Consider the following 121,896-nt stretch of genomic DNA (forward strand, 5'->3'; position numbering starts at 1 on the left):
CTTGGATGTCTATAGTTAATTTTCCTGTCCTCTTTTGTGTGGCATAATAGTACAAGTCCAAAATTCCTTACCCTAAAAGTTGGGGGCCAGAAGTGTTTAAAAATCACAATATTTCATGATTTAAAAGGTAACATATTCCAAACAGCATGGCTCAGTGGTTGAACCAGGAGGTCATGGTTCGATTCCCGGTCAGGGCACATGGCCGGGTTGTGGGCTCGATCCCCCGTGTGGGGCATGCAGATGACAGCCAATCCATGGTTCTCTCTCATCATTGATGTTTCTATCTCTCTCTTCCTCTCCTTCCTCTCTGAAATTAATAAAAAATACATACATTTTTAAAAGGCAATATAATGCATATGCCATATTGCATAATTCCTTAAACAAAGTCTAGAACCACACCCCCAAATCAACACAGAAATAATTTGGCAACAATAATGAATATTCACATTAAATGGGTAAAAGAAAAAGTGGACAAAATAGACTCTTGTCAGTTCAGGCCAGGTTTTGTAACCAAATGAGTTTATGCCAAACTCATCAAAAATACCTTTGGTGCCGAAACCGGTTTGGCTCAGTGGTAGAGCGTCATTCTGCAGACTGAAGGATCCCGGGTTCGATTCCGGTCAAGGGCATGTACCTTGGTTACAGGCACATCTCCGGAAAGGGGTGTGCAAGAGGCAGCTGGCCGATGTTTCTCTCTCATCGATGTTTCTAGCTCTCTATCTCTCTCCCTTACTCTCTGTAAAAAAATCAATAAAATATATTTTAAAAAATACCTTTGGTGTTTAGAGCTTTGTGGATTTCAGAATTATGGACTCCTGTCAGGACTTGAAGCTGGCTTGTTCCACTGCTTGGCCATGTTTCCCATGTGACAGTCTAGAATGGCAGCAGCAAGGCATGCCCACAAAGGCATAGCCATTCCGGCTGCTCAGGGAGGTGAAAGAAGGGCAAAAGCAGTGGTGGGGTTCCTTGAACAGGGAAGGGTGCAGGCCTGGAGGTCAGCCCTGGAACCAGGAGCATTTCATTAGAAGTGAGGGAGTGCCTGCGGAGGAGGAAGTGCTGGTGACCAAGACCAGAGAGGCCTTGGCCATGGAGCAAGATACGAACTACCACAAAGCACAGGTCAGAAGTCCCGTGTTTATTTCACATCCACCTACCCCCAGGAGCTCTGCGTGTCCAGGATCAGGCCACCACAGGAGCCCCTGGGGGGCCTCCTGAGACCCTGGGGGAGAGGAAAGAGGGTGGGAGACTCCGAGGCAGCCTGCTGTGGAGGGAGAATGAGCACACCCTTGTTGATTTAGTAGAAGGCGCAGGGCAGTGAGGCCCATCCTCCTTCCTGTTCCTGTCAAGTGTGGTTTGCTGTCAAGTGGTAGCAAGTTCAGCCACAATCGGGGAGGCGGAGGGGAGAGGCCTCCAAAGAGCGAGGGGCCCTGCAGTGGGCGCCCTGAATCTGGAAGGTGATTTGCTAGAGCCCTTTCGCTTGGGGAGCAGACTTGAATGGTGGGGACTGGGCTTCTGGGTGGTGCAAGGCATGCTGGGAAGTGTGGGTTTGAATTGGCAGTTGGGCAGTTTAGCCACAAGCCGAGGGCAGGGTGGAGTCGGTAGCGGGGGGGAAGCTGGTCAGATGGAAAAGAGGGTGGAGTGATCTTCTTTTTTCTCACATCAGGAAGCCAAAAGAAGATTGACCTCTCAGGCCTATCAGCAGCCTAGCAATGAGCTCAAAGGCTGCAGTTAGACCTTTCACCGCTTCTCCCAGGAGTCACCAAGATCAGTGGAACCAATGAGGCATTTCCGTGCACATCTTGAAAATTCCCTCCTGCGGGAGGTGGGGGAGGGGCGCCGGGCTGGGGCCGGGGGCGGCGGGGGCCGCGGGCCGCGGGCCGCGCGGGGGGGTCGGGGGGGCCGGGTCCCCCGTTCGTGCCGGCCCGCTGCCCCCAGGACGTTTTCCTTATGATCCGGCGCCACAAGACCACCATCTTCACGGACGCCAAGGAGTCGAGCACCGTGTTCGAGCTGAAGCGCATCGTCGAGGGCATTCTCAAGCGGCCGCCGGACGAGCAGCGGCTGTACAAGGATGACCAACTTCTGGATGACAGCAAGACCCTGGGCGAGTGTGGCTTCACCAGTCAAACAGCGAGGCCACAGGCTCCAGCCACCGTGGGGCTGGCCTTCCGGGCAGATCCCACATATGAGTGAAATTATAAGATGATGCATTTGAAGCTCTGCGCATTGAGCCCTTCTCCAGCCCTCCAGAGCTGCCTGACGTGATGAAGCCACAGGACTCAGGAAGCAGTGCCAATGAACAAGCCGTGCAGTGAAAGGGCCTGGGGCCCGCTCCTCCCCAGGGCTCCAACCTCCCCCCCTCCCCAAATAAAAGAGATTTGGGTGTCAAAAAAAAAAAAAAAGAAAAAAAAAAGAAAATTCCCTCCTGCGGGAATCTCCACTTCTCTGCCAGGTTCTTGCCACTTCCCCCTTGGGAATTTCACCGAATACTGTACTCACCTCCCGAAAGCCACCCCAATGAATCCCATCCTATTCAACTTATTACCTCTAGTTACGTAAAATGCCACCTAACTCTTTCAGAATCAGATTTCTGGCAACTGTAATTACCCAGAACACATCAGAAAGCTGTCTGTCTCAAAGCCCACGCACTTCATTCATGGGATAAGCTGAGTCACCTTCCACTTCTACCTAGAGTAATAGTATTTAGAGCTGTGAGAACAAGGGGTGATAGCAGGGAAAGTAAGAAAAAAAGAAATATGTAAATATACGAAGACAGGCTCTTGTAACTGTTTTTTTCAGTTCTGTCTGACAGCTCGTGTTGCCTTTTAATATACGGCAGAAAGCCCTGCATGGGTCTATAGCCCATGAGCACTCCACTGTAGCACAGCAAACCAGTCATTGACGCTCATAAGATTAGACTAACATATAAAGAACTAGCAGCCTGGTGCATGGATTTGTGCACCAGTGGGGTCCCTCGCCCTGGTGCATAATTGGGGCCTGAGAGGAACCACAGGAGGGTTCCAGGGTGTGTCCGGCCCATCTCGCTCAGTCCTGACCAGCTGGACCCCAGCAGCAAGCTAACCTACTGGTTGGAGCATCTGCCCCCCTTGTGGTCAGTGCTACTGGTCCAAAGGTTATATATATATATATATATATATTCCTATAACTCAATAGTAAAAAGACAAGTAACCCAACTAAAAAATGGACATAGGTGCTCAACATAATTTGTCATCAGGGAAATACAAATCAAAACCACAGTGAGATACCTCTTCATACCCACAGAACAGCTGCAATAAAAAAGACAGATAACAAATATTGATACACCATTGCAGGAATCCAAAATTGTGCAGAAACTTTGGAAAACCATTATGGCAGTACGGTTCAAAAGGTTAAACATGAAGGTATCATATGATGTGAGAAAAAAAGATCACTCCACCCTGTTTCCATCTTACCACATTCTATTCCTGGATAACCCAAATAAATGAAAACATATCCACACAAAAACTAGTACATGAAACAATGTAACAATGGAATGTTTTTCAGCCATTAAAAGAATAAAGTACTGACACATGTTACAACATGATGAAATCTTGAAAACATTATTCTAAGTGAAATAAGTCAGTGACAAAAGACCATATATTATATGATTATATTTATATGAAGAATCCGTCTCAAAAGACTATCCTACCTAACAAAGTGGGAATATGCTAATTGACCATCACTCCATCACAAAGATGGCTGAACCCACAGCTGAGGCCAAGTTCCCATAAGGAGCCTTAACAAGCAATCAGCAGGGACCTGAGGCTATGACAGGGGACCTCAAGGTGTGCTTCCCGTCCTGGTGCTGGGTTGAGAAACCTCAGGCTGCTCCCCCCGCCTCAGTGCCAGGCTGGGGGACCTCAGGCCGCACCCTCTGCCCACACCACACCCCTGCCCCCACACCCCTGCCCCAGCATTGATTGGCTGCCTCTTGCACGCCCCCCACTGGGGATTGAGCATGCAACCTGGGTACGTGCCAGGTCTGGGAATTGAACAGTGACCCGCTGGGTCATAGGTCAATGCACAACCACTGAGCCACACCGGCAAGGCAGGTTATAATTACTGTTAAAGCTATTCTGAAATCCCAATTCTATGTAATTAAGATAAATATTATACCAACTTTTTTTTTCCTCTTTTATATATATATATATATATATTTTATTGATTTTACACAGAGAGGAATTGAGAGGGACAGAGAGTTAGAAACGTCGATGAGAGAGAAACACCGACCAGCTGCCTCTTGCACATTCCCTACTGGGGATGTGCCCGAAACCAAGGTACATGCCCTTGCCCGGAATCGAACCCGTGACCTTTCAGTCCACAGGCCGATGCTCTATCCCAGCATTTTTCAACCGCTGTTCCGCGGCACACTAGTGTGCCGCGAGATGTTGCCTGATGTGCCGTAGGTGCTGACAAGACAAGAATTTTATAATTTTTCACTATTTTGTTTACTTAATATTTCATAATAAAGTAATTATAAAATACTTTCTTTGTGTTTATTTGATTCCTATTCAAGAGAATTACTTTATATATAGTCAATATAGGCACAGAGTTAAATTTTTTAACATTTTCTAATGGTGGTGTGCCTCGTGATTTTTTTCATGAAACAAGTGTGCCTTTGCCCAAAAAAGGTTGAAAAACACTGCCTTAGGTTCTTACATTATGCCTGCAGAAATCTCTCTTCCCTTCCCTTCCCTTCCCTTCTCTTCTCTTCCCTTTCCTCTTCCCCTCCCCTCCCCTCCCCTCCCCTGCCCTGCCCTCCCCTCCCTTCCCCTCCCCTCCTCTTGAAAAGAAAAATAGAATCAGAAAAGTTGGACTTGATAGAAATAATAGCAATAAAAAATGAAATCAGTGGGTATATCAGCTAAGGCATTTTCTGTTGCAAGGAAGAGAAAACTCAAGTAAATTGGCAAAAAAAGAAAAAAGGACTGGGAGGGGACTGAGCGGCTCTTGTAACAGTTAGATCCATAAATAGCTCTTTCAGGTGTAGTTTGATCAGGGCTTCAGATCAGTTTCCATGGAGCCCTGTCGGTCTCTGTGTGGTAGCTTAGCTTCCCTCATGGCAACTAAATGGTTGCAAAGCTCCCGGGCTTCCCATCTTCATCCCACATTGGTCGAATGAAGAGAAGGGAACTTCTTTCCCAGAACCACAAAAAGTCCTCGCCAAGTCTTTTCTAACCCATTGGCCTACTCCCTGCAATAACAACCCTTCCCTGCAGATGGGATTTTCTATGCGCCGAGGCCTGAGCCGTGGTCCCTGCATTAGCCAGGGTGGAGCTGGCTTTCCTGAGAGCCCTGGACTGCCTGGTGGAAGCATACTATATATATAATAGTGATAGGCAAACGTTGGCCTGGTCACCAGGAATAAGGAAATGGATATTGTTAGTGGGCGGGGGACAAGCACAAAGTCTCCTAATGAAAAATATTTCATCTGAAAAAAATGAAAACGAGTAAAAATGGAAATGTTTCAAGTGTTTGTCATAGAAAGACCATGGAGTTAAATGGACTTAGTGGTGTTTGTTCCAGAAAACACATTCCTGATGAAAATGAATCAATGTTGGTGTCATTCGTTTGAAATGTTTGTCTTTTTTTTTTTTTTTAATTTTATTGATTTTCCACAGAGAGGAAGGGAGAGGGATAGAGAACTAGAAACGTCGATGAGAGAGAAACATCCACCAGCTGCCTCCTGCACACTCCCCACTGGGGATGTGTCCGCAACCAATGCACATGCCCTTGACCGGAATCGAACCTGGGACCTTTCAGTCCTCAGACCGACACTGCTATCCACTGAGTGTTTCGGCTGAAATGGTTGTCTTGAAATCATCCTTGGGGACAAAATGGCAGGGATGGAGATGTTCTCCCACTGCCCTTTCGAGGTGCTCACCAGCCATCTTGTTAACAATCCATTCTGCTTCTGGGACTCACAGTAAATACAATGGCCTGTGGCGTGTGGCATTGAATTTCCTCACTGGTTTAAAACTTGTAACAAGTGCTTGCCTCCAGAGTTCTGTCCTTTAGACAATGCCTGAAGGGTGATTCACTTGCAAGTCTCCTCACGCTCTGGAACATAATTTGTTCTGGGCAGATTCCTGGAATTCACACAAAGACCCCGATGTTGCCTCTCCGTGATATTTCTCCCACCTTGGGGTAACGTTTCCTCTGGGCGTTTCCGTCCCAAGAACATTCCCTTTGACAGAAAAAAACAGAAGCAAAATACAAACTGCGGAGTTCTGCTTTCTCTTTGTCACCCACCAACATGACAACATTGACCACAAAGACTGTATCCCCTTTTTGCTTTGAGTATGACTTTGTGAAGGTCTTTGTGGGCCTCAGTTCAGTGGGGGCTTTCACTTTCTCAAAACTACATCAGGCATCCATTCCATCTTCTTAGGTCATGTGCCTCTCTGTCCATCTTACCTTAGTTTCTCTTACGATCAAATAAACAAACATTAATGTATCTGTATGATTTCTTAAGTCCTTCCCCTTTTTCACTGACGTAAGGTTTCATAGGTAAAGAGAATGTTCTTAGGAAGTTATTCAATTCTTGAGCATTTTTCTAAAGCCTAAAGCTATGGTATTAATACTCTTTCAACGGGTATAATCTAGAGAATCCATCTAATTGTGCCCTCCTGTTTCTCTCACTATCACAAACTTCAAGAAGACACAGTTGCTTTCTCCCAAGGTTCCTACCACTTCCACTCTGCCAACCAATTCCTCCTTTTGGCCAAATTTAGGTTCAGAGTGGCAGTTCCCCTTATTACTTCCTCTACTCTCTGGAAGATGAAATTGTCAGCAAGCAATAAGAACAGCTAAGGCCTATTGAATCCTTGTTGTGTGAAAGGCCCCTTTCCTATGTGGAAACTGAGGCCCAGAGAAGCTAAATATCTTGCTCAAGGTTATCCATCTGGAAGGTCATGGAGCACGGACAGAGTCTGGCTCCAGAGCCAAGTTCTGTCTCTGGTTAGAAGAGCTTGTCGATCCCAGAGGGGAAGAAGGGTGGGAGGTGGACAAAGAGGGTACAGGCCGTCAATTATCGGTGACAGAAGGAGATGAGCTGCAGTGGTGAGCACACCGTAGAGTATGCAGATGTGGTATCATCAAATTGTAGACCTGAAATATAATAATGTTACTAACCAATGCTATCCCAAATAAATTTAATTTTTTAAAAAGAGAGATGTTGTTGCACAGTCTGGTTGGAGTTGTTCAGACTTCCAATAGGCCTGAGATGTTAATATCTTCCGTCAGCATCTCCAACCTCTGGGCCACTTTTGGGGCACAGAGCAGCTTGCGGTGTATTTCCTGCATCAGGTTGTGGGCGCTGTGGTCATCCTGCTGCAGCATCCTTTCTGGATCTCTCCTCTCCTTCCACCCTGAGCTTTTGATTCTCATGACCCACAACCCAACACCCTCTCCGCTCCCAAGAGGGTTTGTGTGGTTACCTCCCAGAACGTCTTCCCTGACAAGTCACAGAAAGAAACTTTTCGTTAACACTTTTGCTTCCTCCTGCCTGGGAACCATCTCGCACCCATGACAGGCATGGCTGGCATAATGGGGGCACACCTCTGCGGGACACTTGAGGTTAGTGATTGGTTACCGAGTAGAATGGTTACTTCTGTGGATCCTCCTCTAAACAGTTCTGCTCGCTCTCTTTCCCCCCGAAAGTTAGATAAGTTTTGGGATGCCATTTCTTTTTTTAAGTTATCTTGTTTTTATTTTTTATTTAAAAAAAATATATTTTAGCCAAAACTGATTTGGCTCAGTGGTAGAGCGTCGGTCTGCGGACTGAAAGGTCCCGGGTTCGATTCCGGTCAGGGGCATGTACCTTGGTTGCGGGCACATCCTCAGTAGGGGGTGTGCAAGAGGCAGCTGGTCGATGTTTCTCTCTCATCAACGTTTCTAGCTCTCTATCTCGCTCCCTTCCTCTCTGTAAAAAATCAATAAAATATATATTTTTTTAAAAATATATATATATTATTGTTTTTGTTTGTTTGTTTGTTTGTTTGTTTTACAGAGAGGAAGGGAGAGGGATAGAGAGTTAGAAACATCAATGAGAGAAGCATTGATCAGTGCCTCCTGCATACCTCCTAATGGGAATGTGCCCGCAACCAAGTGCATGCCCTTGATGGGAATCAAACCTGGGACCCTTTAGTATGCAGGTGTGATGCTCTATCTACTGAGTCAAACCGGTTAGGGCTCTTGTTTTTGTTTTTAAAAATATATTTTTATTGATTTCAGAGAGGAAGGGAGAAGGAGAGAGAGAGAGAAACTTCAATGATGAGAGAATCATTGATCAGCTGCCTCCTGCACGCCCCACACTGGGGATTGAGTCCACAACCCAGGCAAGTGCTCTGACTGAGAGTTGAACCCGGGACCCTGAAGTCCACAGGCCAACTCTCTGTCCACTGAGCCAAACTGACCAGGGCCTGCTTCCCTTTCCACAGTCATCGAGAGTACATCTGACTTTACCTCAGCAATGAAAGCCCAAGCACAAGGACAATAGGGGGGTGGGGACATGAGTTGGGGGTGGTGGGGGATTGGAATGGGGGATTGAGGACAAGTATGTGATACCTTAATCAATAAAAAAAAATTTTTTTTAAAGCCCAAACATTACAATAAAGACAACTAACACTTATTGGGCTTGCTGATAATCATCCAGTTTGCACCTAAAATAGAACAAAGCCTATATGTATCTGTTCCTTTCACAAACTTTCTATAATGTATATTTTTGTTTATTTATTTACTTTAGAGAGAGGAAAAGAGAGAGAGAGAAAGAGAGAGAGAGAGAGAATGATCTATGAATTTATTGGTTGATTCTTGTTTTTTTTGGTGGGGAAGGGGAATTGATTCTTATATGTGCCCTGACTGGGGATTGAATCCACAAGGTTGTTGAGCTACCCGACCAGGGCTACATATTATATTATCAAACAATCTGTATGATTGAAGGAATCCTAAGATTGAAAGAAGTATTTCATTGAAATTATTTTATTTATTTATTTATTTTTAATATATTTTATTGATTTTGTACAGAGAGGAAGGGAGAGAGATAGAGAGTTAGAAACATCGATGCGAGAGAGTCATTGATCAGCTGCCTCCTGCACACCCCCTACTGGGGATGTGCCCGCAACCAAGGTACATGCTCTTGACCGGAATTGAAACTGGGACCCTTCAGTCCCCAAGCCGACGGTCTATCCCAGTGTTTTTCAACCTTTTTTGGGCAAAGGCACACTTGTTTCATGAAAAAAACCACGAGGCACACCACCATTAGAAAATGTTAAAAAATTTAACTCTGTGCCTATATTGACTATATATAAAGTAATTCTCTTGAATAGGAATCAAATAAACACAAAGAAAGTATTTTATAATTACTTTATTATGAAATATTAAGTAAACAAAATAGTGAAAAATTATAAAATTCTTGTCTTGTCAGCACCTACGGCACACCGGTGCCGCGGAACAGCGGTTGAAAAACGCTGACCTAAGGTGTAAAGGGAGGGTGAAGTCAGAGGTTCTCAAAATACCATGTTTTATTCAGAAGGGATTTGGACATATTATTTGGATTAAGGGATAATCCAAGTAATTATTCAGAACTTTAGAACCCCCTAACCCTGAGACTATGACTCTATGAAGATTAAAATGCATGATGGAATATCTGCAGAGGGATTGGTTACTAGGTAGGCAATTCCACCAGTAGCTCTGGTCCAGGGCTTCTGCTGTGTCTTCACGTTAGAAGAGACGCCCCTCCAGCCGGACAGCCGATAGGTAACACAGAGGCTGGATTCCAGCCTCTACTCCTCCCCTCTGCTCCGGGCTCTCTTAGTGACCCAGACAACTCCATGGTGTGGTTCTCGGCGTGGCAGAGGCTTTGGCCCCTGGGCCACGTGACTAGGAGCACCTTTGGATGAAGGATGCAAAGTCATCAGTCTGGGTCACGAAGGCTTACCCACTGAGGACAAAGCAATGACGGGCTAAGTAGGCCGGCTCAAGGCTGTGTAGCTTCCAAAGATCAGGACAAGGACGAAGCGGCCCGAACATCAGTGTGATGGCCCAAAAGTGTGTCCAGTGATGCAAGATGAGGTCAGGGAAGGGAGCCAAGGAGAGAGTCTTTGTCAGCAGCCACCAAGGAAGGGATGTGGCCGCTGCTGTTCTTCCAGGAAGCGAGATCCTGCCACCCTCCCTTCATCCTGTCCCATCAGCCCCTTACACTGGTTCCTTACCAGTTTTTGCTCCATCCTCGGTGCCCTCTGCATCTAGACTAGAGTGGGATTCTCTGCCTCTCCAAGGAGTTCTCCGCCTTTCCCAGGGAAGAGCCCTGGTAAGCAGGATTCTTGCCAGAGATGTGAAGCAAGACAATGCGCTTCTCTGAGGGTAATTCAGGCGGCTGACATGGTCCACAAGAATCGTATCTTTCCTTATGGCACACACCCCTTTGGTGGTGAACACACAATACAATATGCAGATGATGTATCATAGAATTGTACATCTAAAACCTATGTAATTTCATTAACCAATGTCACCCCAATAAATGTAATAAAAAATAAAATTATTGTGCCAAATGCTACCGTTGCCACAACATATTGGAAAAATATAATAGAAAAACACACACCCAGTTAATAGTTAACATGATTAGTATGGAAAAGCCTTTGGCCTCCTCAGAGTCATGTCTTTAAATGAAGATTATAAAATGCATAGGATCATAAATAAAATAGACTATATTGAAAAAGAATTTAATCACAGGCCCTTTGGGTCCATGGACCCCAGGTCAACAAGTCCTGAAGGGGTCGTAGATAATAGTTTGGAATTTTTTTAAGAAAAGGTAAAAAGTACTATCAAAGGTATTTGTTTTCAGAAAGGTTAACTAGAGTGGAAAATAAAAAGCTAACTCTAAGTTTTATTTATGTTCACATTTTATTTTATTATTAAAAACAATAATTTCCTGGTCAGTTCTATTTCAGCCACCCCATTTCCCCCTATCATATCTCAATATTAACCTTAAAATTCAAGTTTCCCTTCATGGTTTATAATTTCTTGATTTCTGTATTCAAACTACTTTTGTAATTAAATATTACTTTCAAATTATTCCACCTCTTTTGGTAATGAATTTCACAATTGTACAATTCTCTGCGTGAAGTAATACTTCATTTTATTTATTTAAGGTATATCTTCAAGGTCAAGATGTGCTCCCAATACTACTATTTTATCATCTAATCTATAAGTTATTTACTTAGAATTTTATGCTCAGGCATCAGATTGTGATTTGTCCCCAAATGACTTCTCTCTCACGCCTACCCCTTTGATCACTTCTGTTCCCCTTCTGTAAAGTTCTCCTACTTTGTTGTTGTTTTTTGTGTGTGTGTTTTTGTTTTTGAGGCTCAGCAATCATAACCAAATGTATTTTCCCATGTGCATGTTATGTGTATCAAGTAGAATCCCAGAAGCAAAGACTTGGTACATGCAAATTAGGCAATTTGAGACGGGTTTAATAAAGGGACTAGTACAAAGATGTGGGCAGGGTATTGCAGAAACCCAGGATTGGCCATAAAGAGCTGATAATGCCTTCAGGTCTGAGGAGAGGCAATGGTGATCAGAGCACAGACGATGACACAGAGAGGGCCTTCGATACAGGGAAGCAGTCACCCTAAAGATACCTTGAAAGAAGGGAGCCAGAAGAATAAACACCCCAACTGCGCTCTCCTCTCTGCCTCTGATCTCCAGGGATCCCACCTGGAAGCTAACGGACAGGGGAACTGTTGATGGAGTCAATACAGACACGTCCGCTGCTCTGAGCAGAGAGCAGAGTGGACGAGGGTGGAGAGTGGATCCAGAAAGTCAAACGGAATAAATCCGGCATTCTACACAGGATGGAAGGAATCATGTTGACTATTAACTGGGTGTGTGTTTTTTTCTATTATATTTTTCCAATATGTTGTGGCAACAGCATCATTGGGCACAATAGCTTTATTTTTTATTACATTTATTGGGGTGACATTGGTTAATGGAATTACATAGGTTTCAGGTGTACAATGCTATGATGCATCATCTGCGTATTGTATTGTGTGTTCACCACCCCAAGCCAAGTCTCCTTCCACCACCACTGATTCCCCCTAAACCCTCTCTTACCTCTCCCCGCCCTCTTGGCACAATAGTGTTTGTTTGTTTGTTTTTTACATTTAACCTCATTTTATTCATGCTTGCCTTGGGATGGGGAATAGATCATTCAGTAAAAACATACAGTAAAAACAAAGTATGTTTTATCATGTACAACTTTTAAGCTACAATTATGATGTACCTTAATTATTTCCATGCACACAAGTCTAACATTACAGTTGTTGGTTGTTTTATTTTTTTAAATAACCACAATTAACACTTCTAGGAGCATTTTATAGTAAAGTAATTCCTAATTTTTCTTTGTAGATAGATCAAGCACCTCCAAAATACAAATTCCTATACACAGGGGGCACGTTACTTAAAATGAATACTTAAGTAAATTAAGTACAGGGACGGTCTGTAGGATAAGCTGACATATATTCAGCTAAGCAGGCAACAATAGTTCTTAAAGAGCATTTAATGCCTCTCATTTTTTGTCTTGCAACAGCATTTAAATTATAGTTTCTTATTTGAGTTACTGTAACCGAAAAGTGCAGGTTCAGCTGCCTGCTACAACAAAAGCCAAGCTCATGAAGCAGGCACTGGTCCAAAAGGAAGGAGCCGAGCAGCCTGGAAGAATGGTGGGCTTCCATCTCAACGACCATCTCCCCTTCCTGCTCAGCCTGTGGTTCTCACAGGGACAGCGAGAGGAGGGCTTTTTTCTAACCAATTATCCTGCTAGCTTTGGGCTGCACTCTATCCATTCATCTTTCTAGCTATTGGCGAGCTCAGCATAAAAACCTCCCCGTGCTCCACCTCTGCCAATGGGAGAGATTCCCCCGTGCTCCCACTGACTGTCTACGGTACCACTAACAGTGGTTTGCTTACACCAGCACCCAAAATTAAGTCGCCTTTCTCTTTTTCTTCTTTTTTTTAAATTTTTTTTTTATTGACTTTACACAGAGAGGGATAGAGAGTTAGAAACGTCGATGAGAGAGAAACATCGACCAGCTGCCCCTTGCACACCCCCGACTGGGAATGTGCCCGCAACCAAGGTACATGCCCTTGACCAGAATCTAACCTGGGACCTTTCAGTCCGCAGGCCGACGCTCTACCATTGAGCCAAACCGGTTTCGGCTAAGTCACCTTTCTTACCTCTAACAAAGCATCACACACGTTCTCTTCAGAATTATTCTGTTTGACTTTTCAGTCTCACTGTTTGTTCATTCTTTTCATACCCTCCTCCAGATCATTCACATCAATAATTTAAAGTACGATCTGGAATAACCAGGATTCTTTTAATTATTAGGGATAGAAACCCAACTCAAGTTGGCTTAAGCAAAAAGGGGCATTTATTGGCTCACATACCTAAAAGGTCTGATTTTAGGCAAACCTGGATCCAGGTGTTCGAACAGGGGCTTTCAAAAATCTGTTTCTCCAGCTCTCAGCCCTGCTCACCTCTGTCTGGCTCCACCATCCAGCAGATTCTTCCCAGATTGCACCTGGGAAGGCTTCTGGCAGCTCCAGGCCAGTATCCTACTAGGTTAGCAATCCCAGGGGAAAGAGGGCCTCTTTCAAAATAAGCCGGCAAAAGTCCATCTGTGTATGTCTGTCTGTGTATGTCTGTCTGTGTATGTCTGTCTGTGTGTGTCTGTCTGTGTATGTCTGTCTGTGTATGTCTGTCTGTGTGTGTCTGTGTATGTCTGTGTATGTCTGTCTGTGTGTGTCTGTCTGTGTATGTCTGTCTGTGTGTGTCTGTCTGTGTGTGTCTGTCTGTGTATGTCTGTCTGTGTATGTCTGTCTGTGTGTATCTGTGTATGTCTGTCTGTGTATGTCTGTCTGTGTCTGTCTGTCTGTGTATGTCTGTCTGTGTCTGTCTGTCTGTGTGTGTCTGTCTGTGTATGTCTGTTTGTGTGTGTCTGTCTGTGTATGTCTGTCTGTGTAAGTCTGTCTGTGTATGTCTGTCTGTGTATGTCTGTCTGTCTGTGTCTGTCTGTCTGTGTATGTCTGTCTGTGTATGTTGTGAATACGCACCTACTTGGTGCAACCTGGGCTCAAATGCCTCTCCCCTCACCGGTCACTGTGGCTGGAAGATGGAATGCGCGGATGTTTTTCAACTGAGTTACATGCTTATACAGTGGTGCCTCGCATAAAGAACGCCTCGCACAGCGAACGCTGCACACAACAAACTTCATTTCATGATTCATACAACGAACTTCGTTTCACACAACGAAGTCACCCAAGCTTCCACGACTGCTTCGCCCGAGCTTCCACGATCGCTGCCGATGTATTGCATCCTTCCGCGCAGGCACTGCAGGCAGTCGTTAGTCACTGCGCTTAACTTAAGCTCGTATCGTGGCAATCGTTCTTCATTACGAATTAAATCACGCACGTATCACGGCAGTCGTCCTTTTAAGTTAAACTCAATATTTTTTTTATATCATGGCTTCTAAAAAAAGCAGGAAGGTGATTTCTGTTGAAATGAAACAGGAAATAATTAGAAGGAGTGAATGTGGGGTAAAACAGTGTGACCTCGTCAAAGAGTTTGGCCTCAGCAAGACCACCATTTTCACCATTTTGACAAATAAGGATGCAATCAAATCAGCCAAAGTAGCCAAAGGAGTATCAAAACTATTTCATGAAAAACATAGGTCTTCAATCCATGAGGAAATGGAGAGGCTATTAGCGATTTGGATTAAGGACAGGCAGGTGAAAGGTGATGTAACAACCCAAGATATTATCTGTCACAAAGCCAAGAGAATTTATGACGATCTAAAGAAAAACGTCCCTGGAAGTAGCAGCAATCAAGATAATGAAGAAGAATTCAAAGCCAGCAGGGGGTGGTTTTTTAAATTTAAGAAAAGGTGTGGAATCCACAGCGTTACTATGCATGGTGAGGCTGGCAGTGCTGACAAGAAAGAAGCAGAAAAGTTCTCTATTAACTTTCAAAAATGTACTATTAAGGATGAAGGATACTGCCCACAACAAGTGTTCAATGCCGATGAAACGGGTCTTTTCTGGAAAAGAATGCCAAGCAGAACCTTCATTACAAAAGAGGAGAAGAAATTGCCAGGACACAAAGCCATGAAGGACAGACTTACCCTTAATGTTTTCGTCTAATGCCAGCGGAGACCTCAAGATCAAACCTCAATTGGTTTATCACTCTGAAAATCCAAGAATTTTCAAGAAAAATAACGTTATTAAGTCCAAACTGCCCGTCCATTGGAAGTCCAATCAAAAAGCCTGGGTGACCCAAACGAATGGATTCTGGAAACCTTTGCTCCTGCCGTGAAGAAATTCTTGCTGGAAAAAGAACTGCCTCTCAAAGCCCTTCTGATACTTGACAATGCCCCTTCTCACCCAAAAGACCTAGAGGAAATATTGCAGGAAAATTATCCTTTTATCAAGGTGCAGTATTTGCCACCAAACACCACATCCATTCTTCAGCCAATGGATCAGCAAGTTATTGCGAACTTTAAAAAACTCTACATTAGAGCCCTCTTTAATAAGGTGTTTGAAGAATGCGAGTTTGGTGGAGACAATATGACTGTCCGAAAGTTTTGGAAGGAGAAATTTGATGTCCTTATGGCAATACGACTTATACAGAAGGCCTGGGAAGAAGTGTCACAAAGGACCCTCATTTCTGCTTGGAAGATGCTTGTGCCTTCGTGGACCCAGGAAGAAGCAGTAGTTGATGACACAGAAGTGGTGAAGGACATCATCACAGTGGCCCAAAGGTTGGAATTAGAGGTAGAGGAAGAGGATGTAGAGGAACTTATTGAGGAACACGAAGAAGAGCTGACAACTGAAGAGCTCCAAGCACTTCTGGTCCAGCAACAGGACAATGCTCAAAGGGAAGCGTCATCTGATAACGAGGAGCAACAATCAAACAATCAACCAATCCCAACTGCTGACATCAAGAACATCCTGGTCAAATGGAAAGCAGTTCAGGAGTTTACCAATGCCCACTATCCGGATTCAGCTGAAGCAAACAGGATCAACGATCTTTACTCCGATACTCTTGTCCGTTATTTCCGGCAGATGTTGGAGAAAAGAGAAAAACAAACGACTTTGGACAGGTTTTTCATGAAACCATAGGCCAAAAAGCAGAAAATGGATGAAGATGTGCAAGATTCGGTAGACTCTACTTAGTCTGTCTTAAAATTAAAAAAATGTGTGTGTTTTTTTTTTTTAATTATGTTTTTAGATGTATCTAAATAAAAATAATAACAAAAAATTTATCTTTTTTTATGTCATCTTAGCATATTTTATGCTACAGAACGAATTATTTTTTTTAACATGTATTGTTATGGGAAAACGCGTTTCACATAACGAACTTTTCGCATAACAAACTTGCTCCTGGAACGAATTAAGTTCGTTGTGTGAGGCACCACTGTACTTAAAATTCCACCCAAACTACATGCATTAAATGCGAAAGAGGGAGGAGAAAATGAGAAGGGTTTTATCAGAAGAGGGATGGACACTTATTTGCTAAGTATCCTCCGTTAGAGAAGAGAAAGCCTTGTCATTCATTAGCTGGCTGTAAATTGCTCAAATTGTTTGGCCTTATTTGATTATTTTGTCTCAGTTTCCCTTATTCCACCTCGGTATGTGTGGGGGTTTTTTGTTTGTTTGTGTGGGGTTTTTTTCTTATTATATTTTGGAGTAAAGATACTCCAAAAAGCTGGAGTATCTCTCGCTTCTTCCTCTCCTGCCACAGATTGGCCCCAAGAGAGGGGCCCATGCCTCAGGAAGCCTCTCAGCATCTGGTACCTGCCTGGTCCTTGTTCGGGAACCCTGAGGTGGCTGAGCATCTTTGTGGGGTTGCCTGAGGGGGATTTTCTCCAGGGCACAAGCAGCCTGTGGGGAGAAGTCCGTGTAATGTGAAGGCTGGCTGTCCCCGAACGTTTGTTCAGACCCTACAGATCCCAGAATGAACACAGGCAATCACACCTTCCGGCCGACGAGGCCCAGGACAGTCAGCCTCCCATTACCACTGCGACTGCCAAGAGGAGTATCCTTTGTTCCTTTTAAATGAGCTTCTGCATGCACAGTTAGAAAACGCTGGCTGTAATGCTGGCAGCATGAATGGAACCCAAGCCCTTGTTGGTGCACAGGAACAAGGCTCCAAGCAACTGAGCCACTGGCTGAGGCCACGATTGAAGAATTTTGTAAAAGAAGTTTAAAGTAGGAAGGAACGTTAAAGATCTTTTTGTTCAAATCCTTTATCTTACAGCCAGGAGAACTAAGACCCTGGGTGTTAAGTGATTTACATATGAACAGAACACAGTAGCAGAGAGGAAACCTCCATCCATCCCAGCCCTTGTCTTTTTTTTTTTCTGATCCATTGTGACTTTAAAATACACATCACTTGACATTTATACATTTGTCTGGTGCTATAACACAACAAATTTCTTTCTGATCCCAAGAGGAAAAATCACAACGAAGGGGTCAAACTACCAGCACCGGGCCCAGGAGTTAGTCTTCGCGTCAGCAATGGCAGGACAACCAGACATGTCTCCCCATGAGAGGCAACATGGAGTCCAACATCATCGAGAACATATCCTTGCTAAAAATGGTTAACTTGAATGGAATCAAACCCTAAAATCTAACCATTTATAGAAAATAAAGGGATAAAAGGACCCTCTGGAAGAACATTACAAGAAAGCAGTCAGATAAATCCAGAAGATGGGACACTCCTTTCCAACCTGTCAGCTTTATACTAAAAGAGCTTTAAACACCAGATGCAGTGCATTGTCCTGGGTCCGATCCTGGTTTGGACAAAACAACAGAGAGACACTTTGGGGACAATTGGGGAGACGTTGAATATGGGTTAAGTATTAGATAATATTGGAAAATTATAATTAACTTTGTTCCATATTATATTTTTATTTGAGTCCTGTAGGAAAACATTCTTATGTTTTAAACATATATACTGATAGATCCTCCCTTCCCCCAACTGGTGGACGGAGCATGACGTAACCTGCACCAGTGGCCTGGACCTTCCTGAGCACCGAACCAGGCACCTTACATGGACTGTACATTGAACCAATCAGCACCTGCCAAATACCCTAAGCTCTTGATTCCTAAGTACCTAAGTGCCTGATCATGTGCCTTCTATGAAGCCACCAATCAGCGTGTGCCGAGTACCCTAAGCCCCATCCCTTCCCATTCCTCCCCTCTGAAAGATGAAACAGAGAGGGGGCCGGAGACCGGGATGCCAGGACACAGGCTTTATTGAAGAGAAGAGTACCACTGACTTCCGGAGAAAGAGAGGAAAGAGAAAAAGAGCGAGGGCAGGGGTTCAGGCACCTTTTAAGGGGAGGAAAGAGAGGGGACGGGGCTTAGGGCACTCAGCACACGCTGATTGGTGGTTTCATGTAAGGGCTAAGATTAGGGACCTAAAGACTTAGGAATTGAGGGCGTAGGGTATTTGGCAGGTGCTGATTGGTGGTTCAGGGTTCAGGAAAGTCCGGCAGCAGGTGGAGTTTACGTCAGTCTCCGTCCATCAGTTGGAGGAAGGGAGGACCTATCACCCTCAAAAGGCATGTCATCCCCTTGCGAGACAGCCCGGCAGGCCCTTCTCCTCTAGGAAAGCCTGCAGTCCCGGTTTTCGGCCCTCTGTCTCATCTTTCATAAACTGAAGTACCTGGGAGTGGAATGTCATTATGCCTTGAAATATACTTTTCAATATTTTAGCAAAAATTAATAAAGTGAACGGACTGGGGAGACGGACTCTCCCTAAAATACCCTGGCACACAGGAGGGGAAGAGGCCGTGTGTCAAGGTCGTAGTAAACATCGGGGTGAACCACATGCTCCTCCTTGGCAAGGAAAGGGCCCACGAACTGCCCTTTGTTCTCAGCACTTCCTTCCCACTGAGGCTCCAGGCCTGACTTCCTCTGGGCTTGTAAGTCTCTGGTAAACGCATGCCTTTATTTGGACCTCCTGGGGTGTGTGTGGAGGGAGGTGGGGGGGTTAGCTTGGAAACTATAGCATCTCAAGGGCTATGGAGGAGGGAGTCCGTGGTGGGCAGTAGATATGGCTGGATAAAAGGTAAAATGGAGCAAATTTCTTTTTTCTTTTAATATATTTTATGTATTTTTTACAGAGACAAAGAGAAAGGGTTAGTTAGAAACATTGATGAGAGAGAAACATCAATCAGCCGCCTCCTGCACACCCCCTACTGGGGATGTGCCCGCAACCAAGGTACATGCCCTTGACGGGAATCGAACCCGGGACCCTCCAGTCCGCAGACCGACGCTCTACCACTGAGCCAAACCGGTTTCGGCTGGAGCGAATTTCTTGAGGAAGCAGGGAAATTCCCACCTCAGGGATGGAGGCTGGGAGATGTGGGAGTGCTGGCCTCGATGGCTCCCACAGTCCCTCTCAGCCTCACCCGCCAGGACCCAGGGGAAGGGCAGGCGGGGCTGGAGGTGGAGAGAGCAAGACTGCGCTGGAGGAAAGCATCCCAGGTGCCAGGCCCGGACTGGGCTGGGCCTTGAGCTAACTCTCTGGTTTCCCCTCCTGGCCCTGCTCCTCAGCGCTGCTTCCTGTTTCTCTCGCTCCGGAGAAGCCAGTTTCCTTCGGGGGCAGATTTCATCCGATAAAGAAAGCGAGGGAGCCCCGCCAAGCCATCATGCGGGGCCTGGCCTTGGCCAGAAACAGCAGCTCAGCCTTTGCAGGTCCTACCCCATCCTGGTCCGTCCCCGAGAGACGGGGAGTTCGGAGAGAAGCTTGTTACTGCAAAGCTTGCTTTGAACTTGGCAAATACTGTATTCAAAGCCGGCAAAGGCCCTAACCGGTTTAGCTCAGTGGATAGAGCGTTGACCTGCAGATGGAAGGGTCCCAGGTTCGATTCCAGTCAAAGGCATGTACCTTGGTTGCAGGCACATCCCCAGTAGGGGGTGTGCAGGAGGCAGCCGATGGATGTTTCTCTCTCATCGATGTTTCTAACTCTCTATCCCCTCTCCCTTTCTCTCTGGGAAAAAAAAAAAAATCAATAAAATAAAATAAAAAGCTGGCCAAGGCGCTGGCCAGTGTCTGTCTGTCTGTCTCTCTCTCTCTCTCTCTCTCTCTCTCTCTCTCTCTCTCTCTCATCAATGAACATATCCTCGGGTGAGAATTTATAATAAAAAAAAAAAAAAGAAAGAAAGAAAACAGCTGGGGAAGTATAGTGACCAGGACCAGACCCCAGGGCTGCTTTGTGCAGTGTTTAGATGAGAAATGAAGGTGAATAGATGCTTTCCCTGCCCTCAGAGCAGTCCAAACCTTTGAAGGCAGCACTAAGGTGAAAATTAAATATAAAGAAGTGACTGTAAAAGACAGTTTTGAATTATTGGGAGAGGATATGAAATTTCCTCGGAAACACTAAACAGATAAGATGCCATATTCTTTCTTATCCATTGGGGTGGTTTATATGCAGCCTTAGGTGAGAGGCAAGGAAATGCTCTTCAGTGTTCTTCTCCAGGCCCAGAGTCTGGAGGTAGATCGATCTCTCTCTCTCTCTCTCTCTCTCTCTCTCTCTCTCTCTCCCTCCCTCGGCCCCAGGGAAAGAAAGAAACCCTTCCCTCACACATAGACTAGGAGCCAAGTCCCCCAAATAGTCCCCCTCAGTTATGTCCTGTGTTACCTCTCAACAGCCCCCGAACCCTCAAGAATCCAGTTCCTCTCCATTCCCAATCCTGTGCCCAGGAAACAGGAGCCAAAGTACTCTGGAAAAAGAAATCCTCACAAATAACGGTGTTTGAAGGCACCCTATTGCTTATAAAACTTTTTCATATCATTACCTTATTTGAATATCTTAATTTTGTGAGGTAGTTACGGAGGGCATTATTAATATCCATTTGAAGATGAAAAAACAACAACAACTGAGGCTCAAAACCAAGTGACCTGCTTAAAACCACACAGCAGTAAATTCAAGCGTATGGCCTGTGGCCTAGTCCCGCCAGCTGGGGGTGACAGACTCCTACATCTATACCACACTGCCGCTAGCGGGATCTGGCAGAGTGGAGAGAGTACATTCGGGCATTGTAACCGTGCATTTGGAGGGAAAGCCGTGAGGAGGTACCAGGGCCACCTTCTCCTGAGACCCTTGCAAAAGATTCCCATCCTGTGCTTTGGCCCCCACCCCACATGCTCTGTCCCAGGGTCACTTCACCTGGGGCATGCAGGAGTGGGTCACGTTAGTGGCCAGATGGCAGTGGGTGCCCATGTGCCCGACCTGTCTGGGCAGAGGGTCCGGTGAGTGAGTGAGAACATGAAGCCGTGTACGAGGTCTCCAGAGGCTTTGACCAGAGGTGATGAGAGTCTCTGAGAAACATGTGATGCCCCTGGGGTGGCGGGGGTCCAACCAGCTTTGCTCCTCCCTCATGCTTCATCCCCTATCTCCCCCCCCCTTCACCCCCACCCGGTGACTGGGCGTCAATGCAGTGACTATTTAGATTGGCCCATGATCACATTTTTTCACAGCGAAAAAATGGAAGAAATGGGAGAATGGGAAGAAGAAAATGGGAGGAAGTAGAACTTTCACCGATAAAAGCAGAGGATAAAGAATTAGGGAGCCGAAACCGGTTTGGCTCAGTGGATAGAGTGTCGGTCTGCAGACTGAAGGGTCCCAGGTTCTATTCCGGTCAAGGACATGTGCCTTGGTTGCGGGCACATCCCCAGTAGGGGTGTGCAGGAGGTAGCTGATCGGTGTTTCTCTCTCATCGATGTTTCTCTCTATCCCTTTCCCTTCCTCTCTGTAAAAAATCAATAAAATAGCTGAAACCGGTTTGGCTCAGTGGATAGAGCATCGGTCTGCGGACTGGAAGGTCTCTGGTTCAATTCTGGTCAAGGACATGTACATTGGTTGCAGGCACATCCCTGTAGGGGGTGTGCAGAAGGCAGCTGGTCGGTGTTTCTCCCTCATTGACGTTTCTATGCTCTCTATCCCTCTCCTTTCCTCTCTGTGGAAAATCAATAAAATATATATATTTTTTAAAATCAATAAAATATATATATTTTTAAAAAAAGAATTAGGGAAAAGCAAAAAAAACAACAACAAAAAACATAAAACCAGGTCCTCAGAAGCCACCCTCTTCCCTCCCGAAGAAAAGACGCTGTCAGCCTTACAGGAAACGCGGTGTGTGCGGCCCAGCTCACCAGAGGGTGTGGGTTTGGCTCTGAAGGGAACTGGGGGCTCGTTAACTTTTCCACTCCGCGGGCTTCCTCCCGCAGGCCCCGCCCGGGGCCCCCAGCACCGCCCTGTCACCTGCAGCGGTCCGCTGCTGCCCCCTGCTGCAGGAACACGGAGGGGTGGACAGCCTTGGAGGCCGGCCCGACTCTAAAAGGCAGGCAGTAAAACAAAGTCTTCTAAATACGGTGTGACACAAAAATGAATGTTGGCAGGAGATATTTGAAACATCTGGCTTATCATCAGCCTATAGGCCTGTTAACAGAGACCAAGGCAGAGAGGACCCAGCTGAGATAGAAGGTTTTAATGAGACCCCGACTACCTATCTCCTCCCTTTGACCAGCCTGAAATGTATTAGTCTTCCTAAAGCATGCTGGGTTTTGGAGGTAGATCTCTCTCTCTCTCTCTCTCCCTCTCTCTCTCTCTCTCTCTCTCTCTCTCTCTCTCTCTCTCTCTCTCTCTCTCTCTCTCTCTCTCTCTTTCTCTCTCTCTCCCCTCCAAGGGAAAGAAAGAAACCCCTTCCCTCACACATAGACTAGGAGCCAAGTCCCCCTCAGTTATGTCCTGTGTGACCTGGTTGGGGTGCATGTGGGAGGCAACCAATTCAAGGGTCTCTCTTCACATTGATGTTTCTCTCTCTCTTTTGTTCTCTCTCTCTTCCTTCCTCTCTTTCTCAAATCAATAAGCATATCCTCGGGTGAGGATTAAAAAAAAAAAAAAAAAATAGCCAAAACCGGTTTGGCTCAATGGATAGAGTGTCAGCTTGGGGACTGAAGGATCCCGGGTTCGACTCCAGTCAAGGGCATGTACCTTGGTTGCGGGCATATCCCCAGTGGGGGGTGTGCAGGAAGCAGCTGATCGATGACTCTCTCTCATCCATGTTTCTAACTATCTCTCTCCCTTTCTCTCTGTACAAAATCAATTATATATATATATATGACAGAGGAGTAAACACTATAAAAAGTGTTTTTTTAATATATTTTATAGAGGGCGAGAAACATCGATGAGAGTCATCGATCAGCTGCCTCTTGCACACCCCCCATAGGGGATGTGCCCGCAACCAAGGTACATGCCCTTGCCCAGAATCAAACCCAGGACCTTTCAGTCCGCAGGCTGACGCTCTATCCACTGAGCCAAACCGGTTTCGGCTATAAAAAAGTTTTTAAGTAAGAAAAACCAAAAGTAACAGCAGCCAAGTGACATGAAAAATAGATTTAGTTTCTAATCTAATCTCTTTTAAAGTCTCAGGAGAAAAAAATAGAATAGTGGAGAATAAATTTTTAAAAATTAATAGTTTACATGTATATTTGCATGAAAAAGAATTAAGTTGGACCCCTACCTCACACAACAAATAAAAAGTTACTCCAAATAACTATAGACCTAAATCTAAGAGCTAAAACTATAAATCCTTAGAAGAAAGCAAGAGTAAATCTTGTGACCTTGGACTAGGCAATGACTTCTTAAATATGACACTAAATGACAAAAGAAGAAATAAGTTAGATTTCATCAAATTAAGAAAAAAATTGGCACCTCATTCTAGGGTATATAAAAAATTCTGACAAAAAAAAAAAAGGATAAAAAGACAAATATTCCATTTAAAAAATGGACAAAGGCCGAAACCGGTTTGGCTCAGTGGTAGAGCGTCGGTCTGCGGACTGAAAGGTCCCGGGTTCGATTCCGGTCAAGGGCATGTACATTGGTTGCGGGCACATCCCCAGTAGGGGATGTGCAAGAGGCAGCTGGTTGATGTTTCTCTCTGATTGACGTTTCAAGCTCTCTATCTCTCTCCCTTTCTCTCTGTAAAAAAAAATAAAATAAAAAATGGACAAAGGATTTGAACAGACATTTTTCAAAAAGCTTATAGAAAGGCCAATAAGTACATAAAAAGATGTTCAACATCATTTAAAAATCATGAGATACCACTTTACACACACTAGGATGATTAAATTTAAAAACAAACAAGTGTTGGAAAAGATATGGAGAAAATGGAACCCTAATGCACTGCTGGAATAATGTAAAATGGTGCAGATGCTTGGAAAACAGTTGGGCCATTTCTCAAAAATGTAAACATAGAGTTACTATCTGACCCAGGAATTCTACTTGGAAATTTCACTCAAGGCAATTTAAAGCATATATCATGCATATGTTCAGATAAAAACATGGACATGAATGTTCACAACAGTATTGTAATAGCTAAAAACCAGAAACCCAAATGTCCATCAACTGATGAACGGATAAACAAATGTGGCATCTATATATAATGGAATGTTATACAGCCATGAAAAGGAATGAAGTTACACGCTTCATTGCCTTAGTTTCCTCATCTAAAAGAGGAATAGGGGACTCTCTCCCCTCCCCATGTGGGAGCCTGTGCTTGTTTCTCAATAAATTTCCACCTTTTGCCCTAAAAATAAATAAATAAATAAATAAATAAATAAATAAATAAATTATGCTTTTAGTATTATATATATAGTATTATATATATAGTATTATATATATATTTAATATTACATATATATTATATATATATATAATACTAAAAGCATAATATGCAAATTGACCGAATGGATGAATAGCAGAACAGCCATCCAGACGACCACACTAGGACACGCACTGGCAATAGGCCAGCCAAGGTGGGTGGGATGCGATTGGTCAGGGGACCCCGCCATCACCCCACAGAGGAGGCCGAGTCCACCAGCTGGCAGAGCAACCAATTAGAGGAGATTCTGCAATCACCCCAAAGAGGGAGGCCCTGGCCATCTCTGCAGGGTAATCAATCAGGGGGTTCTGTGATAGCCCCAAAGAGGAAGGCCCAGGTTACCTAGCCAGCTGCTCTGCGGCTAGTGGATGGGCCTCCCTCTGCAGGGCTCGATCGTGGGGATCCCAGACTGCGAGCGGGCACAGACCGGCTGAGGGACTCCCCCTCACCCTCAGTGCACACATTTTGTGCATCAGGCCTCCAGAAATAAAATAAGAGGAAGAGCCCGGCCGGTGTAGCTCAGTGGTTGAGTGGACCTATGAACCAGGAGGTCACAGTTTGACTCCCAGACAGGGCACGTGCCCAGGTTGCAGGCTGGATCCCCAGAAGGTAGCTGATCAATGATTCTCATCATTGATGTTTCTATTTCTCCCTCTCCCTTCCTCTCTGAACTCAATAAGAACATATTAAAAGAGCAATAATAGCCCTGGTCAGATGGTTGGGGCATCATCCCACACACCAAAAAGGGGTGAGTTCCACTTACAGGCAGGGCACATACCTAGGTTGTGGGTGCCATCTCTGGTTGGTATGTGTACAAGAGGCAACCAGTCAATATTTCTCTTTCGCATCAATGTGTTGTGTGTTTTTTTCTTTCTTTCTTTCTCTCTAAAATCAATAAAAGCATATCCTTAAATGAGGATTTTTTAAAAAGAGAGAGAGGAATTATAATAGTACGTATCTCGTAAGATTGTTCTAAGGCTGCTGGAAATGAGGTCACCATAGATAAATCAGTAGAATTCCTATATACCCACAATAACCAACAAAAGAATGTAGTGGGAAACCAATTCCATTCTCCCTTTTAAAAACGAACACCTTCGGTGCCAGTAAGGAAAGAGCGCTTCTTTCCTACTTGTCAGAAGCCCTTGCGTTTGAAAGGAGCTCAGCTGATGTGACTCCCAGTCTCTCCTCTCCTTTACTCATTCTGCTCCACGGAGGACAGAGTGATGTTAGTTACTAAATTTAGGAAGAATAATTTGGGCATGCTAGACTCAATTCTGTTTATCTTCTTCTTGGGGAGCAAACTGCCTACAGAGCCCTATATATAGCAATGTCTATTACATTGTTTGTATAAATCTTTTGAAAGCTTACTGATATTCATTGGCTTGATCTACCAAGCACTAGGATACTTGACTTAAAGTCAGGTCCTGTATCCTGATCTCTATCAGCGGCAAAGGTAATATTTTGGCCTCCCAAATACAACTCCTGTATTTCTCAATTTATTCCAATCCCAGGTGAGGAACTCTATCTAATTATTGTCCCCTTAAAGGTGATATTGAAAGCAATAAAGGGTAGTGAGATACACCATCATCACAGATAAGAATACACTTTATCACAAAGATACCAGTTCTTTCCAAATCTGTTCATTCCATATGTGTATTGATTTATATTTTCTATTTTTAATACAAATAACAACAGAATTTTCAGGTCGTGACAAGTTAGGTCTAAATTTCATATGAAAGAGCAAAGGGCCATGAATAACCAAAATAGGGGATGTGCAGGAGGCAGCCAATCAATTTTTTTAAAAAAGTCACAACGTTTAAGGGACTTGCTCTTTAAAAATTGAAGACTGATTAAAAGCAAGGACAACTAAGAGTTTATGGTTTAAGTCTATGAATAGAGAAATAGACCCAAGGAATAGGACAGAGAGCCCAGAAACTGATCCATGTACATATGCAAACTTGATTAGTGACAAAGAGGGCAAATCAATGGAGGAAAGCATAAACTTTTCCATAAGTAGTACTAGGATAACATGTTAATCATATTTTTCAAAATATTTTATTTAGCCGAAACCGGTTTGGCTCAGTAGATAGAGCGTCGGACTGCGTACTGAAAGGCCCCGGGTTCGGCCGAAACCGGTTTGACTCAATGGATAGAGCGTCGGCTTGGGGACTGAAGGGTCCCGGGTTCGATTCCGGTCAAGGGCATGTACCTTGGTTGTGGGCATATCCCCAGTAGGGGGTGTGCAAGAGGCAGCTGATCGATGACTCTCTCCCATCGACGTTTCTAACTCTCTATCCCTCTCCCTTCCTCTCTGTACAAAATCAATAAAATATATTAAAAAAAAAATAAATGAAAGGCCCCGGGTTCGATTCCAGTCAAGGGCACGTACCTTCGTTACGGGCACATCCCTAGTGGGGGATGTGCAAGAGGCAGCTGGTTGATGTTTCTCATCGACGTTTCTAGCTCTCTATCCCTCTCAATTCCTCTCTGTGTAAAATCAATAAATATATTTTTTAAATACTTATTTATTTATTTATTTATTTATTTATTTATTTATTTATTGTCTAAAGTCTTACATATGTTTCCTTTTTCCTTGATTGACCCTCTCCCCTCCCAGCCATTCCCACCCAGGGCAAGCCCCCACCGCCCCAATGTCTGTGTCCATTGGTTACGCTAATATGCGTGAATATAAGTCCTTTGGTTGCTCTCTACACGCCTCCCCCTCCTACCATTTGTCTCTGGATCTATTCTTGTGTTTTTATTGATTTCAGAGAGGAAGGGAGAAGGAGAGAGAGATAGAAACATCAATGATGAAAGATTCATTGATTGGCTGCCTCCTTCACACCCCACACTGGTGATTGAGCCTGCAACCCGGGCATGTGCCCTGACTGGGAATCAAACTGTGACCTCCTGGTTCATGCGCAAACACTGAGCCATACTGGCCCGGCAATCATATTTTTTTAATAATAAAATTTATATTTTATAACAAGAAATATATTCTAGGTAGATGAAAGACCTATGTTTAAAAAAAAATTTTTTTTTAAACACTCTTTCTTCCTTTGCGTTACAGATATAGACAAGAAGTTCCCAAATAGCTTTCCTTTCTTTCATGGCCTCTGATGCAAACTCATCACAATGCTGTCAACTAACGTAGCCCTGAGTTGGCAGGCCTCTGTTTAACAAGCCCCCAGGGTCAGAGGTGTCATGTAGAGAGATAAACAATTTGTCAAATGGATGGCCATTGTGAACTTTTTCAGGTAGCCTAGCAATGAGCCGCTCTTCAGGGAGGGCTGCAAAGTCTCTGGTCTATAAATTATCTCAATTAGTGGGCTTTCTCTAACACATTTTTCACGGTAGAAAGACTGAGGCCTTAATTTCAAAGCCAGTTTTTTGTTTTTGTTTTTTTAGTTGATCCTGATTCCTCAAGACTCCTCTATAAATGTGTGAGGCAACAGGAAATTTGAGGTCCCTCTCCTGTACACAATGCTGTTTTATGAAGCATGCATATGTAAATAAGTTAAAAACCAAGCACGGGAGTGAGAAGCATCAGATTCTGGAGAGAAAGAGAAAGGAAAGGAATCAAATTAGAGGTGAGGAAATATAGAGCAGCGTTTTTCAACCGCTGTTCCGCGGCACACTAGTGTTGCCTGGTGTGCCGTAGGTGCAGACAAGACAAGAATTTCATAATTTTTCACTATTTTGTTTACTTAATATTTCATAATAAAGTAATTATAAAATACTTTCTTTGTGTTTATTTGATTCCTATTCAAGAGAATTACTTTATATATAGTCAATATAGGCACAGAGTTAAATTTTTTTAACATTTTCTAATGGTGGTGTGCCTCGTGATTTTTTTCATGAAACAAGTGTGCCTTTGCCCAAAAAAGGTTGAAAAACACTGCTCTAGAGGTTTCAACTGTAGCTATAGTGTTTTGTTTCTGGGAGAAAATGATATGAAGGAAATATCGCAAAATGTTTAAAATTTGTTAAAGCTGAACAGTGGACACATGGGTGTTTGTTATTATTCTCTCACTTTTCTGCTTATTTAAAAAATGTCAAAATTACAAAGGTATAGCCACAGGACAGAGAAGGGGCTACCTGTGGGAATCAAGTCAGTGGAGTCACAGAAGCCCCTGGAGGCAGCACGATGGGTTATAAATTGGGTAGAAGAGAGAAGGCAATCTTATCACACTTTTTGACATTTGGGACATGAACTTCACCTGAGACTTTTTAAAAATAATAATAAACAAAATCTTTGAAAGCCTTGGTTAAAAATAATTTCATAAATTATATAAATAGTTAAAAATAAACAAAGTTAGCCCTAGCTGTTTTGGCTCAGTGGATAGAACATCAGACTGCAGACTGAAGGGTCCCAGGTTCAATTCCAGCCTAGGGTGCATGCCTGGTTGTGGGCTTTATCCCCCATAGGGGATGTGCAGGAGGCAGCCAATCAATGATTCCCTCTCATCGTTGATGCTTCTATCTCTCTTTCCCTCTCTTCTATCTCTCTTCTATCTCTCTTCCTCTGTGAAATCAATAAAAATCTATTTTAAAATAAATAAATAAAAATAAAATAAAGTTTTAATGAGCGGGTCATTTGACAAATTGGTACAATTGCTATTAATGAATTAGTGTTCAACAATTGGTTACCTAGAAAATTGAGAGATGTTTAAACACGACTTATCCTTTGAGGTTCTGCTCAAAAGACACCTTCTCCATGGAGTTGCTTGGATTGAACTCCTCCCTCACTCAAAATGCCCTCTTCTTCCTCTGAAGTCTCTCCACTTCCCTTACCATCTTCTACCATAAGGTGCTGGGACAGGTCTTGAGTTCCTTGCTGGGCCATGAGATCCTTGAGGACAAAGTTTTAGTCATCTCCACCTGCCTGGTGCTATGATGCTCAAGGTAGATCCTTCGGAAGAATCTGAACAGAGAAGAGGAGAAAAGGGGACCAGGGATCCTGAGGAAAGGATCAAACTATGGACGTCTGTTTATTCCAGCTGCCAAGTGAAGGATATTTATAACAGTCTGTGCTTTGAATTTAGGCCACAGACTTTTGCCATTTCAACATTTCCCCTCATAGACCATTCCTTTGAGATGATGTTCTGCCAATTTCTACCTTCAGGCTCTGCCTGCAGTGCCAGCCTATCAGTGTGGTGCTAGGGAGGTGCTCTCAGAGGAAGCAAAGCAAGAAAATATGATGAAAGCTTTTCTCTGCAGCAGCAGCAGACCCAGCTCTCACGCTGGGGCCGTACAGACGAGATCTTGGGAGGGACCAGGAGCCTACACAGTCAGGCTGCTGTCAGGATGCCACGTGGAAAAGGGTAGACAAAAGCCAAGGGTTGAAAAGGGTAAGGCTGCTGATAGTCAGGACCAGACACGAGGCTTTTACCTGGGTTTTAGAGTTGCCAGGTTTAACAAATAAAAATACAGGACACTCAATGAAATTTTAATTTCAGATAAACTATAATTGTTATTTATTTTAAGGGAAGGCATGGATGTGTCTTTTTAAAATATATATTTTTTATTGATTTCAGAGAGGCAGGGAGAGGAAGAGAGAGAGAAACATCCATGATGAGAGAGAAGCAATCAGTCCAAGGCTGATGGTCTATCCAGTGAGTCAAATCATCTAGGGCAAACTATAATTCTTTAGTAAAAGTATATCTCATGCAACATTGGGGCATATTTATACTAAAAAAAAAAAATCATTTATCTGCAATTCGCATATCATTGGATATCCTGTATTTTGTCTGGCAATCTAGACATAGGTCCAGATTGTATAGTTCAGGGGTCCTCAAACTTTTTAAAGTGGGGGCCAGATCACGGTCCCTCAGAGAGCTGGAGGGCCGGACTATATGAACTACTAATTCCTACTGTAACACCTTGGCTGCGCTCACTGCCCAAAAAACCTGGCGGGCAGGATCAGACTCCTCTGCAGGCCGCATGTGGCCCGCGGGCCGTAGTTTGAAGACCCCTGGTAGTTATTGCTGATCAGAAGTAATAATAGGCAGGCTAAGACGGAACAGTTCGCAGAGGTTGGAGGGAAGCAGAGAGGAGCTGGCCAGGCCCCATGTGGCTTGAGGACAGGGACAGGGGTTCCCATTGTCTCCCTCCTGCTGATGTATAAAACAGCTGTCAGTGTCCCCGCTGGCTCTCCAGGCAAGTCAGACACCTCACCACCACTCTTGTCTGCCTCTTCAAGAGCTCATACCTTGTTGTAGGATATCTATCGTTGAGATGTCTGCCTCCCTCTTGAGTGGAAAGTGGCCAAGCTTTTGAGTCAGAGATCTGAGCTCAAATCCAGACTCGGAAACTTAAAGCTGTGTGACTATTGCAAGTAACTTATCCTCTGTCTCAGCTTACCCTCCTGCAGAACATGTACCATCCAGAGTTGTAATAAACAAATGAGACAGTGAAGGTAATGCATGCAGTAGGTGCTTAGAAATACTAAACATAACATCTGTGAAGACCGAGTGCAAGGACCGAGTCCTGACACCACACTGTCATACTTAGATGACCACTGACACCACTCCGCCATACTTAGATGGAGAGAGAAGTGTGAGCGCTATATTGAACTTCCAACAAATCTATAGCACCTTGAAATAGTTCCTGGCCTCACCTCTTGTTCCAATTAACAAAACACAGTATTGAAGTTGCCTTCAGAGAGAAAGGGAAGAATTTGTAGAGAGAAAACTTACCAAGTGTATTGGTTTCCTGGGGCTGCTGCCATAGCCAAATATCATACACTGGACGGCTTAAGCAGCAACACTCGATCGTCTCACTGTGCTGGAGGCCAGAAGTCCGAGACCGAAGAGTTGGATCCTTCTGGTAGCCTGAGGGAGCTATCTGTCCCATGCCCCTTTCCTAGCATCTGGTGGTCTGCTGGCACTCTTTGGCATCCCTTGGCTTCTGCTGCCTCATTGGATCTCTGCCTTCACCTTCATGTGGCATTCATTCTCCTGTGTTCACATATGCACTTTCTATAGGGACACTAATCAATTGGATTAGAGGCCCAACCTACTCCAGAATGACTACACTAATTAATCTGCGATGACCCTATTTCTAAAAAACAGACATTATAACTGGTGTTTCTCAGTGGTTAGAGCATCGACCTGCACACCAAAGGGTCTTGAGTTCCATTCTCGGTCAAGGGCACGTACCTGGATTGCAGCAGGTTCGATCCCTGGGCCTGGTCCAGGCGCCTGTGGGAAGCAACCAATCGATGTGTCTCTCTCACATAGATGTTTCTCTCTTTCTCTCTTCCCCTCCCTCCCACCCTCTGTAAAAATCAATGGAAAAATATACTTGGGTAAGGATGGACCAACAAATAAAAAAAGGATACATTCTGAGGGACTGGGGGTTTGGACTTCAACATGTGAATTTGGGGGTGGAGATACGATTCAACCCATCACATCAGGTTCTCTTTCCTGCAGCAATTTTCAATGATTACGTTGTCTTTTTTTCTTTTTCTTTTTCCAAAGATATAAAAGGTTTGATTTTAAAGTGTGGCAAACCACAAATGCAGCTTCTCAGCTTTGGCTTTGCACTCAGATTTCATTGCCTTTCTGACTCAGGAAGGATATCAAACCCACTGCTAAGGACACCACTAAGGACACCAAGTCCTGAGAAGGACGCTTCCCTCTTTTAAAGGAGTGCAGAAATGTAGCTCACGAATAGGAGATGTGAAGTGTTACAGGTCTGACCTCCGACTTTGACTTGCTCTTGGTCTAGGACTAGAGGTTTAATTCTCCTGGTCATAAAACAGAGAACTTGCTTCCTCTCTCAGGCTCCTCAAAAGTCAGTTTTGAATGGTGATCTTCTAGTTCAGGGGAGAATTACCTGGGAACTTAAAGTAGATGTACTGAGACATAGTGATGCCTGAATCCATTCCCCTATCCCAGTGGTGGGCAAACTGCAGCTCACGAGCCACATGCGGCTCTTTGGCCCCTTGAGTTTTTAGCAAAGGCCAGCTTAGGAGTTCCCTAATTTAGTTAATAACAATGTACCTACCTATATAGTTTAAGTTTAAAAAATTTGGCTCTCAAAAGAAATTTCAATCATTGTACTGTTAATATTTGGCTCTGTTGACTAATGAGTTTGCCAACCACGACCCTATCCCATCGAATTTGTCTGGGCATCTTATCTTTTAAAATCCATCTTGATGCAGACTGAAGGGTTCCAGGTTCAATTCAGGTCGGAGAGGGGGAGGGGTGTCACATGCCTGGGTTTTGGGCCGGTCCCCAGTGCCGGGCGTGCAGGAGGCAGCCGATCAATGATTTTCTCTCATCGTTGATGTTTCTATCCCCCCCTCTCCCTTCCTCTCTGAAATCAATCAAAATCTACTTTTAAAAAACCTTATAAAATTATACACTCTACATCCTTTCTCTACATCCTTATGGTGATCTTAGTTTCGGTCCTCATCATTTTCTGCCTAGACCTCTCGACTCATCCTACATCTTTCTTTTACTGTCTTGTGCAGCTGGAGTAATCATTGAAAAATTGAGATATAATTGTATGCCAATTATATCTCAATTAAGCTGTTTTTAAAAATTAAAACTCAGATTAGTCTAATGGGCATCCCAAAATGAGAACCACTGAGCTGGGTCAGCCTCTTTTAAGTAGATAGGGAAACAGCCCTAGAAGGGAAGAAATCTGCTCAGGAATCATGTCAACTAGCAACACTGCTAGGATGTAGAGCCTGTGACTCCTGAACTACTACTCTTCTGATCTTACCTTAGAATCAAAATGCTAGGAAATTACTGAGCTCTCCCCAAAAATTTTAAGAGGCATTTGAAATATTTTAAGTGTTAGGATTGTTACTCAGAGGTGTAGGGTATGAGAACTAAGACAAAAAAACAAAACCCAAGTCACCAGGTAGAGGGGCAGTCATTGTCCTTTCCATGTACTCCAGGCACACCCTCCATCTGTCTGCCCCGGAGCAGTAGAGTCTAGTGGAGAAGGTAGAACAAGTGAGGAGAGAACACATCAGCAGCTGTCACTTGCTGTTTAGTGGCCTATTGGCTAAATCCTTCCTTAACCCCTGACTTAATTCCAACACTTTCGAGTATTTCTACCTCAGGTTCAACATGGACAAAACTGAACTCATGACCTCCTACTCCAATCCATTCCTGCTTCTCAGTTCCCTATATTAATAAAGCGTACCGTTATTCTCTCAAATGTACACACACACACACACACACACACACACACACACACACAAAATGCCTCATCTATATACAAATTGTGTCCATTTATCTTCTTGAATATCTCTTAAATACATCCTTTCTCTACATCCTTATGGTGATCTTAGTTTCGGTCCTCATCATTTCCTGCCTAGACCTCTCGACTCATCCTACATCTTTCTATTACTGTCATGTGCAGCTGGAGTAATCATTGAAAAATACCAGCGATCATGCCATGTCATCACTAAAATCCTTTGGCTTTGCCCTAGCTGGTATGGCTCAGTGGATAGAGCATCAGCCTTCGGACTGAAAGGTCCTGGGTTCTATTCTGGTCAAGGGCAGTCAAGGGCACATGCCAGGGTTTTGGGCTCAATCCGCAGTAGGGACATGCCAGAGGCAGCCAATCAGATTCTCTCTTATCATTGAGGTTTCTCTCTCTCTCTCTCTCTCTCTCTCTCTCTCTCTCTCTCTCTCTCTCTCTCTCTCTCTCTCTCTCTCTCTCTCTCTCTCTCTCCTTTCCTGTCTGAAATAAAAATAAAATAAAAAAATCTTTGGCTTCCCCATGAAAAATAGAATAAAGCCCAACCTCCTTCACATGACAATTACAATCTGGCCCCAGTCCTCCTGTTCCTTATCTTTCCCCATCACTCTTCCAGGATGCACCATTTCCAAATATACTGGATACACTTATGCCTCCCTGTCACTGTTCCTGCTGCTAAACCGTTTGCCTAGAATGGTGGCTCTAACCTAACTTCTCGTCTTCTAAGGCTCTAGTTTAAGTATCACTCCAGGTTAAGTTAAATACTCCCTCTCTCTATGCTCCATTAAAGCAACTATTCCACTGTTTCATGGTAGTCTATTTCCATATTTGCTCTCACTAGCTTGTGAACAACTTCAGAATAGACCATTTTGGTTTTTTTGTCATACCTAAGACTTGGCAAAATCCTGGTACATATAAGTGCTTTAAAATATTTAGTGAATTATGAATTACCTTCTCTGCTCTTTCATTCTTCTAACCTACAACCTACTAAGTGGGTGACTAGCAGCTGGGTGGGTAGGGAGATCCTCACAATTTCAGAAGCTTTGGCTCAGCTACGGCCACCTAAAGTCCAGAGTGGTGTAGGGAGTCACTATTCATCCCATGTGGCTCCACCCGTAGGTGCTTAAGGTCATTATTCCCATAGATTGTGCTTGGAAAAGTGGACGCCTTTGGCTGCTCCCCAAACCTAAATGCTGCCAGTGTCCCTTAACAATGTGCCTTTCAGCAGAAACCGGTTTGGCTCAGTGGATAGAGCATCGGCCTGCAGACTGAAAGGTCCCGGGTTCGATTCCGGTCAAGGGCATGCACCTTGGTTGTGGGCACATCCCCAGTGGGGGTTGTGCAAGAGGCAGCTGATCGATGATTCTCTCTCATCGATGTTTCTAACTCTCTATCCCTCTCTGTAAAAAATCAATAAAATATATTAAAAATCAATAAAATATATTAAAACAGAACAAAACAAACAAAAAGCAATGTGCCTTTCATCAAGTAGCCATCCATCCATGCTCTTCACTGCCCTGGGGAATTTGGTCATGAATTGTATTGCTCTTCTGCTTGGTGAAGCAGGGAGAGGACTCATTGTCTTCTCTCATTCCAAGCATTCTTTCCTTCAAAGATAAAGTGATCAATAAAGGGGACCAGATCAATAAATTGATTGAGGAATGTGACAAGTTAGTTACATTAAAATAAAAATATTGGGCCTATTCCCATTTCAATAGGCCTCTAATCTAACTTTGGAAATCAGCATTTTTAAAATGTATTTTTTTTATTGATTTTAGATAGATAGAAACATCAATGACAATTATTGATCAGCTGCCTCCTGCACTCCCATCACACTGGGGATTGCATCCTCAACCCAGGCATGTACCCTGACCAGGAATCAAACCATGACCTCTGATCCATAGGTTCACGTACAACCACTGAGCCACAGCCCTACCGGTTTTGCTCAGTGGATAGAACATCGACCTGTGGACTGAAGTGCAGAGTTCAATTCTGGTCAAGGGCATGTACTTGGACTGTGGGCTCAATTCCCAGTAGGCAGGATGCAGCCAATCAATGATTCTCTCTCCCATCATTGATGTTACTATCTCTCCCTTCCTCTCTGAAAAAAAAAAAAAAAAAAAAAAAAAAAAATGTATATAAAAAAAATTAAGCCGAAACCGGTTTGGCTCAGTTGATAGAGCGTCGGTCTGCGGACTGAAAGGTCCCAGGTTCGATTCCGGTCAAGGGCATGTACATTGGTTGCAGGCACATCTCCAGGGGGTGGTGTGCAGGAGGCAGCTAGTCAATGATTCTCTCTCATCGATGTTTCTAGCTATCTATCACTCTCCCTTCCTCTTTGTGAAAAATCAATAAAATATATTTTAAAAAATAAATAAAAATGAAAAATAAATTAAAAAACAAACCACTGAGTCACACCAGATGGATGGAAATCAGCAATAAATGCATCATATTTATAAAAATAATAATAATCATATTATTTCAGAAAGATTTTTCTCAAGGGAGATGGAATCTCAAATCATCATTACTGTCATCTGCCACTTTATTTGTAGGGGAAGAGAGGGACCAGAAATATAACTTACTAAGTATCATACCATAGGATAGGCAGGATTTCTCTTTTTTCTTGTTTTCTTGTTTAAAAAGAAACAGAAAGTAAGGACTATCAATAGGATGATCTAAGGAAAACTCCCTAAATGATTCTTATTTCTTGTGTCGCTCCAAAACATACAAGCTGAATAATAAAAATCTTAAGTCCTGAGGGACTGCTTCTATTAACAAACTATAAAGAGAATACATTGCTCTCAACAATATTTTAATGAATACATTAAATATAAAGCAAACGGTTCGGGGGAGGATCCAAAAAAGAAAATAGGACAACAGACTGGTAAAGCTATCCCTGAACAAAAAGACACAGAAGTCTTACACTTTTCTTGAAGAAAATTAAAACCCTTTGCATAAATTTTAGCATATTAATACATCAAGCAACTTTGAGCAACATGATCAACTGATTCTCTCATAAGATTTTGGATCACAGGAGCCATTTGTTCAGCCATGCCAGTCTCTTTTTACTCTTGGCAAACTACCACACTGTCAAACAACTGTTAGCTGGGGGTGGAGACAGTAGGTGAACAGGATCCTAGTGAATTACTATTCCCTATCTACGTTCCACTCTAAACATGGGAAAAGTAGATCCCCGTATTAGGCGCCATGGAATTTGTAGGTAAATCCCATTAGGCTTAAGGTTCTCGTTTTTCTTTCTGACTAATGTACAAAGAAGTTCTTTGTTTTAAATGTAAGCAATCACAGGTGGTTAAATTTTTTTTAACTTTTTATTATGAAACCAAAGCAAAATAACAGGATTTCAAAAATTAAAATACAGAATTTTAATTTTAAACAAATATTAAATCTACACCAAGAACTAAAAATCAGAGTTTACCAATATTTAAGAATAAAAGGAAATGGCTAAAATGTTCACAGTCATTATTTCTTCCTTATTAGCCTCAGAGTTGCATCATTTTCCTTTGTGCTTCACTTGGACAGGATACAGAATTTCTAATCTATCTTTGTTACTGTAGACTATAACTTCAGAGTAATTTTTGTCTTCCTACATAGTTCTTTATATGTTCCTTCAGCAAATATGCGAGCACCTGCCTATTGGACTGAGATGATGTGGACATGAAGAGTCCATCAGTGATCCTGTCCAAAGATGTTCAGGGGAGATAAGAAACCAACAAATAATCAATAAATATAAATAAATTTATACGAGGTATAAAGTAATACAGCTTAAGTATAGATAAAATATAAAAATAGGGGAATTTCAAGGAAGAAGAGATTACATTCTGCTATTGCAACCGAGGAATGCTTTGTGAGGATAGTATTTGGGTTGGGGATGGACTGGTCCTTCAAAGAAGGCTTCAAAGTGGTTCTGAATGTGGTGGCCTTGATTTCTGGGGTGTAATCTTCTCAATGCTAATTTAAAACTCCTTACGTGTCTATCTCTTCAAACTGCTCATTTTTTAAAATGATCAAAAATATTAACATTGTCGTCTATATAAACAGCATTGGGGTACTTAAATTAAAAGTTAATTATACCTACAATATGGTTTAGTGCTCTGTTATTTTCTAAACTCTTTCCCAGGTAAAACCATATGTGAATTGCAGAAGATGCCTAATTATTGAGCCATGACTTTTAAGTATTCAACTGGGCAAAACCTTCTTGCTTTAGGTGCTTTCTCAAGTCTAAACCTAAACTTACATGAATAAAATGAAGGAGATGAAATAAATGGCTTAACAGTCTAAAGTGAGATGATGAAAAAAAATGGCAACAGTGAAATGATATATACTAACCACAGATTTCTTTGTATGAAATGTTTTAATTATGAGCCATTCACCATTACAGACTTTAAGTCTTAATATTTCTTCTTTCCTATGTAAAAGCAGATAATGAAAACTGCCTATCTCAAGTATGACAGAATTCCATAGTATGAGTGAGAGTAACAGTAATGTCTGCTTACACATCTGCATGCTTCACTAAAGAGCTAGAGAATGCTCCTGGTTTCTCAAGTCAACAAAGCAAATTCAGTTACACATTTTTCCTGCCAAAGTTTCAGTTGAAATACAACTACTACTTTGTCTTTCAATAGCACCTCTTATCCATCATACAAGCCTTTTGACATTATTTTCTCTACCCTCAATATTCGTGTAAGGTAATGGAGAGAACAAGGATTTTGTTTGTTTTTGGCAGATGAGAAAACCTAACATTAATTTTGAACCCAAATTGACAACATATTTGAAAATCATCTAGAATTATTTTAATCCTTATGGCAATGTCATATCCCAGACCAAGATCAAAATCTTAGGGTATGAGACCAAATATCAACATTTTCAATACACATGATTCCAAAATACAGCTGAGGTTGAGACTACTGGTTTAGATACCTCATTCTACTTAACTGCTCAGCACCAATGAAAAAAGATTCCATTTCCTTGAACATTGTAATAGTTTTACTATTCTGTACAGCTACTATTGGTCTCTAGTAACAAATTCATTTACCAGGTTATAAATGAAGGCTCTTCATTCCCCCAATTCTTGTGCTATGAATCTCCATTTTATAAAATTTGCAAATGGGATATTAGTGAATTTAAATCTTTGAGATAAGAATAGCTTGTTATTAAATATTTAGGCAATTATTTAATTCTAGGTTTGATATGCAATAACCATGTGTTTCTGTTTTCCATTCAGCACCTTCAAAAGTTTGTTACAAAATAAATGTTTACTAAGTCAAAACAGAAGTTATAAACAAGACAAAGCTCTTAGAATTGGCTGTATCACAATCTGAAAAAGAAACAAGTATTTAAAAGATTTTTAAATTTTCTAACTAATTCAATTTTCATCCTGACCAGCTGTCTTCTTTAATTAAATTTTAAACACTTTACCAAATCGATTCATTCCATAGCAAGAAAAATCAATTTATGTAGCATCTATACTCTTTAATATATGTAAAATAATTTTGCTTTGTACTATTGAAAATGGTTTCCAGGTTTCTTCTTGACATGGGTATGGAAAAGAATCTGTAACAGATTTTATCTTTAAGCAACATATCAAACACACAACAAATATTTGTAAGCCTGTCACGTGATAAAAATAAATTTTTGTTCATGACTGAAATCCCCTACTTCATAGGATATTGATAACCTTTAACTCTCAAGCAGCAACCCAAGACCCCCAGACTGCTGCTTGCTGTCCCTAATTTTATTAGATTTAAGACAAAATATACATACAACCATAACCTAAAAAAGTACAAAGATTCCACTTGCCTTAGTCAATTCTTATCACAAAGATTTATCTGAAACCATACAATATATACTTTCATACAGAAAGATGCTTGTTTCTCTTCTAACAAAAGAAAATATCAAATCATATATGTTAGATTTGAAAGAGTATTAGTGAAATTGGTTATTAGTCAAAAATTCTGAATAGGAATTAAAGTTAAGTTCTTCTACAATGAAACCTTCAAAATATTGCCAACCTGAAGTTTTCAGCATAAGGTGTTTTATTTCAAGTCCCATGGGGGCAATTATCTACAATAAGATTAAGAACATTCTTAACCTAGGTTCAGGTTGGCACTGTTCCAGGTGGGTGAGTAAACATTTTCTTGATAACCCAATGAAGAGTTTGAGGCTTAGATTGTTGCATGTTGTAAACAATATGAAAATTTAAAAAAAATTATAATATCTACAGCAGTATAAAGTTACAAAATAAAAGGACCATTAATCAATTCTTTCCCTAAGATCTGTGACTAACGGCTTTCATATTTGAGGCCTACAAGAGCAAATACCAATATTCTGTGTTTTATGAGACACTTTCTCAGGCCAAAAAATGAAAAACAAAAAACAAAAAAAAACCAGATACTATAAGGTGGACATTATTATATGTATAATTTGAAAGAAATTTGCCTCCCCTCAATCTTTATCCAGTATATTAAAATATTTTTATAATAATTTTGATCATTAAAAAAAGGACTATAATAGTTATGAAAGCTGTAAACCAAATCTAACACAAAATGAGCCAATACAACACAACTCCTCTTAAAATCCTCTTCCTTGTAGTTACCTAATTGTCCCTTAATGTCATTTTAATTTTGTACCATGTAGTGGTTTTTAAGAAATTGAACTAGAACAAAGCAACCGTTCTGTCCTGTTTGTTTTTACACACATACTGTATATACAACTTTTAAAATAGCTGCACAATTTTACATCTCACTGTTAGAGAAGTGCAGTCCAAGCAGACCATGCTTCTCAATATATTAAAAATATTAAATAAAACCCAACCAGTTTCATACTTTTCTAATAGTCAAGCTGGCTGCGGGGGAAAGGGTCTGAAAACAAAACAAAACAGGCAGATGTAAAACAGTACCAGTCTTTCTTCATAAACACACTACTTTAAAATCTTGCTATTTCCTTCTTATCCCTTTTACAGCATCTCTAAGATCTCACCTTAAAAGTTGGAAATAACACATTGCTTGCTTAGAGACAAATTCTGTTGCAACATGCATATGTCAACTGCCCACTCAACCAACTGCAACCCTGAGGATTTTTCTGGCCCAGGAGAAAGAGGAAACGTTAAGATTATCTTTGCTGTAGAGTTGCTTCTACAGTTAACATTTTCATGTTTTTCAGGATGTTTCTTGGACATGCATGTATGACACTGTCACTTCATGATTTTACTTTCCACAAGCAGATATCTCCTCTACTCTGTCTTTCATCCCAAGAAAGCCACTGTCATCCATCCAAAGGTTTTCCAAGGTAAACCAAAGTCACTTCTGTGTTGCCATACACGGCAGAAACTGCTGGATACAAGCAGGCCTTTGGAAGTCCTCTAAAGGCAACCCCCAGGAACTCGTATCCACGTTCAAAAGCTAAAGTCTTATCTTCCATGTCCAAGATGACTCGAATTCTTTCTCCTATCTGCAAACAGATATCAAAAGATTAGAGAAAAAACACACCCACAAAGTGCATAGCTAATAGAAACATAATACAAATGAACAGGCTGAAAATATTAAGAACTAGAGGCCCAGTGCATGAAAATTCTTACAGTGGAGTGTGTGTGTGTGGGAGGGGGATCCCTCAGCCCGGCCTGCTACCTCTCACAGTCTGGGAGCCCTCAGGGTTGGGGGCTGACCCAGTGATCAGGGGAAGGCGACGCCCCATCACACCTCTGCTGCTGCCACTGCCGGCAGCACAAGCTCCGGCTGGCCCTGGTTACCTGAGCCTTGGGCGACCCTGGGTGGCTGGGCAGTTGCCATCCGAGGCTTGCCTGCACCTTGGGCTGGTCCTGGGCAGCTGGGGTACTGAGAGGACTGGGGGGCTCTGGAGATAGGCAGGAGCCACCTTGGCAAGGCTGAGGGGACTGGGTGCCACCATCTGTGTCTGTGAGCGCCGCCATCTCTGAGGGCGGGCAGTCAATTAGCATATTCCCTCTTTATTGGCTGTAGGCATCACCATCTTTGAGAGTGTGACAGTCAATTGGCATATTCCCTTATTGTTGGCTGTGGGTGCCGCCATATTTGAGGATGGACAGCCAATTAGCATATTCCTTCCTTAGTGGCTGTGGGTGCCATCATCTTTGCAATGGCATGAGGGTCAATTAGCATATTCCCTCTTTATTAGATAGGATATATTATCTAGAAAAACCAAAAGAGAAGATTTCTAGATAGGGAGAAACATATAGAAGAATATACATCAATTTTATCATAACTGCTTGACTTGTTTTTAGTTAAGACTTACATGGAATATACATTTAATACTGAAAATTCAAATGTCCCCTAGAACTGTCCTCTAATCTTATTTACTCTTTGTTTCCAGGCTTTTCTTAAGAAGGATATCACTAAAATCTATAACTTGGTATCATATTTTACTCAAAAAAGGCTATCTAAGTAATCTTTTCAAATTACTAAAGTATTCACACACAGATACACGGGTATTATTCATCCATAAAAAATATGCACCTTGCCCTAGCTGGTTTGACTCAGTGGATAGAGTGTCGGCCTGTGGACTGAAGGGTCCCAGGTTTGATTCTGGTCAAGGGCACATGCCTGGGTTGTGGGCTTGATCCCCAGTGTGGGGCGTGCAGGAGGCAGCCAATCAATGATACTCTCTCATCACTGATGTTTCTACCTTTCCCTCTCTGAAAAAAAGAGGGAGAGGTAGAAACACCCTCAGTGCACGTCATAGCTACCAGTCAAACGGTCGCTTAAGCTTTTATATATATAGATATGTACTTTTTATTGTAGTAAAATATATACAACAATATTATAATTTTAACCATTTGTAAGTGTATATAATTCAGTGGCATCAAATATATTCATAGTGTTGTATAACCATCCATTATCTATACCCAAAACTTTATCATCTCCAATATAAACTCTGTATTCAATAAAAATAACTCCCCATTTTGTTCTTCTCATCCCCCAGCCTCTGATAACCTCTGTTTTACTTTCTGACTATGAATATGAACATTCTAGGTGCCTGTTATAAGTGGAATCATACAATATTTGTCTTTCTGTGTCTGGTTTATTTCATTTAGCATAATGTTCAAGGTACATCCATGTAGGTGTTTTTTTTTTTTTAAATAAGTGACTACTGGGAAGCAAACTCAGGTCTGCATATATATATATATATATATATCAATAATAAATCTATATATATCAATTTAATACTTCCCAATTATGATAATACCTGCTGTTAATATAATACCGTATTTTTCGGACCATAAGACGCACCGGACCATAAGACGCACCAGTTTTTAGAGAAGGGAAATGAAGAAAAAAAGATTCTGAAACAAATAGTGTCCTAAAATATTTTATGTGCATTAAAACCCAACATCACAGTCATAAACACATGTAATCAACCCTGTAAAGTAAACAGCAGCATTTAGAACCATTTTAGAGCCGGGCAAGCACACAGAGACCACACAGAGCCGGGCAAGTAAAAAAACTTTTTTTTTACAGTATATGTGTAGGCTATATTTGGACCATAAGACACAGGGACTTTTTCCCCCCACTTCGGGGGGGGGGGGGAAAGTGCATCTTATGGTCCGAAAAATACGGTACTTCCCTTTGTTGTATTTCTTATCACAAATAACTACTAACATCTGCTTTTTTCCTCCCTTTGCCCATCAACCTATTTAATGGGCCCAAACACATCCTAATTATCATTACCATTACCACCAACAAAACATGAACAATAGTAATAAAAATATAGAAATGAAAAGTTAATATTTTGTTGGGTATTGGTTGTGTGCTTTATTTGCATATCAATCCTAGATGTTATCCCTATTTTACAGAAGATGAAAAAAAGGCAGTATCCCTCCTGGTGAAATTTACAACTTTGCTTCACCTTTGATTGAGCATATAGCATGCACACAGCAAAGGGAGCGGAAAGCAGAAGTCTTACTAGCTTCAGGTGTCAGAGGGCAAAACTTGCAGATGATAGAGTAACTGGAACTTTAGAGTGGGCGCTCGAGAAGCAACAGAACCACTAAGAGGATGAGCCCCACAATCTGAGAATAAACCCTGCCCAATTCTTGTGTGACCGCTCTTATTACACAGATACAGAGGAAACCTCTAAGGAACTAGGCTGAAAAAGTAGCAATGAGAAGTAAAAAAAATAAAATTGAACAAAGCCATTAGCTGCTGCACACTATGGGGGAGACAGTTTACAGTTTGAGTTAAGACAAGTTAACTGCCTGCTAGAACAAGAAAGCCTTGGTGGATATGAAAACAGGAAAGTGTAACTCCTATTTGGGGGGGAAGGGGAGGAGCAGTCAATAGAGAAAGAACCAAGATGGTGGCATAAGTAAAGGGCGGTACTCGCCACTTACACAACCACATCAAAATTACAACTAAAATAAACAACCACCATCATTCAAAACCACTTGGAAGCTGACTGAATGGAAGTCTTACAACTAGAGAAGTAAAGAAGAAAGAACACAGAGACTGATAGAGGGGCGGTGGGACAAAATGGGCTGGCCCCACACCCCCATGTGGCTTTTCCAAATGGGAGGGATATCTCAGCTGCAGAGGCCTTCTGTGAGGAGCAAGGATCCCAGCTCCGGCCCAGGGTTCCAGAGCTGGGAAGAGAAGTCCCTGTAATTTTGGGCTGTACAAACCAGCAGGAATTGTGCAGGAGTGATACAGAGGCTGCCCAAGTCCCCGCAGTTCCTCTTAAAGGGCAGGTGCACAAACTTACAGTCGGCTGAGTTCCAGCGCTAGGGCAACGTCTCAGGGAGATCTAGAAGCAGATAGAGTCCAACTGGATTGTCTGGCATCAGAGCAAGAAGTGTGTGGAGGGGACCTTTCTCCCAGACAGGGGTGCCTGCAGGGTAACTGTTTCTATACTGAGACCCCCCCATCCCCCAGCACAGAGCTGGCTGACAGCCGTATCGGAGTTTCTGACAGTGGTTAGCACCTAACTACTTCCCAGGAAGCTCAGAGTTGGCAGACAACACAGTGAGCTGCAATCAGCAGAAAAACAGAATCCAGAGGCAGCTCCCAGGAGGCACTAATCTCTGCTGATGAATGCCACTCACTTTCTTTTTGCCTTTTTCAAAAAATCTTTCTTTCTGCTTTATTTATTTGTTATTATTTTAGTCTCTATTTTCTCTTTCATATATTTAATTTTTCTCTTCCCTTTTATTTTTTTCCCTTTCCTCCTGCTTTCTCATCTTTTTTCCTTTTCTTATTTTTTAGTCTATCTGCTCTCTCCTCTATTTTTCTTTTCAAATATTTTTCTTCCTTTTCTCTTTTATACCATTATCCTTCCCCTATTCTTTATCCTGATTTTCTTTATTTTATCTCTGCCTTTTCATATTCATTTTTCTTTCCCTTTTTTCTCCTTATATTTTTTCTTTGTTTTCTTCTATTATTCTTGCTCTCTCTTCTCTTACCTAATTCTTTCTTCTTTTGTGGTTCCTTTTGTTGTTTTTGTAGGGGCCTTGTTTTTATTTTGTTTGTTGTGTTTTTTGCTGTTGTTAATCCTCACTCAAGGATATTTTTTTCCATTGAATTTTGAGAGAATAGACGGGAAGGTGAGAGACAGACAGAAATACCGATGTGAGAGAGACACAACTGGTTTCTCCCGTACGTGCCCTACTGGAGCCAGGAATCAAACCTATAACAGAGGTACATGCCCTTGACCAGAATTGAACCTGAGATCCTTTATTCTGCAGGCCAATGCTCTAATGACTGAGAAACTGGCTTGGGCTATTTTGTTGTGTTTTGTTCTGTTCTTTCAGCACCTCCACTAGAGCTCGCACAATGCGGTTGGGGGTGAACCTCACAGTCAGCCAGCCTGAGAGGAGATTCCATTCACGAACAGAACAACAGCATTCAAGACCCAATGACAACAGAATTCAAATAACTCACACAAGGGACATTCCTAGAGCATCCAGCTCAGGAAATCTAAGCTACTGAATCACTGGGTCCCACAAAACAATTACTACATAAGGCCAACCTATTGGGACCCATAACAGTTTGATCTAATACATGGGGAAAAATACAAAGGGTCAGCAAAAAAAAGGAGACAAAGAAACAACCCTGACATGAAAGAAAAGAAGGAATTGCCAGAAAAGGAACTAATGAAATGAAGGCAAACAATTTGTCAGGTAACAAGAATATACAATGAAGTCAAGGCAGTCTCTTCAATAATGGTGTTGGGAGTAATTGGACAGATACATACAAAAGAATGAAACTAGATCACCAACTTACACCATACACAAGAATAAACTTAGCCCTAACTGGTTAGGCTCAGTGGATAGAGCATTGTTGGCCTGTGGACTCAAAGGGTCCCAGGTTCAATTCTGGTCAAAGGCATGTACCTTGGTTGCGGGCACATACCAAGTGGGGTGTGTGCAGGAGGCAGCTGATCAATGTTTCTCTCTCATCGATGTTTCTAACTCTCTATCCCTCTCCCTTTCTCTCTGTAAAGAATTAATAAAATATGTATTTTTAAAAAGAATAAACTTAAAATGGATTAAAGATTTAAATATAACTCATGAAATCATAAAAATCTCAGAAGAAAGCATAGGCAGCAAAATATTAGACATCTCATGTAGCAGAATTTTTACTGATACATCACCCAGGGCAAGAGAAACAAAGGAAAAAATAAACAAATGGGACTACATCAAGATAAAAAACTTCTGTATAGCAAAAGAAACCATCATCAAATTGAAAAGGGAACCCACTGTATGGGAGAACATATTTGGCAATGATACATCTGATAAGGAGTTAATTTCCAAAGTATATAAAGTATTCATAGAACTGAACAAAAGATAAACAACCCAATTAAAAAATGGGTGTGGCCAGGGTGGCTCAATGGTTGAGTGTCAACTCATGAACCAGGAGGTCACAGTTTGATTCCCAATCAGGGCACATGCCTGAGTTGCATGCTTGGGACATGCAGGAGGCAGCCAATCAATGATTCTATTTCATAATTGATCTTTCTTTCTCTCCCCCACCCCCCCCCGCCCCACTTCCCCATCCCTCTTTCTTTCTCTCTGAAATCAATAAAATATATACATGTATTTTAAATGGGCAGAAGACCTGAATAGACACTTCTCCAGAGAAGACATACAAGTGGCCAAGAGACATATGAAAAAATGCTCAACATCACTAATTATCAGGGAAGCAAATTAAAATGACAATGAGGTACTACCTCAACAAACAAGTGCTGGCAAGGATGTGGAGAAAAAGGAGTCCTGGTACACCGCTGGTGAGAATGCAGAATGAGCCAATCACTATGGCAAACAGTGTGGAGTTTCCTAAAAAAAATTAATAATGGAACTGCCATCTGACCCAGTGATGCCATTTCTAGGAATATATCCTAAAAAGCCTGAAACACCAATCAGAAAGAATATATGCATCCCTATGTTCATAGCAGCATTATTTACAATTGCTAATATCTGCAAACAGCCCAAGTGCCCATCAGTAGATAAAGGGATTAAAAAGCTGTGGTACATTTACACCATGCAATACTATGCAGCTATAAAAAAAAAAAGTATCGTCCTCCTCTTCCCCCAAAGCGGCCCTAGGTGACTTCCGAAGATGGTCCGCTATTCGCTAGACCCAGAGAACCCCACAAAATCATGCAAATCGAGAGGGTCCAATCTCCGCGTTCACTTCAAGAACACGCGTGAAACTGCCCAGGCCATCAAGGGCATGCATGTTCGGAAAGCCACCAAGTATCTGAAGGACGTCACCTTAAAGAAGCAGTGCGTGCCGTTCCGTCGTTACAATGGTGGCGTTGGTAGGTGCGCCCAGGCAAAACAGTGGGGCTGGACACAAGGTCGGTGGCCCAAAAAGAGTGCTGAATTTTTGCTGCACATGCTGAAAAATGCCGAGAGCAATGCTGAACTTAAGGGTAGATGTAGACTCTCTGGTCATCGAGCACATTCAGGTGAACAAAGCGCCCAAGATGCGGCGTAGAACCTACAGGGCTCCTGGGCGTATTAACCCTACACGAGCTCTCCCTGCCACAGTGAGATGATCCTCACTGAGAAGGAGCAGATCGTTCCCGAGCCGGAAGAGGAGGTGGCGCAGAAGAAGATATCTCAGAAGAAACTGAAGAAACAAAAACTTATGGCCCGGGAGTAAATTCAGCACAAAATAAATTAAAGTAAAAAAATAAAATAAAATAAAAAAATTTTTTTAAAAAGTATCTCTTACCCTTTGAGACAGTATGGAGGGACCAGGAGAGTACTATGCTAAGCAAAATAAGCTGGTTAAAGAAAGACAAGTATCACATGATCTCACTTATATGTGGAATCTAATAAAATAAACTGAGGAACAAAAAAGATCCAGTGACATTGAAGCATGCAACAGACTGACCTATTTTGGAAAAGGTGGTGGTGGTGGTGGGGAGGGGGAGTGGGAAGAGATTAAGCAATGAACTTACCTGCATATATGCATTATCCATGGATAGACAATAGTGCAGGGAAGGCCTGGGGAGTGGAAGGAAGTGAAGTGGAGGGAGGGAGGTCAACGGGGGGAGAGGACATATATAATACTTTGAACAATAGAGATAAATTAAAAAAAAAAAAAAGTAAAGGGATGGGGGGAAAAGAGCACCTTGCACAAGAAAGTAAGCATTAATAAGTATAAGAAAGTTGGAGTGGCTACATTAACATCAGAGAAAATAGAAAAATAGACTTAAAGAAAACCAATACTGCCTGCCTGGTGTGGCTCAGTGGTTGCATGTCGACCTATGGACCAAGAGGTCCCTGGTTCGATTTCCAGTTAGGGCATGTGCCTGGGTTTTGGGCTCAATCCCCAGTAGGAGCCGTGCAGGAGGCAGCCAATCCATGTCTCTCTCTCATAGCCATTTCTATCTCTCTAAGCTTCTCCCTTTCTTTCTCTAAAAGTAAAAAAAAAAAAAGACAAGGGATATCACTAGAGTCAGAGAAGGTCATTTCATAATGATAATAGTTAATCAAACTGGGAGATATAACAATGATAAGTATGTATGTATGTGCACCTAAGAAGAGAGTTCCAAAATACAAGCAGCAAAAACTGACAGAAATGAAAAAAAAAAAAAATTAGCAAGTATAATGGAAATTTCAATACTACTCTTCAATAAATGATAGAACAGATAGAAGGAAAAATCAGTAAGGATATAGAAGATTGAACACAATCAACTTGACCAAAATGTGATTTGTGGAATAGTCCATACAACAACAGAATATATGTTCCCTTCAAGCACACATGCAAAACTTTCAAGACAGATTATATTCTGGGACTAAGCCAAGTCTCAATAAATTTTATTTTTAATTTTTATTTTTTTAAATATATTTTTTATTGATTTATACAGAGAGGAAGGGAGAGAGATAGAGTTAGAAACATCGATGAGAGAGTCACCCCCCACTGGGGATATGCCCGCAACCAAGGCACATGCCCTTGACCGGAATCGAACCTGGGACCCTTCAGTCCCCAAGCCGACGCTCTATCCATTGAGCCAAACCAGTCCCGGCTAGTCTCAATAAATTTTAAAAAATTGAAATCATACAGAGCATGTTCTCTGAAAAACAAAGACCAAAAGTTTTTCATTACAAAATCACCACAAGGCTGGTCACAGGATTTTATAGCCAAAGTCCAAATGCTCTTCTTAGAGCCTTAAAGCACAGTGAAGAATTCTATGAAAGAAAACCTCAGGAAACTGAATGTATTTTTTAGTTCTTCTACTTTAGAATCCCTGCCTTGACGTTATTACTGAGGTTAGAACTTTCAAGCCACATGTTTTCCTGAAATATGCAATCTATAATTCCTTAAAATTTATAATTTCTTATCAGATTACTATGTTTTAGACCTATGTGAATCATATAGCTTTTACAAATAGGAACTATAATTTTGACCCTAAACTAACATAAATATGAGGCTAAGATGAAAAGAATTTTAAAATGTAGAAGTTTGCCTGAGCTTGCCAGTCTTTATAGAAATTACTGACACATCCAGAGCTTTGAATCCACAGATTACTAAGTAGCAGAGGATATGTGTATGCATGCACACAGGTGATTTCATGGGGGTGAGATGTCTAGAAAAAGCAGATTTGGAGGTGCCTTAAAGGAAAAATGACAATTTAGAGTACAAGGTTGGCGAACTATGGCCCCTGAGCCAAATCTAGCCTACAGCCTATAAATAAGATTTTATTGAAACACAGCTATGCTCATTCATTTACGTATTATTTATGGCTGCTCTTGTGCTATAAAAACAGAATTGAATAGTTGTAATAGCTTAAAATATTTACTATCTGGCCCTGTACAGAAAAAGTTTGCCAATGCCTGATTTAGAGCAAAGATGAACTGCTCAAGGTTGAATATGTATTAAGAAACAAATATTGAGATACTAAAAACTTATCAGAATAGAAAAAAAAAAAGGCCAGTTACACTATTTAATAAAAAATTACCAAAAAGGACATACAAAGCCACTATATAAAATTTTGCAAATTTAAAACAAATTAAGGCATGATTTAACAAAGGCCCACATTAAAGAAAATACCTAGTTTCTCACCTGATATTTTGGTGCATTATTGCATTGTGGAAAACTGCCATTGACTTCTCCATTATGTAGTAGATTATTGTCCACCAGATTCCAGCCCCAGCTCTGGTCATCACTGCCCAGCAGTGCCACATAACCTTGGCACTGCATAGGGGCCCGTTTTGTGGCAATTCCAATCACTGCCACAGTGCCCAGAGGGCCCTCCCACCACACTTCCCATGCATGGCGGCCCTCACTGAAACCAATCTTGGTCCTTGCACCATCAGTGCTCTGAGCAATGGGGTTTCGATGTAAAGTAAAGCCATTCTTCTTGATGTAGACATTCCGGGAGCAGTCATTAGTGCTGAAGGCATGTTGGAAAGCACGTACCTGAAAAGATGAAAAAACAGACCAAAAAAGAGAAGTTTGATTTTTCTTAAATATTAAAAGGTACCTAGCCCTAGCCGATGTGGCTCAGTTGGTTGGAGTGTCATTCTGTACACAGAAAGGTTGTGGGTTCGAGTCCCACTTTGAGCACAGACCTAGGTTACAGATTCAATCCCTGGTCGAGGCATGTATGGGAGGCAACTGATTGATGTTCTGTCTCACATCTATGTTTTTCTTTTTATCTCTACCCCCTCTTCCCTTCTTCCCTCCCTTTTCTCTCTAAAAGTAATGCAGATCCTTGGGTGAGGAATAAATAAAAATTAAAAGTACCCAAACCTCAGGCTGTGTTTTTAAATAATAAAGTTACATATTTTTAAGTAATATAAATAAACATTTAAAAAAATTGCTAGTTTTAGGATGTGCCACTAACATAACATTTAAAACAACCGCCAACTGTTTCATTTCTGACCAAAATTCTAACTCGTGGTATTTCTCCAAATAGACTTCTTAAAATATCAAAATATATTATATATAAGAATTCATATATTTTAGAGATGATACTGAAATGATTATGCATAACATAATGATATCTGGGAACTGCTTTGAAATATCCAGGGTTGGAGTAGGAGTGGGTAGGGTAAACACAAAACTAGATTATCTATTAATTAATTATTGGTAAGGCTTGGTGATAGGTATAGGGGGGTTCATTAAATATTTTCTCTACTCTAGTTTATATTCAATTATTTTTATGTAAAAAAAAAAAAAAGAGATGTATAGTTTTTTATGTTGGCAATCCTGACAACTAAAAAGAATATTTTAAGTAAAAGAGAGAACTTAGTCATAGCAGCTCTAAAGTTTATGAAAAATTTTAATAACCACAAACAGTATTAGATCCCCAGCCTCCTGGCTAGATATTACTCATACACTGAGACAGCACCAGTCTCATTTTACCAAATTAAATAATCTCCCTAGATAGCATCTAAATTCAACCACTAGAACTTATAAAGAGATAGCTATTCAAGAACAGCTTCTACTGGTAGGAAAGGTTAGTTAACCTTCAGAAATTACCATTTTTTTTAAGCTTCCAAAATAAAGATAGCATAAAAACTGCTATTCTGTATAAATAATAACAATTTCTCATGTTTTAATAATTTAAAGCATTTGGCTTCCCTCACCTCCTTTTATTTTATTTATTTATTTTTATTTTCTTTATTGATTAAGCTATTACATATGTGTCCGCTTCTGGCTTAAAAAAAAAAAAAATTTTTCTACTTTGTTCAAACTACCCAAAAGCAGCCAAAGGCTGGGACCTATTGCTTTAGTTAACCTGAGAAATCAACTCCAGAATCACAGAATTTCAGCATTAGAAAGGGCCTTAAAAGTCACCTAATCCAACTCACATATAAGTCAATAGCTTACTTATTTTGGTAATCCTCACCTGAGGATACTTTCTTTTTTTTTTTCTTTTTTAAAAAATATATTTTATTGATATTTTACAGAGAGGAAAGGAGAGAGATAGAGAGCTAGAAACGTCGATGAGAGAGAAACATCGACCAGCTGCCTCCTGCACACCCCCTACCAGGGATGTGCCCGCAACCAATGTACATGCCCCTGACCGGAATCGAACCTGGGACCCTTCAGTCCGCAGACCAACGCTCTACCACTGAGCCAAACCGGTTTCGGCAAGGAGGATACTTTCTTTTCCATTGATTTTTAGAGACTGGAAGGGAGGGGGAGAGACAGAGAAACATCGATGTAATTGGTTGCCATCCCCACACTGGTTGGAGCCCAGGATTGAGCCCACAGCCAAGGAACCAAGGTCCATGTCCTTCACTGGGATAGATCCTTCAACTCTTCAGTCCCTGGCCAATGCTCTAACCACTGAGAAAAACTGGCCAGGGCCAGACCTGTCTTTCTAATAAAATAGCATCTTTATTACATCTCATCCCAGTTCAGTAATCTTTGATAGTTCCATATTGACGACCATATCAACTATAAATTCATCTGTCTGGCTTTCAAAGCCTTCTAGATCTGGCTCCTCCTATCTTCCTTTCTAATTTTGTGTTAATTTTGTCTATAATATCATACCTGCTTTCCTCCTCCCACATATCCTCTAAGATGAGCCCAATCTTACCATTTTCATGAAGCTATTCTTAACTGAGATCATCCAGTCTCCCTAACTTTTCTCTTGCTCTCTCCCCTTTCTCTCTCCTACCCACCATAGTCTGCATCATACAACACAACTCTGAACACACCCTAACCACTTGATTCTAATAAAAACTATTTTGCAAAAAGTTTAATCTAACCTAAACTGATCAAACCTCTAGGAAATACAGAGACAAGAAGAGCATGTTAAGCAGCACCATGGGAATAAAATACGCAAAATTCAGACCAAGGGAAACTACATGGTAAATCACCCGATTTCTTAAAGATGTTTCCATTGATATTAGACATAGAGGAAGGGAGATGCAGAGAAAGAAACATCAATCGGCTGCCTCCTGCATACACCCCACTGGGGATCAAGCCTGAAACCCCGGCATGTGCCCTGACCAGGAATCCAACCGGCGACCTCTTGGTTCAAGGGACAACACTCAACCAAGTGAGCCATACTGGCCAGGGCTTGGCAACATTGTTTGTATTTTTTTGTTCATTCTCACCCAAGGATATTTTTCCATTGATTTTTTTTTTTCTTTTCTTTTTTTTAGAGAGAGAGTGAAAGGAGGGAAGGATGAAGAGAGAGAGAGAGAGAGAGAGAGAGAGAGAGAGAGAGAGAGAGAGGGAGGGAGGGAGGGAGGGAGGGAGGGAGGGAGGGAGAAAAAAAAAAAAAAAAAAAACATGGAGAGAGATACATCAATTGGTTGCCTCCTGCATGAGGCCGCGAGGTCTGAACCTGCAACCCAGGTACATGACCTAAACCAGGAATCGAACACGAGACCCTTAGGTCCAAGGGCCGACACTCTGACCACTTAGCATACCAGCCAGGGCAGGACCTGATTTCTTCAACAAATAGGTTGCAGGGATGAGAGGTGGGGAGATGGAGGTGAATTTATAGCCTTAAGAGATATGTCAACTGTTTGCCATTGGAACATTATATAAATCTTGATTAAATAAACTGAAAATTAAAAAAAATATTTATATTTATGAGACAATAGGAAATCTGAACACTGCATTTTTTATATTAAGGAATTACTGTTAGTTTCTTTATACTTTAGAGATGTAATGATATTGTGCTATGTTAACTGTCCTTATCTTTTAGAGATGGATACCAAAAATTCAGAAATGGAAAAATACACAAATAAATAAAATAATATGTAATTCCTACCCCAGTCTCATGCACAACATGGACTGTACATTATGACTAACAGCTTTAAGACCTACTTCAGGATCTAAGTCTGAAACTTAAATTATAGTTAGATGCTAAGTATGACTGGAATAATTGATGCTATTAGGTGACATGGAAAATGTGAACTTTGAAAAAAGAAGACAAATCCCAAATAGACTGACAGCTCCCAATACTTTCCAATTTTACATATTTCAAGCCTGTTCCCATCCTTCTTTCAGTTACCAGGCTCCCTGGAAATCCTATCTGATTCTACCTTCTTCCTCATCTCACTCAGCCAGTCAGTAGCTGTCCACTTATGTGGATCTGTTCTCTGCAATAGCTCTCCCAACCATCCCCTTCTCTCCTCTATACTCTTCTTAATACATCTGTTCTATATACTTAAGTACCTCCGATCTAGGCACTAATCCCTGTCCTCTCCAACTCATCTTACAGCCAAGTTTTCCTAAAGCACAGCTCTTATTTTGTTACTCCTCCATGAAACATATGTGGTTTCCAAATATATAACAAAACCCAAACTATATAGACTCAAAGCTATATTTCAAGGACCTCCAAGATATAGCTCGTTTCAGCTTACCTTTACAATCATATTGCCCACTATTTTAATCCAATCAAATTAAACTTTTTTTTAAATTTAGTCTCTCCTCTAAGCTCCAAACTGTAACCGGTGCCTATCTGAAATCTCTTGGATATCTCAAATACAGTCAATTCTATTCTACCCAAACTGAACTCATTTTTAGTCCTGTAAATCTAGCCCAGGTGATCCCTATGTTATGTAAGCCAGATAACTAGGAGTCATCCTTAGCACCTCCCTCTTCCTCAGCCCTAATTCACATCTAAGTCCTGTAGATTTTACTTCCTAAATCTCTCCTTAATTTCTCTTCACCTGCTCCACTACCTATTTCCTAATTGATCTACCCATATTTCTAAGGTTCCCTCCAACCTGTGCTTCACACTGAAGTTAGAAATAACCTCTTAAAAAATGCAAACTGATATCCATCCCCACACGCCTAACCCCCTCTTGCTTATAGTTCAAAATGACTTCCCTATAGTTTAGCCCCAGTCTACCTCTCCCATCTTATCTCAAACCTGCCTCACTTTTGCTCTCCATACTCCAGCCACACTGATGTATTTTTGTACCTCATACTCAGCAGGTTCTCCCCTAGCAGGTTCTTCTCACTCCTTGGCTTACATATCCTTATCCTTCAAGTCTCAGCTTATCATTGTTTCTTGAAAGAAGGCCTTCCCTGACCTCCCTACCTAGGTCAAATTCTCCATTACTCAAACTCAGAGCGCCAGTGTCCTCTCAGCCCAACCATACCTGTTACTTGACATTTTTTATTTGCATATGAAGAAGGCAGGAATATGCACAATAAGCTAAGGGAAGAAGGGGGAATGCAACAAAACCGGAATCCTATGACAAATAGAACTAAAGAGACACACCATCAAGATGGAACTAGGAAGGAGTTGGCAAGGAAGTAGCCAATAATAGTGGGGCAAGGCAGTATTTTGATGGTTAAGCGATGCCGATTGATATCCTGACAGGTAGCAGAATGCCCAGGACCACACTCTCTTATAAGCCTGAAACATAACAGAAAGAATTAGAGAACCCGGGTGAAAATAAAGAAGAAAAAAAGATTATAAATCAGATTTTGGGAAAGGTTAGGTGAAATGTGAGCGTGAAAACCGAAATACGAAGGCAGGAAGATCTAATAAAGCCTATTTGGAGGGCACCGAGAAAGAAAAAAGAAAAAGAAAAAAAGATGCGAGTATTGAAGGAACAACAATAGGGTGGTCTGTTTTTAAAGGGAACAACTATGAAAAGTAGAACGAGTGATGGAAACGATACCATCTGGTCCTTTAAAAAGTATCACGGAAGTAGAGTGGGTTAAGGAGCAGAACTTCCATCCAAAGAGATGTTGATGGAGGGGAAGAGGAGAGGGAAGACACTGACGGGCGCACTGGGAAGGCGGGATGGTGAAGCGAGGCGCCTGCCTCCAGCAGCGATGGGCAGCCCGGAGAGCGGGGCCGGGGGCGGCGGCGTGGCCCCGCGCTCCCCCCTCACCTTGGCCTTGTAGCTGGGCAGGTTGCAGAGGATGTCCGTGCGCAGCGCCTCTTCGGCCAGGCTGCGGGCGCACAGGCTCCGCCACACCTCGCTGTTCTCGTCGCCGTGCAGGCAGCGGTACCAGTGCTTGCACACCAGGGCGCAGCTCCGCAGCTCGGACAGCTCCAGGTAGGAGAACACCAACTCCAGCACCCGGCTGGGGAGCCGGCCCCCGGTGCCCGCGGACCCCGAGCCCGAGCCGCCGGCCGCGCCGCCGCCGCCACTACAGCCAGCGCCGCCGGAGGCTGCCCCAGCCCCCGGGGCCGGCGCCGCCATCGCCTCACCAGCCGGCCCGAGGGCCGCCGCCGCCGCCGCCGCCTCCCCCCGTCTCTGCTGGGGAGGCCAAGCCTCGCCTAGAACCCGGAGCAGCGCTCACCGCCCCTTTCACAGCTCACCGCCGGCCCCTCCGCCACTCCCGCCCCTGCCCGGGGGCGTCCGCCGCCGCCCCGCCTCACTGAGGGCAGACGCGCCCGCCCGCCCGCCCGCACACAGGCGTCCCCGCCCCTCCCCCGCCGTTCAGCGCGGGCGTCGGAACCGCCCGGCTCGCGAGGCCTCCGGGAGGCGCGCCCGTGGCCCCGCCATGCGGGTTGAGGGCACGAAGCAAGGGCGCACGCCCAGCACGCTCGCGCTTCCGCTCGCCCCGGAAGTGACCGTTTGGCCGAGGCGCTCCGCGCCCTACGCGGCACGGGATTGGGCGCCGCTGGGTGAGGTCATCACGAGGCGCCGCGAGGGACGCCGGAGGCGCAGGTAGGTACAAGTTCGGCGCCGTGGGCTCGAGATTGGCCTGCCGCGCCTGGGTCTCGTGGTCCACATGGGCTTCCCCGGCCTCTCTTCCTGCTAGCCTTCTCGGTGTCAGCGAGGTCCCCGGGGCCGGCGCCACCCTAACGCAGGAAGCTTCCCTCGCCGGGCCAGCCCCTCCCTGGCTCCGTTGCCTTCGGCCGAATTGATCTTCGTTCTTTACCTTCGGCAGCCACGGTGGTCTCTTCCTGGTTGGGCTCTCTTCAGAAGGTGTGACCCAGCGTGCGTTCGGAAAGTAAGGTCGCTGCTCTTGAACTTCCCTCTCCCCAACGTTTGGATAACAACTAAGTGCTCCATTCTTGTGGTCCCAGGCTTCCCTACAGACTAAACGATTGATCAGCAGGAGAATTAAGGCAGAGTGTTCTTTATTTAATTAGACATTCCAACGGGAGAATGAGTTGGAGATGTCATTATTGAGGGCTTCTTGGAAGGGAAAGAACTTCAGCATTATTTGGTCTTACTGTTTTTCTTCGTTGAAAACTCTACAAAAGGTTTTCTGACAACTTTTAAATATTATTCAGTAAGAGAAAATAATAGCTATCGTGTGAGTCAGGCACTACTAGAGTCCTTTTATGGTTTTTTTTTTTTTATGTAATTCTCAACTCTACGAGGTGATAATTACGGTGACAGGGTTCATAGATTTCTTTAGTAGTCAGTGCCACTGTCTTGTCTTTAGGTAGTAAGAATTCTTTCCTCAAACTCATAATCCACTTTTTGTCTACCAGTAAAAATAAAAGGACTAGTTGCGTTCCCTTTTTTCCAGGTTTTTTTTTTCTCCAACACTCTTAGTAACCCAGATTCTTTTCATTCTTGCTAGTGCCAGTGGCACAGCTCCTTCCTTAGTCGTTTTGGCTGCTAACCAGCTTCTCCACATCAAGAGCAACTTTGGGCCGAAACCGGTTTGGCTCAGTGGTAGAGCGTCGGCCTGCGGACTGAAAGGTCCCGGGTTCAATTCCGGTCAGGGGCATGTACGTTGGTTGCGGGCACATCCCCGGTAGGGGGTGTGCAAGAGGCAGCTGGTCGGTGTTTCTCTCTCATCGACCTCTCTCCCTTCCTCTCTGTAAAAAATCAATAAAATATATATATTTTTTAAAAAGAGCAACTTTGGAAAACTCAAGCATATGAAGAAAAGCTGACCTATACTTAACTACAGTGATAATGACTATGTGGTAGCTTAACCTCAGTCTTTGGAGTTTTACTCATTTTTCAGCTCTCAACCATAGGACATCCGAGGAGGAAGACCAGCATTTGTCTGGGAAGATGCTTAACTTTTTCTTTTAAATCTTCAAGAAATATGTAGAATTGATACACTTGAGAAGGGGGCAAAGAACCAGGCCGAATAACAGTTTTAAAGGCACAGATAGCCGAGACCGATTTAGCTCAGTGGATAGAGCGTCGGCCTGCGGACTGAAAGGTCCCGGGTTCGATTCCGGTCAAGGGCATGTACCTTGGTTGTGGGCACATCCCCAGTAGAGGGTGTGCAAGAGGCAGCTGGTCGATGTTTCTCTCTCATCGACGTTTCTAACTCTATCCCTCTCAATTCCTCTCTGTGTAAAATCAATAAAATATATATTTAAAAAATAAAAATAAGAAAAGTATAAAGGCACAGATACTTGAATAACTGGGTGTGTGGCAGTATGACTGGAGCAGAGTGTTTGGAGATCACTCAGTTATTAAAGATGATGCCCTTTATTCTGTTTTTGTTTTTTTTTTTTACAGTGTAAGTGAAGTTGAGCCTTTCGAGGCTCTGATCAGGCGATTCTGATGCTAATCTACTCCAGTAATGAGGTGACGTGTGTGTGTGTGTGTGTGTGTGTGTGTGTGTACCCCCCAGGTGGCCCAAGTAGAATTTCAAAATAGGAAAATATTTTCTTTATCATGCCTCCTTTTCTTTATACATATCTTTCACCTGCTCATCACCCTCCTGACCATGTCCCGTTCTTCACGTTCAACCTCATTCTCTGGTTGTTCAGAACAGCCAACTTTTGCACTCCGCCCTTTCTAAAAATGCTCTCAACGTACCCCACCTTTCCCAACCCACTCATTAGGTGTTGGAAGGAATCTATTATCTAATTAAAGTAATTCACAATAGGATATGATTAATAGTTGTGCGTGACCCTTTAGGCATCTGGTATAAGAGGTTTGTTGACTTGAAACCTAAATGGGGGGATAGAGGCACTTAACCTATTTCTGGTGGGCTTTCCAGTCCTCATAAGAGAATAACAAGAAACGGTGGCTTGACAACTTATTTCTAAAAGATTGTTTTGATTCAATGCAGATTTAATTAAAATTTTTCCCACTACCTTTTACTATAGCAGTTTGATTGTTTAAAACTTTTTGATGGTGGTCTTTGGGTATGTTTCAAATAAAGTAATTTTGGGGACTCTCATTAAGTTATGGATTAATACTCTACGTTAGGGGTGTCGAACTCAATCAGAGAAGGGGCCAAAATCTAAAATCCAGCCTAAATCGCGGGCCGAATGGTTTACTGAACAGTCATAAACTGACAATGTCATAAACTGACAGCGGAGTGCAGTGATGACAGCGCGGTGCGGGCCACATTGCAAGGCCTGGCGGGCTGGATTTGGCCCGCGGGCCTTGTGTTTGACACATGTGCTCTACGTGATAAATGTTGATTGACAAAAATCAAAAGCCTCCAGTGGCCGAAACCGGTTTGGCTCAGTGGTATAGCGTCGGCCTGCGGTCTGAAAGTCCCAGGTTCGGTTTCGGTCAAGGCATGTACATTGGTTGCGGGCACATCCCCAGTAGGGGGTGTGCAAGAGGTAGCTGATCGATGACTCTCTGATCGATGACTCTCTCATCGATGTTTCTAACTCTCTATCCCTCTCTCTTCCTCTCTGTAAAAAATCAATAAAATATATTTAATAATAATAAAAAAAAAAGCCTCCAGTGTATGAATTACTGGGCCTTTCCCAACTTTTTTTTTTAACATTCCATGTATTAGGTCTCTGTCATTCTAACTAGCTAGGTAATCAGTAAATACTATCCATGTGATATAGAGATTATAAAAAACAAATTAAACTTTTTTTAATTTAAATTCTTTATTGTTTAAAGTATTACATAAGTCTCCTTTTTCCCCCATTGACCGCTGCCTGGCCACTTTCACCCCCCAGCACTTGCCCTCATCCCCCTGCTATCTGTGTCCATTGATTATGCTCAGGTGCATGCGTGCAAGTCCTTTGCTTGATCTCTTACCCCCTAGCCTTCCCAGCCTTCCCTCTTAGGTTGGACAGTCTGTTCAATGCTTCTATTTTTTCATCAGTTTATGTTGTTCATTATATCCCACAAATGAGATCATATGATATTTATCTTTTTCCTGCTGGCTTATTTTGATTAGCATAATGCTCTCCAGTTCCATCCATGCTGTTGCAAATGGTAAGAGCTCCTCCTTTTTTTATACCAGTGTAGTATTCCATTGTATAGATGTACCACAGCTTTTTTATCCACTCATCTGCTGATGGGCACTTAGGCCGTTTCCAAATCATAGCTATGGTAAATTGTGCTGCTTTGAACATAGGGGTGCATATATCCTTTCTGATTGGTATTTCTGTTTTCTTGAAATATATTCCTAGAAGTGGAATTACTGGGTCAAATGGAAGTTACATTTTTAATTTTTTGAGGAAATGCCATACTGTTTTCCAAGTGGTTGTACCAATCTACATTCCACCAGCTGTGCATAAGGATTCCTTTTTCTCCACAGCCTCGCCAGCACTTGTCGTTTGTTAATTTGTTGATAGCCATTCTGACAGGTGTGAGGTGGTACCTCATTGTTTTGTTTTGCATCTCGGAAAATTAGTGACTTTGAGCATGTTTTCATATGTCTTGGCTTTCTGTATGTACTATTTTGAAAAGTGTCTATTCAGGTCCTTTGCCCATTTTTTGATTGGGTTATTTATCTTTTGTGAAGTTGTTTGAGTTCCCTGTAAATTTTGGAGATTAAACCCCTATAGGAGATAACATTGGAAAATATGTTCTCCCATGCACTGGGCTTTCTTGTTGTTTGTTAATGGTTTCTTTTGCTGTGCAGAAGCTTTTTATTTTTATGTATTCCCATTTATTTATTTTCTCCTTGGTTTCCATTGTCCAAGGAGCTGTATTGGTAAAGATATTTGCTACAACATATGTCTGCTATTTTGCTGCCTATAAATTCACCTAAGATTTTTATGGTTTCCCATCTTACATTTTAAGTTCTTTATCCCTTTTGAGTTTATTTTTGTGTATGGTGTAAGTTGGTTGTCTAGTTTCATTGTTTTTGCATGTATCTGTCCCATTTTCCCAATACCATTTATTGAAGAGACTGTCTTGACTCCATTGTATACTCTTGCCTCCTTTGTCAAATATTACCGTAATTGAGCAAAGTATCTCAGTTCTTTTGTTGCAATGGTAAATGGGATTATTTTTTAGTTTCTCTTTTTGTGAGTTCATTATTGCTGTATAAAAAAAAGCCATAGGTTTCTGAGTGTTAATTTTGTATCCTGTGACATTGCCGAATTCATTTATTAAGTCTAATAATTTTTTAATGGCGTCTTTGGGGTTTTCTATGTACAATATCATGTCATCTGTGAATGATAGTTTTACTTCTTCTTTTCCAATTTGGGTGCCTCTTATTTCTCCTTGTCTGATTGCTATGACTAGCACTTCCAGTACTATGTTGAACAGGAGTGATGAAAGTGGGCATCCCTGTCTTGTTCCTGTTCTTAGGGAAATTGTTTTATTTTTTGCCCATTGAGTATGATATTGGCCGTAGGTTTGTCATATAAGGATTTTATTATGTTGAGGTATGATCACTCTATTCCCACTTTGCTGAGTTTTTATTAAGAAAGTGTGTTGGAACCAAAACCGGTTTGGCTCTGTAGATGGAGCGTCTGCCTGCACACTGAAGGGTCCCAGGTAAGGTCCCAGGTTTGATTCCGGTCAAGGACACGTACCTTGGTTACGGGCACATCCCCAGTGGGGGGGGGGGTGCAAGAGGCAGCTGATCGATGATTCTCTCTTCGATGTTTCTAACTCTCTACCCTCTCTCTTCCTCTCTGTAAATAATCATAAAAATATATTTTTAAAGAAGAAAGGGTGTTGGATTTTGTCAAATGCTATCGCTGCATCAATTGATATAATTATGTGATTTTTCTCTCTCAGTTTGTTTATGTGATATATAATGTTTATTGATTTACAGATATCGTACCAGCCTTGCATCCCTGAAATGATTCCCACTTGGTCATGGTGTATGATCTTTCTAATGTAATGCTGGATCTGATTTGCTACAGTTTTGTTGAGGAATTTAGCATCTATGTTCATCAGGGATATTGGCCTGTAATTCTTTCTTTGTACTACCCTGTTTCCCTGAAAATAAGACAGTGTCTTATATTAATATTTGCTCCCAAAGATGCGCTAGGTCTTATTTTCAGGGGATGTCTTATTTTTCTATGAAGAAGAATACGGTACACATTTATTGTTAAATGAAAATAAAGGAAATTTATTACCTGTATATGGTATGGTAGTACAGTAGTTGCAACACAAACCAGACAAACTGTGAATCCTACAGTATCAAAAATTTACTCATTTATTCAATGACAATCATGTCATCATCTTCTGGAACATCGTCATAACAATCCCAATTCCTGAATTTCCTGGTGAATTTCTTGTGACTCCATTTCTTTCAGAATCAGTGGACCAAATCTCTCATGTTTAGCCTGGGGGGGCCTTCTTTTCGGGGGGATGCTTATATTTCACTCAGAAGGAAACCTGTTAAGTAGGTCTTATTTTCGGAGGATGTCTTATTTTCGGGGAAACACAGTAGTAGTATCTTTATCTCGTTTTGGGATTAGGGTAATGCTGGCTTCATAGAAAGAGCTTGGATGTGTGTCTTCCTCTTGAATTTTTTGGAATAGTCTGAGAAGGATAGGTTTTAGTTCTTCAAATGTTTGGTAAACTCCCCTATGAAGCCATCCAGACCAGGGCTTTTGTTTGCTGGAAGTTTGTTTGTTTGTTTGCTTTTTTAAATATATTTTATTGATTTTCTACAGAGAGGAAGAGAGAGGGATAGAGAGTTAGAAACATAGATGAGAGAGAATCATCAATCAACTGCCTCCTTCACAACCCCGCAACCAAGGTACATGCCCTTGACCGGAATCGAACCTGGGACCTTTCAGTCTGCAGGCTGAAGCTCTGTCCACTGAGGAAGACTGGCGAGATTGCACCACTGGGTCCCACAAAACATCTATATAAGACAAACTCAAAAAATCTGGGTGGCATGCCAGTCTCCTGGTCTGGGTAATCTAGGGATGCCCCCTACTTGGGATATTTGGGTCCTCTTGGTAGTTGGGTCTTGAGTGTTATTGTCCCGTTTTTGGATGAAGTCTCCTTGCAGGATGTCTGGTTATGAGGCTCACTGTATACCACATTTACCAAATATCACAAAATACAACTCAACAAGTCATGACACAAAGGAACAAAACGCATATGGACTCACAACAAGGATAACCCCAATATAAGTGATCACCAAAGAAAAGAGAATTAGGAGAGAGAAAAGAGAGCAAAATCGATATAGAGAAAAGAAAAAGGTGAGAGAGAAAAGAAAGAGAAGAAAAAGGAAAAATATATATATGGGGGGGAAAACACCTCAAAGTAAATAGATAAACCAAAAAATGCAAACAACATACACCCAGAAAAAAAGGGGGCGGGAGGGCAGGATCTGTAGAAGCAGAGCTTACTAGGTATGCCGGTTAATAAAGCGGATTTTTTTTTTTTTTAAAGATGGAGTTACACATATGTTGATACATATGCGATTTGATAGGTATGCTATTTAGTTGTATTGACAGCAAGCTTCAAAATTTCATATGTCATTTGCTGAAGGTGTTAACATCATAGGTATTTTTATGCTTAAAAATGTCGACTTTCATGACAAAAAAAGAGCATTTGCGGGAACTTTAATTCATTGTTTTGAAGAAAAGTGCTGCTGAATACTTTGAGAACCTTATGGTGAACATGCTTCATCTCAAGATACTTGTGAACACTGGTTCAAAAGCTTTAAAAGTCATGATTTTGATGTGAAAGACAAAGAACATCTAATCAACCAAAAAAGTTTGAAGACCAGGAGAGGATCCAAGATGGCTGCTCGGGTATACACCTAGCCGCAGCAGCTCACAACAATTTCAAGGGAATACAACTAAAATGTAGAGTGGACATTGCCCAGAGCTACAGGTAGTCGACTGACTGAAAACTCTACAATAGGAAGGAGGGAGAAAACCAGAAGGAAAATCAGAGGAGCTGAAAAAAAGCCTAAGGTACGGAGACATGCGGTGCGCTCGCACGCCCGCGCGCGCGGAGAGGTCGCAGCCGGAGAGGAGGAGAGGGCTGGGTGCTGCCTGGCGTTCCCTAGCAGGAAGGAAATAGAACCCACAGCCTGGGCTGACCCCCCCGAACCGGCAGCGCTGAGCCCCAAGTTATGGGCCAGACCCTGGGGACCCAGGCTCCGGCAGGGGGAGACAATCCCGGGGGACGGCGAAAGGCGGGGCCCCCGGAGTCGCGCGCACATGGCGCGCATAGAACTGAATGTTGACTCTGATGCTGGATTACCCTAGCCGGAAGAAACAAAGCCTCCGGTGGCGGCTCTGAGCCTCAGTCCAGACCGCCCCGAACTCCAGGTCTGGGCCAGTCCCTGGGGACCCAGGCCCGGGCAGGGGGAGACGGAGCTGTGAGGTGGAGTCCTGGGAGCGCGGCGAAAGGCCGAGCCCCTGGAGTCGCGCACACTGTGCCCAGAGGACAGTCTGTTGACTCTGATCCTGGACTCCCCTAGTGGGAGGGAGAAAGAAAACTCCAGACTGGAGGAACGCGACGTGGAGCAGGAGCCCCTGCCGGACACCGGCCAGCTGGGCGTCAGCAAGGAGCCGGGCGACAGGGCCCCCGGGGGGGGGGTGCCCCTGAGCCTTCGACTGCTGAGCGCGGGCAACGGAGCCAAGGCCTTGGGCTGCTTCCTGGGCAGCGCCGACCCCGGCAACAGGCTGGAGCAGCAAGGGAGCCCGTGGAGAACAAAGGGGTGCCACAGGCCAACCTGCTGAGCTCCCAGGACAAGGAGGAAGAAACCAAAGAAGTTCTCAATGTGAAGAAATCAAGTGAGAGCAAATGATAGTAAAATTACTTAAGAAAGAATACAAAGAAGATCTTGAAAAATCAAAGACTAAGTCAGAACTCAACGCACCAGCCAACATTGCAACATAAATGCGTTTTTGTTTTTGTTTTTAAAAAGAAAAAAAGAGAAAAAAGGGACAGAATGTTGGAACAGCGGCGACCAGGCCTAGAGTGGCCAGGAACAAGGCAGTGGCAGCTGGGCCCGTAGCAGCAGTGGCCAGGCCCCAGAGCAGCAGCAGCCAGAACAAGAGCATCAACGGCCAGCACTGGAGCAGCCAGACCTGGGGCAGTGGCAGCCAGGCCTGAGGCAGAGGCGGCCAAGCCCAGGGTGGCCAGTCCAGGAACACCCAGACACGGAGTGGCCGGGCCCAGAACAGCAGTAGCCAAGCACGGAGCATCCAGGCTGGGAGCGGACAGGCTCGGAACAGCCGGGTCAGGTGCGGCCAGGCCCGGAGCAGCGGCTACGAGGCTGGGAGCGGCCAGGCCTGGAGCAGCCGGGTCTGGTGCGGCCAGGCCTGGAGCAGCGGCTGCCAGGCTGGGAGCGGCCAGGCCGGAGCAGCAGCTGCCAGGCTGGGAGCAGCCAGGCCCGGAGCAGCCGGGTCTGGTGTGGCCAGGCCCGGAGCAGCGGCTGCCAGGCTGGGAGCGGCCAGGCCCGGAGCAACAGCTGCCAGGCTGGGAGCGGCCAGGCCCGGAGCAGCCGGGTCTGGTGCGGCCAGGCCAGGAGCAGCGGCTGCCAGGCTGGGAGCGGCCAGGCCCGGAGCAGCAGCTGCCAGGCTGGGAGCGGCCAGGCCCGGAGCAGCCGGGTCTGGTGCGGCCAGGCCAGGAGCAGCGGCTGCCAGACTGGGAGCGGCCAGGCCCGGAGCAGCAGCTGCCAGGCTGGGAGCGGCCAGGCCCGGAGCAGCCGGGTCTGGTGCGGCCAGGCCCAGAGCAGCGGCTGCCAGGCTGGTAGCGGCCAGGCCCGGAGCAGCAGCTGCCAGGCTGGGAGCGGCCAGACCCGGAGCAGCCGGGTTGGGTGCGGCCAGGCCCGGAGCAGCGGCTGCCAGGCTGGGAGCGGCCAGGCCCGGAGCAGCAGCTGCCAGGCTGGGAGCGGCCAGGCCCGGAGCAGCCGGGTCTCGTGCAGCCAGGCCCGGAGCAGCGGCTGACAGGCTGGGAGCGGCTGGGACCGGAGCAACCGGGCCCAGAGCAGCCGGGTCGGGTGTGGCCAGGCCTGTAGCAGCAACAGCCAAGTCCAGAGCAACTAGGTCGGGAGCGGCAGTGACCAGACCCGGAGCAGCTGGTTGTGGAACGAACCAGAGCAACAGAGGCCAGGCCCGGAGCAGCCAGGCCCGAAACAGCTTGCTCCTCGCCTGTACCTGCCCTCGGCTGCCTCTCAGACATGGCTGGAAACTTTTGCAGGAACTTGAGGGTCTGCTGAATCAAGTGATGAAGGCTTAGATCTGGATGTGTTGAGTTAGTATAGCGCTGGGGTGTTGATCTGTGAGTGCCTTGGGTGGGGCCTGGATGAGGCTGGTTGACCTATTTGAAAATGTCTTTTGTGTGAAGTGTATCATTGGGCATGTGGAGGTATTATTGATATGAGAAAATGCTAAGTAACAGATTTACTATCTAAAAAGGGATTTACTATCGGGGAAAGGGAGGGAGGAAGAGACTGAACATAAACTGTGCACCTATGGATGAGGACAATGGGGATGGGGAGGGGGCAGAAGGTGGGGTGGGAACCTGGTGGAGGGGGGAAGAAATGAGGAACCTTTGTAATAATATGAACAATAAAGATTGATTTAAAAAAAAAATCAATAAAATATATTTTTAAAAAAATAGAAAAAAAAAAAAAGTTTGAAGACCAACAATTACAAGCATTATTGGATGGAGATGAGTGTCAAACTCAAAAACAACTTGCAGAAAGATTAAACATTGCTCAGCAAACAATTTCCAATCGTTTACAAGCAATGGGAAAGATTTTAAAGGAAGGAAAATTGGTGCCACATCAACTGAATGAAAGACAAATGAAAAACTGAAAAGTCATCAGTAAAATGTTGCTTCAACGGCACAAAAGAAAGTCTTTTTGGCATTGAATTGTGACTGGCGATGAAAAGTGCATTTATTTTGAGAATCTCAAATGCACAAAACCATGGATTGATCCAGGTCCACCATCAACATTGACTGCAAGGCCATTGTTTTGCTTCGGAAAGAAAAGAATGCTCATGTTTGGTGGGATCAGGAAGATGTGGTGTGTTATGAGATTCTAAAACCAGGTGACACATTAATACTTATCGCTACTGACAACAATCAATTTGAACCACATTTTGATCGTGAAATGACTAGAATGTTCCAGAAGACACGGAAAGTAATTTTGCTTCATGATGACACACCATCACACACTTCAAAACCAGTTAAAGACACGTTAAAAGATCTTGCCTGGGAAGTATTAACCCACTGCTGTATTCACCAGACCGTGCTCCTTCAGATTACCACTTGTTCTGATCAATGGCAAACACACTTTCTGAGCAGCACTTCAAAACCTACAAAGAAGTAGAAAATTGGGCCGAAACCGGTTTGGCTCAATGGATAGAGCATTGGCTTGGGAATTGAAAGGTCCTGGGTTCGATTCCGGTCAAGGGCATGTACCTTGGTTGTGGGCATATCCCCAGTAGGGGGTGTGCAAGAGGCAGCTGATCGATGACTCTCTCTCATTGATGTTTCTAACTCTCTATCTCTCTCCCTTCCTCTCTGTACAAAATCAATAAAATATATATTTAAAAAAAAAAAAAAAGAAGTAGAAAATTGGGTCTCTGAGTGGTTTGCCTCAAAAAAAAAGTTTTATTGGGACAATATCTACAAATTACCTAAAAGACGGGGAAATGTGTAGCTAGCAATGGACATTACTTTGAATAAAACACTTTTGAAGTTTCTCTTGAAATTAATTGTGTTTTCTTTTATTTCAAAATCCATTATTATTAACCGGTACACCTAGTATATACAGAAAGTAAGGTTAAGGAGTTGAATGAATAGCAGAAGGACCTCAGTTCAGTATAGAGGAGGAAGAAAGAATGAGTGAATAAGAAGAAAAGAAACTTTAAAAATTAAAAGATTAAACAAAACTAATTTTAAAAAATTTACCTTCACTTATTCCTCCATTTTGGGAAAAGAATAGAGAAAAGAGCAGGTAAGCTTGAGTTTAGTAAATGATACTAATTAATTAGGAGAAGAAAGCAAGAGAGGAGAGGAAAAACAAGCAACAAAAAAATTGGTGAAGAAAGAGAAAATAGCGTGCTTGGACTTGGAGCAAAGGAGAGGAAATGAGATACATGAGTAAGCCAACAGAGACCGCAGTAATAATAACATGTCAATAAAGCAGACAAAGAAGATTAACAAGGGGTAAAAAGAAAGGAAAGAGAAACTAAAGAGGGACAGAAGAAGAGGAAACAGGATGAAAGATGCAGAAGTTAAGAAGAAAAGGGTGGGGTGGGGGAAAGGTAAAATAAAATTAGAATGAAGGAAAAATATGAAAAAATAAATATTTTTAATAAAATATTTTTTAAAAAGTGAAGTGTCATTTGTTTCAGCTGAGTTTTAATGCCCCAGCGGGGGCTGGTTTAAGACCCCACTCTTCTGTCTGCCACTTCTGTTTCCTGTTAGGTAGTCAGCACCATGTTATGGTTCAATTCTCAGGGCAAATGCTGGGGTTGGAGCTTGATCCCAATAAGGGGTGTGCAGGAGGCAGCTAGTCAGTGATTCTTGTCATTGATGTTTCTATCCCTCTCTCCCTCTCCCTTCCTCTCTCTGAAATCAATAAAGACATTAAGTAATAAAATAAGGAATCCTAAAGCTGTAGAGGGCAGATTTCTAGACTTTAATATTAATACACCATAAAAAAATTAAAAGTTGAGCCGAAACCGGTTTAGCTCAGTGGATAGAGCGTAAGCCTGCGGACTGAAAGGTCCCGGGTTAGATTCCGTCAAGGGCATGTACCGTGGTTGCGGGCACATCCCCAGTACGGGGTGTGCAAGAGGCAGCTGATCGATGATTCTCTTTCATCATCAATGTTTCCATCTCTCTCTCCTCTCTCTCTCTCTCTCTCTCTCTCTCTCTCTCTCTCTCTCTTCCTCTCTGTAAAAAATCAATAAAATATATTTTAATTAAAAAAAAATTAAAAGTTGAGTTTTGGCGGCCTCAGCAGCACTGTCGGAGGCTGTGGGCGGGAAATGACAGAGTATTTGGCCTCCATCTTTGGCACTGAGAAGCACAAAGTCAACTGTTCATTTTATTTCAAAATTGGAGCATGCTTTCATGGAGACAGATGCTCTTGGTAGTACAATAAACCGACCTTTAGCCACACCATTGCCCTCTTGAACATTTACCATAATCCTCAAAACTCTGCGCTGCGCTGTTCTGTGAGCAATGTCGAGATGCAGGAACCCTATGACGGGTTTTTTGAGGTTTTCACAGAAATGGAGGAGATGAATATCTGTGTTAATCTTGGAGATCATCTTGTAGGAAACGTGAAGTTGAACGGAGAAGAAGATTCAGAGAAAGCTGTGATTGACTTGAATAGCCGCTGCTGGTTCAACAGGGCAGCCCATCCAAGCTGACCTTTCCCCTTGTGACCGACTTCTGGGAAGCCTGTTGCCAACGATATGAAACGGGAGAGTGTACACAAGGTGGCTTCTGCAACTTCATGCATCTGAAGCACATTTCCAGAGAGCTGTGATGGGAGCTGTATGGGTTCCGGATTGTGAGAGGGATGTCCGACTGCCGGCCTCATCACCCCTAACTGCCTCTACCTTGCCCCCCCCCCCCACCATGGCTTTATCCAGAAGGTCTCCCAGATCTCCCAGTCTAATTAGCATATTACCCTTTTCTTTGTATACATTGTTGACTGTTAACTATCTTGTACCCACCTAAGTAAAAGAAGTATGTGTCTATCATTTTACTCGTTATTCAATCCCAGACTTCCCCCTACCCTTTGGTTTATCCTGCCTCTCTAATCTATCACCAATGGATTTCATTTCGTCATCTCTTTTGATTGCAACCTATAAAAATAGATGAAAAACTGCCATTCTTCTTGAAATATTAATGTTTATTGCATGTAACATTGTTATATTTAAAATTGTTTTTCTTGAGAAAAAAAAAAGCCATTTTTCAGAGCATTATCCCAATCCATTGAGATTCAGCTTACTGGCAATTGTCAATTCAGTTTGGCTCAAATAAACTCACAAAAATTCTTTACAGGTTTTAATATTTTTACATTAATAAACTGACAACTATTGGATCCGGGCTGCCTGTCACTAGAGGCAATTAAGCAGAGACAAGGTTGAATCATATATGAGCATTTTTTCCAATAATGCCGGCAGTATGGGAGAGCAGCAAGTCATCCACAAAAATCTGCTCTGAAACCCCCCATAACCAAGCTGCTTATATTGGGTAGGACCAAGATGACTTGGGGAAGTAGGTAAAAGGAATAAGAATAGGTATGCACAATGAGTATTACAGGCATGGGGAAGTAGGCATTGTGTGCTGGGCAGGACTCCCATTGTTTGGGCCACCTGATTGTTAATCCTTCCAGGATAATAGGCAGTGAGTGAATGAGACTGGTCTGCATTCCTAGGTTGACTCCCAGATTCCTGGGTGTGCACAGCTCTCAGCTAGATTAGAATGTCCTTTCTTTAATTAGAACAAGGCAATCAGAACATATTTAATATTTCTTATAAATATAGCTAGTTCTCAATATTCTATTTTTGCCCCCAACAAGTACATTTAAAAGCAGTAATGAATTACTAGTATATTTTAGTCATTTTCTGTACTTTACCTGGTAAAGAATACTAACAAGCCCAGCTGGCGTGGTTCACTGGTTGAGCATTGACCTATGAACCAAGAGGTCATGGTTCAATTCCCAGTGAGGTCATATGCCTAGGTTTCGGGCTCAATCCCAGGTGTGGGGAATGCAGGAGGCATTTTCTGTCATCGATGTTTCTGTCTCTCTCCCCCTCTCCCTCTCTAAAATGAGTAAAAAAAAAAAAAAAATGGAGGGGGGATACTAACAAACTTTTTAATTAAGTTTTTAAAATAAATTTTGTAAAATTTCTTTTTAAAAATTATTTTTATTTTTAGAGAGAGGAAACATCAGATTGTTGTTCCACTTAGTTATCCATTCATTGGTTGGTTGATTTTCTTTTAAATATATTTTTCTTTATTTTAGAGAGGCAGGAAGAGAGAGCTGCTAGAAACATTAATGATAAAAGAGAATCACTGATTGGCTGGCTGCCTCGTGCACACCCCCCACTGGGGACCAAGACAGCAACCTGGCCTTGTGTCCTGACCAGGGATCGAACCATGACCTTCTGGTTGACACTCAACTATTGAGCCTCATAGGCCAGGCTATTGGTTGATTCTTATATGTGCCCTGACCAGGTATGGAACTCTGAACCTTGGCATACTGGGACAATGCTCTAACCCCATGGTCAGCAAACTGCAGCTCACGAGCCACCTGCGGCTCTTTGGCCTCTTGAGTGTGGCTCTTCCACAAAATACTATGGCCTGGGCGAGTCTGTTTTGAAGAAGTGACGTTAGAGTAAGTTTAAGTTTAAAAAATGTGGGTCTCAAAAGAAATTTCGATCGTTGTACTGTTGATATTTAGCTCTATTGACTAATGAGTTTGCCGACCACTGCTCTAACCATATGAACTACCCAGCCAAGACCTAGTCTTCATTATTTATTTAAAAGTTTAGTATCCCTTTATACTGGGTCCCTGTATAAATTTTAAGGGCCAGGAGATGTTGGACAAATTATTGAACATTTCTGAAACTCAGTTTTATTATCTATAAAATGGAATAATTCTAAGCAGAAAGGTTTTTTTTTGTTTGTTTTTTTGGTGTTTTTTTTTAATATATTTTATTGATTTTGTACAGAGAGGAAGGGAGAGAGATAGAGAGCCAGAAACATCGATGAGAGAGAGTCATCGATCAGCTGCCTCTTGCACACACCCTACTGGGGATATGCCCGCAACCAAGGTACATGCCCTTGACCGGAATCGAACCCGGGACCCTTCAGTCCCCAAGCCGACACTCTATCCATTGAGCCAAACCGGTCCCGGCAAAGCAGAAAGGTTTTAAGAATAAAAGTAAATAACCTTTTAATTTAGTCTCGGGTGCTAAGACCTAAGGGTCTGCATTTCTAACCAGTTTCCCAAATGATTGGTGTAGTACAGGTTCTCAAATTCTAACATGCATCAGAATAATCGGGGGGTGGGGGAGGGGGTGTTAGAACATATAGCTGGACCCCAACTCCAGTTTGTGATTCAGTGGGCCTAAGGCGAGGTCTGACAATTTTTATTTCTAACAAGTTCCTAGATGATATTGATGCTGCTAGTCTGAAGCCATACTTTGAGAACCATTGGTGTAACATATATGATGCCACTTTGACCAGCTTAATAAAATGAAAAAAGGGAGAATGGTAATATTTGATGAGCACTCATTATTTACCAGGCACTATTTTATGTGCTTTACATATCTTCTTTTAGTTCTCACTGATTCTATGAAATGGGTGTTACCATTATCATTATCCCCATTTTATAGAGAAGGAAAGTGAGTCACAGAGAAGAGGTTGTATAACTTGCCCAAAGTCACCCAGCTAGTAGGTAGTAGTACTAGTCATACCCAGAGACTCTAGTTCCAGAGCTCACTCTCTAAAACATTATTCTGATAAAAAATATTACCTGATGGTTGTGCAGCCCTCTCTTAAAAATAATTTTTCCTGATTTTTTTTTATTTTTTCTAATTTAAAATAAATATATTTAGTGTTTTTTTTGTTTTTGTTTTTGTTTTTAGTATATTTTATTGATTTTTTTTACAGAGAGGAAGAGAGAGGGATAGAGAGTTAGAAACATTGATGAGAGAGAATCATCAATCAGCTGCCTCCTGCACACCCTCTACGGGGGATGTGCCCACAATCAAGGTACATGCCTTTGACCGGGATCGAACCTGGGACCTTTCAGTCCGCAGGCAGACACTCTATCCACTAAGCCAAATCGGTTTCGTCTAGTGTTTATTCTTATGGGAGCCTCACCAAAGACTGGAGAACCAGGCTTACCTGGGTTCCTGATTGCCAAGGAAGCCCATTTCAGCATGTTCCAGCTTGATCTGCCCACAATTCTGTGTTCAGCTAGGCTTGGTCTTCAACTGTCTTTTTGTTGTTGAGTTGTTTAGATGTCTTAAAAAATATTTAAATGAAATACTATTTATTGCATTTGTCTCCTACTATTAAGTTCTTAAGTAAAATATGACATTATAGTTTTTTTCCTCCTTCACAGTCTCAGCCATTATGGCTGTCAAGTGGATTGGTGGACATTCTTCTCCTATTCTCTGCCTGAATGCAAGTTCAGAAGGACTAGTGGCTTCTGGAGCAGAGGGTGGAGATCTCGTGACTTGGGGTGAAGATGGGACTCCATTGGGACATACACACTTAGAAGGGGCCAACGACGTTACCTGTGTCTTATTCTCTCCCTCCTGCCCCACCAAGCTCTACGCCTCGCACGGAGAAACTATTAGCATACTGGATGTCAGATCCCTCAAGGGTTCCCTGGACCATTTTCATGTGAATGAAGAAGAAATAAATTGCCTTTCATTGAATGAAACTGAAAACCTGCTGGCTTCTGCTGATGATTCCGGAGCAATCAAAATCCTAGATTTGGAAAATAAGAAAGTTAGCAGATCGCTAAAGAGACATTCCAACATCTGTTCTTCTGTGGCTTTTCGGCCTCAAAGGCCTCAGAGCCTGGTGTCATGTGGACTGGATATGCAGGTGATGCTTTGCAAAGAATACTTGGGTAATTTTTAAATGGGATGTGTTAGCAGAATCAAATTGAATAGACTAAATATATCTTTGAATTTTTTATTTTCTACTAACATGAACCATAAGCTTTACTTCTAATGCATGTTTTATGCTAACTTGACAAAGCCTGTTAGATTTTATTCACAAAGTAATCACTAATTATTTAGTCTTTTCTCTGTGCTTTAATACACTCGTAATATCTGAGAATTCAAATATTTGATTCTAAACATTTGTTTTAAAAAGGAACATGCTGAAGGCAGAATTCATCTACTTTCTAAAAAAAAAAAAAAAAAAAAAAAAGTTGGAGGGACTTGATCTGTTGTTTTGTTTTGTTTTGTTTTGTTTTTGGCCAGGGTGGATCTGTTGTTTACTTTAAAATTCTGGGGTGCATTGCCCAGCTGGTGTGGCTCAGTGGTTGAGTATTGAGTTCAATTCCTGGTCAGAGAACATGCCTGAGTTCCAGGCTCTATCCCCTGTAGGGGGTGTACAAGAGGCCCCAATCAATGATTCTCTCATCATTGATGTTTCTCTCTCTCCCTCTCTTCCTCTCTGAAATCAATCAATTAATACATATTTTTTTAAAATTCCGGAGTATGTTAATTAAAATATTATATATTGGTGACCAGGATTGGAGCATTATATTCATGCTGAGTTTTGAAAGGAACGTCACAAATCAGCTCATATTCAGAGGAGAGTATATCTAGAAATCCCATTATGTCTGAAACTGCAGGTATTTAAATTTTGGTTTTCATGAGGGGGGAAAATGGAATATGCTGGTCTAAATAGAAGTCATATAAGGAAGCAGAATTTGGTTTAATTAAAGAAAACTTTCTCACTATGGCACCTATAGCTCAGTTGATTAGAGTACTGTCCTGTACACCGAAAGGTGTCAATTCCCAGTAGGCAACTACCTGATCGCATCTAATTGTGTGTGTGTGTGTGTGTGTGTGTGTGTGTGTGTCCCGCCAGCCTAATCACTCCTAACCGCCTCTGCCTGCTGGCCTGGTTGCCCCTAACTGCCCCCTCCGCCACCAGCCTGGTAGCCCCCAACCTGGTCGCCCCTCACTCCCCCCTTGCTGGCCTGGTTGCCCCCAACTGCCCTCATCCCCACTACCACCACCACTTGCCTGGTTGTCCCACGCAGCCTACTGTTCAGTCATTTGGTCATCTCTCACTAACCCACCTGCCAGCCTGGTCACCCCACAAAGCCTGCTGTTCGGTCATTACTGTGACAGGTGAAATACAGTAACATTTATTTTCTCCTAGTCGATTTGCATATTCCTCTATTATCAGTATGGATAACCTCCAGGCTCTTTTTTTTTTAACCCCATTTTTTTCTTCATTATCTCTAGCTCTCCTACTTAGATGATACAGCTTGAACAAGTGGTTGAGAAATTGTAAAATACCTTGGAATCTTTAGCAGTTAGAAAGAACAAAGAAAGATAAAGAGAACAATTTATAAAAAAAAAATACGCAAGAACAATTTGGGAATCTTCGGTACTTGGAAATGATCCTTGAGTTGGTAGAAACTGGGATGGTTATTAACACATGTAAATGATTTAATTAACACAAAATGTTTATGCTTCTAAAAACACTTAAGGTATAGTTCATGTTTGGATGTCTTAGGGGGACAATAAATATATTCCAGATATTATGGGGCCTGTGTGAGAAAGAACTTGGGGGTAACTGTCAGTACAGTTAAGCTAGCAGATTCTGGAATGTTTATTTTCCTTTGTTCAGGGTGGGGTGTTTGTTTTTGTTTGTTTTTGTTTTGTGTATTTGTGTGGTTTTATTTATTTATTTTTATTGATATCAGAGAGGAAGGGCGAGGGAGAGATAGAAACATCAATGATGAGAGAGAATCTGCTGACTCCTGAATTCCCCACACTGGGGATGGAGCCTGCCACCCAGACATGTGCCCTGACCAGGAATCGAATGGTGACCTCCTGGTTCAAGGTCCACGATCAACCACTGAGCCATGCTGGCCAGACTTCTTTTTTTTTTTTTTTTTTTTTTTTTTAGATTATTTCCACATCAAGTTCTAGTACTCACTCATTTTTATATTTTCTGATATTTTTTATTTTACTAAAAGTTACTGGCTTCACTCCAATAGCAATTACTCTCCACTTAGTATAATGTTATAAATCCAATCCAAAAGGATTTTCAATTCTTTTCCTACTAGAAGCAAAAAATACATGTTACTGTATTTCACTTATTTGGAAAGTAGACTTGATGGAAGTTAACCTTGAGTTAACTTGAGCAGGAGTAATCAATTCAGATCTATGGTTTTGACTATCTAAACAAAGTTTTGCTTGTCCTAGTATCCATTTTAAATTGTGAGTCACAATTCAGAGATAATACTAAACGGTAAAATAAAGCTGTATATTTGAAAGTATTAAAAATATTTTCCTTTTCAAATTGGTTGCAGTAGGAAGAAAACGAATCACTATAGAGTGAAATCAATTCACAAAGCTTATTGTTTCATTTTAATTAGCACTTCGTTTAAATAAATGTAGTAGGTCTGAGATTGTGGTAGGGAACAACAAAAAAATAAATATACCAAAATGTCAAATTAATCAACAGATAGGTTTGGAATTTCTGCTCTTTTCCAGGCATTATACTAAGCATTAGCAAAAATGTATTAAATCTCCAAAAACTGACAAGCTAGTAATGTTAGTTAATAGAATAGGAATTAGAAATGGAAAAGAGAAAAGCGGCTGGAATAGTTATGAAATTTCGTAATCTTTAATTTTATTTGCACAGATGAGGGTAGAATGACCTAAAGAAAACTGGCAACTGCTTAATAATTTGGATTACATTTTTTTTTCTTTTTCTTTTTTTTAATTATTATTATTTTTTAATAAATTTTTATTGTTCATATTATTACAAGTGTTCCTTCCCCCCCCCTTCCCACCCCACCCTCTGCCCTTTCCCCACTCCCCATTGTCCTCATCCATAGGTGCACAGTTTATGTTCAGTCTCTTCCCACATCCCCCTCTCCCCTTTTCCCCAAGAATCGTCAGTTCACTCCCCTTCCATACCTCTGATTCTATTATATTCAACAGTTAATATTGTTCATCAGATTTTTTTTTTTAATTTCCTTGGTTTTTAGATTCACTTGTTGATAGTTACGTATTTGTTGTTCATAATTTTTATCTTTATTTACTTTCTCTTCTGAAAGAACCTCCTTCAGCAATTCATATAATTCTGGTTTGGTGGTGATGAACTCCTTTAGCTTTTTTTTATTAGTGAAGCTCTTTATCTGACCTTCGAATCTGAGTGATAGCTTTGCTGGGTAGAGTATTTTTGGCTGTAGGTTCTTGTTATTCATCACCTTGAATATTTCTTGCCATTCCCGTCTGGCCTGCATGGTTTCTGTTGAGAAATCAGCTGACAATCGTATAGGTATTCCTTTATAGGTAACCACCTGCTTAGCTCTTGCTGCTTTTAATATTCTCTCTTTGTCCTTTGCTCTTGGAATCTTAATTATGATTTGTCTTGGTGTGGTCCTCTTTGGATTCCTCTTATTTGGAGTTCTGTGTGCTTCCTGGACTTGTAAGTCCAATTCTTTCCCCAGGTGGGGGAAGTTTTCTGACACTATTTCTTTCAGTATGTTTTCGATATCTTGCTCTCTCTCATCTTCTGGGACCCCCATGATTCTGATGTTGGATCGTTTGAAGTTGTCCCAGAGGTTTCTTACATTATCTTCAATTTTCTGGATTCTCTTGCCTTCTAGCTTCTGCAGAGGAGTGTCTTCTGGCTCTTTATGTTCCAAATCTTTGACTTGATTCTTGCGATCTTCTATTCTGTTTTTAGGACTCTGTAGAATATTTTTTATTTCAGACAATGTATTCTTTATTTCTTGTTGATCCCTTTTCATATCCTCATAGGTCTCATTTATTTTATCGGCCTTTTCTAGGAGACTCTTGAAAAACCTTATAAGTGTGGTTTTGAACTCTATATCCAGTCGCTTTTTGTCCTCCATTTCTTTCGTTTGTGATCTATTTGGTTTAGGCATTTTCGCAGGCAGCTTTCCTGATGGGGCAGGGTTTCAGGGTGGAGCCTACAGCCTCGGCTTCCGTCAGCCCCGCCCTATGCGACTCCTGAGACTCAGGGTCCTTCAGTACTTGTTGCAAGCGCCTCTGAGAGAAAGGTGCCCTCGATTTTCGCCTGCTAACAAACAGTGTAGGGTAGGCTCTCCCGCAATGGGCCCAAAACTGGGGTTCAGTTCAGTTGGAAGTGGAGTTGGAGGTGGCGTTCAGAGCAGTCTGGAGCCTGTCTCCTTCCCGCCAGGACAGTCCTACGGCACAGCCGGCTGTCCCTTCTCTGAGCGCACTGTGTGCGCCTCCGGGGCCTCCTTACGCCGCTTCCCCGGGTTCCGCCTTACAGCCCAGCTCCCTCTGGATGAGCCTGGGTCCCCGGGGTCTGGCCTAGAACGGAGGTTCAGAGCAGTTGGGGGCCCAGCACAGTCGGAGTTTTATCTCCTTTCCGCTAGGGAACGCCCGCCAGGCACTCGGCCTCCCTCCTCTCCGCGCGCTGCGTGTCTCCGTACCTTGGGCTTTTCCAGCTCCTCCGCGCTTCCTTCTGGTTTTCTCCTTGCTTCTCGTTGTAGAATTTCCAGTGAGTCGACTTTCCTGTAGTTCTGGGTAATGTCCATTTTATATTTTAGTTGTATTTTATTGAAATTGTTGCGTGCGGCTGCGGCTAGGTGCCTACCCGAGCAGCCATCTTGGATTCTCCCTCAATTTGGATTACATTTTAATAGTCTTGTTAATCGAAAGTTATTCAGGATCTTGTTTTCTAAATTCTATCTTACTGCCCATTGGCATTTTAGTTTTGGCACCATTCCAGTGCCATATTGTAGTGCCCTCTTAATTTGTTTCTTAATATTGCTGGAAATATATCATACTAATTAATCTCAGACTATTTTGATGATTTTATTAGAAGCCGATTTTATTAGTTTAGCAGGATGGCTAGAACTTTATTTGACTGTGTAACACTCTTTTGTTTAAAGGTGATGCTGTGGAACCTTCAGAAAGCCCGGCCACTCTGGATTACAAATTTACAGGAGGATGAAACAGAAGAAATGGAGAGCCCGCAGTCACCGGGTCAGCTTTTAAACCCTGCTCTAGCCCATTCTGTGTCTGTGGCATCATGCGGCAATATTTTTAGTTGTGGTGCAGAAGACGGAAAGATTCGAATCTTTAGGGTAATGGGAGTCAAATGTGAACAAGAATTGGGATTTAAGGGCCACACTTTGGGAGTATCCCAGGTCTGCTTTCTGCCAGAATCTTATTTGCTGCTTACTGGAGGGAATGATGGGAAGGTAATGATGTGGGATGTAAGCAGTGAAGTTGAGAAAAAACAGAAGAGCCCTACAAAACATACCCACAGAAAAAGCACTAAAAGAGCAACTTACACCAGCCAGGGTGGAAACACTAATACTTCAGTGACACATGAGGAACAGGGCAAAATTTTACCAAAGCTAAGTATTGAACATGGAGAAAAAGTGAACTGGCTCTTGAGTACAAAAATAAAGGGTTGCCAAAATATATTAGTAGCTGATCAAACTAGTACTATATCTGTGTATCCCTTAAATGAATTTTAAATCCAATAAAAACATCTGAATAACTGCAGCCACTGTTTTAGGTTTAAAAAAATCTTGTTTCTTTGTTTAAACTGTTTGTCATATGTAGAAAAATACCATTCCATTGTATAAATTTTAAGACATTTGAGCAAGCCAAAACCGGTTTGGCTCAGAGGATAGAGTGTCGGCCTGCGGACTGAAAGGTCCCGAGTTCGATTCCGGTCAAGGGCATGTACATTGGTTGCGGGCACATCCCCGGTAAAGGGTGTGCAAGAGGCAGCTGTTCGATGTTTCTCTCTCATCGATGTTTCTAGCTCTCTATCCTTCTCCCTCTCTGTAAAAAATCAATAAAATATATTTTTTTTAAAAATAAAAAACATTTGAGCAAAAGAAGATAATTGGGTAATATTTCATATAGTGAGTGACATTAAAATTTAGGGGAAGTGAACTAATATTAGCTCAGTACTGAACATATACCAGATTTTATGTATATTTCATTTTTTTTATTCCAAATCAATGATTTCCTCCATTTTATTGGCATAAGAATTGAGACTCAGGGTGTTAAGTAACTTGAAAACCCAGGAAATTTGCAGGTACAGTTACTTGCCTACAAAGTATCTCAGTTTTTCTTGTTAAGCCTCCTAACTTAGGGAAGCCCACATCCTGACTCAAATGTGGTCACTACACTAGTTAGAACATAGTCATTTCAGATTCTAGGATGCTGTGCGGAGCCTTACCAGGCTGGAAGAGGAAACCTGTTACTGCTTGTTCTGTGTAAAGCCCAGAAGGCTTTAGTAACAATTTGCCCTTTGCTGTTTCTAAGAAGAGGGTTTTAGAATCAAATCAGTTTAGTATATTATGCAGCAATCCTGGCCATGATGCAGGTAGGACCAAAAATAAACTGCAGTCACAAATAAGCTCAAGATATAGAAAAAAGAAGAGGTAGAAAAAAGAGGCCAAGATCGAGTATCAATAGTAAACTTCTTTTCATGGCCTGGATTGCTGTCTTCCTTTCATGTTCTTTTGGCTTCTGCTTATATATCCTACTCTTATATTCAAAGTTTTGAAGAGAGAATCTGATTAGTTACCATTATCCTTGTTTGAGGAGAACCCTTTGATAAGCTTCATTTCTGTCAGAACACTTGTTACAAGTGACAGAATTCAAAATTGAATTGGTTTAAGGGAATAAAAAGGAATTTATTGATTCACATAACTGAGAAGTCCAATGATAGCTGACATGTACTACTGGGGTAGCTAAGCTTATAGGATGTTAGTCTATAGTGCCTCGCCTGTGGAAAGTCTTTCTTAGAAGTGAAGAGGTAGAATCCTCACAGTAATTTTGAGCCTGGAACCAGTCATGCCTAAAACAAGTGTATTCCTGGAGGCAGCTGATCGATGGTTCTCTCTCATCAATGTTTCTAACTCTCTATCCCTCTCTCTTTCTCACTGTAAAAAGTCAATAAAATATATATATTTTTAAAAACATATGTCCGCATAAAAACCTGTACATGGATTTTATAGCAGCTTTATTTCTGATAGCCCCAAACTAGAATCAGCCCAGATTCCTTAAACAGGTTTATGGTTAAATTGTGATAATATCTACACAATGGAATACTGCTTAGAATAAAATATAAATTTTATATTAAATATAAATTTAATATAAAATTTATATGCAGCCACTTGGATATTCATATAGATTTTCAAATTTATTGCATGAATTTTTTATAATATCTTAGCTTTAGCCCTGGCCAGTGTGGCTCAGTTGGTTGAGCATCATTCTATGCACCCAAAGGTCACAAGTTTTATTACCAGTCAGGCACATACTCAGGTTATGAGTTAGATCCCTGGTCAGAGTGTGTGCAAGAAAGCAACCGGTTGCTGTTTCTCCCTTTCTCTCTCTAAAAAAAAATCAATAAAATGTGACTTTATTTTAAAATATATCCTTTTAGTTTTTTTTTTTTTTTTTTTTTTAATATATTGATTTTTTTACAGAGAGGAAGGGAGAGAGAGAGCTAGAAACGTCGATGAGAGAGAAACTTCTACCAGCTGCCTCCTGCACACCCCCCACCGGGGATGTGCCCGCAACCAAGGTACATGCCCTTGACTGGAATCGAACCCGGGAACTTTCAGTCCGCAGACCGACGCTCTACCACTGAGCCAAACCGGTTCCGGCACCTTTTAGTTTTTTAATACCTGTTTACATGTATAGTGATGTCCTTCAATCCTGTTATTGCTTATCCGGTTTCTCATTTTTAGTAGTCTTATCAGGAGCATGTCTTTTTTTTTTTTTTTTTCCCTTTTTTTTTTCGGGAGCTTTTCTAAGAACCAATGTTTGCCTTTGATAATTCTATTATTTAGCTATTTTCTGTTTCTCCTTCAGTCTATCATCTTTAGGTTTAATTCTTTTTCTAACATCTTAAGATAACACTTAACTCACTTATTTTTCAGCCTTTTTTGCATATATGCATTTATATTAAGTGTACATAATAGACAGATCTATAGAATCAGACCATAGGTAAATGGTTGCTAGCGCTGGTGACGGGGAAAAGCAATTAGGAAGGAATGGGAGTGATTGTGATGATGGTAAATATGCTAAAACCTCTTGAAATTTATATTTAAAATGAGTCATTTGTATGATATATGAAATATATCTCAATAAAGCTGTTAAAAATACATACTGCCTGATCTCATTTACAAAAAGTTCAAAAACAGACAAAACTAATTAATGTATAATGAGACATAATGGTTATCTTTGGGGAAGATAAGGAGAATAATGATTAAGAAGAGTCCCAGGTGCTATGCCAATTCTGGCAAGTTGGTAATATTCTGTTTCTTGATTTTGGTTAGGGTTACATGAGTGTATTCACTTTGTAATAAGTCATTAAAAGAAAACACATCAGCCGAAACTGGTTTAGCTCAGTGGATAGAGCGTCAGCCTGCGGACTGAAAGGTCCCGGGTTCGATTCCGGTCAAGGGCATGTACCGTGGTTGCAGGCACATCCCCAGTAGGGGGTGTGCAAGAGGCAGCTGATTGATGATTCTCTCTCATTGATGTATCTAACTCTCCCTCTCTGTTCCTCTCTGTAAAAAAATCAATAAAATATATTTTAAAAAAGAAAACACATTATTTCCTCTCCACACTCAAGATATGTGGGTTTTTCACATTGAGCAGTTCTCCAATTCTCAGAAGACACTACAATTGGGTATCCTACAATCTAACCCAATTTTCAAACTAACTGCCCAGAGGTATCTTGGACCCCACAGGTTAAGGGGTCAGTCCCTCAAGTCTGCTCCCACTTCAGATGCCAATCAAAAGTCCCAAGGTGTCACCTGTACTCTGACTGACCGGCTGTAAATCAAGGGTTCCCATGACCCTCCTCAAGTTTGGTAATTTGTTAGAATGGTTCACAGAACCCAAGGGAACAGTTTACTTACTATTACTGATTCATTACAAAAGATACATTGAAGAATAGAAATGAATAACCAGATGAAGAGAAGCATAGGGTGAGGTCTAGAAGTGTTCAAAGCAAAGGAGCTTCTGTCCCTGTGGATTTGGGGGTACCCCCCCTCAGCGTGTGGCTGTGTTCTTGTTCACCAAACTCAGCTTCTCCAAACTCCTTTGGTTTGGGTTTTTATGGCTACTTCATTACAGTAGGCATGGTTGATGAAGTCATTGGCCATTGGTGATTAAACTAGTCTGCCCTGACCCCTTTCCCAGACGTTCAGGGATGGGGCTGAAAATTCCAACTTAATCATGAGGTTGTTGTGGCAACCAGCCCCACATCCTTAGGGGCTTTCTAAAACTTGCCTCATTAATATAAACTTGGGTGTGTTTGAAATGGCTGGTTATGAATAACAAAGGACACTCACTTTGATCATTTCAGAGCTCTTTTTAACTGGAGGATTAAAACCAAATAAAATAAAAGATGCTCCTTTCACCTGTTTTTGGAGCTGGGGACAAAAGAAACAGATATAACAAAAGACGTTCCTTTTGTTCTTATCACTTAGAAAGTTACAAGTGTTTTAGAAGCCCTGTACCACAAACCATAACAAAGACCAAATATAAATTTATTATATCACATCACTGACATTAAATTTGTAAATACTTCAATTTTTTGGAAATCGTTTTTTAAATGTTCTTGTAAGCCAAAACCAGTTTGGCTCAGTGGATAGGGCACCAGTCTGCGGACTGAAAGGTCCCAGATTCGATTCCGGTCAAAGGCATGTACCTTGGTTGAGGGCACATCCCCATAGGGGGTGTACAGGAGGCAGCTGATCGATGTTTCTCATCAGTGTTCCTAACTATCCCTTTTCCTCTCTGTTAAATAAATAAATATTCCTATAAAATATTTTGCTAAGTGAAATAAGCCAATCTGAGAAAGACAGATATCACATGATCTTACTTATTTGTGGAATCTGATGAACAAAATGAATTGACCAACAAAAGACCTGAAGCATGGAGGCATGGAACAGACTGATATACCCTGATGTAGGGTTAGGGGGGCAAGAAAAGATAAACCAAAGACATATACTAACTAGAGGCCCAGCACACAAAATCGTGTGCTGGAATGGTCCCTAGGCCTAGCCTGCAATCAGGGCCATCTGAAGTTCCCATAAGAACCCCACTGTCTGTGAATATGCCTATACATATATAATAAACGTGAAAGTAACCCATTTTGGGGTCAATGCTAATCTTGCTGTATGTGTAAATCTTAATTTGATGTGCACCAGAAGCAGGGCCTAAGGAGAGAATTACACATATTTTGTGATGTGATTCTATTGACGGGGAACAGCACCAGAGTTCAGCTCAGAAAAGAACTCAGAGCCAAGGAACTCAAATACAACCAGAGTTTATTTAGAAAGACAAAGGTAGCCCTGGCCAACTAACTCAGTTGGTTAGAGCATTATCCTTATACAGCAAGGTTGCTAGTTCAATACCTGGTCAGGGCACATACAAGAATCAACTAATGTATGCATAAATAAGTGGAACAACAACTGGATGTTTCTTTTTTTTTCTCTCCCTGTCCTTCCCTCCCTCCCTTTCAGCTGTATGGACTCTGGGGGGAAAGTTACAGAGGGTTCAGTACTTTTAGAGGTTTCAGACATCCACTGGGAGTCTTGGAAAGTATCCCCCACAGATAAGGGGGGTGGACTACTATATATTATTTTCAGGATTACAACATAATGACCTGATTTTTTAAAAAAGTATATATTGAGAAATTATCAACACAATAAATCTAGTTAACATCTATCACCACACAGAACTACCAATTTTTTTTCTTGTGATGAAAACTTCCAAGAAAACTTTTAGCAACTTTCAAATATATAGTACAGTACTATTAATTATAGATTTCATGCTGTTCATTACATCCATCCCCAAGATTTTTTTAATATCTGGAAGTTTGTACTTTTTGGTACATTTCACCCACCTTCACCAAAATGGTAAATTTTATATTTATGTATATTTTATCACAATTTAAAAAAACAAAACAAAACAAAACACTTCAGAAGCCCCACAGTCGACCTCTTCTCACATTTCATATGCCAGAATAATGCCACCTGCCCATTCCCAAACCATTAGAAATAGCGACAATAATAAAATTAATATGATTGGTATAATCTAATTAAGATTCACTCCCCTGTGACTGGGGGAGGCCCAGGCTTTCCTGAAGCACATGGCTTCCCAGTACTTGAACAAAACTTGGATTCTGTTAATGAGATAAAAGTAGATGGGGTGGGAGGAGGGGAGGATGGCTATTTGGTAGGACATGAGACCCTAGCAAGGTTTTTCCCCCTGAGGCAAGGAGGGACTTGATTCCCAAAGTTTTCTAAGGATTTATGTGAAGCTTACTGACTAACCCCCAGGAGTCCATGGGGGGAATTAGAATGTTTCTCGTATCTGTCCCTTTGCCTTTCCACTCTTTGTAATCTCCCTCATCACCTCATACCCGACTGTGTAGCAGTGTTCTGAGGGGCATATCTGCCTCTGGTTTTATTCCCACTTAGATCTATCCTAAACACCACTGATTAACTTTGTAGAACCTACATCTCCCCTATATGTCCTGGCTGGGAAACTTCCTACCAGGCTATCTAGAACCCATTCATTCTTTTGTAACCCTTGTTTTTTGTCTCCTTACTAGTACGCTCCTCACGGCAAAGGTTTTGCCTTGTTCATCATTGTATTCTCAATACCTGGAATAGTGCTTATCATGTCTAGGTTTTATCCATTCCATTGGTATTTATGGTGTTCAGTAAATATTGAATAAATACTGAGCAAATGAATAAATTAGTCAATAAATAAATAAATTCATGACCCGGATTTATCAGTTTAAATTCTGTTTTTCTTTTTCTTACATGAATCCTATGTTTAAGACATACCCACACAATTTTCCCTAACCATTATTTACCTTGCCACCTCTATAATTTTCGTCACATGATTATTCCAGTTTGTAATATATTTCTCTTTACTTTCTGATAATTAAAGACTTACGTTTCCTTTAAGGCAAAGCCCAAATCCTACTTTCAATGTGAGCGTTTCTGAATTACACAAGGCTTCAGTGACCTGCTCTCATCTTCTATAATTTTTATGGTCTGTACCTATTTAGCACACATTTTCTACACATTTTCTTTTAAAAAATGTTTTTTTATTGATTTCAGAAAGAAAGGGAGAGGAAGAGAGAGATAGAAACATCAATGATAAGAAAGAATCATTGATCGGCTGCCTCCTGAATGCCCCACACTGGGGATCGAACCTGCAACCTGGGAATGTGTCCTAACTGGGAATCAGTGACCTGTGTGCATAGAACACTCAACCATCTGAGCCACACCAGCCAGGGCCACATTTTCTTTTTAAGTAAGGTCCTATCTCCCCAATTAGAGTTGGAATCCCTTAAATTCCAGAATCCTGTTTTATGCCTATTTTTATTTACAATACCTAACCTAATACTACCCTGTTTTCCTGAAAATAAGACAGTGTCTTATATTAATTTTTTTCTCCCAAAGTTGCGCTAGGTCTTATTTTCAGGGGATGTCTTATCTTTCCGTGCGCTAGGTCTTATTTTCAGGGAAACACGGTAGCAGCTTTCAATAAATGATCTGGGGCTTTCTTTAAACCTAACTTAGGTGATAACTGAATAATGTTAAAATTTGAGTTATGTTTCCAAACTTAGTTCTAGTATATGTCTATCTTTGTGTATTCACATATACATTTACAAAAAAATAATTAGAACTACAATTACATCTGGTTTTTGTGCTCTGTTGATGTACTACAGCTCATTTTTCAAAGGCAAACATTATAGTGCATTCCAGGACACCTCTGTCCACACGATCATTACTTTGAAACTATATTTGGATGTACAAGCTATTAAAAGCTTCTAGTACTGAGCGACCTTTCAGGAGAATTTAGGTCGAATGCTCGTGCTGGTGCTGCCTGTTGCTGAGTGGAAGACAGCAGGAAATCCTGGATTCAAACCTCTATTGGGCTTTTGTTTTGTTTTTGTTTCTTTTCACTTTGCCTTAAGAAGATGAACAATGAAACCGCAACCCTGATATCCTTGAAAGAGACGATGAAAAGGTTGCTAAGGGCTACAGGGAGGGACCAAGTATAGACCTTTACTGGGAAGATGGGTTAAATAAGTATAAGGATTAAAAATATGCAAAGAACTACAGACATGCCAATTAGACTTCTATGTCTGTTAAAGTGGCTTAAGTCTTCCAAGTTAAAAAATAAAAATAAAAATACTTACTTTAATAAAAAAGAAAAAATTTACTCCTGGGTGCAAGAATTCCATTAAATTAGTGCATGTGCTATATGGTAGGTATATAAACATAAATGAAATGTGGTTTCTGCTCTGAAGATACTCACAGCCTGCAGGGATAATGAAAGTATTCAAAAATACTTAAAATTTATTGTGATTGGCCATATAATGGTCATGTTCCTAAACGGCTAGGAAGAGAGGATCAATTAATTTTGCCTTTGATACTAGGAAGAGGAACTCTTCATAGAGAACATTTAAGCTAGATCTTAAAGTGTGAGTAGGAGTTTATAAGAAAAATATGGAAGGGAACTCTAGACTGGAGAAGCAGTATATGTAAACCATATAAGCTTGGAATCACATACCGTATTCAGTCAGCAGCTAGATGTCTCAAGGATTGGTGATTAGGCTGTGAGAGAATGACAGAAGATGGGAGTACTGGGTAGGACTTTATGTTTACTGCTGAGGAGATACAGCTTGGCTCTAGCAGTATCACTGAGCAAGTCAGGGTGGCATAAGAAGTTGATGATCAGAAGGATGTTTCAGGAGCATATTTCTAGAGGATGGATTGGGGGTTGCAGAAATTGATAGCATGGATCCAGCTAGGCTGCTGTAATCCTAGGTCTCTTTCCTTCCTCTCCCTCACTTCCCTTCTCTCTAAATAAATAAATAAATAAATAAACAAACAAACAAGAAAAAAACTCTGGACCCTTCCCTCCAAGAATGTACAATTTTGATCATGAAAAACTAACTCAAAATAAAGCAGTAGGTGGGGAGTGACAGGTGATAGAGGTAGTCCTTGTGAGAACAAAGTATACAGGGAGATCTTCAGGTAGACAGGATATTCAAGCCGGCAGTGGACTTTGAGCTTATCTTTAAATGAAGGATAGGATTTGAACAGTCAGAATAGGACAGAGAAAGCAGTTTTGTTAAATACTGGTTCCAGCAATAGCTAGACATTAGGTCTCAATTTTTTTTAAATGTATTTTTTCATTGATTTCAGAGAGGCAGAAGAGGGAGAGAGAGATAGAAATACCAATGATGAGAGAGAATCATCGATCAGCTGCTTCGTGCACGCCCCCACACTGTGCCCTGCAAATGCCCTGACTGGGAATCGAACTGTGATTGCCTGGTTCATAGGTTGGCATTCAACTACTGAGCCACACTGGCCAGGCAGGTCTCAATCTTTTTGTTTTTAATACCTTTATTTGTAAAATAGTAGAAATGACTATTTCACTTCCTATGGTGGTTGGGAGACTCAAAGTAATGCTTGTACAAAATAATATTTTTTTCTTTTAAAAAATATATTTTATTGATTTTAGAGAAGAATGGAGAGAGAGAGAGAGAGAGAGAGAGAGAGAGAGAGAGAGAGAGAAACATTGATTGCTGTCCCCTACTGCCCACCACCAGGTATATGAGCCCCCAACCAAAGCATGTGCCCTATCGGGAATTGAACCAGTGACCCCTTGGTGCATGGGAGAAGGTTCAACCAACCGAGCTACTTCAGCCAAGGGCTGTATAAAATACTTTTTAAAGTATAAAGTACAATAAAAAGATAAAACATGACAAATGAATTCAAGTAGACAATTCAAATGTTTGGCAATTTAAGGAATGCAAGAACTAAGATGATGGATAGAGAGAATGGCAAATAGCTACCCAACTTTGGTTGTGGTTGTAAATAATACATTCTCATCTTAGGCAACAATTTAATTTTGTCCCCTGACTTAAACCAACCCTTGATTCTTTTATCTTATAGAGTAGACCACAAACTCCAAGCTTTAGAAGCACAGTTTAAAGAACTGGACTTCACCAAGGATAATCTGACACAGAAATTTGAACATCATAGCAAAATGTTGGCCAGCCAGGCAGCCCAAGATGAGCTGTGGACAGCAGTTCTGGCACTCAAGTGAGTATCCAATGAGAAATCAGTGGAATTTTGTGGCATTGTGAGAATGGCATGGTCATTCTAAAACTGAATTTCTTAATGTGGTTCCAGCAATGGATTGTGAAGAAATCACATATGCTTAGGTTCATTTATTCCAAAAATATCAATTTGAGTACCTGTTTAGAAGCCAGGCACTGCAGTACTCATCAACAGTTTCTTGTTTGCCAAGATCTTATTAACACAGAGATGGATAATATAACTTCTCTGCCATTGAGAAGCCTATAGTATGGGTGGCTAGAGAACCAGGTATCCAGTTTAGCATAGGTCTTATTACTAAAGTATTTTCTATTATAAAATACAACAGCTGGTTCTCCTAGTGGATTTGTACTTCTTTGAGCTATCTTTTTTTTTTTTTAAATATATTTTATTGATTTTGTACAGAGAGGAAGGGAGAGAGATAGAGAGTTAGAAACATCGATGAGAGAGAGTCATCGATCAGCTGCCTCTTGCACACCCCCTACTGGGGATATGCCCGCAACCAAGGTATATGCCCTTGACCGGAATCGAACCCGGGACTCTTCAGTCCCCAAGCCGACGTCTTTGAGCTATCTTAATAGAATTTATTTATATTTGAAGATAAAGTATTCTACTGCTTTAGAAACTCTCCCTTTCTTTGTAGGTTCACTTCAATGGAATTAAATATTATATACAGCTATGTCGTGGAAGTACTCATCTGCTTGCACACGCGTGTGCTTGAGAAGCTGCCAGACCTGGTCAGGAGTCTTCCCACCTTAGCCTCCATCCTTAGGAGAAAAGTCAAGAACAAGCGCATTGGAGTCGTATGGGAGTCTGTCCTGGAGGAGTGTGGGCTGCAAGAAGGCGATACCACAGCACTTTGTACCTTCTTTATTGCACATGCTAACAAGGCAGAACACTACAGTGCCAAAGTGAGACAGATGTACATCAGGGACATCACGCTCATGATCACCAACATGGTAAAGAACCAGGCTCTGCAGAATGCCTTGCTGATGGCTGTCCAGCTCATTGAGAAGGGGAAAGCAGTGACAGCCCCTGAAGAGCAAAAGTCATCCCTAAAAGAGTTGATGCCAATTGTCAAAAACTAACCTGTTACCTTATGACCTAGCAATCCCACTTCCAGTAATTTATCTTGCAAATGGGAAAAAAAATATGTACATACAATTTTGCTATGGACTTATTTTTATAGCAAAAATTGGGAGAGTTTTAGAGAAATTATGATAATTTGCTATTATGGATATTTATATATAGTCAAATAAAAGAATGAAGAAGCTCTTTGGTTTTAGCTCAGTAGATAGAGTGTCTGCCTGTGGACATAAGGGTCCCAGGTTCGATTCCAGCCAAGTGCACATGCCTAGGTTGCAGGCTCAATCTCCAGTAGGGAGCATGTAGGAGGCAGTCAATCAGTGATTCTCATCCTTGATGTTTCTCCCTCTCTCTCCCTCTACCTTCCTCTCTGAAATTAATAAAAAATATATTTTTAAAATAAAAATAAAATATTTATTTCCAATATGTATTTTAAATGGAAAAAGGGACAAACACATATGCATTTATGCACATACATAAGCTAATATATCCATAAACTTCTTCTGGAGAGATACAAGATCCTGAGAACATTGGTTGTCTTAAGGAAGGAAACTAAGAAGCTAGTGGATCAAAGATAGGAAGAAATCTTGTTAATTCATATATACATTTTGAATTTTGAAACATGTAAATGTATTATCTATTAAAAGACAAAACAGTAAAAATACCTTACTTAAATTTTATGTTGATGTACATTTTCTCTCTAGTACAGTATTGCAGTTATTTATACCAGGAAGGGAACTCACACACATAGATCATATATCCATGATATTTATTGAACACCAAATGCCATGTGTGAGGTTCTACAACAAAAACATTTAAAAATGTGGGTCCTGCTCTAGCTGGTTTGCTCAGTGGAAAGAGTGTCTGCCTGCGGAGCACATACCTTGGAGCACATACCTTGGTTGCAAACTCCTACCCAGCCCGAGCCCTGGTCAGGGTTTGCAACCTATTGCTGTGTTTCTTTCATATCAATATTTCTGTCTTTCCCTCTCTCTCCCATTCTCTATAAAAATCAATGGAAAAAATATCCTTGAGTGAGGATTAACAACAACAAAAAATGTGGGTCCTGTCCTCCAGGTTAATGTTAAATGCTGATGCTTTTTTGGGAGATACAAATTCAGGACAGTGACACTCTGGAAGGATGCTAGGTAGAGAAAGATAAGAAGCTCCTTGAAAATGAGCCACAAGAGATACAGCAGGTTGCTTGGCAGATATATCTGCTCAATCTGGTCCTTCTCCAGACACACCATTTGAAGGAGCCATGCCTTGGAAAAAAGAAAATTTCTATGTTTTCAATTAGCCAAAGTTTGCTCCATGGGAGTGACACCTCATACTTCCAGGATGCATCATCTAAGCCCTCCCAGCAGCCACAGGCAAGTCAGAGCCTGCATTGTTCAGTGCAGTGTTTCACAGGAGTCCACAAGTGGCAGGACAAGACAGAGATTTCAAGAATGTCCCTCAAGCAGACCTAGGACAAGGCCAAGAAAATCTGACGTAGCATATAAAATGTATCCATTACAGAAGGTTTCTAAAAATAGAAATCAAAATGCAGTAATTTAAAAATGTATTGATTTTTATAGATAGGAAGGAAAAGAAAAACATTGATCTGTTATACTTATTTATGCATTCATTGGTTGATTCTTGTATATGCCTGAACAGGGTTGAACATATAACCTTGGCCTATCAAGTCAGTGTTCTAACCAACTGAGCTACTCAGTCAGGGCTCAAAATGAAATAATTAAATAAAAGTACGATAAAAATTACTGTAACTAGGAGATATATGGTTACAGGAAAGGGAACCCGGCACTGAGCGGGTCTGCCTGGGGCTGGCCGGTAGTGTGGTGGGTTTTTGACTTCATGTAGGAAAAATTTCACAACACAAGTTCAGGTGACTATGTTTATTAGAGCTGGAGACAGTAAGACAAGAAAGGGCTTAGTATAGAAGAAGCAACTAGCTTTCTGGGAAGTCAGAGAAAAGGGGCCTTGGGAACAGGTTCAGGGGATTAGCCTGGGATGAGCTGTTGCTGCCCATTGCTCCTCAGGTTACAAGTCTCCTGGAGTTCCTTAGAGTTTAGGAGATGCATGCCTATGGGGGGAAAGTAGGGAAGAAAATGGGAAATGGAATGATGGGGGCTGCTCTGGGTCCTGTGTCTTTTTTTAAAAGATGTATTTTTATATACTTCAGAGAGGAAGGGAGATGGAGAGAGAGAGAAACATCAATGATGACAGAAAATCATTACCAGCTGCCTCCTGCACACCCCCTACTGGGGATTGGGCCCGAAACCCAGGCATGTGCTCTTAAGTGGAGCTGAATCCAGGACCATTCAGTCCTCAGGCCAATGCTCTATCCAATGAGCCACACCAACTAGGGCCTTTGTCTTTTTTTCAGAGATGAAAGGAGAGGGAGAGAAACATCAATAATGAGAGAGAATCATTGATCAGCTGCCATGCTCCCCTCTCAGGATTAAGCCAGAAACTGGGGCATATCTTGACCTAACTGGAAATTGAACTGTGACCTCCTAATTTATAGCAATCAATTCACTAGGCTTGTTGGTGGCAGCAGGAAAGGCACCAGGTGTTAGCCCAGACCTGGTTTCATCAACCTCAGTGCTTGAGTTCTGGCTAGGAAAGAATTCAGAGCCAAGACTCAAACATTAAGAGAACATTTCTTGGAAAATCCCGGAGGGAGAAGTAATTCATACAATAGAAATGGTTTTAGGAACCAATTATAGAAGCAAAGGAGGGGCCTTTGAAGTGAGGAAGGTAAAGGTGACTTGCCTGAGGGCAGGGGGCGGGGAGGTGATAGGAAAACCGGCTGGCTGGATCCAGGAAGGGATTGCTGCCTGGCGTGCTCCTTAAGGGCTTTATCTTAGGAGGTTCCAGAGGAGGATTTCAATTGACTATTCATCAGCTTTGCAGGTGTGTCCTTTCAGGGGCTAGGTCTCCACTGATTGATTGGTCCGCGCCAGGGCAGTGGGTCATTATTCAATGCAGCTGGTTCTAAGGCCAGCCATGGTGTTGCTTCTCTGGTTTTGCTGCTTATCTTGGTTCTGGAACTAAAATCCAGCTGAGGCCTAAATGTTATTTCTAGGTACGAAGGGTCCGAGTGTCTACCCGTGGTTCTCAACCTTTCTAGTGCCGTGACCCTTTAATATAAACTGATGGTCTTAGGCGACCCTGCTAGCGGTTCTCAACCTGTGGGTTGCGACCACTACTGTAGATTTTAGGCGCTGCTGTAGAGCCTAAGACCACCGGAAAACACAGATATTTACATTACGATTCATGAACAGTAGCAAAATTAGTTATAAGTAGCAACAAAAATAATTTTATGGTTGGGGGTCACCACAACATGAGGAACTGTATTAAAGGGTCGCAGCATTAGAAAGGTTGAGAACCATTGGCCTAAACTGAATGACCAATAATATGAAAGGTCAAGGAGGTCTAAACTGCATCCTAGGGAATGAGGTCCCACCCTACAATTGTCCCTTCCCAGGCACCCAGGGCTTTCCACTCTGGTGAGACCTTCTGTACCTGCCCCGTCCTCCTTTCTCTGCTCTCGTCTAACTGCCTACCACAGGATCAGTTGTCAGTACAAGAACTTAATGCCAAGATGTTAAACTATTTTGCCTTTGGCCTCCTAATAATTTTGATTGTTCTAGATGATTTAATAATAAAATACTACATAATATACGATGCACACGACTGCCGAGCCTCAGGTTAGAAGCAGCCTTGAGCCGGGCAACCCTAAAATGAAAGGCAAATTTGAGAAGGGGCTGGGCTACGGAGGGAACAGTAAATGCTTCCATAAATTATACAAGTTTGCAGATTCTCTGATCACAGCCTTTCCCCGATATCAACCTCAGAGCTGCTTTTCTAAAAACTCTGGATAGCAACCTAAGAGGCTTAGTTACAAACTGATAGAAATAGAAAGGTAGTTTGAAGAGTACAGAAAGAAATTTTATTTATTTTTATTTTTTAATATATTTTATTGATTTTCCACAGAGAGAAAGGGAAAGGGATACAGAGCTAGAAACATCCATGAGAGAAACATGACCAGTTGCCTCTTGCACACCCCCTACCGGGGAAGTGCCTGCAACCAATGTACATGCCCTTGACCGGAATCGAACCTGGGACCTTTCAGTGCACAGACCGACGCTCGAGTCTAACCACTGAGCCAAACCAGTTTTGGCAAGAATTTTTAAAATTTGTTTGGAGGTTCCCCTTTTCTGAACACAGACAATAATCCCCCCTGTTTCCGCGGCCTCAGGGAGCTGAAAAATGTGGGGGAAACTCGGGCTCCGAGTTCCAAGCTGAAGTAGGAGGGGCCAGGAGCAGGGACTTTCCCCTCCCCTCCCCTCCCCGCCCTCCCCCGTCGAGAGAGATGGGCGCGCTCAAGCCCCGGAAGTCCCGCCTTGCGTAGCGTTCCTGGCCTCTGCTATTGGGCGGCTCCTGGGGGGCGTGGCCCTTTTCGGCGGGCAGTTGTGACGTCACTAGCCCCGGTCGGGTTGCCGCGGCAGCGCCGTGGGGATGTAGCAATTTGGCCGCCTCTGGAGAAGGGAGAGGCGGCCTCCGAGCGCTCCAGATGCTGGAAAGCTGGGGCGCGGGGGCTCGTGCGCTGACCCCACTGCGATGGTAAAGCGGAAGCCCTGCTCCAGCGGAGCCAGAAGCCCCCGCGGAAGCCGGGCCCTTTCCAGGACCGTGGCGCCGAGGCCGCTGCCGTGGCGGCGGCGGGAGCATCCTCGCCCGGTGAGAGGGAGGAGGGGAGCCTGTCCCACGCCCGCCCCAGGCCGGAGCGCGGGGCCCGCCGGCTGCGCTGCGGAGGCGGTTATAGTAAGGCCCCTGGAGCTGCCGAGGTGTCAGGGCGGCAGCGTCTCTTTATTTTCTTACCGGACGTTTGTCTAAACAGGGACGAACACACAGCCTCCAGGGTGGTCTTGTTTACCTGGCCCGCTGAGCGCCTTGTGCTTCCGTCGTTTGATGCTAACCACCTCTGAGTTCCGATACGCTGCTGGGCATAATATTTAAACACAAAGCTGTTCATTTGGTTTCCCCTTGGTTGGGCCGGAAATACGATTCTCCGTCTTTCGGGCGTTGATGTTGACTATGTCTTTTTTAGCATATTAAAATGGCTGTACCTAAAGATGCCATCCCTCCCTTGTCGGAATGCCAGTGCGGGATCTGCATGGAAATCTTCCTGGAGCCGGTCACGCTGCCCTGTAACCACACGCTCTGTAATGCATGCTTCCAGTCCACTGTGGAGAAGGCCAACCTGTGCTGCCCCTTCTGTCGCCGTCGGGTGTCTTCGTGGACCCGGTATCATACTCGTAGAAATTCTCTCATCAATAAGGAACTGTGGGAGATAATTCAGAAACACTACCCAAAGGAATGCAAACTTAGAGTCTCTGGGCAAGAATTAGAAGAAACCGGTGAGTAAAACCCAGCGTGTTGGCTAAAAAAAAAATCCTCTTAAAAGTGAATAATAATAAAAGAATCATTGCTAATCCATTTTTTAAAGGATTAAAAAAAAGAAAAAGCTCAGTTAGTATTTGTCTAAATTATTTAGCAGAAAGTCAGAGACAAGATTTCGTTCATTGTATTGAATATAATACTCTGGCTGCTGTTCAGTTAGTGTTTGTTGGGTTAAAAGTGTAGTGTTGTTGGGTTAAAAGTGAAAAGAAAAAAAGAATTTGAGTCTTTATTCTTATGGAAAGTTGTATAAAAACTCAAATGAGCCATAGAATATTTCTTTTACTTTCAATTACTTTCTCTAACTTACTTGCTTATACATTTTCATTTTAAGCGTGCAATGATCCTAAACTAGCCTTTTTTTTTTTTTTTTACCAGTTCCCTCTGGTTAAGCCGTTTTTTTGTTTTTTTTTTTGTTTTTTTTTAATAAGTTTTTATTTTTCATATTATTACAAATGTTCCTCCCCCCCCACCACCATTGCTCTCCTCCACCAGGTTCCCACCCCACCCTCTGCCCTTTCCCCTCTCCCCATTGTCCTCATCCATAGGTGCACAGTTTATGTTCAGTCTCTTCCCACATTCCCCTCTCCCCTTTTCCCCAAGAATCGTCAGTTCACTCCCCTTCCATACCTCTGATTCTATTATATTCAACAGTTAATATTGTTCCTCAGATTTTTTTAATTTCCTTGGTTTTTAGATTCACTTGTTGATAATTACGTATTTGTTGTTCATAATTTTTATCTTTGTTTACTTTCTCTTCTGAAAGAACCCCCTTCAGCAATTCATATAATTCTGGTTTGGTGGTGATGAACTCCTTTAGCTTTTTTTTATTAGTGAAGCTCTTTATCTGGCCTTCGATTCTGAGTGATAGCTTTGCTGGGTAGCTTATTTTTGGCTGTAGGTTCTTGCTATTCATCACCTTGAATATTTCTTGCCATTCCCTTCTGGCCTGCATGGTTTCTGTTGAGAAGTCAGCTGACAATCGTATAGGTGCTCCTTTATAAGTTACTACCTTCTTTGCTCTTGCTTCTTTTAATATTCTCTCTTTATCTTTTGCTCTTGGAATTTTAATAATGATGTGTCTCGGTGTGGTCTTCTTTGGATTCCTTTTGTTTGGAGTTCTGTGCGCTTCCTGGACTTGTAAGTCAAATTCTTTCACCAGGTGGGGGAAGTTTTCTGTCACTATTTCTTTCAGAATGTTTTCGATATCTTGCTCTCTCTCATCTTCTGGAACCCCCATAATTCTGATGTTGGTTCGCTTGAAGTTGTCCCAGAGGTTTCTTACATTATCTTCAATTTTCTGGATTCTCTTGCCTTCTAGCTTCTGTGGAGGAGTGTCTTCTGGCTCTTTATGTTCCAAATCTTTGACTTGATTCTTGCGATCTTCCCTTCTGTTTTTAGGACTCTGTAGAATATTTTTTATTTCAGACAATGTATTCTTTATTTCTTGTTGATCCCTTATCATTTCTTGTTGACTCCTTATTAATTCTAGTTGATCTCTTTTCATATCCTCATAGGCCTTATCCATCTTTTCTAGGAAATTCTTGAAAAACCTTATAAGCGTAGATTTGAACTCTATATCCAGACGCTTTTTGTCCTCCATTTCTTTCGTTTGTGATCTATTTTGTTGTCGCATTTCGCAGTTACAGATGGGACGGGGTTTCAGGGTGGAGCCTGCAGCTTTGGCTTCCGTCAGCCCCGCCCTATGCGGGTCCTTCAGTGCTCGCTGCCGGCGCCTCTGAGAGAAAGGTGCCCTCGATTTTCGCCTGCTGCCAAACAGTCTATGCTCTCCCACAATGAGCCCGGTATTGGGGTTCAGTTCAGTTGGAAGTGGAGTTGGAGGTGGCGTTCACAGCAGTCTGGAGCCCCAGTCTCCTTCCCGTCAGGGCAATCCCGCGCACAGCCGACCGTCCCTTCTCTGGGGGCAGTGTGCGCGCCTCCGGGACCTCCTTTCTCCGCTACCCCGGGGTTCCGACTTACAGCCCAGCTCCCTATGGCTGAGCCTGAGTCCCCGGGGTCTGGCCCAGAACTGGGGTTCAGAGCAGTCGGGGGCCCAGCACAGTCGGAGTTTTATCTCCTTCCCGCTAGGGAACGCCCGCCAGGCACTCGGCCTCCCTCCTCTCCGGCTCCGTCCTCTCCGCGCTCGCTGCGTGTCTCCGTACCTTAGGCTTTTACAGCTCCTCCGTGCTTCCTTCTGGTTTTCTCCTTGCTTCTTGTTGTAGGATTTCCAGTCAGTCGACTTTCCTGTAGTTCTGGGTAATGTCCATTTTATATTTTAGTTGTATTTTATTAAAATTGTTGTGTGCGGCTGCGGCTAGTTGCCTACCCGAGCAGCCATCTTGGATTCTTCTGGTTAAGCCGTTTTTATGCAAAGTCCTTCACAGTGTAGACTCAGCAGCTATTGAGAATGAACCAAACGTAACATTTTTTACTGTAGCATTTTGATAACTTATGTGGATCAATAAGCTATGAAAATGTTTTTTGTCTTAAATGTGCTGTCTGTGCTCTAGTGTTCTTGCTTTTTTTTGTGCTGGAATTGTTTTTTTTTTTTTTTTTTTTTAAATATATTTTATTGATTTTGTACAGAGAGGAAGGGAGAGAGAGATAGAGAGCTAGAAACATCAATGAGAGAGTCATCGATCAGCCGCCTCTTGCACACCCCCTACTGGGGATGTGCCCGCAACCAAGGTACATGCCCTTGACCGGAATCGAACCCGGGACCTTTCAGTCTCCAAGCCGACGCTCTATCCATTGAGCCAAACCGGCCTCGGCGTGTTTTTTATTGTAAATATGTATAACAAAATGTGCTACTTTAATCATATTTTAAAATACTTTTAAATTGATTTCAGAGAGGAAGGGAGAGGGATAGATAGAAGCATCAGTTATTCAGAGAGTCATTCATAGGCTGCCTCCAGCACACCTCCTACTGGGGATTGAACTTGCAAACAAGGTACATGCCCTTGACAGGAATTGAACCCTGGACCCTTTGACCCTTCAGTCCGTAGGTTGACACTCTATCCACTGAACCAAATCAGTTAGGGCGACATGTTCTCTTTAAATTTTTTTCTAATTGCAGTTTATATTTAATATATTATGTATTAGTTTCAGGTGTACAGCATAGTGTTTAGTAGACAATCATATATTTTACAAAGCGTTTCCTCAATATTTCCAGTATCCACCTGGCACCATATATAGTTATTATACTATTATTGACTGTATTTCCTATGCTGTATTTTACATCCTCATTACTATTTTGTAATTTACCAATATTATCAATCTACTTCTCAATTCCTTCACTTTTTTGAAATTTTTTTAAATTTTTTATAAATATATTTTACTGATTTTAGAGAGAGGAAGGGAGAGTATTAGAGAGGTAGAAACATCAATGAAAAAGAAATATTGACCGTCTGCCTCTTGCTTGCCCCTCCACGGGTGCTGGGGCCCACAATCCAGGTGTCTTCCCTCATAGGAAATCGAACTGTGACCTCCTGGTGCATAGGTCAGTGCTCAGCTACTGAGCCACACCGGCCAGGCTGTAACAAGCTTTTTTATCCACTTACCTACTGATGGACACTTGGGGTTGCTTTCATAGCTTAACTACTGGAAATAACATTACAGTGAACATAGGGATGCATATATTCTTTTGAATTAGTATTTTACCTTCAGAGATAAATTAGAAGTGGAATCACTGGAGCCGTTCCTTTTATTTTTAATTTTAATTTTAGAGAGAAACATGAATTCAAGAGCAAAACATCCATCAGCAGCTTCCTACACATTCCCTACTGGGGGGTCAAGTTTGCAACCCTGGGCATGTGCCCTGACTGGCAACCTTTCAGTGCACAGGATGATGCCCAACTGAGCCACACTAGCCAGGGCAAGGCCTTTACATTTTTTTTTTTATAAAGTCTTTTTTTAATATCTTTATTTATTTATTTAATATATTTTATTGATTTTTTACAGAGAGGAAAAGAAAAGGATAGAGAGCTAGAAACATCGATGAGAGAGAAACATCGATCAGCTGCCTCTTGCACCACCCCCTACTAGGGATGTGCCAACAACCAAGGTACATGCCCTTGACCGGAATCGAACCTGGGACCCTTCAGTCCACAGGCCGACACTCTATCCACTGAGCCAAACGGTTTTGGCAAGGCCCTTCCATTTTTTATGGAGCTCCGTATTGTTTTCCATAGTGGCTGCAACAATCTGCATCCCCACTACCACTGCATGAGGGTTTCTTCAAATCATCACCAACCCTCGTATTTGTGGATTTACTGATGATGGCCATTCTGAGGAGTATGAGGTGATATCTCATTGTGATTTTAATTTGCATTTCTCTGACGATTACTGACATTGAGCATCTTTTCATGTCTGTTCCACACATTTATCTTATTCCATGGTGTTCCTTGGCTTGCAGTTGCATAATTCCAATCTCTGCCTCCAAGTCTCATGGCCTATCCCAGTGTGTCTCTGTCTTTACATACTTATCTTCTTTCTGCCTCTGCTTTCTTATGAGGACACCTGTGGTATTGGATTAAGGGCTCACTCTACTCCAGTATGAAGTCAACTTAATTCCATCTACAACTATGTTTCCAAATGAGGTCACATTCTTAGGTGCAGGGTGTTAAGACCTCTGTATCCAACTCATAACAGCAATCATGCTGTGTGTATTCTTTTGTACAAGGTACTTTTACTCAGTGCAAAGTCCAGGATTCATCCTTACATTATGGGTATTGCTAGTTTATTAATTTTTTATTTTTAAATATTCTGTTTGACTGTATCATACTTGGTTGGCTGTTCTCCAGTTGATGGCACCTCAGCCATTTTCATAAAGTTGCTATGAAGATTCTTGTACAAGTTTTTTGTCATTGTTTTCATTTTTTCCTTGTGTAAGTACTTAGTGGAATGCTCTAAGTCAGTGTTTCCCAAACTTCTCTCATGATGAGAATCACCTGGTGGAGTTGTTAAAATACAGATTCCTGAATCCCAACTAAGAAGTGCTAAACTAGAATTTTTATTCCCAAAAGAATTGTGGAAAATTATTCTTCCATCCCTTTGTTCCAGGATACCTCACGGATACAAAAAACGTACAATTATTAACAGCTACAGCAATATCTACTTTATGGAGTTCCATTTTAAAAGGAATTTTTATTTCCAAAAATTCTAGTTTAGCACTTCTTAGTTGGGATTCAGGAATCTGTGTTTTAACAACTCCACCAGGTGATTCTCATCATGAGAGAAGTTTGGGAAACACTGCTCTAAGTGATAGAGTAGATGTATGTTTGGTTGTATAAGAAGCTGCCAGCTCATTTTCCAAAGTGGTTGTATTTTCTAACCCCAGCAACAATGTGCAGTTGACCCTTGAACAACGGGTTTGAACTGCATGGGCCCACTTTTTTGCAGCTTTTTTTAAAAAAATAATATTTGTGCTGTTTTAGTTTGAGTTTGGGAGTCATCTGATCCGGAGGGCCAATAGTATGCATAGCTCTATGCTATTTTATATAGAGATGAAAACATCCTTTGTTTTTTGTATCCGTGAGGTATCCTGGTACAAAGGGATGGAAGAATAATTTTCCACAAATTTTTAATTTTTTGTTGTTTACTGAGACCGTCTATCTCTTTGCTGTGTATGATTACTTTCTGTGTATTTCTTTAATGTAAGTCTAGAAAAAGATTTAAGTGTACATATTCATGTGGTATTTTGAATCTCTGGTTGTTCTTTTATTAGTTAGTTTTCCTTTTAAAATGGAACTCCATAAAGTAGATATTGCTGTAGCTGTTAATAATTGTACATTTTATTTTAATTCTTCACTTTTATATTAATAGTTTTAATGGAAGACAAAGCTAGCCATAAAATTTTGTGTTGCCTCTTAAATTATTTTCTTTCTTAATCTGGAACAGTTGATGACTATCAGCCAGTTCACCTGTTAAGTAAACCTGGAGAATTGAGAAGAGAATATGAAGAGGAGATAAGCAAGGTAGGAATTAAATAGTTATTCTGTTCTTGGAAAATTCTCTGTTGTGTTTTCATTTTCACATTTTATATGTAGTTTTATGTGCTTATATAAATAATATATATTGAAATGTAAATAATTTTAATGTACTTTATAAAGGTTCCATTTTTAATGTGTTCACAGTAGTTACAAATTTATGTGATAGTTATTCCTAAGCATTTTCATTTTCCTGAAGCTTTGAGCTTAAAGGATAGAAATATTGTGGTAGATGATGGGTGTTTTAGTCCATTAAGGATGCTAAGAAAAAAATACTATAGATTTAGCGGGCTTGAACAACAAACATTCTTATAGTTCTGGAGGCTGGGAAGTTCCAGTCAGGGGAAAGGGAGAGAGAAGAGGAGAGAGGAGAGAGAAGAGAAAGAGGTGAGGAGAGAAACCGGAGGAGATAGACAGAGCATCTCTCTTAATCTCATGATACCAGGATACTAATCCCATTATCCCATTCATGAGGACATGACCCTTTACTTCCCGAAGACCCACTTCCAGCCTGGCTGGTGTGGCTCAGTGATTGAACATCGAGTTCTATTGCCAATTGGGGCACATGCCCAAGGTTGCACACTTGTTCTTAAGTTGAAGGTGTGCAAGGGGTAGCCAATCAGTAATTCTGCCTTATCATTGAAGTTTCTGTTTTCCTCTCTGATATCAATAAAAAATATATATTTTTTTAAAAGACCCCAACTCCAAATACTATCACATCGGGGGATTAGAACTCAATATGTGAATTTTGGGTAGACAAAACAGTGAGTTTAGATGAGGAGCATATAAAATAGTGCTCATTGTGAATTATCTAAATAGAAAAAGAGGGAGTAGTGCTTTCAATGAAGCCTTTGAAATCCACTAGTACTACAGAAGAGCCTCTTATCTCCTTATCCTCCTGCTTAGTATAGAGCAGTGTTTCCCAAACTTTTTTTTTTTTTTTTTTAATATATTTTATTGATTTTTTACAGAGAGGAGGAGAGAGGGATCTAGAGTTAGAAACATCGATGAGAGAGAATCATCGATTAGCTGTCTCTTGCATACTCCTACTGGGGATGTGCCCACAACCACAGTACATGCCCTTGACCGGAATCGAACCTGGGACCTTTCAATCCCCAGGCTGACGCTCTATTCATTGAGCCAAACCGGTTTCGGCTGTTTCCCAAACTTTTGACATATGTGTACCCCTTCTATGATTTTTGTATCGTTGAGTACCCCTCGTATTCATGAGACCGTAGAATTAGGAGCAGCTAAGCCCGGTGCAGTGCATATCCCCACCAAACTCCGGTGCAACGTATACCCCCACCAAACTCTTCCCGTACCCCTGGGGGTACGCGGACCACACTTTGGGAAACACTGGTGTAGAGCACTGCTGTCCAATAGAAAGACAAGGTGAATCTACATACAATTAAAATTTTTCTGGTTGCCACATTTAAAGAATTTTTCCGAACAACAGATGAAATTAATTTTATATTTTATTTAACGCATTATATCTAAAATATTGTTACCAATATAAAAGTAGTAATTATATCAAATTATAATTATACATCAACTATGTGTATATTAAATGTGATTGGACATTAATTACATAGTTATACAGAAATTAATCATTAGAGTTTGCATTATTTTTAATTTTTGTACTTACAGTAAATATTGCTTTGGTCTAGTCATTTTTCAAGTGCTCAGTAATGTAGTTAGTGGCTACTATAATTATGATAGTTAATTGTCAGCATATTGTCTAAGCCGTATTCTTAAGTAAGGGTTTTTTGTTTGTATCATTCTCATGTGAGGATATGTTTTTATTGATTTTGAGAGAGAGAGAAGAGAAGAGAGAGAAAACCCACATCGATGTGAGAGAGAAACTTCAATTGGTTTTTTCCTTCCTATATGCTTCCTGACCAGGGATTGAACCCACAACCTAGGTATGTGGCCTGATCAGGAATCGGATCTCTTGGTGTACAGGACAATGCTCCAGCCAATCTAGCCATCTTGCCAGGGCTTAAGTAAAGGTTTTAAAGGAATGTTAGTCCTTACGATAAGGTAGTGAGAGCAGGCTCTATGTTGACAGCAAATAAAAGAAAATCCAGCCGAGACCGGTTTGGCTCAATGGATAGAGCGTCGGCTTGGGGACTGAAGGGTCCCGGGTTCGATTCTGATCAGGGGCATGTACCTTGGTTGCGGGCATATCCCCAGTAGGGGGTGTGCAAGAGGCAGCTGATCGATGACTCTCTCATCGATGTTTCTAACTCTCTATCTCTCTCCCATCCTCTCGGTACAAATCAATAAAATATATTTAAAAAAAGAAAGAAAGAAAGAAAGAAAATCCAGCCGAAGCTGGTTTGGCTCAGTGGATAGAATGTCATATCTGTGGACTGAAAGGTTCCAGGTTTGATTCGGTCAAGGGCATGTACATTGGTTGCGGGCACATCCCCAGTAGGGGGTGTGCAAGAGGCAGCTGGTCGATGTTTCTCTCTCATCGACATTTCTAGCTCTCTCCTTTCCTCTCTGTAAAAAATCAATAAAATATATTAATAAAAGAAAATCCAACTTAGCTACCTTAAACAATCATTAAATTGTAATTTGTAATTTAATTGTAGTTATTTAAATAAATTGTAATTATTTGGAAGTCCAGAGGTAGGGACTTAAGGGGTGCTTTTATCCAGAGCACTAGATCCAGATCTTTGCTAACTTCTGTCAGCTGGCATTATCTCAGGCTAATAGCAAGATGGCCACACCATTCTGAACCTCATTTTTTTTTTTTATGGGATTAGATCAAGGACATATTCTTGAGTATTATTTGTTTCTTTTTAGGAGAAGTATAGTTTAAATGACCATAAGCATGGCCTTAGAATCTAAATCAGAGTTTGAATCTCTATTTTCCCACTTACTGTTTTAAGTTACTTGTTTTTATATGTCTGTTTCTTCTTTTGTAAATCATATAATAACCAATGTGGGTGTTTCTTTGGCAACCATTCCACTCCTGCCCACTGTGTTTAGGGACTGTTCCAAATTTCAGGGATCGATCCAATCAGTCTTAGTTTTTAACATTATATTCCTTTTGGTTCAGGAACCTAGGTCTAAGGTCATCTGCACATGGCATTCTGTTAACTGAGGGAAAGTATTACCCGGAAACATAGTCCACAGCTGTGTGCCAGTGTAATAGAAGCTGGGATTAAGGACTGAGGTGAGGAGGGGTGAGAGTTGATTAAGGTTTTATTGGGCTGATCAAGAGACTTCTTGAACTATCCTTAGGAATTTGCCTCTCCAGATTTATACTTCATTTGAGATATCTTAATTCCTGTCTACTTGTTCACTTAAAAAATTGTTTACTGTTCTTATTAAGAAACTAGAAGTCTGATGCACAAAATTCGTGCGAGAGTAGGCCTTCCTTCCTCCAGCTGCCAGCACTGGCTTCCCTCTGGCATCCAGGACCTGGGCTTCCCTCGCAGCCTGGCTTCGTCCAAAAGGTCGTCCAGAAAGATGTCCAGTCTAATTACCATATTACACTTTTTAAAAATATATATATTTTTATTGATTTTGTACAGAGAGGAAGGGAGAGAGAGAGTTAGAAACATCGATGAGAGAGTCATCCATCAGCTGCCTCTTGCACATCCCCTACCGGGGATATGCCCGCAATCAAGGTACATGCCCTTGACCGGAATCGAACCCAGGACCTTTTAGTCCTCAAGCCGACGCTCTATCCATTGAGCCAAACCGGTTTCGGCCATATTACACTTTTATTATTATAGGTAGATATTGCAAGTACATTAAAAAGTTCAGAGAAGGGCCGAAACTGGTTTGGCTTAGTGGATAGAGCGTTGGCCTGTGGACTGGAGGGTCCCGGGTTCGATTCCAGTCAAGGGCATATACCTTGGTTGCGGGCACGTCCCTGGTGGGGGGTGTGCAGGAGGCAGCTGATCAAAGTTTCTCTCTCATCGATGTTTCTAGCTCTCTATCCCTCTCAATTCCTCTCTGTCAAAAATCAATAAAATATATTTTTTAAAAAGGAATTCTAAATAATACCTTTAAAGAAAATAAAATAAATAAAAAGTTCAGAGAAGGATTGTTCTCTATTAATTATTTTTAAGGTGGAGGCAGAGCGACGGGCCAGTGAGGAAGAAGAAAACAAAGCCAGTGAAGAGTACATACAGAGATTATTGGCAGAGGAGGAGGAAGAAGAAAAGAGACGGGCAGAAAAAAGGAAAAGAGAAATGGAAGAACAGCTAAAAAGTGATGAAGAACTGGCAAGAAAGCTAAGCATTAATATTGTAAGTTTTGGGAGATAATTTTGGAAGCATTCGTATGGCTTTGACTGTAATTTTCAAAGAAATGTTCACTATAACTACAAGCTATTGCTGACATTTGTTCTACTGAAAACTTCTTTCAGTTTTCATTTATTGTTACATAGTTGTTCTAATTCAAGTATACTTGAAAAAACTTATATTAATAGTAAATTGAAAGTATGCAGGAAAGCTCTTCAATGAAAAATGAGAGCTTCCTTTCCCCCCTCTACCTCTTCACTCCCATTCTGTTCCATTACCTCAGTCCCAAAGTTTGGTACTATTAACCATTTCTTACAACTATTTTTCTTATTTGCCTAAAAAGGATTTATCAGTTATACTATTTTTTTTCTTGCCTTTTTTCACTTGATATATCATAGAGATTTTTTTGTATGTGTATTACTGCATATACTCTAATTTTTTTAAAGAGTGGTATACTATTCCATTGTATTGATATAGATAATTTTTAGAAAGTGAAGCACATTAAATTCTTTTTTTTTTTAATATATATATTTTATTGATTTTGTACAGAGAGGAAGTGAGAGAGATAGAGAGCTAGAAACATCGATGAGAGAGAGTCATCGATCAGCTGCCTCCTGCACACCCCCTACTGGGGATATGCCCGCAACCAAGGTACATGCCCTTGACCGGAATCGAACCCGGGTCCCCTCAGTCCTCAAGCCGACGCTCTATCCATTGAGCCAAACCGATCTCAGCTAAATTCTTAATATATTAAAGCTGAATTTTATTATTTTGCTGTACTAAATTACTGCATAGGGGAAATTAATGAAAGGAAGGGTAAAAACGCATACTTTAAGACTAAAGAATACAATGGGACCCAGTGATTTGTAAGAACCTGGCAAATTACCCTGGGATTTTTAAAAAATATAAACTGTTCTATATCTACTGAATCAGAATCTCTGGGGATGGGACTTAGGGCATAGCATTCCCAGAGGCATCTAGGGAAGTCTGAGGTATATTCAGGTTTGAGAGCCTCTAAAAACAATTCCTCTGCTTTCAAACAACAAATATGTTAAAGTGCACTTACTAAAAAGAACTATATCCAGAGTTGGGAATTTTTTTTTTTCATTTTTGAGAGGCCTACCATTAATGATAATGTATTCAAGTGTTAGATTGTTTGCCCTTTTTAATATACTTCTTAAAATTTAAGTAAAATAGTTTTATAAAGGTACAAATAAGAAGTAAAGACATTGACCGATAGAATAATAGGATAAGAAAGAGAATACAAGGGTGAGCAAAATTGGTTTACATAATACAAATATTAATAATAGATACAGCTGCCAAAACCGGTTTGGCTCAGTGGATAGAGCATCTGTCTGCGGACTGAAAGGTCCCAGGTTTGATTCCGGTCAAGGGCATGTGCAAGAGGCAGTTGATCAATGATTCTTTCTCATCGATGTTTCTAACTCTGTATCCTTCTCTTTTCCTCTCTGTAAGAAATCAATAAAATATATTTAACAAAAAAAAATAAAATAAAAAAAAAAAATAGATACAGCCCATAGCTATTTTACATGCTCACAGCTGTACACATACTTTTGCAAAGAGCATAATCTTTACCTGTCTTAAATTTTAAGAGTCTGATATTCTAATCCTTCTTTTCACATGGGATTATAATTTTTTTTTTATATTTTAGAATAATTTTTGTTAATTGTGAAAATTGGGTGGTCCAAGGCCAAATGCCTGTCACCATCAGTTATATTCATTTTTTCAGTAGTGTGGTAAGAAACTTATGAAACTACAACAAGTAAATATTCATGGCATTTATTAGTATGACTGTAAGTCCCCAAGATAAATTACTTTTACATAGGTAAAACTAACTTTCATTCCAGGTATATCTATACCTCTTTGAATTTACCCCTCTAGATAAAGGTAGTTATATGAAATTATTTATTAGAAATATTAACAAATTATCCTATGTAATTGAAAAGTAATATGCATATTGACTCACTCCAACACAAGATGGCAGTTCCCATGTGGTCAGAGATTGTTGCCACAAGGTGGCTGGCAGGGGAGGGCAGTTGGGAGGGACCAGGCCTGCAAGGGAGGGCAGTTGGGGGGGGACCAGGCCTGCAGGAGAGGGCAGTTTCTGGGGGGACCAGGCCTGCAGGGGAGGGAAGTTGGGGGTGACCAGGCTGGCAAAGGAGGGCAGTTAGGGATTACTGTGCCAGTAGGGGCGGGCAGTTAGGGGCAATCCGGCTTGCAAGGGAGCAGTTAGGCAGTGATTAGGCTGACCAGGGAGTGTTTTAGGGGTGATCAGGCTGGCAGGCAGAATCGATTAGGGGTAGTCAGGCAGGCAGGGGTAGTCAGGTGAGCAGTTGGGAGCCAGCAGTCCTAGATTGTGAGAGGGATTCCAGTTGGAAAGGGCTGGGTTGAGGGTCACATTACCCCCCACACATACACATGAATTTTGTGCACCAGGCCCCTCTAGTCAGATAATAAGATTAGTATCATGCTTTTTGTGCTCTTTCATGTAGAGTAAAAATTCAGTTAATTTAGATCAACTTGGATGAACTTAATCTTTTTTGGTTTTGGACTTAATCTTGTTTATACTAATTTTTACATGTTATTCAAAGGGTGTGTAGAATTTAAATGTAAGATAATTCCTGAAAAATTTTGTTGTGAATTCTGAGTTAGTTGAATTAATAGCTTATTTTATTATAAATTTATTTTAATAATGTCTTTTATGCTTTTTCTATTGTTAAAGAACAACTTCTGTGAGAAAAAAATCTTTGCTTCTCCCAAGAATTCCAGGATATCTGATCCAGTCACAAGCAAGTTACAAAAGAAAAGTAAAAATAAACAAACAAATACAGGAGATATTCAGAAGTAAGTGAACATGGCTGTTTATCAGTTATTGACCACCTGTATGCCAGTGTTTTTTGTTCATATAGTTCACTAACTGTCAAAATTTGGTCTATGCACTCTGCATGAAAACCCTTCAGATGGTCTGAGATTGATATAAAATGAAAATAAGAGAGCTACTCACATAGCTTAGATTCCTGGCTAGCATGAAGAGAGAGATGAATTCTTTTTTAATCTTGATTGCTCAGAGTTCCATGATGTTCCCATTTTCTCAAAACTAACCTTTGGGCCCTGGCTGATTTAGCTTCGTGGTTCAGCACATCGGCTTAGACAGAAGGATCCGGGTTCAATTCCTAGTCAAGGGTTGAAGGCCCAAGCCCAGCCTTGGATGTGCGCAGGAGGCAGCCTATTGGTGTGTTTCTCTCTCTTTCTCTGTCTCTCTGTCTCTCTCTCTCCAAAAAAAGATTAAAAAACTAACCAGTTGGATTTTGTTTTCCCCTTGATTTAGGTCATGCTCATTGAAGGAGTTTATAATTTGGCATCTAGATTATTCACCCACTTTTTCCCAGTTTATACATTATATTTCTTCTCTCCTCTGAAAAGGTACGAGTCATGTAGACAACAGTGGAGCAATGGTTTAGCTTCCCCACAACACCCCTCCAGCATCAGGTAGAATTGATGACTATGATAAGCTTTCCCATCATAATTCATAGTTTAAAAAGTTTAAGAAACACAATCTAGACTTCAAAAACATAATGGCTTTTGGTTCAGCTGAGATAATATGTGCAGAATTCTTGCGGAATTCTTAGAAATTTTGGATTTGGGGTTTGGACAGTTAGATTTAGGGTGGGGGCAGAGTTAAATGGAGTGCCTGCTATTAAAAGAAAAAATAACTTGGCCAGTGTGGGTCAGTGCAGGCTGCAGCCGATCAATAATTCTCTGTCATCATTGATGTTTCTATCTCCCTTTCCCTTCCTCTCTGAAGTCAATAAGAAGAAATGTATTAAAAATAGAATAATTTAATTTTAAAAAGTTAAAATAAAGTTAAAAACAAATAAGGTCTAGTCTCAAATATATAAAGAATTCTTAATATAACTCAACAATAAGACAATAAATGGGCTTGAATAGATATTTCTTTAAAAATGCACAAATAGCTAGTAAGCACATAAAAAGATGCTCAATATCATTACTCTTTTTTTTTTTTTTAATATATTTTATTGATTTTGTACAGAGAGGAAGGGAGATAGAGAGTTAGAAACATCGATGAGAGAGAGTCATCGATCAGCTGCCTCTTGCACACCCCCTACTGGGGATATGCCCGCAACCAAGGTACATGCCCTTGACTGGAATCGAACCCGGGACCCTTCAGTCCCCAAGCCAACACTCTATCCATTGAGCCAAACCGGTTTCGGCTCAATATCATTACTCTTTATGGGAAATGTAAAAACTACAATGAGATACCATTTCATACCCACTAATGAAAGGAGGAATAGCAAATACTGGCAAAAATGTAGAAAAATTGGAATTCTGTGCATTGGTGATAAGAATATAAAGTGGTGCAGCCACTGTGGAAAATAGTTTGGCAGCACCTTAGAAAGTTTAATGGACTTACCATGAGAGTCAGCATGTAACTCCTAGAAATTTACACAAAAGAATTAGAAACAGGTTTTTAACAGGTACTTGTACACAAATGTTTGTGTCAACCCTTCAGCTAGCCAAAAGGTGTAAACAGCCCAAATGTTCATTGAGGGATGAATGCATAAACAAATGTTTATCCATAGAATGGAATATTCACCTGTAAAAAAGGAATGACAGCCTGGCCGACATAGCTCAGTGGTTGAGTGTTATCCGATGAACCAGGAGGTCATGGTTCAGCTCCTGGTCAGGGCACATGCCTGGATTTCAGGCTCAATCCCCAGTGTAGGGAATGTAGGAGGCAGCCAATTAATGATTTTCTCTCACCACTGATGTTTTTATCCCCTTCCCTTCCTCCCTAAAATCAGTTAAAAAAATACATATTTTTAAAAGGGGAATAACATACTGATACAGTCTATAATCAGATGAACTTCAGAAACATGCTAAGTGAAAGTAGCTAGAAATTAAACTTTCTAGCAATATTGAGTGTTATAGAGGATAAGAAGCACTTAACATGCTTCCGGGGAGTTTAAAAGATTGATAGTCTATAACTGGATTATAGACACTAAAGAAACCCCAGAAGACAAGTTCAGGAATGTGCCAGCAGTACTATTCATAACTAGTAAAGATCCAGAAGCACCATATTCCAACAGAACAGAGTATTAGCCAACAGTGAAAATGAATTTTAGCTAAGGAAAACATGCACGATTCAGGAAAACCAGTGAAAAAAACAAGTTGTGGGAGAATACATGTAGTATGATTCTATATACATAAGGTTCAAATTATGCAGTACTGAAGCAATAAGGTATTTAGGATACTGGTGTGTGGTAAAACTATTTTTTAAAACAAGAGATAAATAATTCATGCCCTAGCCAGTGTGACTCAGCGGATAGAGCTTCAGCCTGCGGACTGAAAGGTCTGGTTCAATCCCAGTCAAGGGCACATGCCCAATTTGCAGGCTCAATCCCCAGTAGGGGGCGTATGGTAGGCAGCCGATCAATGATTCTCTCCTATTGAAGTTTCTATCCCCATTTTCCTCTCCCTTCCTCTGAAATCAATTAAAATATATATTTTTAAAAGGGAGATAAATAACTCAGGATAATCATCTCTGAAGTGGGAGACAAAGAGGAGGCCCCATAGGGATTTTAAAATCAATGATTGTTAGTGTAAGGGTTCTTGTGATCTTGTAAATTTTTTAGTATATTTTATTGATTTCAAAGAGGAAGGGAGAGGGAGAGAGAGAAAGAAACATCAATGATGAGAGAGAATCATTCATCAACTGCCTCCTGCATGCAACCGGGGCATATGCCTTGACTGGGAATCAGTGACCTCCTGGTTTATATCAATAGGTCAACACTCAACCACCAAACCATGCTTGCTGGGCTCCACGTCTCTTTCCATATGAAGAGCTGAAAACATACTTTTGCCCACCCCCATATTGTGAATGTTATATATATTTTGTAACTATTCTCTCCAAAACTGTTCTCATGAGGTAGGCTCTCTTAAATTTTACGACCCAATGAAAAAAGAAAATTTCAGTCCTGGCCAGGTAATTCAGTTGGTTGGAGTGTCACCCCATACACCAGAAGATTGTGGGTTCGGTTTCTGATCAGGGTCAGGGCACATAACCTAGGTTTCGGGTTCTGTCCCTGTTCAGGGCACATATGGGAGGCAACCAATCGATGTTTCTTATGTCATTGTTTTCTCTCTTTTTCTCTCTCTCTCTCTCCTCCCTTCCCCCTTTCTCCCTCTCTCTTTCCCTCGCTCCCTCTCCCCCTCTTCATCTCCCTCTCCCTCCCTCTCCCACCCCTCCCTTCTTATCTAAAAAAGCAATAAAAACATATTCTTGGATGAGAATTTTTTTTTAAATAAAAATCTCAGATAATTAGGATTCCTTAAAAAAAAAAAGAGAGAGAGATGTGTACTATAGAAATAAACATTTTTTTAAAGTGGTTACAGCCCTTTGCCCATTTGGCTCCGTGGGCAGAGCGTTTGTCCTTACACTGAAGGGTTGCAGGTTCAATTCCCGGTCAAGAGCATGTACCTGGGTTGCATGTGGGAAGCAACCAATCAATCTTTCCCTCACGTTGTTTTTCTCTCTCCTCCACCCTCCCCTTCCCTTCCACTCTCTAAAAATCAATGGGAGGGAAACTATCCTCAGGTGAGGATTAATAACAAAAAAACAAAAAATTGGTTACATATGAGGAAGCAAATAGGAATGGAAAGGGATGTTGATCTATATTTCCTTCATTTCCGTTTAGTTTTATGGTTATTATAAGTAAAGAAGATCCAGGACAGTTCCTAAATCTTAATTGATCAAGTTGGAATAGTATCTGATCACATCTTGTTTTGTTCTTTGCTTATGGATTTCAAAACAACTATTATGCTGTAATAATTCTTACTTGGAACTAATATACTTGATGACTAATATCCAGCTTTGGCAGAAGGGATTCTTCAGCTTTGGGAAACAGTTAAAATGCAACTAAATCTGGACTCCTGTTTTTCTCTTATCAACTGAAAAGGTGATTCTTGTTCTCATAGGTGTGTAGAGTATTTAGGTTGATGTAACTAAATATGTGGGTTAGATACTAGTTTATTTATAAGGGATATTTATTATTTGTATATGAGATTTTTGTCTAGGTTCTATTTTATTCTATATACTACTCAGTGCTTTTTTACGCAGTGCAACTCTGGTTGTACATATTATTTGCAATCACACCTTTCTTTTTCATTGTTTTCTTTAATTATTAAAAATAAAAGCTAGCTTGCTCTTTGAAAATCACCCAAAGTTACCAATACTTAAAGACATCCAACATTTTGAGAGATTTCTGCCATGTTTAAGCATAGTTGTATATGTGTTTGGATTTTTACAATTTTTAAATAGACCTACCAGCTCATTACATGTCCTTTTATTCCCATTTATTTTATAGTATTTTTCATTATTTTATAAACTTTATATTTTTAGTGGTAAACAGCCTGTTAAAGATGCTTAGAAATTTTGAGATATAATCTTCTGCTGATATGTTGATATATCTATTTGTCCATAAGTAGAATGTGTATGTAACAAAAATATATACCAACATGGTAAAGAAACTAATCATGGACTTTTCCATGATAAAAAATATATAGATTTTCTGATATTAAAAGCAAAAAACAGAAACTGAACATATCCTTTCTTCAGATTGAAATATTATTTCCAGTACTTTTGGTAAGACTATACAGTCTTGGTTGTTTGATGCTATCTGCCTTCTTAAGTTTTTTGAGAGTTAAGAAATTTTTAGATTTCACTTCCTTTTCTGCTCTTTTTCCCTAAGATACCAATACTCAACTTTTTAAGTTATGCTCTGGAGTTAGACTAAAATATCTGAGGCAAGGGGACAGACTATGCTCTTTCTGTTAAATCATTCAGGCAACCAGACAACCTTCAGCATAAATAGCTATTGTAGTTTATTATGTTGGGTACATACCACTTCTCTTTCAAAGCATTCAAACTTTGGTAAATTTTTTTTTAAAGGTATTTGTCACCTAAATCTAAGTTTGGGTCAGCATCACAGTCTGAAGCTGTACAAGAAGGCAAAAGAAACTCCATGACTAAGGTATGTGGATGCTAAAGGTGTTCTTAGTTTGGCATGTTTACTAATGCTATAGATTGCAAATACTTGTAGGTTCCTAACTTTTTTTTTTTAAGTCACCATAATACATGGGACACTATTTCTTAGTCATTTTACGCTTACCTAGACTAGGAATCAATAAGCAAACTTTTTCTGTAAAGAGCCAGAAATATCTTAGGCTTTTGGCCCTTATATTCTCAGTCACAACAATTCAATTATGCTGTTGTCATGTAAACAAATGAGCTTGTCTTTGTTCTAATCAAACTATTTGCAAAAACAGTAGGAATTTGGTTCATGGGCTACAGTCTGTGGATCCTCGGGCTAGGCAATCAAACTCACAAAACTGAATAGATTATCCTTGGTACTTTACTTTAAAGATTACAAGATAGGAAACAAAGCATGCTAGTAGGGTACCATCAGGCATAAAATTCAGTAAGAGTCCTCATTGCAGAGCTCTTAAGTGATGGCATGGAAATGATACCACACAGATGACTGTGGTAACCATTCTGGCTTAGGAGCCTCATGACCCTTGCAAGTCATTGTAACAACCTAATGGGGTAACTTCCAGGAGTCCCCCTCAGAAACACACCCAAAGGAGTTATAACTCATTTACAGAAGCCCCACACTTTGACTTCCTGGTAGGTGTTGTAGATCACAGTTTTAGTTCAAATGCAGTTCAGCAGTCAGGGTCATTTTTACCAAAGCTATGTGGCCTCATAACACGGTGACATTCCACCTTTCTCAGGTTTCTAGGTAAGTAGAATTAGGAAAGGTGAACTGACACCCAGGGCTCTTTGCTACATAAAAGGTTTGTTAACCCTTTACTCACAGGTTCCTTTTCTTCTTAATTTTTTTCAATTCAGGTAGGTGGTTTATATGAACATTTACTGTGCCGGATAATGTGTGTGTGTTTTCTTTAAATCTTCATCACAACCTTCAACTCTGTAATATGGTTATTCTTGTGCCCATCTTACAGCTGTAAGAGATAAGGCACACAGAGATAAGAAACTTGCCCAAAGTCCCTTAAAGTAGAGGTAATGGAGGAGTCAAGTCCAGATAGTCTGGTTGGTACATTGAGGATTGAAGGAAGAGGCATTGTAGGGCTGGGCAGTTTTTTCTACCCTGTTGTTCATATTCACAACAAAACTAGGTAAGGAGCCTAGAATTTGTTCAATCCAATCCACATTGGTTTATAAGAAATGTTATCAGGAATGATAAATGCAAAAGCAAAGAAGGTAAAAGAGCCCTGGCTAGTGTGATCCTGCAGTTAGTATTGGCCTGTGCACCAAAAGGTCTCAGGATCAATTCTCCATCAAAGGCACACACCTGGGTGGCAGATTCGATCCCAGCCCAATCAGGGCTGTGTGCAGGAGACAACCAATAGATGTGTCTCTCTCCGATGTGTCTCTCTCGTATCAATGTTTCTCATTCTCTCTCTCCCCCTCCTTTTATCCCTCTCTCCTTTTCTTCTCCCTTTCTCCTTTTTTGTCTATCCCTTTCCCCTCTCTCCTTACCACTCTAAAAATCAATGGAAAAAATATCCTGGGGTGAGGAATAAAGAAGTTAAAAGAACAGAATATCCCCAACAAGGAATCATTTTTATTCTTAAACTCTCATTGAAGACTTTTGTAAGGCTTTCCCATGGTCAAAACTAATCCTGGATCTTGACTTACATAAGATCTATAAGTGAGAAGAATTATATTGGCCAAAGCAGAGGTTTCAACCTAAGGTCTATGGTTAGAATCCAGAGCGTACATATGAACTTAGATGAAAGAAAAGGTTTACTTTGTCTGAGCTCTCATCTTGGTGTTTTCTTTAATTATGAATGTAGACAGTACCTATGACTTTGTCATCAGTATAAAGGATGGTTTTTTATCAAATTTGTTGAAAATCTCTTGAAGTATCATTTATACTCATATCAGTATTATAAGTTATTGCCACTGGATCTTATTTATAGATACATATTGTATCATAACTTTTAACATTTCAGTAAATGTGTTGCAATATAAATTGTTTTATTTGTGATCCTACATACTTCTATTTTAAAATACTATTCTTAGAGGAGGTCTATAAGCGTCACAAAGGGAGGAGGGTTTGTGGTACAAAAAGGAGTTTAAAATCCCTGGGCTACTGTAAGTTAAAAAAGAGGTCAGGTCATGGTGCCAGCTATTGGCTATCTAGAGATTCCAGTTTTTTATTTTTGGGGGATTGTTAATCCTCACCTGAGGATATTTTTCCATTGATTTTAAGAAAGCATGGAAGGAAGGGGTAGAGACAGAGAAACATTGATCTGAGAAAGACCCATCAATTGGTTGCCTCCCACATGAGCCCCAACTAGGGCCAGGGATTGAGCCTGCAACCGAGGCATATGCTCTTGACTGGAATCGAACCCAGGACCCTTCAGTTCACGGGCTGACACTCTCCACTGAGCCAAACCAGCTAGCACTCTGTGGGTTTTAATCTGTAGGTTTTATGGGAGTAAAAATGAGAGAATACCTTAATCTCCACTGGCACACAATAAAAATGCTATTAAAATCAATATACCATATTAGTAGCGATACTAATAACTACCTAATAGTGACAATTCAACTATGGTATCAGTGTAAGACATATAAGCTTTGGTGTATAACTCTGGTTCACAGTGCCTTTTTCTGTTTTCTATAGGAAACTGATGGTAGCAATGTAAAAAGCCCTCTGTGGCAAGACACAGACGTGGAGGAAGATATGCCAACACTTTCTCCACAAATATGCTTTGAGGTTCAAGAACAAGGTGCAAAGTCTTCAATAGAGTCACCTATGCCTCAGTTATGTGCCAGTGATACAGAATGGTGCCTTGAAGGAGAAGACAAAATGAGAACAAACAATCATGGTAAAGAATTAACTGCCATAAATCATGAGAGACCTGACGCCGGAGTCCCCTGCCCTAGAGAAGCTGCAGTTAAGCCTTGTGGCAAAACAGAGAGTGGATGTGCTCTATCAAATATGACACACATAATTGGAAATAACACAGTTGAGACAGAAAATGAGGAGTCTTGCCTACTGATCAGTGAAGAAGGTATTTGCAAAAGAAAAAATCAGGAGTCCTCTTTTGAAGCAGTCAGGGATCCATGCTTTTCTGCAAAAAGAAGGAAAATGTCCTCCGAATCTTCCTCAGACCAAGAGGAAACGGAAACCAGCTTTACTCAAAAACTGTTAGATTTGGAACAGCTGCTTTTTGAGAGGCGTAAGCAAGAGGAACAGGATAGGTTATTAGCACTACAGATTCAAAAGGAGGTGGACAAAGAACAAATGAAGCCAAACCGACAGAAAGGATCCCCAGATGGATATCATTTACGTTCTACGCCCTCACCTCCAGACAAACTGCTAAATGGACAAAGGAAGAAATCTAAAAATAGGACTGTAAAAAGACAAACTGATATAGAGCATTCAAAACCTCAAAGAGGCCCAAAAACTGAAAATTGCCAACCTTCTTTTAAGACCCAGTTGAGACATTCAGTTAATGTTAATGGAAGAGAGATGCCAAATTCTGCTAGAGATCGTTGTAATGTATCTGAAAGTGTTGATTCCCTACAGCCTAGTAAGTCTCAGAAAAGTATTTTTCAGATGTTTCAGAGATACACAAAATAATGTGTGGGTAAAGGAAGAATTATTTTAGAAACTGGTAAAGCTGGATTTGATGCTATCTTTTTTTTATCATAGAATGCTTATAAAACTTTTATTCTGCTTGTGGGCACACTCATTCCCTCTAATTGAAGGACTGTGAGATTACAAGGGAGGGATAATCAAATGTACTTCTGCCAAAGTCAGTGATAACCCAGAGTCTCAATTCTTTATGAATAACTGTGATATGCTAAGTTTGACAATCCTTATAGGTAATAGACACAAAAATGCCTGGGCCAGCTCCCAAGAAACCTTCAGGTGCCATTCTCTTTCCTCAAAAATGCATGTTTTATGTATGGCCTTTGCTCACCTTTTTGTTCTGACTAGTGATCAAAGCAAGATTATACTACACCAAATTGTTAAGGAATTGGGTTTAAAATCTAAATTTATTGCTGTTTTGCCATGTATTTATAGATCACTTGAAATCTTCCATAACACTAAAGTTATCTAATCTTTATAATTAAGCATTATAACATTTTCTTTTATTTAAAATGGATTAAAAGCATGTGAAAACAGAAAAGTCAGAGTTTTCTGGAAAATTGGGATTATCAAATGTGCCCTCAATCAGGAATTGAATCCAAGGCCCTTTGGGGCCCAGGCTGACTCTCTAACCACTGAGAACACCGGTCAGGGCGGAAACTCATCTCTTGATGCAAAAGGCGTTAGTTGGGGTGAGCCTGAATAGAGTGAACTGATCATTTGGATGCACTGAAACTGAGTGGGTGATCAGAAACTGGGTCCAGGATGGAGTAGCAGAGCATTCTTCCTTATTTCTTTCTTTGCTAAATGACTCAGAAAACATTTACCTGAAATTTTGGAAATTCACATTTCTGCTATTCTAGGGGGGAAATGGAAATTTACTGTAGGAGAGTTAAATTATAATATACTATGATGTAGAACCTGAGACATAAATAACCATGTGTTTATTTCCTTATTTGCATTGATAGTGATTTTTATTTGTTTTTATGGACAGAAATAGTGTGGTACTTGGGTTGGCCCTCTCAAAGTTAAATCAGAGGCTGTGATTCCATTTTGTGGAAGTTAAAGAATGTTAACCTATGTTTCATTAATATGAACAACTTTGAGCAGTGGACAAGTTTTAATAGCATTTCTGATGATACTTAGTTATTCATCCTTTTAAGGTAAAAATAAAATGTCTTACAGCAAAAGTCTAGCTTTAATTTGTTAATATTTTTATACATTTTTGAAAAAATTTTCCTCCAGGAGTAACTGAAATTCTGTTAATCTTGATGCCATCTATTCCAATAGTAATTAATTAGGGGTAGAATTATGTTGCTGATTTAAAATTTACTTTTGTCCTTTCTAAGAAAATAAAAAGTGATTGCCTTCTGAGTAATGATTGTGCTGAAATGAAATGTAGTCAGAAACTAATAAAATTTGTCAAATATACTAAAATTTATTATCAAACTGATATTTTTCTGCCTTTCTTTAAAGATAGACTTTTATTGATTTCAGAGAGGAAGGGAGAATGAGAGAAATAGAAACATCAGTGATAAGAATCATTGATCAGTTGCTTCCTACACACCTCCTACTGGGGACTGAGCCTGACACCCAAGCATGTTCCCTGACCGGGAATTGAACGTTGACCTCCTCCCTGGTTTATAGGTTAACACTAGGCCATTGGGCCACTCTAGTGGCTTTTTGTCTTTTTGTTGTTGACAATATTATAGACATCTTCCATTTCCCCTGCCTTTCCCCCCTCCACCTGACCCTGATACTTTTCTAAGAGGTTTCACTTTACATTTTTGGGATCTTCACAAATGAAAAGTTAAATAATTAAATCTTCCATGACCAAAAAGGGGGCGGGGGATACTGTGATGTACATAGGATTTATATATTTAACCACTTATTTGTCTGTGAAGAAGTCTTCCTGACTTTTTTTATTTTTTTTTATATGTTTTATTGATTTTTCACAGAGAGGAAGAGAGAGGGACAGAGAGAAACATTGATGAGAGAGAATCATCAATCAGCTGCCTCTTGCACACCCCCTACTGGGGATGTGCCTGCAACCAAGGTACATGCCCTTGACCGGAATTGAACCTGGGACCTTTCAGTCCGCAGGCCGAAACTCTATCCACTGAGCCAAACCAGTTTCGGCCTAACGTTGGTTTTAAGATAAATTTAAATTTCTGTATTAGTCTTAATGATAGTCTGATGTATATGCCTTTTTGTTAGAAACTAACAATCACTGGTTGAGGCGTGTATGGGAGGCAACTGATTGATGTTTCTCTCTCATATTGATGTTTCATCTCTCCCCTTTCCTCTCAAATTAATGAAAACATATCCTTAGATGAGGATTAAAAAAAGAAGAGCATTGTTAATTTTTGGAATTAGCACAAATGAGTGAATTTGAATTTATTTAGCTTTTTTTAAAAAAATATATATTTTATTGAGTTTTTACAGAGAGGAAGGGAGAGGGATAGAGAGCTAGAAACGTCGATGAGAGAGAAACATCGATCAGTTGCCTCTTGCACACCCCCTACCGGAGGTGTGCCCGCAACCAAGGTACATGCCCTTGACCGGAATCGAACCTGAGACTTTTCAGTCTGCAGACCGACGCTCTACCACTGAGCCAAACCGGTTTCGGCTGAATTTATTTAGCTTTAATGTACTATTTTAAAATTACTTGAAAAGCAAAACTTAGGTTTCTAGGTAGCATGGCTAAGAACACTGAGGAAAGCCACATAAAAATGTAAAGTTGGCCCTGGCTGGTTTGGCTTAGTGGATAGAGTATCAGCCTGCAGACTGAAGAATCTCGGTTAGATTCTGATCAAGGATATGTGCCTGGGTTTAAGCCTCGGTCCCCTGTGGGGAGTATTCAGGAGGCAGCTGACAGATGATACTCATTACTGATGTTTCTCTCTCTACCTTCCTCTCTGAAATAAAAAATATATTTTTAAAAATGTAAAATTGTCAAAACTATCAGCTACTGAAACAACTAATGTAGAGGTTAAGATTCTATAAAGTGGAGACTTAAGAGAGGTGAACTGGTTTGTAATCACTTTTTTACTGGTACCACGCGCCTATTCTGAATGGAGGATGAGAATCAGGGCTGTTGATAGTGGACAAAGAAAATGTCAGAATCTTGGCCATTTCATGAAACTTGAGTTTTGAGGGTCATCAAACACAAGGCCAGTTTTCCCATCAAGATAAGAAGACAGGACTTGGAGCAACATGGGCCCTGAGTTCAACTGAGAGGACCCTTCTCTTGACAGTTTACATTTCTTTTCAACGTGGCTTTCGTGCTCCAAGGCTGCCACAATTAGGCTCTCTCCCTGGAGCTAGTTCAGTCTACAAGGCTTTCCGCTAGTGATCACCCATAAAAAGTTTGGGTTGTCTGTTTTCCACTGCAGATTAGATTTAACGCTGAGCCCCAGAGTCAGGATGAGAACCCCACCCCCTGCTCAGTTTCTACTACACAAATACAGATTCTACTGGGTACATTGATTGGGGTCCAGTTAAAAACAATAGGTGTTTCGGCAGAGGGTATGCAGTACTACAAAGACTTGGTTAGACAGGTAAGGGAGCACCAAACTCAAAGATGACAGCTGCAGGATATGAATACCCACCCCTAAGGCTGGGTTTTGGTTACTAGAATGAAGAGCTCAGGAGGTGGGGGAGAGTGGACCCTGCAAACCTGGTGTTCAGACCTTTGAGAAGGAAGCACCTGCCAGATGCTGGTACTCTGGCAGGGCCTAGTGAGTGTAGATGGAAGAATTTGGTAGCTGGAGTCAATTGCCACTCCTGGGGCAACACTGACAGGAACAGAAAAACAAAACAAAAACCTGTCCCTTTTTCCCTTTCCTCCTAGTACCTCATTAATAAAACTTAATAGGAAGCGTACTGACAAAGCAGTCTGGGAAAGTGTTTTTTTATATTGATGCAAGGTTTGGCATGTCAAGCTTGGACCTGAGCGACAAGAAGCGGGTGGGGAAAA

The 121,896-nt window shown here is 41.4% G+C and overlaps 3 protein-coding genes, 1 long non-coding RNA gene and 3 pseudogenes across 13 annotated transcripts; 5 read left to right on the forward strand and 2 right to left on the reverse strand.

Annotated features, from left to right (window-relative positions):
- The first annotated feature begins 1,898 nt into the window (after positions 1-1,898).
- LOC311617870 (elongin-B-like) lies at positions 1,899-2,418 on the forward strand (annotated as a pseudogene). The gene has a single exon. The product of its transcript is annotated as an elongin-B-like (transcript).
- Positions 2,419-37,309: 34,891 nt separating this feature from the next.
- FBXO45 (F-box protein 45) lies at positions 37,310-56,793 on the reverse strand. Of its 2 annotated transcripts, none has more exons than XM_084871740.1 (3): positions 56,318-56,787; positions 50,559-50,915; positions 37,310-41,466 (listed from the first exon to the last, which is right to left on the reverse strand). In XM_084871740.1, the coding sequence occupies exons 1-3, from the start codon at positions 56,630-56,632 to the stop codon at positions 41,281-41,283; spliced, it is 858 nt and encodes a 285-aa protein (XP_084727866.1). In that variant the 5' UTR covers positions 56,633-56,787; the 3' UTR covers positions 37,310-41,280. The 2 variants fall into 2 exon arrangements, with proteins under 2 accessions (XP_084727866.1, XP_084727867.1); XM_084871741.1 differs by lacking the exon at positions 37,310-41,466 and adding an exon at positions 47,279-47,317 and having other exon boundaries at positions 56,318-56,793.
- LOC311616399 (large ribosomal subunit protein uL22-like) lies at positions 47,542-48,198 on the forward strand (annotated as a pseudogene). Its single transcript has one exon. The product of its transcript is annotated as a large ribosomal subunit protein uL22-like (transcript).
- A 260-nt stretch (positions 56,794-57,053) lies between the features above and the next one.
- Positions 57,054-81,609, forward strand: WDR53 (WD repeat domain 53). Of its 3 annotated transcripts, none has more exons than XM_084871725.1 (3): positions 57,054-57,103; positions 73,608-74,098; positions 79,143-81,609. In XM_084871725.1, the coding sequence occupies exons 2-3, from the start codon at positions 73,619-73,621 to the stop codon at positions 79,734-79,736; spliced, it is 1,074 nt and encodes a 357-aa protein (XP_084727851.1). In that variant the 5' UTR covers positions 57,054-57,103; positions 73,608-73,618; the 3' UTR covers positions 79,737-81,609. The 3 variants fall into 3 exon arrangements, with proteins under 3 accessions (XP_084727851.1, XP_084727850.1, XP_084727852.1); XM_084871724.1 differs by lacking the exon at positions 57,054-57,103 and adding an exon at positions 57,260-57,389; XM_084871726.1 differs by lacking the exons at positions 57,054-57,103; positions 73,608-74,098 and adding an exon at positions 57,267-57,389.
- On the forward strand, positions 57,293-119,295 carry RNF168 (ring finger protein 168). 4 transcript variants are annotated; one of them, XM_084871618.1, is made up of 9 exons: positions 57,293-57,389; positions 89,226-89,375; positions 90,034-90,349; positions 95,593-95,902; positions 101,841-101,917; positions 106,018-106,197; positions 108,935-109,056; positions 114,182-114,263; positions 116,943-119,295. In XM_084871618.1, exons 2-9 carry the CDS (start codon positions 89,320-89,322, stop codon positions 117,903-117,905), a joined length of 2,106 nt encoding a protein of 701 aa, XP_084727744.1. In that variant the 5' UTR covers positions 57,293-57,389; positions 89,226-89,319; the 3' UTR covers positions 117,906-119,295. The 4 variants fall into 4 exon arrangements, with proteins under 4 accessions (XP_084727744.1, XP_084727743.1, XP_084727742.1 ...); XM_084871617.1 differs by lacking the exon at positions 57,293-57,389 and adding an exon at positions 79,233-79,337; XM_084871616.1 differs by lacking the exon at positions 57,293-57,389 and adding an exon at positions 87,094-87,288.
- On the forward strand, positions 69,460-71,301 carry LOC311616402 (splicing factor U2AF 35 kDa subunit-like; annotated as a pseudogene). The gene has a single exon. The product of its transcript is annotated as a splicing factor U2AF 35 kDa subunit-like (transcript).
- LOC311616431 lies at positions 117,963-121,581 on the reverse strand. Its single transcript, XR_014793895.1, has 2 exons — positions 120,149-121,581; positions 117,963-120,088 (listed from the first exon to the last, which is right to left on the reverse strand). It is a non-coding gene; the product is annotated as an uncharacterized lncRNA (long non-coding RNA).
- Between the last annotated feature and the right edge of the window lie 315 nt (positions 121,582-121,896).

This window comes from Pipistrellus hanaki, assembly GCF_964339955.1.
Source record: "Pipistrellus hanaki genome assembly, chromosome: 2".
Taxonomy (NCBI): Eukaryota; Metazoa; Chordata; class Mammalia; order Chiroptera; family Vespertilionidae; genus Pipistrellus; species Pipistrellus hanaki.

Excerpts from the sequence above, each read along its gene's own strand:
- WDR53 (XM_084871725.1), top strand. The coding sequence starts at position 73,619 with ATGGCTGTCAAGTGGATTGGTGGACATTCTTCTCCTATTCTCTGCCTG. Across the intron at positions 74,099-79,142 it reads CATGTGGACTGGATATGCAG|GTGATGCTGTGGAACCTTCA; the intron begins GTGATGCTTTGC and ends TTTTGTTTAAAG.
- FBXO45 (XM_084871740.1), bottom strand. The coding sequence starts at position 56,632 with ATGGCGGCGCCGGCCCCGGGGGCTGGGGCAGCCTCCGGCGGCGCTGGC. Across the intron at positions 50,916-56,317 it reads TGCCCAGCTACAAGGCCAAG|GTACGTGCTTTCCAACATGC; the intron begins GTGAGGGGGGAG and ends TCATCTTTTCAG. Across the intron at positions 41,467-50,558 it reads ATAATGCACCAAAATATCAG|ATAGGAGAAAGAATTCGAGT; the intron begins GTGAGAAACTAG and ends ATCTGTTTGCAG.
- RNF168 (XM_084871616.1), top strand. The coding sequence starts at position 87,239 with ATGAACAATGAAACCGCAACCCTGATATCCTTGAAAGAGACGATGAAA. Across the intron at positions 90,350-95,592 it reads CGCTCATGATCACCAACATG|CATATTAAAATGGCTGTACC; the intron begins GTAAAGAACCAG and ends TGTCTTTTTTAG. Across the intron at positions 106,198-108,934 it reads GAAAGCTAAGCATTAATATT|AACAACTTCTGTGAGAAAAA; the intron begins GTAAGTTTTGGG and ends CTATTGTTAAAG.